Raw genomic sequence first — 143,825 nt, 5'->3', positions numbered from 1 at the left:
TGGCCAGAGTTATCGTTCAACAGCTTCAGCCCTTCCTGGGATGTAAAGATCTTGCCACTATGGTGCCTGCCCTGGGAACATCCAGTTTAGATTACTGCAGTGTGCTCTGTCTGGAGCTGACGATGAAGACTGTCTGGAAGCTACAGTTGGGACAGAATGCTGGTGCCAGAATATTCACTGGAATGGGCCAAACATGCCATACTATTCCAGTTTCACATATACTGGCTCCCAGTTTGCTTCCATGCCCCATTCAAGGTGCTGGCATTGAAATTTAAAGCCTTATATAACTTGAAGCCGGAATAACTTAAGTCCCACTATGAACGTACCCAACCACTCTGGTCACTTTCAGAGGCCTTCCTTCAGGCGCCCCCATCATATGAGGCTGGATGGGGGGCAACCCAAGAAAGGACTTTTTCGATTGTGGTGCCAAAACTTTGCAACTCCCTCCCCAGCACAATTTGTCTCCCTCCCTCTATCATTGTCTTCCACAACCAGGTGAATACTTTGGGGGGTGGGGGTGGCATACCCAATAACGGTTACTGGCCCTCCTTCCTGGTTGTGTTGTTATGTGAGCTTATGTGTTTTTACTGAATTCTCTATTTTATATATATTTTATATGCTGTTTTAACGTTGAAATGTTTTAATGTTTGGATGTTCACCATCTTGTGGACCCTGTTTGGATAAAAGGGCAGCACAGACTTGTTTTAAATAAATAAAATAGTTAGAATGTTGGAGTAGGATCTGGAAGACTCAGGTTCGAATCCCCACTCTGCTGTGAAAGCTTGCTGGATGAGGTTGGCCAGTCACACATGCTCAGCCTAACCTACCTTGCAGGGTTGTTGTGACGATAAGATAGAGGTAACAAGAACAATGTAAGCAGCTTTGGGTCCCCACTGGTGATAAATGTGGGGTATAAATGAAGTAAATAAATATTAATGACTGGATTATGAGAGTATGGGAAATTACTTTCAAGTCTAAACTTGCATCAAAATCCAAGTATGAATCAAGAAGACATAAGGGCTGATCAGTTCCTGGAAAGATGGGCTCTGTTTATAATGTTATGGAATGAAAAGATGAACAGTTTTTTTTCTTTTTTTGCATTTTTGGAAACTTTCTAATGAGTGATCCCCCCTTTTTTGTTGATAAAAAAAGTTTCAAACATTTCCATAATGACAAACTTGCTCTAAACATACTTCTTGGTAAACAGCTCAGGGCCAGTTCACATGTTGTAAAATCTTTGTGGCCACCAGATGTTTCTCTCAGATATGTACTAAGTTTCCTACTGGGAACTTAATTCCCAGGCATGCACATGCCTGATTTGAAGTGTGGAGATGTGAAGGAGGAAACACCCAGAAAAAAACATATTCCCCACCCCATCCCCTGGACCTTTTCCCCAATGAAAACACTGGAAAATTTGAGACAGTATTGGAAAAAAAAACCACACTTTTTTTTGAATGAGTGAAATGCTTTCTAAAACAAGGTTTTACTCACTCAAAATATATAGCATGAAAAAGCCTGAGGATTTTTATTCCATTTTTCCATTGGAAAATGATTTTTAAAACCTCTTGGGGTTTTTTTTTCATTTGGAAATGAGTGAAATATGCCAAGATAGCATAGGAGTATCGGTTTGAAATGTTCTCTTCCTTGCTTTAGTATTGGGTATATTTGCAATTTTAGTTGTGGAAAACTAAGACATTTATATGTTTAAATTCCATAGATATGCCAATAATACAATTTTTTATGCTATGTTATAAATTATATATTGTATAAGCAGGGGATCTAAAAAGGCTTGTGGGGCATTTTATCCCCCCCCCCCGCCGCACACACTATTTCCTCTTTCCATTCCCCATACTCTCTCCCCCTTTCCTTCTTCCTTCTCTCCCCACCCACCAGCCAACCTACCTTCTACCCCGTCTTCAGTTTTCCCTCCTCCCCTCCCCCAGCAGCCTATCCCTAGGAAAACTATGGCTCAGTTGTGTGGTGCCAGCGGCTGGGCTGGACTTGTGGTTGCATGGTAGGGAACCCGCAAGGACTTGCAGGGGGTACCTCATTTCCCCTTGTAATCCCTTCCCCACACTATTCTTTCCCTCTTCCTTTCATATCCTCACCTTTCCTTGCATTTTTTTCTGACTCACCAACCAAGCTACCTTTTTCTGCCTCCCCCCTATTCAATTTTATTGCTATTTACTTAATGTATACCCTGCCTTTCATCACTATGGTGAACCAAAGCAGCTTACATAGTTCTCTTCTTCATTTTATACTTGCAGCAACTAGGGTTGCCAGGTGAGCGGTTTTCACCTGGACAGTCCGGTTTGTTCTTTGACTGGGGGAAAAGGAATAAAAATACTGGACATATAAATGTCTGGTATTTTTGTGCATGGGACACCTGGCACATGCAGGAGCATCAGAAGAACCCCTTGCTCCATCACTTGCCCAGGCTGCCCACCCTACCTCCTCTGTGCCAGGGGAATGGCCAGCCAACCTGCCTGCATCCTGCCACCTTGCCCCGTAAATGAGTTGGCATCTGGCAAGGCTATAGCAGCTGGCAAGACTGCAGCTGCCTACCCTTCCTCCTGCTTTGGTGGTGGTGGGTCTCCGGGGTTGGGTGGGCAGAGGTGTGCCAGGAGGACAAGTGCAAGGAAGTGTACACACAGCTGGGCCCTCAGCAAGCAGAGCCCCGTGCAAAGGCTGAAGGCAGCAAATGACATAACTTCCAGAAGTGATGTCATCACACTAGGGCTGGGCAAACTATCCTCCAGTAAGTACCAGGAGACCCCCCCCCCCCGCCCCTCTCCCCAGTGTCCTGTATTTTTTAAAAGATCATCTGGCAACCTTGTGGTAGTTTAGACTAAGAGTGTATGCTTGGGCCAAGATCACCCAGTGAACTTCCATGGCAGAGTGGTGATTTGAACCTAGGTCTCCCAAAAATCCTAGTCTGTAACTCTAACCACTACACTATGCTGGATTTTGTGGGATGTATGCTGTTGAACAGTAGCAGTAGAAAGGGGGGGGCAACCCCAACTAGGTCAGAAAGCTTATAAAAAAATCCACTTCCGTTCTTCAAAGCAACAAATGCTCACTCTTTATACAATGTATTGCATAAATAACAACTTAAAGACACAACTCCAGATGACTGAAGCAAGGTAATTAAAGTCAATTCATAGCAATGTTCTTATCTTCTTTCCTTTTGCAGCTTGTGCTTATCCGTGCCCTCCCCCCTTCTACTGTTACAGTCTATGCACTAGGTTTGCCTTATTTGTTATACCATTGAACAGTAGCAAGAAGCCAGGCCTGGGTGAATCATGCAAGTCACATGGTATCAAGTCACTCAGAGGCTGCTATTGCTGTGGTTGCCTAGCAATGACCACTGAGGACAGCGGTTCCAATCTGCAGATTTAAGTAGCCACATTGCAAATTAGATATATTGATCAAAGTATCAAAGTAGCAGCAGCAGCAGCAGCAGCAAAGGTTTAGGTCTGATACGAAAGTAATCTTGTTTTACTTCATTTACAGGGGACCCAAATGGCATGCAACATTCTCGTCTTCCTTTTATCCTCACAACAACCCTGTGAAGTAGCAGTGGAAAAGAGCAAGAGTCCAGTAGCACCTATAAGACTAACAAAATTTGTGGTAAGGTATGAGCTTTGTGAAGAAGTGAGCTGTCACTCACAAAAGCTCCTTCTCTACCACAAACTTTATTAGTCTTATAGGTGCTACTGGACTCTTGCTCTTTTCTACTGCTACAGACAGACTAACACGGCCACCCATCTTGATCTATCTCCTGTGAAGGAGGTTAGGTTGATTAGGCTGTGACTGGTCCAAGGTCACCCAGCACACCTGGGCCGTTTCCACACGGCTTACCTTCCCTCGGAACGACCCGGAACATCGCGCAAAAAACACGGAAGATTGCATTTTCTCACGAGAGATTTGCGTGACGTCACACAAATCTCACGTGAGAAAATGCGATCTTCCGCGTTTTTTGCACGATGTTCCGGGTCATTCCGAGGGAAGGTAAGCCGTGTGGAAACGGCCCTGTAGACAGGGTTGACAAATTGCCTGGAGGGAAAAAAAATTCTGTTCTCTTATCACTGGCTTAATGGGCTGTTATTTACTATTTCTCTCCATACCATGAAAAGCCTCAGCTGACCATTTCCACACATTAAGCCTCTCTTACAGGGACCAGAAATATTTCCTGCCCTACGCCTCGACATGTTTCCAGGGCTACATCCTGGAGAGCTGGCACGGTGCAGCGTTTAGAGAGTTGAACTAGTTTCTGGGAGACCCAGGTTCAAATCTCCACTCTGCCATGGAAGCTTGCTGGGTGACCTTGGGCCACTCACTCTCTCTTAGGTTAATCTACATCATAGGTTGTTTCAAAGATTAAACTGGGGAGGGGACAACAATGTTGTAAGCTGCTGTGAGTTCCCATTGGGTAAAAAAATGGGCATAAATAAAAATAAACAAGTATTTGATGATCCTAAAATCTACACCATATTACTATCTGGATCACAAAACCATATTAACCACCACTACAGATATTAAAGGTTTCCAAAGACACCTGTTGAGCTTATACAAATGGGCTTGCCACCCTCCTGCCAGGGGTAGGGGAACTCCTGCCCCCGCCTTCCACTCCTCCCAGTCCCTGCTCAGCTGGCCAGTGAGGGGGAAGGCAGGGGGAGATAGAAGTACATGTGTGAGCTCTCCTATCCTGCTGAATTGGCTTCAGTGTGCCTGGAGTTTCCTTCCTTGTGCTGGAAAACATCACTTTCCAGTACAGAGCACTGGGGTGCCATGACACCAAAAATTGCCAGTCTGGAGGCTTCAGTGCTCTCATCTCACTGAACTGGCTTCAGCATGCCCAGCAGCTCTTCCTTCAGCCTGGAAAACCACATCATTTTCCAGCAAAAGGAACAAAATGCCAGGCACACTGATGCCAGTTCAGTGGGATGGGTGAGAGCAGTAGGTAAGTACCTTGCTGCCCCCCCCACCCACTTGCTCCTCTGCTTTGGGCTTGAGGTCCTTGGAAACCCTAAGAACCTGGTATTAATTGAGAAAAACTCTGGCATCATAATCAGAACAGAACTTGGGTAGGATACGAATGGCACAGACTTACTCAGAAATAATCTGGAAGAATTTATTTTAAAAGGAAAAACCAGAATCTACATGATGGCATTTAGATAGAGAAAGTAGAAAAAAATAACATCAGGTACCCAAAACAGAGAAAAAAACCAGGGCTTTTTTCCATCCAGAACGCGGTGGAATGGCATTCCGGCATCTCTCAAAAGTAATCACGTGACCGGTGGCCCTGCCCTCTGATCCTCTTTCCTCCACACGCAGCTCAAGGATTCCAGCTCTTTAGCTTCAAGCAAAGAGCAACACTTTTTTGCCACTTGCAAGAAAAGTGTTGCTTTCAAACTCCAGCCACTTTTCAGCTGATGGGAAGGGGATCCCCCATCAGCTGCAAAAAATCTGCCGGCCTTGAAAGCAGCAACACTTTTCTTGCCACAAAAGAAAAGTGTTGCTGCTTTCAAAGTCGGCAGCTTTTTCCAACTGACAGGAGGGGGATTCTCCTCCCATTTGCTGAAAAAAAGCTGTTTTAAAATGCTGGCAGCTTTTTCAGCTGAAGGGAGAGGGAGGAGGCATCCCTTCCTCCTCCTCCCTTCAGCTGAAAAAAGTAGGGGCATTTGAAAGCAGCAACACTTTTCTTCCATGTGTTTCTCCCTCATTTCCCTCTTGAGAGTTCCACCACCTCTTTTTCCAGAAAAAAGCCCTGGAAAAAATGCAGACACCCTACACAGTTTGATGCCAGATATAAGAGGATGCAGAAGCTTACTTGTAGTTGCCATGTCTTTGTAGAAACCATTTCTCAAAAGGGAGGGAGCTGCAGACTTCCTCAGAATGGAGAATAAATAGAAAACAGGAAGCCAAGCCATCTTCTTAAACACCTTCTGCAGACCAATACCACCTAAAGAACTGCTGAACTGAAACTCTTTGGAAAGTTGGGTCGAGTAAAAAGGCACTTTGCTACAAAAGAGACATAGTTAAGTAGCCAATGAGAACAGAAGTATGCAAACCAGGTGTTTAGCTAGATGCACAGAAAGGTATCTTTGGATCAAGCATTTGAGAAATGTGGAACCAGTTCCTAGGAGCAAGAAGGCAATCAGCTACTTCACACCTCAGTAGTCTAGCAGAGAACAGGAAGTTCCTCCAGAAAACACTGAAAATCATATCGTTAACAGAAGCCTGATGGCACAAGGAATCACAGGAGAGGCAATCATTTGGAAACCCCCTAACCTGCAATTTCCCCTCCACGGTTCTCTAATCTCCCAGGGACTGGAACAGCCAGGTTTTTTTCATCACCTCCCCACCCCATTTTGTTTCTTTTCTTCAATTTGGTGGTGAAAAGTCACAGCTTATAGCGACCCCTGCTGGGATTTTCAAGGCAAGAGACTCCAAATCCAAAATGTTTATTGCGGTACATAACCAGCACAATAACAACATAAATGAATCTACAAAGTACATAAAAGAACGGTGTCCATTTCAAAGACAGCTTAAGATGAACATAAAAGACATAGACTGTAAAAAAAATTGGTTTCGTGCTGCGATGAATCGACTTAGGTCGATTTACTGGTGTAAATATAAAAATAGAAATATAAAAACGATATAAAATTTAAAGTTAAAAATTGAAAAACTGAAAAGCCAAGCTCAGAGAAACAAATAAAACAGGGAGGACTCTAGTATTGTGTCCAACGCCCTCTGTAGTTGATCCTTGCATATTCTGAGTGCTATAGCAAGGAATCTAGCACAAGCCCATGGGAACTTTGGAGTTGCATCAGATAATAGCTTCTGAGTGATTTCAGAATCTGAGCAGGTGGGAAACATCCTAAACAAGGGATGTAAAATTTTCTTGCGTGCTTTCTGGTAGAAACTGCAGTAGATAATTGCCCTACATGTGAATATCTCTTTGTTGTAAACGGTGGGAGAACGTGTCATGTGCCTGTAATGGATATGCGTCCGGTCTGATTATCTTTATGCCCAGGATGAAGTGAGTCTTTTTTACTCACGAAACGGGTTGATAACAATTTGCCGGCAAACTCCCATCGGCGTTTTTTCAAGTATTTATTCTATTTCTGGACCGTGAATGAACAACACCTTGCACAATCTCCCCACCCACCGGCTTCTTTCATTGTATCCAGCATTTGCACTTTAAAGTTTCAAATGAATTCCGGATGGTGAAGATTGATGATTTAATGTTCCAAACCGATGGACTTTGTAATTTTGTAATTGTGATGATTTTCAGCGCAATCCTATGGCCGGCCCCAACGCCGACGCGGCTGCACTGGTGGTGTGGCGGCGCCGCCGGGCCGGATCCTGTGCCAGCAAAGTGTGGCCGCAGCGGCGCCCGCAGCGGCGCAGAGATGCAATTTTGGAGAACCAGAAAGTGTTGTGGGCGGGTCTGATCCACGGCCGCCGCCAGGCGCAGCCAAAGGGCGCTGTTCCTGACAAGCGTCAGGGGGAGGGGCCAGGAAAGGCGCAGCCTATGGGCAGCACGCGATCCCGGCCAGGCCCCAGAGCAGCAGGCAAACCGCGCCCATGCTGGCAGACTGCCTCGGCTCGTGTGTCGGGCGGGGCTCGCAGTCGGGAAGGAGAGGGGTGGGCGTAGTCTGAGAAGCCTTTCCCCCGTTTGCCCAATGTAGCACCAAGTCCCTGGCGGCCGCGTCCAGAGAGGTTGGCATGGGACTGGCAGGCGCCCTGCCATGAGGAATCCAGGGCAGCAGCCAGTCTCTGGCAGCAGGGGACAGCCCCCAAGTGGCGCCGAAGGGGAGGGCTGGCCTGAGGCCGCCACCAAGAGGCAGACACAGCGGGCCTGCCCCCTCGTCCCCATCCCAAGGCAAAGAACACAGACACCCATTGCACAGCAATCAGCCTTTATTATTATATCATCCCACCTCCCCCAGCAGACGTGAGGAAGGGGAGGCGTGTAGGAGAGCCGTCTGTGCAGCAAAACACCCCACCCCACCCCCAAGGCGGCAGCGGCGGTCACCGGCGAGGCCGGCGGCCGGACCCCCTTGGCCATCCACGGGCCCGGCCTCTCACACGCAACTGGGCCCGAGGGAGGGGTGCCTCTGGGGCGGGTGGAACTGCTGCAGCGGGTGGGGCCGGAGGGTCGAGGATGGCGACGAGCCGCCCGAGCAGGGCTTCGGCACGGACTTGAGAGGCACACCCCACCCCTCCCAACAACCATGGCCTGTTGGCGTGGGAGGCTGGCAACTGCTCCACGGGATTGGATGCGAGGCAGGACGCCCTGGGGTGGAAGGTGTTGGAATGACCAATGGGGCTGCTGCAGACGCCCGAGGGGCTGGACCCACTCTGGGAGGCGGCCGCTCATGGGACTGTGTTGCTGGGGCTGCGGCTGCGATGGGGGCGACCCTCCCCAGGCGCGCGAGACCTCCTGCCCGGGATATGGCATCCACCTGCCACCACCCTGGATTCTCCATTGGTGGGGGCTAGGGTTCCAGCGAGCGGACCGTTTGCCCTGCCATCTCCCGCCCCCTTGCAGCTGCAGCTCGCACCACCCTCTCCCTGGCTTATCGTGTGCCAGCTACTCTCCCCACCGGGGATCCCCGCTCACATGCCCCGCCCCAACCCTCTACCTGGCCATAGATACAGGGGGGTTAGCCGTGTTAGCCTGTGGTAGCGAATTCAAAAAGGGTCCCGTAGCACCTTTACAACTATCCAATTTTATTGTGGCACAGGCTTCTGAGAATCAAGTTCTCTTCGGCAGATGGGTGGTACAGACACTGGTCAAATACAGAGGAGGAGGGGGGGAGGAGGGAGGGAGGGGGCGGGGAGGCAAGACGGGGTGTGTCGGATACATTTGTGGCAATGTGCAGGTGGGGAGATGTGACGGGAGTGTTGGGGGAGGGGCGGAGGACGAAGTCAGACTCGCAGACACAGAAAACAGTTGTTGTACATCTCGTTTTATTGCACTGGAAAGAGCGGGCTTGCGTTTAGGCTGGCGAGGGAGCCGGAGCATTCCACACAGCCCTCCTTCCCGCTCGGAGGGGCGGGGCTGGGATGCAGGCCGCGGCGCGACGGTGCTTCCTGGGCTGCAGCCAACCGTCCGTCAGAGATGTTTGGGGAGGGCGGGGCGCGGGGGAGCAGCCATGCCCTGGACGTGCCTGTGGGGGAAAAAGACACGTGTGGGCTTTGCCTCATTCCACTGGCAAGGCAAGCCCCACACTCCGCCATCCGGGGGGGGGGGGTTGCACATGGTCGAGGGCAGCAGCTGATGCATGACGGTCTGGTGAGGATGCACTCGGCCTTGGCAAGCCTTTACCTTTAAGGGAGAGAATGAGCTGGTCACAACAAACACCTGGCCACATGTGGTTTTCGAGGCGCCTGCCTCTGAGGCAGCCAGGGGCGGCCATGGTTGCCCCCCACCCCTGCTGGGCCTCACCCAAAGCGGCAAGTGAGCGGGTGGGTTCAGGTGAATGGGCGGTTTGCACTAATTTGCGGAATGCCCCCCCACCTCCTCCTTACCTGTCAGCGCTCCGTCGGTCATCACCAGGTGGGAGCGCCAGAGTCAGGGCACCTGCAAGGAAACGGGAGAGCATGCGGTTAATTTGCAAAGTGTCATTCCCTTCTGCCACGGAAGGGTTAGTTTGTTTGTGCTTAGTTAGAAGCAACTAGCATGCATCAGTTAGCTGTGGAGTCATTCTTTCTATCACGGTAGAAAGAGAGTTAGGCAGACATTTGCACCTCTTCCCCTTTATGCGAAGTTCCCCCAGTTTTTCGCAAAGTCCCCGGAGTGCATTCTGCGCCTGCCAATGTGAATGCCCTCAGCCCGTTTCGGTTTTCAAAGGGGCAATGCCACTCAGCAGACGGGCAGAGCCTCCGGCCGAGTGCTCACTTACCTGGGGGTTTGGGCGGCGCTGGCCGGATGTTTTGTAGGGCGCGGTCGCAGGTGATTGGGTGCAGAGAGGGGGGCTCGTCCACGCCGGGCGCGCACGCTGATTGGTCCCCGGGATAGTTCTCATCCTATGCTCCTTCGGGCCATAGGGGCGGGGCGAGGCGCTCAGAGAGGGGGCTGATTTTTTGCCGTTCCATGGACGCCTATGGGCTACGCCTTCTTTTTCCGTGGCGTAGCTTTTTTGCGCCGCTGTGGGCGTTCCCGCTTCTGGAGGAGCTTAGGGAGCGGACTAACTCTGACCCCGCCTTGCTCCCCGCCCCCCCCTGCGTCGGCGTAGGGCTCTACGCCACTTCTGCGCCGCCGCCCGGGCGCCTGTGGCTTGCACCGGTGCTGGCCCGCCGGCGGGCCAGCGCCACGTCCCAGCGCGGGCGGAAGGCCACTTACGCGGGCGTACGGGCTAGATGCGCCCTCGCAAGCCTTAGTTCGGTTCCTGTTCACTTTCCGTGCCCTTATTAGGATTGGGCTGCCCATGTTCCAAACGGATGGACTTTGTAATTTTGTAATTGTATTTATGATGCATGTTAAATTTACTATAGCACTTTTGCACCTTGCACTTTGGAAATATACATAATTAATTTCTAGATTTGTGTATCCCGTTTGTTGGTTTTTCTACATGTAATTATAGCTGCCAGAACGGTTTTTGCTACATAATGGAAACAAAAAAAAAATCCCTAAACTGCAAGATTGGCTGTTGAAAATAGATCTATAATTCAGTGAAATTAACTGCATATCAGAAAAACAGAGATACTGGGAACACAGATCTTTTATGGTCAGGAGCAATACAAAGAATGGAACCTGTAATTATGTAACTAGGGGAGGTATTGATATTATGAGCTGATGATAAAGTGAGTTCACGTATTGGTGGGGACGAGATAGGTTTTGTCATGGTTGGTGGATACCAGTGTTTTTATTTGTATCCTGTATTTTTTCCATGTGTATGTTTCTTCTTTTGTATATGTTTACACTCTGTTAAGAAATTTATTTTTTTAAAAAGAATACCTGTGGTTTAATATGTCACAAGGAGGAGTGGGGGATAGGATGGCATGCGCCTCCGCTGCAGTGACTATGGTCGTTTGCTTAATTAAGCAATCTGGCCCCTCAGCATCAGCCCCCAAGTATTCAAACCTATGAGACAATTTTATTTGGGTGTAATAATCCTCTAGCTTGGATTGTTTGAGTGCTGGGGAGCTATCTTCTCCAGCAAACAGATAAACTCCTCTTTGTCCCACTGATAGTAAAGTTGTTGCTGGTTGAAAGGGCAGAGAAGGAAAAATATCAGCAGTGAATTCTCCACTGTACAAGGAAAATTACCCAAAGCCTCTAACGCATAACTGGAGCAGGATAATGTAAATCTCAAAGTCTGAACAATCACAGAATCCAAGTCCACAGTTTGCTGCTTTGAGAGGATCTGGTAGTTTCTTCAGTGTATTTTATTGTGCCGCTGTATATGTGTGTGTGTGTGTGTGTGTGTGTGTGTGTGTATTTTAATCTTTCAGATGTTTTATAATTTATAGTTTTAAACTGTATCAATTATCTGATGTAATTTTAAATTTGTGTGCAAATTGTGATCTGCCCTGAGCCTGCTGGTGTGGGGAGGGCGGAATATAAATCTAATAAAATAAAATTAATTAATTATCTCAACTTGGCTTGAAAGATTGCCCAGGTTCACAGCTGTCTGGCTGAACAGAAGCTGATTCTCCAGCAAGGTAAAACAAAGACTAAAACTTTTGGTAAAAGCCTTATTATCCTTAAGATCCTTGAAAATATCGGAGCCTTAGCCTCCTCAGTTTGTCCGTAATGGGCACTGCCCTGGAAGTCAAGGTAAGAGGCTAACAGAGGTGGTTTGCCATTGCCTGCCTCTGTAACTCTGGTCTTCTTTGGAGGTCACCCATCCAATTACTAACCAAAGTTGACCCTTCTAAGTTTCCAAGATCTGACGAGATCAAGCTTGCCTGGGATATCCAGGTCAGGGCTGAGACATCCACAAAGTCATATTTTGCTGCATATCTGGAAAGCCCCCTGAATGTGGGGGTGTATATGTGGTGGAGTAAGCTTCATTTGGGGGCACAAAGGGCATGTAGCTGTTCCAGTTCCTTATTCACATCTCTTCCTAATACAAGCTTCTGGGAGGTAGCCTAAATAGGAGCTCTTAGATCCTGAACCAGTGTTGGGATTGGCACCAGTGCATGTCTTCTTTGTAAGGGACAGTCTCTGAAGTGCGGGGCTGTGTGATTTAGGGTACTCCAAAGATTTTTGGGGGTGCAGCTTCCCCCATTCTGCCTGTGCATTTCTCCCAGGGACACCCTACTCTGAAGCAGTTAACACAAGAACTGGGCTTTGGGGAAGGACCCAGTATAGGCCCATTTGGAGGACAGAGTCCCCCGAGCATGAAAGTATATGATATGTACTCCTCCAAACTTTATTTGAGGTGCAGCACTTGTCAATTTCCCCCAGTATTTGTGTTTGGATTTGCAAATAAAGAACTAGGAACTGCGAATAAGGAATTGGGAACCAACTTCAGCTCCGTTTCTGGGTCACTCTACACGTTACTTCTTTTATGAGTTCTCCACAGAGCCATGCTCTGTTTAAAAAATGAGCATGCAAATGGGATCAGAAAGCTGCCGCAGGAGGAGGGAAAGCTCCCGCCTTTCTCCCAAGCTATTTTCCCCATGCAAAAACAGTGCAGAGGGGAGACATTTCCCCATTTCTGCTGTTCCATGTGGAGGTATTGTATGCATGTACAGAAGCAGAAAAGGGAAAACTCTCTTTCCACATACTGCTTTTGTACAGAGAAAGCTTGGAAGAAAGGCAGGAGTTCTTCCTCCCCCAGTGGCGGCTTTCTGAGCCCATTTACACTCTAATGTTTTATAGAAGTCAATCCCAGAGCTGATATGTGCCTGCACGAAGCATGGGTTGGCTCCACTAAGAACCCATAAAAGAAGTAATGTGTAGAGTGACCCTCGGACGGAGCAATCCACAGAGTAGGAATGACAGTGGAGAAGGCACAGGCCCCAGATAGCCATCGAGTCCCAGATAGTCATTGAGCCATCGAGTCTCTCGACAAGTGACAACCTCCATATGTTTATGCATGTGTCCCTTGAGGTGAATGTGAATGTGTAGCCATTCCTCCACGTCTGCTACAGCACTGCACGTCTCCTCAGTCCACTACGCATGGCAGTGTTTCTCTGAGTTTTGTTGATATGGAACATATTTCTGCCGTTCAGATCACGAACTGCAATCGGCAGAGGCAGCTGATAGACCAAGCTTGTAAAGAGCTAAAACGGAGGGGGCAGAGATCAGAGGGGGAGGAAATGGCATCTAGGTGGGGAAGAGGTGGCATTGAGAGACGGACACCTGCCCCACACTCCCAGCAACAGGAGAAAAAAGCATTGTTTTAAAATGTTGCTGATACCTCTTTTTGAGAGTGAGAGAAATCCATCTTTGCAAAGGAAAGGAGGAAGGACTGGAACTGCAGAACCAAGTAAACTGTGAGAGGCTTTCCCTTCCCCCTTGCTTTTTTAAACAAATGTCCTTCTTTCACCTCAACCCCCCCCCCCCCCCATGAGGATAGTTTCAGGTGGGTCTTTAGTAGAAGAGCAAAATTCAGGTCCAGTAGCACCTTAAAGACCAACTAGATTTCCAGGGTATGAGCTTCATCAGATATCTGACGAAGGGAGCTCCGACTCTCAAACGCTCATAACCCTGGAAACCTAGTTGGTGTTTAAGGTGCTACTGGTCTGGACCCATATCTTGCTCTCCCCTCCATGTAATCTTTAAGCAGAGATCCCTGGCTCGTGAAAATGGTTTTGATCATTGTTTCAAACAAAAGCCCAGAGAGACAAAAAAAGAGAGAGAGAGAAGTTCCTCTCCCCAAACAAACTTTAAATGAAAACAAGATCAAAATGCAATAAAAGAATTTGAATTGATTGATTTGCACAACAGTAAGGGAGGAAGTGTTGTAGAGGAAGGTGGGGGAGAGAAAGAAAGACAGAGAAAGAGACTGACTGATGCAATCTTTAAAAACAAAACTGGAGGAGGACCAAAGTCAAACCCATAGAGATTCATGCACGGGTATGATACAACTATAACTACAGCAGATGAGAGCACATCATATCAGCAGGTCAGCTCTTGGCAATCTGTTCACTTGCATAAGGTCATGGAGGATGTCACTGGTAGAGAGGCCCCAAATGACGGTTGCATGAATCATCAGGGCAGACCTACTGTTTCAATAAGCCAAATGTAAATAAGAAAAGTCTGTGAATGTGTCTGGCTGTTTCTACAGAATAAGCTTGGGAACAACAACCTCCCTTTGTTTTTCTGGTCAGGGAGGGGCTACACAAATTCCATCTGAAACAGGAAATTCAGTCTCCTCCTGAACACCAGCCCTGCTATCAGGTCTGCCTAGAGTCAATTCCTGCTGGCTCTTCATTTATTAATTTATTCATTCATTCCCTTTATAACCTACCCTTTCCTCGGTATGGCAAACATTGGTGGGCTTATCCTATTTACTTTAGAAGACTTTGTAAAGTAAGTTAACCAGAAAAAGAATGACTAGTCCAAGCTCACCCAGTGGGCTTCACAGCCCAGGCAGGAACTCCTCATCTCCCTGATCCAGCACCTTAACCCCAACACAACACTCCATCCATCAGGCCACTGTATCCAAACTGTGATTCAGGGAACAGAATGCTGAATGAGAGTTAAAGGTAGTTATCATCAGCATATTGATGACATCCAGTTTTTTTAATCTTTTATGTATCTTAACTGTTGTGATCTGCTCTGAGCACACTTGCGGGGAGAGCGAGCTATAAATTTAATAAATAAATAAAATCCAACCTGGAGTGCTAGATGGCATAGGTACTGAAGAGAAGTGAAGACAAAGGCAATCTCATGGTCCCCTATAAAAACCTCTTTGCATCGGATTGGAAAAAAATGAATGAAATCAATGAAGGGATGCTTCGGCAATGCCTTCCAGATATTCAAGTCAGTCTAATAAGATAGTACCGTTCGCTGTATTAAAGGCCACTGAAAGTTCTGAAAGAGTCAACAGTGAAGAATGTGTTGATTTGCAGAGAAGGAGCCTCCACCAGTACAACTAAAGCCGATTTTGCCCTATACGCCCTGAAGCTGGTTTGAAATGGATCCAGCAAAGATATGACATAAAAAAAATCTTGAAGATGTTCAACCCTCCTGCCCTAAAAAGGAAAGTTAGAGGCAAGTTGATAACTGGACGACTCTTCCTTAATCACTTAACCACTATATCTTGCTGGTCTTGAGGGAATTCCCCTTTATCATAGCAACATTCGCTATCTTAGCTCCATCTGTAAATTCCCCTACAGTAAAATCCTAAGAAGAGTTACTTCAGTCCTATGCCCACTGGTTTCAATGGGCTTAGATTAGAGTAACTCTATTTAAGATTGCACTGCTAGCTAGGTCTCATCAGCTATGATGGACAAGGATCAAATTTGCAAATGGAGGCCTCTTTCATGACTTCAGTCTGTCCATGGCCGAATCCACACTTCCCTACCTTCCACTTTTCATGTGCATTAATCGCGCTGGATTCTATTCCACAATGTCCCAGTCTGTGTTCACATCCCTTCTCTTACTACTGCTGCCTCACGCTATGCTTCGTCCACATCCCTGGTAGAATCGTGCAATACGGGGCGGGTTTAGATCTGACATCGCCAATGACGACATAGCGTTCATTTTTTTTTCTTTCATTTTTTCATCAGATTTCCACTATAGCGTTTTTTGCTAAATTACTATGGCAAGGCCACACCCCTATGATGCCTGTGATTGGTTAATGTTATTCTATGCCTTCTTCTTTGAAATCCATTGGACCATTATTCTGGCGAGCTAATTTGAAGGGATATTGGGGGTGTGTGGGTGATCCAAACTCTCCAAACGGGCAGACTAATTATTTGACGCTTGAATGTAATGTTAGAATGATGGATTTCCGCTATAACAGTAATTTCAACAGTTTAAAAAAATTAATTTTAACAGCCACTGATATTTCCGACTGTTCAGCATCCTAAAAATGACACGGAAATGAACTGACACCACCCATTGATGTCTCTGCGGGGATTTTGGAGCACCCCGATTAAGATTTATGGCCAGGATTGTGCAACAGCGCTGGGAAAGTCCCCTTTTTAAAAAAAAAGAAAAGGGAAAGGGCAGGCAGGCAGGCATGCTGCAGAGAGAAAGGAAAAGCTTGATAATTGCACGGCAAAGAGGGATGGTATTCCGGAAAGGCTGCAAACATGGAAGTGGGGTGGTTTGAAGGGGGTGGTCTCCTTGTGAAACACTTCTATTTGTCCACATCCACAGTGAGAACCACGCAAGAGAAGCGTTCGAACGCATGACAAATTCGTCTGAGGCGCAACGCAAAAGACGCGAGAGAATGGCGGGATTGAGGTAAGAGTATGTGAACAGCCCTCTGAGAAGCGAATAATGGGTGGGGGAAAAGCGGAAAACTTGAGATGTGTGGATTCAGCCCATATCAGTCAGCGGGAGCACAGCAACCTGAAAAGATCCATACAATGTGTTTCTGACACATAGGTTCTCCATCTGACCTAGCACCTGAAATTCTAATTACATGAGTTGTCTAACTGGCAACTGACCTTTAACATTGCCTTCCCTCTCTTCCATCAGTTTCACCATCTCTCCACAGGAGGGTCGGAGGAGGCTTTTTCTTTAAATCTGTAATTGACATGTCACTATAGTTTTGTGTCATAATGATTTACCTACTTGGTCTTCTGGATTCCTAGCTTTCATTTTTTTAAATAAGTCTCTAGCCCTTTTCGTCACAGAGATACAAAGGAAAAGGGATCTTTAGGTCTAGAGGCTTTATTTTAAAAAATTAAAACCTAGGAATCCAGAGGAACTAGAAGATAGATTGGTATGATGTTATAGTGCTAGGGAAATTACTTTTTGTTTTAAGCCCCCGAAAGCCCTCTGATGACAGGGGTGAATAGCAACCACAGGGGGCTGAGGCAAGGAAAATGCAGGGAAAGCTGTCACTCTGGATGCCAGCTGTAAAATTGGTGAGGCAGAAGAAATGCTTAATACACTGTCTGGTCCATTTATGGAACATTTTGTCCCAGTTACAGTAATGGATAGTAACAGGATCCTGGCATCTGTGAAGGACACTACTTGTGCACTGGATTCATGGCTGCTACAATCATGTAACAGCCACCTAAGTGAGCTCTTAATGTCTATCATAAATCCAAGGCTCATTTTGAGGGGGAATGTGCAAGAATGCAGTTCCGGCAGTTCCCCAAACTGCCCCACCCACCTGACTCTTGGCCATTTTAGGCCCATTTTGGCATGGATTGGGGCCGAAATGGCCCAGATCCAGCCTCTGACGGGTGGTGGATCACTCTCCTGCTCAGTAGCGGCCTGATCCTGACCATTTTGGGCCCCTTTTCAGCCATTTTCATCCCCTTTTTGCCATTTTGGGCCCAATTTCAGCCCTGAATGGCCAGGATTGGATCCAAAACAGCCAGGATACATAATGTCAGGGGATGTGGCATATGCAAACCAGTTATGCCAATGACACACTTCCAGTGATGGCAAGGGGCGTGGCATATGCTAATGAGTTATGCTAATGAGTTCCTCCAGCTCTTTTTCTAAGAAATGATCCCTGCATAAATCAGTCACTAACTCAAGATGCCTTTCCTTGGCCATTCCACCCTCTACTTAAAAACCAACCCTAGACAAAAATGATGTGGCCAATTATTGCCCAGTCTCTAATTTCTCCTTTTTGGGCAAAGTGATTGAGAGAACAGTAGCTGACCAACTCCAGGGCCGATTCCAGACGGGCAAAATTAAAGCAAGTGATTTCGCTTTTCAAGCGTTAAGACCCGTTAAAACCCGCAAGTTGCCGTCCCCGCTTACCTGCGGTCCATGGCGCTCCGTCGCGCTATATAAGCGGACAGTGGGAACACGGCATGGCGGGTTTTGCCGCTTCATGGCGATCCATCATGGGGGGAAAGGAACTCCCCTTTTCCGGGTGGCCGGGTGGCCGGCCACAATATCGCCATTTTTAAAAAAAGCAGGAGCCATTTGCGCAATCGCGCGTCTGCGAACGTGGGTTTTCGATTCATTTTGCGCATCTGCGCAATTGCATTAGTGCGACCCTCATGAAATGCGCACCTGAGGGTTCATTACCGGCCGGCATTTTGTCTGCCAGAGAATCTAACCCTGGGAAGTGTCGCTGACCTTTGCCCCGCAGACTTGCGTGCCGATTGGACGGGTGATCCGGGGGGGGGGAATCTCGGTGGCTGAGAAACCACAGCACTCGAGCACAGTCACACACACTTGTGCTAGAGCAATATCGCCTTGTCGGGAGCAGTATGGCCGGTGGAGGGGACGTGGCTGGGAAGCGGGGGGTGTCCTGGCGGCATAGAGAGATTGTGGATCTGCTACACTTCTGGGGGGAGGAGAAGATACAGGAAGCTCTCCGAAGCACCCACAGGAACATGGACTACTTCCAAAAAATCTCGAGGCAGATGGCTGAGCGGGGCCACAAGCGGTCAGCTACAGAGTGCCGCACCAAGACCAAAACCATGCGGCTGGAGTACAAAAAGGTTATGGCCCACAACGGCCGTTCAGGGAACGCGCCGACAACCTGTCCGTACTTCAGAGAGCTGGACAGCATTTTGAGGGGGGATGCAAGCGTTAACCCCAAGAGGCTGGCTCGGAGTATAGTGCTGGAGGTGGAGGGCAGGGCCCGGGAAGGCCCTCTGGAGCTTCAGGAGGGCTCGGAGGAGCTCTTCAGCCATGACCTCGTCACCATCAATGCGGACGATCTCAGGACATCGACCCCCTTTCCATCAGGTAGGTGGGGGCCCGGGTCCAAGCGCCGTTTCTGCGGGGGTGGTGCTTCGGGGGTGTGATCAAAGCATGCAATGTGACGAGGCTGGCCCTACTTCTGTTCCCAGGGCATGGTGGCTTCGTGGACGATGACCACTTGCACAGCGGTGGAGATCCTGATGCGACCCTGAGTGGACTGGCGGGAATGGGTACGTGGGGGGGGAACAGGCGAGGGGGGGGGCGCGGGAATCGCTTGGGCTGGTCTGGGAATCTGCCGCAATAATGGTCCGTGCTTTGCCGGGCAGGGGGGCGGGGGGGCGCGCCAGCAGCTCTGCTGGGTCGAGTTATGCACCCTGGGATTCTGTGGAGCGTGGGTGCTCTGTTTATTGGCTCAGGGCACAGCCTGGGCAGTCCCTTGCTGGTGGTCCGGGGGGGGGCCCGGGAAGTCCGCCGGTCAGGCACACAGCGCTTGGATTCTCTGAAGCCACAATGTAGCCGTAAAAAAGGGGCTGGCGCCATTTGCGCAACCGCGCCAATGCGCAAATGCATGCAGATGCATAATCAGCTTCAAGGCATGCGGCAGTGTCCGGCCCCATGTTCCGCATTTGCGCAATTGCATTGGTGCGACCCTCCTGAACTGAATACTTGTGGCCTTGTTATCGACCGCCATTTTGTCTCCCAGAGAATCCAACCCCGGGAGGTGTCGCTAACCTTGGCCCCGCAGACTTGTGTCCCGATTGGACGGCTGTTTGGGGGGGGGGGGAATCTCGTCAGCCAAGACACCACAGCACGCAGGCACAGGTACACACGCTTGTGCTCGTGCTGCTGCCGGCTTGTCGGGAGACCATTGTAGGGGTTCCTGGGGGGGGGGGATGGCACCAAAAACCCCGCTGTGATGGCAAAAGCAGTTGGAAGTTTCTGGGGCGGGCAGTACATGGCCAATACAAAGCGGCTGCAATCCCAGGAGCAATGATGTGGGCTTGTTTGGCTTGTTCTGGATTGCTCCCAGGGAGTACGTTGAAAGTCCACATTGTGCAGACCACCAGTGTTGGTTTTCAATTGCCTGAGTTGTGGCAAGGTCAGGTGCACCAGGGCTAAGGAGAGGCAAGTGGGTGTCGGGGGGACAGCCATGCAGTGTCATGCAAAGCTGCCTCCATGTTGTGGATGTGCCAAATTAATGCTTGGGATGCTGATTCTTCTCAACATGTCCAAGAGTAGCCCATCCAGCACAGGATAGTGTGGCCACCGGAGCAATACCTCAGTCTGTGGCCCACAATAGATAATGGCGTGAGAATTGCTAATGCGTCACCCTCATGGCCAAACACTTTCCAGTTAACCCCCCCCCCCCAAGTGGCTGTTTATCTGAGTGTGCTCCATCCTCGGGGCTGATCATTTATTTCTGCAAATGGAACGGCAAGAAAGAGCACTGTGGTGCTCTTTCGAGGCATGTACTTTGAATGCGTTTCCCGCTGTGGGCCTGAATTGCGGCATCAGCTTGCTTTGGGCTCTGAGGGAATGGTGGCGGCTGCACTTCTTCTTCCCAAGCGATGGTGTTTTTCGTCAGGCACCCACCCAAATGTTGGTGGAAAGCAATCAGTGCAGCCATGCCCTCTGACGGTAACCCAAAGTGCGTTCTATCAATGTTGCCTTTTTCACAGATGAGAACGAGTCCGCCTCGGGAAGCAGCACGGAGGACAATCTGGATAAGGAGAACAGCCCGCCCTCGCCAGGCGGCGGCGTCTCAGGTACCGCACACTTGCAATGCCGCACGCCTGGGAAGTTGGGGTCCGAGGGCTTGATGGGGGGACCATGGCCGGGGAATGGTGGGGCCTTGTGTTCACCTCTGGGCTGTTTCTCCACCCCCCCCCCAGGCAGCCCTCCGCCAAATCCGGCCCAGCTGTCCCCTGGAACACGACTTTCAGCAATAAGGAACCGCAAGCGGAGGGCCCACGGTGGCGCTGAGGCCGCGGACAGGATGATGAGCCAGGCAGACACTCAGCACCGCGAGGATATTGCCGAGCGGCAGAGGCAGCATTCCGAGGCACAGAGGTGGCGCCAAGAGTTCATGGAGGTGACCCGTCAGGAGCAGGCGATGTTTCAGAATGCTTGGGGCCAGAACCTGGAGGTGATGCGTGCTGCCGTCAGCACGCTGCAAACACTTGGAGAGGCCATGCTCCGGATGCAGCAACCGCTGGCAGCAGCTCCAGAGCGGCCACCCCTGGTGATTGAATCCAACGCCCTCACAGCTCCAGCGCTGAATGAGGGGGAGGTGGATGAGGGGGTGATCATCCGGCCACCTTCCCCCCGTCCTCAGCCAAGGCAGGGTGTCCCCAAGCGGTCCTGTGTGGGCAGGTCCAGGGATCGGCTAACCCTGTAGACGAGTCTCGCCTTTTTCCTCAGCTCTGCCCAACCTTCCCCCAGCCCCCCCCCCCCACGGACAGAAGACCGCAAAACCTCACCACCCCAGACACACCACCACCTATCGAGAAAACACGGACAATCAGACCGTTGTTTTCAACTCTAACTTTTACTTAACAGGAAAAAACTCAACCTTAACAGATCCCCCCCGCCCCCCAAAGTCCCATCATTGCTCAGTGGCCGCTGGCATTAGTGCGGACAGTTGTCCCTCCAAGGCCCGCACACGTCTCTCGAGCGCCCGGTGTTTCCGACCCTGGTAGAGCAGGAGGCGCTCGACGGTGTCCATCCTGCCCTGCAGCGTGTTCACTGTGGACAAAACAAAGATATGTATCAGTTCAAATCTCACTCCCTTATCTGCATGGGACTCTCGCACATGCCCCTCTCTGCCCCTCACGTCTGGAACTCCCCACCGTTCTCCTCACAGCCCCTCATGTCTTGGCCTCCCTCCCATGCTCCCCACTGCCCCTGATGCCTGGAACTCCCGGCCATTCTCCCTTGCTGTCCTTAGTTCCCGCCACACTCCATCTCTGCCTCTTATGCCTGGGACTCTCCCGCATCCCCCCCACATCCCCATCATGCCTAGAATTCCTTGCCCCTCTCTTCATAGGTGAAGGCCTCCCATCCAAGGGGGGGGTTATTTAAATTGAAGTGGGAGCCGGGGAAAACCTAAGATTGCAAACAAGCGAGGCACATGGACAGATGCAGCCACATGTGTCTAATTTGTTCCCCAGTGGTTAACAAAGCCACACACTGTCAGGGAGCGGTCTGTTCCTTCTTGGATAACTCTGGTACTCTGGTTTATTTTCAGTCTAGGCTGTAGGACAGAGATGTTCTCTGGTGGCTTTAGCTGATTACCTCCATCTGAATATAGACAAAGGACATACATCTTTGTTGCCTTTGATACAGTAGATCATGCTATTCTGTTGAGGCATTCTGAGGCAGAATTAGGTATCAGGGAATGTGCCTTGCACATTTAAAGTAAATTTAGGTAAAGGTAAAGGTAGTCCCTTGTGCAAACACCGAGTCATTACTGACCCTTGGGGGGATGTTGCATCACAATGTTTTCTTGGCAGACTTTTTACGGGGTGGTTTGCCATTGCCTTCCCCAGTCATCTACACTTTACCCCCAGGAAACTGGGTATTCATTGTACTGACCTCGGAAGGATGGAAGGCTGAGTCAACCTTGAGCCAGTTACCTGAACCTGGCTTCTGCCAGGATCAGACTCAGGTTGTGAGCAGAGCTTGGGCTGCAGTACTGCAGCTTACCTCTCTGTGCCTTGGGGCTTAATTAAATCATTCCTCAGGGAATGGACTCAAAGGGTGGTGGAAAAGAAACTTTCTTTGCTATCAACAGTAACAACCCTGGACCCTCAGTTACATGCCATCCAGAAGGACTCAAACATCAAGGGATTCTTGCCTCTAGGTCACCCGTTGCACTAAATCTCTAGCCTGGCTCATGTGGATGATTGCTATGTAGTACTTCAAGAGCAAGAGGAGTTGTCCAGTGTGAAGAGCCACCTCTTCACACTGTCTTTTCTGGGTCCAAGATCAACCAATCCAAAAGCAAAGTGTACAGCTTGGATGGACAGACCGGGAACACAGATGTCACCCTCATGGTGCCCGAGGAGGAGAAGGTCGGAGAACGGGGTAGGGGTAGCAGAGAGGCTGTGGAGGAGGAGGACATCAAGATGAAGCCGAGGATGTATGTTGCCTCCGTGAAGATCCTGGGAGTTGTCTTCATGTTGAAGGCCGAAGGTTGGAGGGAGAACTGGGTAGCATGGCAGAGATGGTTGCTGGAACGGTTAGAGAAATGGAAGCACTGGAGATTGTCCACTGCCCAGAAGATCCAGTTCTTCACCACCCTCACTTCCAGTTACCAGTGGGTAACTACCTGGTCATGGTCTTCCCTCCACCTAAATCTGTGATCCAAACAGTCATCAGGGTGGTCTTGAAGTGGATTTTTGGGACCCCCATGTTCCCTCTAGCCAGGGTTATAGTTTATAGGAGACATAAGGAAGGGGGTCTGTGTCTCCTAGAAATAGGTTTATGGTTCCTTTCAATTTTTCTTGTGTTTAAGTGTGGCATCCGGGCATCTAAAGGGTCTTCTTCTTCCTCTTCTTCTTCTGCTTCTTCCGCTTTTGCTGCTGGTTAAGCTGTTTCTGCTTCTTTTTTGTCTTCCTCTTCCTTTACCACCCAAGAGATGAATGCCAAGCATTTCTTTTTCAGCAGTTGGGAGAAAACTAGACGGGCCCAGGAAAGGTGGGTGGAGGATTCCTTCCTGAGGCGCTTGACCCTGATGGTAAAGTGAGAGCTGCCGGACTTTATGAGGGAGGTGCCACAAGGAGTACAAAACCATCGTATCAAGGCTTTGGAAGTGGAGATGGCTGACCCAGGAATCAGGGGCTCCACGGGGCGCTTGTATTGGGCCAACTTGCAGAGAAGTAAGCTTCTATGATGAGGGGAGGTGCCTCAAAACCACACTGTCTCCCTACCTCAGGTATCAGGAGTTTCCCATCCCTACATTTACTGACAGGTCTGTTCCCTATGCTTTGAGAGATGTAAGGTGGAGGGCGTACCATCAAATCCTCCAGGTGGGGGCCACTATTTTTGGAGCTCACAGAGACCAACAGCAGTGCCTGAGGGTAACTTCAAGACACTTGTGAAACCATCCCCCATGCCCTAAAAGAATGCATGGCAAGGGTGGCGAGGACATTGAAGTGGCCGTTCCTCATTTTTCAAAAGGGGGAGATGATCACTTCTGGGCTGGAACCTGAGGAATATGGGAACCCAGGGGAGAAGGGGACAGGAAGGAAGGGTACTGGACTTCCTGGGAAATAAACAGAGTCTCTATTAGGTTCCCTGGTCCGTAGTTCGCCTAGTAAACTTCGTCTTCATAAGCAACATTACGAGAAAAAGACAAGAGGAAATATATGCAAAGAAAAAAGGTACCCCTTTCGGACATGGTACGGTATGTCACCTCGTACTTAGACAAAATACAGAGGGGGGAAGAAAAGGGTCCAAGAGGAAAGTGTGGCTGAGTAGGTGGCAGTCGTATATGGAGATGAATCCCCCGGTCCATCGAGAAGTGTTGCTTTGTAATGTTTATAGTGTAATGTTTATAATTTGTTTATAATGGTGTTATAGTGGTTTAATACAGTTATAGTGTTTATAGGATTTATAGGGTTCTTCTAAAGCTTTTGTAAACTTTTTCTAAGGTTCTTATGATGCTAATGTTAAAGTTCCCAAAGGTTTCTAAAGTGTCTTGCAAGCGTAATTAATGTTTTTTGATGTTAATAACTGAGTTAACTCTGTAACCATCTGTAGTCATCCAGTCTTTCATTTTTTATCTGTAAATATGTTTTGTATGTAGAAAGGCTTGAAAAAAATCTATTTTCCTAGGAAGAGACTCAAAATGTGTCACTTCTGATCAGTCAAGTTTACAACCTATCAGCTACAGGATGATGCAACCACTTTTGTCAGGTTTTAGCTTAGAACCAAAGAGATGAGGAGCTGAGACATAGTGGACTTTAACTGGTTGATGGATCTGGCAGGATAGAATTAGAGTCAGCCTCAGCTGGGCTATGCAGCTCCGGGCTGCCCGGCGTGGCTTCGGGAGGGGGCTGGGCAAGCAAGGGGAAAGGCAGCGGCACTACAGCCTGACACCAGGCACACATGCTGTGTTGCTCTGCGGAGGCCAGGCAAGCGGGGGAGGGAGATGCAGCGATGCTCCGGGCGCCCTGTCTGCTGACCTCTTTGCCCGGCCCCCGCCTGAAGTGGCGCTAACAGCAAACAGCGGCCAGGCACCCTGTCTGCTGTGCGGGGAAGGGGAGCAGAAGAGGGCCCCCGAAACCCACACACACACATCCAGCAGAGGGGAAGGGGGCGCCCAGCAAGAGTCCGACACCTGCACTCCCCTCCCTGCCACTCTGTAAATGTTAAACATAAAGCTGCAAGGATGCCTACACTTCCTACACTTCCCATCAAACCTTGAGGTAAGCAGACACATGTTGAACTCGAGTAACTCGTCTCGTTTAGTTCGGCTCTCAGTTTACAAAAAAGACTCTTTTAGTAGAGTCTGAGAGGGGAGATGCAATGTCACACTTGGAACATGAACTGTCAACAATTGCTAGAGGCAACAAAAAGAGGTGGGGAAGAGGATGGTATAGGAAGAACTGTCTGAAGTGATTTGGAAGGGGAAATCTTGATATGCTTTTAAATATACTAAAACCAAGAGAAGGATGGCTTTTCCCACCAAGCCCATCCTAGTCTGCATTGTTGCCCTCTCAGAGCTAAACCACATGAGATGAATTACATGAGGACGCTCTTCAGACGGTTTGTTAATTTCCTCTTTGCCTCCCAGGAGGCTCTGTCAGTTATTAACAAACTCTCCAAGAAGCTATCTTTGCCAACTCTGTAGAAAAGTAAAAGGAACAAACCCTCTGAGGAGTGATCTAGCTGGGTCTGTAGAGAGGGGTGAAATTCAAACTACACTTACTGGCTAACATTGCATCTCCCTTCATTTGAGCGTCCTCGTGTGGCTTAGCTCTGAGCTCACAGCTGCCTTTTATGCAGGCAAAAGAGGGAATTCACTGTCTTCATCTTTGTCCCATCTCTTCTTTCTCTCTCTGAAGGCTGAGGATGAGTCAAAAAGGAAGATCAGGCAGGAGAGATTCCATTAAGGAATTCAAATGTGAAACTGTTGATCATTTAATGAAAATAATTAGCTTTTTGCAAAAACAGGGCTGGAAAGTATCAAAAAAATGTTTAGGATGTATTGGATGCCACAGTGCCTTTCAAGTAAATGACTAAGTAGAATGTCTAATCGTTTGCATTGTAACTTACAGGACACATCTCTTAAACACATGATTTGGGAGTGTCCAGTTATTCTGTCTTTTGGAGAGGAAATCATTACTCTTATTAGCATTGTGTTATTGTGTTAGAATATTCATTTTTTTGTGTGTGTGTTTTTTTTTGGAGGTTGCTTATGTACTTTTAAAACTATTTGCCTGTTTCTTGGAAGCTAACTGATGGTCAATGGAAAAGGACCTTCCATGCCCTTACTGTAGTCAAAAGACTTATATTACAACACTTGAGAGATAAATAGAGGCCCTTACAACTTTATCAATATTTGAACATATGACATACAGGGGACAATTGTGTATGGACTTATTTTTAGGTATTTGGAAACCTTTATAGATGCTTATGTGTGGACATGCCACTATTGTCATATTTTTATGTATATTTCGTATTAGGTTTCTGTTAATTTTCTAAAATAAATAGTTTAAATAAAAACTGGAAAGTTGCAAAATAACACATTTTTAAAGGATCCAGAGGAACTCCAGGGAATTACTGATCAGTTTGGGTAACATCTGTTCCAAATAACCGGTTATTATTTTAGACACTAAACCAAAACATTACGTTAAAGGAAGTTTTATCTATCTTTTTAAGGTTTTTTTTTAATATATAATCTTGGAATATATTTTCTTCCCACGCTGTTTTATGGCTGGCTTTTATGTTCCTAGGATGATTTTACACATGTATACATATTTATATTTGTATGTATAAGCAGGATGGTTTTTACAAGTAAATGGTTTTACTGTTACAAGACTTTATTTTACTGAGTTACTGTTTTAATTTAATTTGTATTTGTTTTATTTTGCTTTGTTACCCACATTGAGGAGCTATAAAGGTAACATACAAATATTTTTAATAAAGAAAGATAGAATAATGAAGCACAGAGAGGGACCAGCCCTACTGAGGAACGAAAGAGAATTGCTGTCTCACCACCCTTTTGGAATTTTGTTGAGAGGATTAACTGATGGGAACGAGCGATCTGATACACATTACATATTTGAACCTCCCAAAAGCTTTTGACAATGTTCCTCTCAAAGGCTTCTGAATAAACTTAACAGTCATGGTATAAGAGAATGAGTCTTCTCATAATTCAGTACCACCTTAAAGCAGGTTGGATAAAAATCAATTTAAAAAAGTTTAAATCAGAGTTTTAATTTAAATAGGATTTTTTATTTTAAATAGAATTTTTTAAATTTAAATTTGATTTTGTTTGATAAAATTATTGAGGAAAAATCTATTGATAGTTTTCTATTTATTATAGCCCAAAGGATTTTCATCATGAAATAAGGATTAATTTTTAACTATGTAGTATGAGATTGTATATTCATGCAATGTTTAAATAATTTTGTAATTGAATTCCATTTATTCATTCATTAGGACCCCAATGCCGTGCCCTCCCAGAGGTTTTTTGCAAGACTATTTTGGGTAATATTTCTATCTAGAAGATACCATCACAGATGCTTGGCTTTACAGTTTTCAAAACTGTGAATGTGTATCTACAGAGAAAAAATGTTTTAAAATAAATATATAGAGCTGAGAGACATCAATCCTATTGGTCCTCTGCAAATATATGTACACAGAATCAACTCCTTACCTCTTAAGTGCAAAGTTTCAAGAATTTCAATGAATAGAAGACTGTTTGAGGTGGAAATTAGGGTTGCCAGCCTCCAGGTGGTGGTTGGAGATCTGGAATTACATCTGATTTCCAGATCAGTTCCCCTAGAGAAAATGGATGCATTGGAGAGTGGGCCAAATGGCATTATACCCTCCCCTCTCCAAACTCCATCCTCTCCAGGCTCCTCTCCCCCCCCCCCGCAAAAAAAAATCTCTAGGAATTTCCCAACCTAGAGCTGGCAACCCTACCGTGGAATAGATCTGGATAAGGCAGAGATGTTAAGAGTTATGTGTGTGGAGGGAGGGGCAAGCAGTACAAATGAAAGTGAAACTTTTTGAGCAGAATACTCCAGAAGTCTTAAGATCTTTGTGAGAGTGGCCTGAGATTTATCGTATTATTCTTTCCCTTGAAGAGAAAACCTACAATGGCAACAGGCCATAAAAGAGACCCAGTTTGGGAATATTTTGGTTTTATCACATTCGTTAACGAACATGGATGTTTAACCAAATACAATAATACCTATGCTATATAATATTGTTTTAGTTTTTTAAAAAAATTAAATTGTTATTGTTAATGATTATTTTCCTCCTTCCAATAAAGTGCAGCAAAGTTGTCCAAATATGAATAATTAACCTATTAAACAGGAGATAGTTCACCTTGCAATGATTTCAAAATCATCTATTTCAAATCATTAGTTCTCTGATATAACTGTAAAACTAACCTGAGAAGTTACTGTTCTAAAAATGAAGCCTTCACCTGGATTGCAAATATTAAGATTATAACTACCAGCCAGAATGAGCCTTTATGTAGAAAACCATGATTTAAATCAAATCTTACTGACTAGTGAGTTCAATTGTGATTTAATTTGCGATTTAAATCAAATCCACCCTGTCTTAAAGACTAACAATGTCTATTTCAATATGAGTTTCTGTGAGTCACAGCCCACTTCAGATAGATACGTGAAAGGAAAATCTTACTGGAAAAACCTTATGTGGTAAGTTTGGGGTGGGGTGGTGAGTCAAGGCTTTTTCTAAATTGTTAAAAAGAGGAACCACAGTATGAAGTAACCAAAAGAAGGAATGCCAAAGCACACACTGTGAATGTGAAAATATGACAATTCACTTATGGTACGAAGTTTCTTTCTTGGTTATCTCATTACAAACAAAATTTAAATATAGAAATTCATTTGTACAGATACAGGAATACAGGGCTGAATCCACATGTCTCGGCATAGCGCTAAACTGTTGGAACGACAGTGTCTTCCTGGCGCCATTTATGACGTCATCATGCCACAATTCTGCTCTCATGGCACGATGATGTCAGAAATCGTGCCAGGAAGACGACAGTTTAGCGTTATGCTGGGACATATGGATTCAGCCTGATGTACTCCTTGTTTCACATAGCCTTCAATATATATATAAACGTAGTACTGTAATCAAATACACACCCATTAAAACTGCTTAACAGAAACTAACTGCACAGAATGGCAGTTCAAAAGTTTGAAACTTGCCAGGCATTTGATAATCTTAAGATTAATGTGTAATCAAAACATTCTTCATCTGCACATAGACTTAGAACTAAATAGTAAATAGTTTTATATTAAAGAGTATAAAATCCTTGCCTGTCTTTTATAGAGAGCATACCTTCAGCTGAAAAACTTCACAGAACGCTCAGTAACATATAAAGCTAGGATTCCCTGTCAAGAACTATGACATATACTGTATGCTCTCTCAAAATCTTAAAAACTGTGAAGTTTATACTTACTCAGAGTTCTTGTATGCCTATATAATCACCATAAAAGTATTATTTATCAACATGCGGCAAGTAAAAGCTCTCATGACGAGTGGGGGAGTGTGAAACAAGTTTAAAGGAAATCGAAACCCTTTAATCAAAATCATGTAACTCAGCTCACTGCAGCTGTGTAAGTTAACAACCACACAAAAAAATAAACATTCAAAGAGCACTACTAGTTTATAGGATCCCAGAAGTTCACAATATCAAATGCTTTTCAACAGAAAAGAAAAATACAGTGTGAACCATCAGAAAGATAAACAAACAACAAAAATCCACAACTTGCACATTACTAGGGCTATGGAAATGACCTGCCTGGTGGGAAGAAGGGTAAAGCCAGACTGTCCAGTTGTTCTGCAGTTGCCGTGATGTCTGTGACTCTTAGCTGGAGCAGGCCCCTAACTCAGCACGTTCTTGTACAAACTTGCATCATCTGCTTTCCTGGATAAAAGCCTGAATTCCTGTGGCAGTGTGTGAGCAAAAGCACAGCCATTTTTTCTTGCTAGCTTGAAATACAAAGCAGCTTTTGCCTGGCCTTGAGTGTAACTGTACAGAGAAATGCTTGGCCAGCAAGAGCAGAAGCAGTAAACAACTACTGGGTGTAACTAGCTAGATAATATGGAAAAGGTTCACTTAGAGCTGAGAAAAAAAGATGGGCCTTTTGTCTCAGCAAGAAGGCGGGCTTTGTCTCAAAATGGAGCAAGGGGTATAAAAAGATCCTCCCTGCCATTTTAGGGTGGGCTCAGAGTATTTTTACTGGCTTGCAATTCTGTGCCCCTTTATTCCTGGAATAAAATCTTTTCCTCTTCAAAGTTCTCCAAGTCTTAGTGTAATCATTGGGCAGAGCACCTGGGCCGTTTCCAGACGGCTTACCTGCCCCCGGAACGTCGCGCCACGTTGTGGGGAAAACGCGAAATATCACGTTTTCTTGCACGAGTTTTGTGCGATGTCATGCAACATCGCACAAAACTCGCGCAAGAAAACGCAGTATTTCGTGTTTTCCCCGCAACGTACCGCGACGTTCCGGGGGCAGGTAAGCCATCTGGAAACGGCCCAGGTCACGAACTTTGCTATTTTTGCAACGAAATCTGGCAAGCCAGCCAACAGCTTTGACTTGGGTCACCCAGGAACCCCGCAGAGAAGGGACGACACAGGATATGCTGGCACCAGACTGATTGAGTCCTACGTCTCTGCCTCACCCAGATCTTCGGGAGGAATCCTGGTAAACAAGGCAAAGCCCTCGGAGAACGGAGAGGAAAAAACTCAATAGAGATACACCATCTGAAAATCTGGTAAGGTCCTGCTTTCCATTCTGTAAGCCTTGAGGTGAAACCAGAGATAAGACCGTTAAATAGGCACCGCAACATAGCCTAAGCGAGAAATGAGGTAGGTGCAGAGTAAAAGAATAAACAGACTCTTTTGAAATGTTTTTTGAAAAATTGGAGTGGTTTGATGAAAAAATGCCGGTACTCTGGAAAAAAGAATCTGCTGATTAAGTTTGGCAATCTGAAATGCCCAGCCTATGCAACAGGCTCACCTGGGGACTTGTGTTAGCTCCTTTTTACAAAGTAAAAAGGAATTGGGACCAGTTTGATTATACAGAGCTGAACTACAAGAGACGAATTACATGAGGATGTTCACATGAAGGGAGTCGCAATGTTAGCCGGGAAGCTGACTTTTAAGAGACAGGAAGGCTCTGTCAATTTCCCCTCTATGGAGCAGCAAAAATCTCTCCTCAGAAGGTTTGTTTATTTCCTCTTCACCGCCTAGAAGGGGAGGTGAAACTGACAAAGCCTTCAGGAGGTGAAGAGAAAATAAGCCCTCTGAGGAGTGATCTTTGCTGGCTCTGTAGAGAGGGGAAATTGACAAAGCCTTCCAATCTGTAAAACTCGGCTTCCCAGCTAATATTGCAACTCCCTTCACATGAGTGTCCTTGTGTAATTCGTCTCTTGTAATTTAGCTCGTAAGTGGATAGAAAATTCTTTGCAGAATGCCCTGATTAGCTACAGACTTCTAAGCGTTGCTCAGTTATGCTGGCAAAAGCTGGAACTAAAGTGGTAACCCACAACCAAGGGACTACAAACAGTCTGTCAATAGAATATGAATACAAATTTGATATGAATATGATTTTATAATAAATAATTGGTAAGTGTAAAGTGACTAAGTGATAATATACAATTCAAATACAATCTTACATGAATAAATAAGATTTTATCAAAACATCTTATGAAACATCCACAATAACAATAAACAGCTTATACCAAAATAGAAGGTGGGCCAGAGTAGTCCATTCAATATAGTGCAATAAATGTAAGTCCAAATGCACATCTGAGAATCTTCTGTAAATTTTTTCTTTCTCTCTTTGTAGATGCATTGAAGAAAAATGTTCCCGGAGGAGACACCAAAGCCAACAGATAAGTATCCACAAACAGTATTCTAATTGGTTGTTGTGGGTTTTCCGGGCTGTATTGCCGTGGTTTTGGCATTGTAGTTCCTGACGTTTCACCAGCAGCTGTGGCTGGCATCTTCAGAAGTGTAGCACCAAAAGACAGAGATCTCTCAGTGTCGAGATCACTGAGAGATCTCTGTCTTTTGGTGCTACACCTCTGAAGATGCCAGCCACAGCTGCTGGCGAAACGTCAGGAACTACAATGCCAAGACCCGGAAAACCCACAACAACCATCGTTCTTCAGCCGTGAAAGCCTTCAATGGTATTCTAATTTCTCAGTTTGTTTTCTCTTGCAGGTGGAACCGAATTCACAGAGGAAAACTATCCCTAAGGACCTGACAAGGGGCCGGCTATTTTTACACTTGTTTCATATACAGAACTTCCTCTGGGGTCCTGTACCCAATCCACCATACATCTGTAATAAGAATAACTTCTTAATAAAATCTAATCTGAATACATTAATTTTCTTGTCCCCTGGTTTATTTACAACAAACTCACCAACACAAACGCTTGGATTCTCTCATGTGTCAGTATCGGTGCACCTCATGTCTTGGCCGTGAGCAGTTAAACCGTGCTTGAGGCTGGATTATATAGTATCAAATTAAAGGTGCATACCCGAAGGTAAATTAAAGGTACATACACAGCATTCTCAATGCAATACATTTACAAAAAACATGTCAAATTAAATTCATAATTCAAACCATCTGGTTTCATACTCTTCAATAAATAAATCTAAAACGCTTCCTTCTGCAACAGTTCCCGAAGAGTTTTTTGAGGGGGACCCTTGGTGGCAACAAACAAAACTGAGGGTCCGTATTTTAGAACGTATGTTGAGAATTAGGAATTGTACTCTAGAAGCTCCAATTGGTTTTGGCCTTTAAAGCCCTTCATGGCTGGGGACTGGGTTATCTAAAGAACCATCTTCTCCCAGATGTTCCTGCCCAGGAATAAAGATTAAAGGGAGAGGCCCTCCTCATCAACTAAAGACGCTCTCCCGGCAGGGACATGAGAGATGGTTCTTCGGTGGCAGTTCCACGATTATGGAACCACGTCCCCAGAAAAGTGTGCCTGACCCCCTCACTGCTGATCTTCAGGAGGCAGCAAAAGGCATTTTTATTTCGGACTGATTTAAATTAACTTTGTTTTTATGTTTCTTTGCAGCCTTAAACTGTGTTTTTAAACTTTGTTTTTATTCATTTTGTGGTCGTTTTTATTTATTTATATAGTAAGCTGCCTTGAGTTCCTGCAAGATAGAAAGGAAGTGAATGTTTTAAATAATTAATCAATTAAAAGTTGTAAATAAAACGATGATTGATGGAAAGGAATATACAGTTATAAGGAGCATGTTCCAAATTTGAATTAAGACCACGTGGTAATGAGACCCGATATGCCTCCCTGCATAAGAATAATTTTTGAGAATCTACTAGATCGTAAGAATGTAAAGCAATTCTCTCAACAACAAAAACGGCAACTCATTGCATGTGCACTCTTTCCCCCCAAAAATGTGCCACTAGCAGTGCAATCCTAACAAGAGTGACTCCAGTCTCAGCCCATTGAAATCAATGGGCTTAGACTGAAGTAACTCTTCTTAGGATTGCACTGTAATGGTGCTTCCGCAGCCATAGTTTGAATACAATGATGTTCAATTATGTATGTTCTAATAGACCAGATACTCATAGCCACATATATAAATAACGTGGACATATAACACAGATGGCACTCTTAGTATTACAATTGGAAAAAACAATTTGTGTTTGCAATTATGAGGTTCAAAAGTTTCCAACTCACAGGAAAGTGAACAGACTGAACATCCCTATTCGTAATAACCCCTAACAGAATTTTTCTTTGCTGTCTCATCACTAGAGATGGGCGCGAAATGAACCACGGAACAAAATTCCAAACGGAACGGCTGGTTTGTTTTCAAAGAAACGCGCTCTGGGGGTCCGCGTTTTTACGGAACAAATGACTTTTCATACTGTTCCATTCCGTTGCTGGTTTGTGAAGCCAGACACTTTGCGCCATTCAATCCATCGCCCAGGCAATGGTGTCAGTCTTTGGTTGCCCCTGATCTGAGGCCTCCACAATTGATTGGCAGCTGTCCCTGCGAACTAGAGCTCCCACTCTGGCCCATCCAGCCAGGAAAGGGGGGGGGGTCTTTAGAGGACAGTGAGGACTAGGTCCCCTGCAAATTTGGTGGGTATTGGACATTGGGAAGGTCAGTTTGTAGCCCCTCAAAGTAGCTTCCAGCAGACACTCGTTTTTGCTACTGTGAAGAGAAAATGACAAGGGAGGGACCCATGGATCATGTCTTTCCCAGGGTTCAATCTCTCTGAATCTTGGCAGGGTCTTTCGAGGACAAGGACTATTTCCCCTGCAAATTTGGTGGCTATTTGACATTGGGAAAGTCTTGTTTAGTTTGGCTGTGAGCGTGAAGGTGCCCGTTCTGGGCTCTCTCAAACCTCGAACTGGTTTGGAACCAGTTCAAGTTTGGCTAATTTGTAGTTTGCGTTCCGTGAAAATGAACAAACCACAAGGTTCATTTTTTCCCATTCCGTGCCCATGTCTACTCATCACTAATATAATAAAAATGTCTCTAAGGTTCTGGGTTCTTCGGAAGCCAAAAAAAGCAAAATCAGTACACCCAGGTTTCTCTTTAGCTATATGCCAATGTTGACTTGTTTTTTGAACAGGATAAGCCAAATGAGTATATTGAAAGGCACAAGTAATACACTTCCTATCAGGTCTGATTTTATCCCAAAACAACTCATGTCTAGGTGCTTGTTTGGTTCAATTATCAGCCTCATCTACAATCCTGTGCGGATACCCTCTGTCTCAAAGTTGTTTTCCTAGTCCCCTCTTCTGAATATGATATTCATATGATGCTGAAGAGTTTCTCTTACACCTCACATAATGGCTATTTGGTATATTCTTACATAACATAATAGGATGGGAAGAGGTATAGTGTTTCTATCAATGGATTTAATATATGTACATGTAGAAATAACTTGTCCTGACCTGGATAGCCCAAGCAAGCCTGATCTTGTCAGATCTCAGAAGCCAAGTAGGGTCAGCCTTGATTAATAACTGGATGGAAGACCTCCAATGAAGACCATGGTTGCAGAGGCAGGCAATGGCAAACCACCTCTGTTAGCCTCTTTCCTTGAAAACCTCAGCAGGGGTCGCCATAAATAAGCTATGACTTGACAGCACTTTCCACCACCTCCACAAATAACTTATTTTCCTTATTTTCTTTATTTCCAGTCTGAGAGGATTGCAGAGGTCTGTGATGGCCATTCTCCCATATCTCCTGTTGGATTGCCACCTGCCTGAAGGAAAACAGAGACGTGTGCGGCAATGGCCAGGCAAGGTCTACTGAACTTGGGAGGCTCCATGGCCCCATCGCAGGAGCAGTAGACTCCAGTGAGGCAGAGGAATCTGGTGGAGCAGCACTTGGGAGCTCTGCTGGTGTAAGTCGGGTTTACGATGGTGTAAGTGAAAGATGTCATTTTAGGGCTAGTCAACTCCCTGAGAACTTTCAGCACCCCGCTTTGGATTGCACTGTATATATCTTAGACTGAAAGCCTCATTAATGGTTGTTTGAAAGAGTTTAAAATACGGTCTGTAGGATCTTTGGGTATAGGCACATAACATGCAGCGTCTTGTAATTGTCTATTGATTGCCTTGCAATAATCCCTTTTAAAATAATACAATAGCACCCTCTATCTGCTTCTTTGGTGACCACAGAACCATCCTTGGCCAGATTGTTCATTTCCTCCTTGGATAAATTATACCGGGGTACCTAGAGGAACTGTCCAGTTGAGCTAACTCACATGGAAGTAATTGTTCAAAGACATGAATGTGAGCAGGACTGCTCGATGCAGGGGTAAAAGTTGATTTCAGATGATGTGCATCTGGAACCTCATAATCGCTGTTACCAAAAAAATCATGTCGTTTTCAATTGTCTTATCAGGCAAAACAAATCAATACAAGTTTGAAATGAGTTATATTTGGGAACAGGAACTATACTCAAGCTCAAATTCAAAAGTCATCATTCCCGAGGAGGCAAATGACTAGCAATTAACCTCTCCCATACACCTCCTTCCTCTCTGACACGAATAATTGGTGGGAAAACAGCCCCTAATTTTTATCTTGCTATTTCCATCCAAAAACGAATGCCTGTAAATACTACCCTCACCTGACATAGTAGCAGATTCCTCCTCAGATTCTTCCCAGTTTCGATTTCAGTTAGTGTTTGTGATGAATCCAACCACAGACATCCAAATATAAACTCTGGAATTTGCATAGTTCCTTTCATCAAGAAATTCCTTGATTTTTGTTTCTCTCAATTCAGAAAGCAATTTATTTAGGAAAATTTCAATTTCTTGAATATGTATCTCAAAGTCGTGAATTTTTGTCTTTTAAAACTTGTTGTATTGATGTTAACTAAGAATCCAGAGTTTCTGTTTCCTAGATGGACTTCTCAATAATTAGCATTAAATCAAAACAGTACTTTTTAAGGATAGAAATCCTTCTCATCCTAAAATATTTATCCCCCCACAAACAGGCATGGTGCCTTATTAATTCTAAGTCCTCTAGGAATTTGATTTGCCTTACAGTAATCAGTGAGAGATCTTAATCTCTCTTTTAGAAACTGAAAGTCAGATCAGCCAGAGGTTCAAACAAATAAATGGGCAAGGTTATGTGAAAGTCAACTGATACTGCTGCAAGGTCTTAGTCTGAAGAAACATGTTAAACAACCTCCTAACCTTTCTAAAAAGTGGGTCTTGTAAAAAGCTTCAGTGTAGGCTCTCAGCGTCTGTGCCCTGTTTGTTTGGCCCTCCAGGACGACAGATTGGCCTTTATGTGAATCAATACACTGGGCTAGATGAACCACTGGTCTGAGACAGCACTGGTCTGAGACAGCAGGCTCTACTTATGTTCTTATGCTACAGATTATTAGGAAACAGACTGAGAATAAAATTACCAATATTGTAATGCCAACCTCCAAGTGAAGGCCAAAATTCTCTAGACTCCTGAGATCAGTCCCAGCTTCACTGGACTAACTCCAGGTGAAACCTCTCCCCAAATTTCCCGGTCCACAGGCACCACCTCCAAATCTGCTAGAATTTCCCAGGGCAGAGTTGACATCCATAATTGCCAGCCTCCAAGTGAAGACTGGAAATCTGTTGGAATAATAGCTGATCTCCAGATGCCAGAGATCAGTTCCCTTGGAGGAAATAAAAACTTCCAAGAGTGGACACTACACTACAGCATTATACTCCTTTGAGTGCCCTCTCATCCCCAGACTCCACCCACCGCATCATCTCCAGAAATTTCCCAACCTATAGCTGGAAACCCTAGTGGACTGAGGAATTTCAACTGCATCCTTTGTGTAAAAGCTGCATCCTTGGATCTATTGAAGACTAGACTTCACTGTGGGGTTAGTATACTATAAACTAGGCTTGCCAACCTCCAGGTGGAGCCTGGAGATCTCCAGACTACAGAGATTATTTCCCCTGGAGAAAATGGCTGCTTTAACAGGTGGACTGTATGTAGAGTTGCCAACTCCAGTTTGTGAAATTCCTCAAGATTTTTGGGGGTGGAACTTGGAGAGGATGGGGTTTGGGGAGAGGAGGGATCTCAACAGGATATAATGTCATAGAGACCACCCTGCAAAGTATCCATTTTCTCCAGGGGATCTGATCTCTATGGCCTGAAGATCAGTTATCATTCCAAGGAGTTCCCCAGCCACCACCTGGAATCTGGCAATCTTATGGCATTACCCTGCTGAAGTCCCTCCTCTCCCAAGACTCCATCTCCCAAATCTCCAGGAATTTCTCAACCCAAAGTTGGCAAATGTACCTAGCTCAACTTCAGTCGATCTCCTATCAGAACAGCAGCACTGGGTTATATTACAAGGCTGATGCATCTGAGAGTCCAAGAGTACCCATGCTGTGATTCCTTTCAATTTTGTACAGAAAAGAAGTTCACATTGCGCGCCATTAAAGCCTTGCTCTACAGCTATCCGTAGTTTCTGCTCGTTAAAGGTGCCCTGGGAGTTGCAGTTCTACCTTCCTACCTACTAATGCTCTCGAGCATCTGCAAAACTACAATCCCCACAGTTCCAAACGGGGCTGAAATGACGTCATCTACCAAGACACTTCGCGGCAGCAGAGCAAACCGGATAAAGCGTCAGCGGAGCATCTCCGCCTCGGTTGTCGTGGGCGGCATGTCGGGGCCCGCCTTGGAACCAACGGGGCCGCTGAAGGCCAGTGTGACTGTCAGCGGGTCCCGCACTCGTCGGAAACTCTTGACGGCGGAAGAGGCGGAATTGTTCGAATTGGCTCAAGCGGCGGGCACGGGCATCGACCCGGAAGTGTTCAAGTGAGGGACGGAAGGGACGGCGGCCGGGTGGGAGGGTAGAGGCCCAGGTTGCCATGGTGACACAGCTCTTTTTTTGTGTGTGTGTATGTGTTTCTCTCCCCCATCCCCTTTTCTTCAGGATCCTGCTGGACCTTCTGCGTATGAACGTGGCGCCCTCGGCGGTTTTCCAGATGCTGCGGTCCATGTGCGCTGGGCAGAGACTCGCCGCCGAGGGCGCCCCGGAGCCAGCCCGAGGTCAGTGGTGCCCCGCCCCATAGAGGAGGAGCTTCTCTAGAGCGGTGGGGACTAGAAGACTTATGCGCATGCTCGGGGGGCGGAGAGGCGTCTTCTTGAGGGGCTGCTGCTTTGGGGCGAGCTCTGGTTGGCATCCCCCCCCCTCTTTTGCTTTTTCCTGTCACCGGCCTTGGGCTTGAGGGCCAGCTTTGGAGGGGTCTTTGTTTTCCTTAACGTCTACCCCCCTGACCCTGCAAGGAGCTTGGCATGTTTCTTCCTATAATTGCTTCCTTCATGCTTTTTTAAAGAAGTCCAACATGGGAAATGCTTGGATCAGCCGGTATAAACTGGAGTAGGATAATGACAGCAGCCTTCTCTCCTCTGTCAGTGTCTGATAGTGGTTTTGGGAACTGAGTAGAGCAAGTTTTTCCTTATGAGCACTGTTTATTTTGTTTACTCTCCCCTCGTGGAGATCTAAAGTGGTTCACATCCTTCTCCTGTCCTCTGTTTTATCCTGACAACAACCCAGCGAGGTAGATTAGACAGAGAGTACATGTCAGACTGGGGATTTGAAGGTGAGCCTCCCAGATCCTAGATTAACACTAACCACTACACCATGTTAATATTTATATAAATATTTTGTACTCTGCCAGTAAAATACTGTGCTCTCAAATGATTTTTTTTAAAAAAAGCTATTGGGAACACAACTGTTTTGTAAGGCTGGCAGAGAAATCATTCTTCTGATTACCTCTGGTGACTGAGAATGCCTGTGACTGGACCAAAGAGGACCAAACAATCCTAAGAAAGCAAGAGCTGTTGAGCAGTCTGCAGCTGGTGCACAGGTTCATATAAGGAGAGTTGGTCCTTCAGATATGTGGGTCCCAGGTCACAAATGTAAGAACTGGCAGATTCAGCTGGGAAACAAACAACCAATTAAGTTGTGCAAGAAATAGATACGTTTGCTCCAGTAAACAGACCAGCTGCTGCTTTTTGTGCTTATTTGAGGGGTTTTTTTTTTGAAGGGCAGCCCACAAAGAGGGTGTTACAGTAGTCAAACCAAGGTTGCGATAGCATAGACTGGTGTATCTGAATGGGAGGATGGCTTATGCATGCATTGAAAAGCACTCTGCAGCTATGCCAACCTGATTCTCCATTAACAGAGTATGCTGCTAAGCTTTATACATGATCTTCAGGAGATAAACTTAGCCCATCCAAAGCAGGCAGAAAAATTTCTTGGAGAATATCAGTCTTGCCAACTAGCATCACTGCCATCATGTCCGGATTCAGTTTTAGCTTGCAGAATCGGAGTCCAGTGGCACCTTAGAAACAAACAAGATTTTCAGGGTATAAGCTTTTAAGAGGCAAAGCTCCATTTTTTAGATTTGGCATCTAGATCACAAGTTTTAGCTTGGTCCTCCTCAATCACTAGACTATGGGCATCCTAGGACACAGACAGCTGCTTTTTGGGGCTAATTAGTGAATTATATTGTGGAAAAATATTGTGGAAAAAAATCTCCCAAAACTGCATGAAAGGTCAGAATCGTCTGGTTAGGCCACAGGATAAATCCCAAGCTGTTGATTTCAGACTGGACAGACAAAAATGAAACATTGGAGCACCATATCCTACTGTTGTTTCTAAGTGTTTCAGAAGCACGGAGTAGTTGGCTGTGTTGAAGGATAAATCAAGTGGTCCAAAAGGGATGTGCTGCCCTTGCTGATTTATAAACAAAGCTGTCTCAAAATATCATTCCAGAGTACTTGAAATCCCATGCTTGATCACTTGACCCAAAAAAGGCAAGTCAGATTTGCCCAGTGGAAAAGCAGCAGACTATAGCCAAACTTGCCAGATCTCAGAAGCTGAGAAGGGTCAGTGCTTGGATGAGAGACCACCAAGTAAGACTGGGGTTGCTCTGCAGAGGAAGGGAATGGAAAACCACTTCTGCTCTGAACTTGCCTTAAAAGATCCTTGCTGGGGTTGTCGTTGGTCTGTTGCGACTTGATGATACGTACATATATACAGATTATCCAGATCTTTTTTGTCCCCTTGAAAGAGCTTTTTCAACAAATGTCCATCACAGCCACTCTCAAGTTCTGGCAACCCAGGGACCCCCCCTTCACTTTTTTGTGGACCCTCCCCCCTCCAAGCCCTTCTGTCCTCCCTCACCAAAGCTCAGCATCCACCAGATAGCTCATTTTCAAACTGTAGATGGTAAGTATACTTCACAAAAGCATCCATCCTCAGAACAATGCATTGAGAACCACACTTCAAAGGCAAGATTAAATAAATTGTTTGTGTTGTCTGTGCAAGGTCAGTCTCAGAGGGTAGCTTATTGTGTAGGGCCACGACTCAGAAGGCCCTGATTCAAGTTCTGTTCTCATCTCTTGATTGGGACTGTGCACCAGTGACAAGAAACTTCTTTATTGATTCATAACTTCTATACAGAGATCAGCTGAATGAGGGTAGGAAGGAGCTGCTCAGAGAAATAGAAAAAGGACAGCCTCAGCCTGAAATTCTGGTATTCACTAAGATGTTCGATTCGCTATAACAGCTTGTGGCTGTGGAGTGGCATCTCTATCTCTACACTGGAAAATAAAATGGAAACCAATTCCATTTTATACCTGAAGTAACTATCATGACTGTACTAGGACTGACATCCTTGGTGCCACTCAGTCATTTAGAGTTTCTAAGGCTGAGATATTGGCTCCCAGCAACCAATCAGTGTGTTTTCTAGCAGGATTCCCCAACGTGGTACCTGTGGGTTCCATGGTGTTTACTGAGCTTTTCAGAAACTGGAAAGGGTCATTGTAAGACAGGGTTGTTATCAGCTGCCCTCATCCAAATGAAAGCACTTTTCACTGGAGTTTCATGAAGAGTTGCAGTTCCATCTTCCGTTTACACTTTCCTTCTTCCCAGAAGATGTGAGGAAGAAGGTATTCCATCTGGCTCTGCCTCTTGTGGTAGCCATTTTGGGTCTGGCCCCACCTCCTGTGGCAGCCATTTTGGGGTGGCACTCTCTGCCTCCTCTCAAAATGCCCTTTGAAAGATAAGGCAGCCATTTTCTTCCCCTGTGAAGGAGACAGCTTTCCTGCCCTTCCTAGAAAACTCAGTGGGCTCCATTATCACATTTGCTGGATGGGAGAGGTGTTTGCCATCTGTCCTTACAAAGGATTTGTGGAATGCCACGGGTCCCCAGGTTCCTGTTTGAGAAACATTGGCTTTTCTTCTTTGGAATAGCACACTAACATTCTCCTGGCACGGCTTCATTAGCTAGGAAAGGCAGAGATCTAACATGCAGGTGGTGGCCCTCACATAGCAGAGTATCCTTTTTACATCAGATATGATAGATCAGTCCAAAATTGTCTGGGGTCTGGGTCCCAGCCCCCAGACTTGCCAGGAGGGAGCAGTGGGAGGCAACCGGGAGGCAGTGGCCCTACCACCCTAGCCAGCAACCAGGTCCAGAACCTGCCCACTCCAGGGGGAAGAGGCAAAAGGCCCAAGCCTCAGAGGGCTGGGGGGAGCAGGGGGAGACCAGCCAGTCCCACCCTCCAGGGGGAAGAGGGGGGGCTAAGCAGGACAGAGGCAAAGGGCCAAGGCAGGGGAAACAGGGACCCGGCAACAGCCCAAACAGAGCCCTTACCTGCCAAGGACGAGAAGCAGCCACTACAGCCCAGAGCCACACCCTGGCTAGAGGACAGCAGCCTGGCTCAGGAGGTGCTAGGAGCCAAGCCCCTCCAGGTGGAGCTGCCACAGGCATTCTGGGGGAGGAGATGGGTAGCCCCGCCCGGCATCAATGAGCAGGCAGCCCAGAAGCTGGCCAGGGCAGCTCCTCGCAAGCAAGGCCAGGCATGCTCAGCGGCACAGAAGCCGGCTGGGGCAGCTCCTCGCGGGCAAGGCCAGGCATGCTCAGCAGCACAGAAGCCGGCTGGGGCAGCTCCTTGTGAGCAAGGCCAAGGAGACCTCAGCTAGGGATGGCTCGCATTCAACCCCACTCTGCCAGCAAGGCAAGGAAGCCAAGAAGGGATTAGTGGTAGGAGAGGGAACAAGCCTAGAAGGAGGGCGGGGCGGGGAAAGGAAACCCTATATAAGGTGGCTAGGAAGAGCTCTGAGGTGGTGAGTGTGAGTAAGGAGTGATGGTGTGGAGTGAGAGCAGAGCAGTGCGAGAGTGGAGGCTTGGAGGAGAGTTCTGGGAGAAGGAGATGATGGAGGACGCAGAGCCAGGCCAGGCTGAGCAGGCCAGCGAGTGGACTGAGAGGGAGTCTGGGTGATGTATACCGCCCCTCCTTCCACAGAGCAGGGTCCTGCAGTATCCCTGGCGCCCCTCTGACGTCAGGGCCGGCCCAGCTGGGGCCCCGCCCAGCAGCGGCAGCGACAAGCCCTGTCACAAAATTACACCTCTAACATACAATGCACATTCAAATTGGCATCCAGATCACAATAATCCCCCACAGCCTTTGACTGCCAGATCTCCTCTTAGAAGTTACAGATATAATCTCTTAAAACCCAGCAAATCAGAGGCCTGCTGGAAGACTGAAATTCCATGCCTAAAGGACAAAACCCTCTGACATGATTCTCTGGAGCTGCTGTGAAGAAAAAAAAAACAAGCCCAAAGCTTACCTGTTGCTATCTAATATCCAAGCTGGCAGCTAGAGCTACTTCTGGTATGAGCAGCAGGTCAACTTCTTTCTTACTGGGCCAACATTTAGTCCGCTGATCAGTGGGCAGGTCCCTTAAGGGCACAAACAATGCCAGGGGTTATAAGGAGCTAACATCTTCCTTTGTCAATAAATATGGTAACAGTAGAGCAAGCATTGACAGTGATGCCACAGGGAAAGGTGATTCTTGGCCAACAACCAAGCTGGCAGCTGGACCTGCTTCTAGTACAGTGAACAAGGCAATTATGTCCACCCCAGCTGATGTATAGTTGCCGATGCAGGCAAGCCCGTAAAGGCACACACAGTTGGAATAGGGAGAGAGGGGAAGTGTTAAGCCCCCCCCGCGCCCCCCACAATAGGGCAATAGCAGTAGTCAAGCCAGATGCTCTCTGGTGGAGCTGGAGCTTGACAGGCCAAGTTTTCACCATTCAGGGAGCAGGTGTTTCGTACCACTGCTAGGAAGGTGAGAGAAGCTGCTGTGCAGAGGTAAACACACACACCCAGCACATGTGCTGCTTGGTGGAAAACCACACCAGTGTGTTACTTGGCACAGAGGACCTTATCTCCGCCAAAGCAATCTAGGAGAGCCCCTGAGATGCTTGCTGTGCCATTAGGGGCCGTGGTGTGGAAGAAGACAGTGGGCATGACTTCCACCCATCTTCCTGGACTTCAGCATCCATCGGCGCAGTCTAAGGTGGGCCCCTGAGAGGTGACAGCATTGCTGATTGTAGCTTGTTCCCACTGTCTGGCCAAGTTCAGCTTTCCTCCCTCCCACCACGCGCTTTTGTTTGCTGGCATGCCAGCATCTTCACAGGTAGATGTTGCATTTTCCAGCTCTTGGCCTAAAAGAAGTTTTCAACACCAGCAACAGTTTGTACCTTTGTATTCATTTCTGTGCCCTTTTTAGTTACACTGTTTGCAAGCATATTTGCATTTGGACACCTTGTCTGTTGATCCTTCTGGTATTTAGTGCTTTTAAAAAACTGCAAGCTTAGTAAATGTGGCTCAGGGAGTCCCGAGAGAATATCGAGTTCCCATTTACACATCACTGAATATATTCCCAGATTGGGTTTACGATGGTCTGTTTGCTTCTGCTCTGTCTGATGCTGAATCAGTTAAGCTAGCTTTGCTGAAAGTTGCATGGAGACTGCCTGCCTGCCATATTGTTTACCCATCCTACATTCGCTGCCACCGCCACCTGCTCCTCACTTTCATTACCGTGCCTTTTCTCTGTCTGCAGGGCTCCCCCAGCTCCTGCTCCTGGATTTGAAGTTTGGCGAAGGGTTATAGATACAGGTCTCCCCCTTCCCTTCTAAATTGGAAAAGCATATTCACAGCAGAGTAAAAAGCCTGGGATGCAATTTCAGTACAACCGTGGTGCACTCTCTGATGGTGGGAAAGAGCACGCTATGGTGGACAAAAGACAAGCTGACTTCCAGGGCTAGTTGCTGTTTTCTGTAGGAACCTTCCGACAAGTCAAGGGCCAAACTACACGTTACACAGATGTGTGTAACAAAACCTCAGTGGTTACTTCTGTTAGAAAAAAATCACCTTTGAGAGTGGTTATTTGGAACAGGGAATGGTGGTGGCAGGAGGGGGCCTTCACCCTCTCACTCCAAATCCCCCCCTGTAATTGTGCGTGTGTTATATGCCTTCAAGTTGCTTCTGACTTAATGGCAACAATATGAATTAACGACTTCCAAAATGATCTATCATTTATAGCTTTGCTCAGGTCTTGCAAACTGAAGACTGTGTCTTCCTTTTTTGAGTCAAGCCATCTCATTTTGGGTCTTTTTTTTTTCCTACTGTCTTCCACCTTTCCTAGTGTTATTGTTTTTTCCAATGAATCTCGTCTTCTCATGGAAGTAGAATAGCCTCAGTTTTATCATTTTAGCTTCTAGGGAGAATTCAGGCTTGTTTTGATCTAGAACCCACTTACTTGTCTTTTTGGCCTTCCGTGGTATCTGTAAAACTTCTCCATTACCACATTTCAGCTTTCCCTATTGTTCAATTTCCATATCCATACATAGTAATGGGGAATACGATAGTACGAATTATCTTCATCTTGGTCCCCAGAGATGCAACTTGTCCTTAAGGATCTTTTCTAGTTCCCTTATGGCTGCCCTTCCAAAGTCTCAATATCCTTACCACCGCCTATTCCAAATAATCCTGTTTAATATGTTTTACCTTGCAAACATATCTGGAGCTATACGGGGTGGGGAAATGGTTTGGAGAAAACTCCTGTAGAATGAAAACAATGGGTGAGGAAGGCGTTAAAGCAACTCCCTCCACACCCTCCCTCCCTCCCTCCCATGCCTTTGCTGCAATTTGCATTTCCCACACAGAAGTGGCCACTGGAGTTTTTTTGATGCACTTTTCGCTGTTATTAATACCCATTTTATGTAATGCTACCTTGTTCAAAGATAGTTCAAAGGAGTTAGCCGTGTTAGTCTGTAGTAGCAAAATAGAAAAGAGTCCAGTAGCACCTTTAAGACTAACCAAATTTACTGTAGCATAAGCTTTCGAGAATCACAGTTCTCCTCGTCGTCAGATGCATCTGACGACGACGAGAACTGTGATTCTCGAAAGCTTATGCTACAGTAAATTTGGTTAGTCTTAAAGGTGCTACTGGACTCTTTTCTATTTTACCTTGTTCAGAGCAGCATCATAGACATTATCCTTCCAACTGCTCTCTAAATTAGGCCAGTACTATTACAGATGGAGAGGATTAGGCTGTTATATGATGGCTTGCCTAAAACCACCTATATTGTTTATGGTAGAGGCAAGATATGAATTGGGGAACTCCCAGCTTACGCTTCTTGGCAACTGTGTTACACCAGCTCTATCTGTTAAATAGGAAAAAAAAACATAGTTGCCTCTTGGATGTGGCCTTTTAAAACTCATATTTCCATTTATTCTGGCAACGATGTGACAGTAGTTAGTCCCAGGGCATGGTTCTGCAGCCTTGGTAAAGCTAAGCTGGTCTGTTGGGTCTGGTCAGCACCTTTACAGGAACCCCATGTACAGCTTCTTGGAAGAAAGGTAGAATATAAGCAAACATAAATAGAAGGTGATGGAGTGTTAACCTCACTTCAGATGAGATACAACCTTTTTCATTATTAAGGGAGCAGGGAGATGCTGTAAAACAATTGAATAAATGGTTCTCAGGTAGGATAGGTTCACAGTATATGGGTAGAACTGGTATGGAGTTTCTCAGACTTTCTTCAGTTGGGCTTGACCCAGTAGATCAGGGGGTTGTAACCTGCCAAACGTGGCTCAGGGCAGAACCAAATATGGCCCTTTAAAAAAGAAAAGGAAATGATCATGTTAAGGTGTTTTGGAGGAGTAAGTGGAATGACTAAAATAAGCAGTATGGAAAGAAAATGGCAGGGAAAGATTCTTGTGGGGCTTAAAGGGTTCTGCTGTACAGAAAGAGGAATGATAGAGGTGCCAGTAATTCAAGTGCAAACCATGTGCATCCCAGTGCCTTAAAACAATCATGCAGGGTGTTCCTATGTATATTTATTACTTATTGTGAGACCCCGTGTGTGCTTAGGGTTGCCAGCCTCCAGATAGTGGCTGGAGATCTCCTGGAATTACAACTGGTCTCCAGGCCACAGAAATCAGTTCACCTGGAGAAAATGACTACTTGGGGCGGGGGGTGGACTCTATGGAATTACGCCATGCCAAGCTCCTTTCCGTCCCCAAACCCCACTTTCTCCAGGTTTCACCCTTGAGATCTCCAGGAATTTTCCAACTTGGAGCTGGCAACCCTATGTGTGCCACTTCCTCGTGGATGACTTGCAACAACGAGTGTTGCAGCAGGGCAAAGTTCATGGATTATTAATCAACATGTCAGTTTTCAGTAAGGACAAACGAAATGACATAAATAATGTTCAGTTGTGCTGTTTCAGTTATCCGCAGGAACATTGTATGCCGGCTGTTCGTTGATCTCTTGCTCTGAATTAGCCGGATTGGAGTCCAGTGGCACCTTCTTAGTCTCTGAGGTGCCATTGGACTCAAATCCTGCTCTTCTACTGCAGACCAACATGGCTATCCACCTAAAACTTGCTCTGAGTTAGTTTCACACTTTAAATGGTTGCAGACCCTTGCTGTAGATAGTAGCCAAAGAGGTTAAAATAAGCCCCTTTCCCTGGGCTAACGGCCTATGTCATCTTATTGTAAATATTTAAATGCCTTGTGTCGTGGCTTTGAAGCTTAGCATTTACTTCTCCATTTGCACTCAATGCCTTACCCTTAAGTGTGTAGTTTTGTACATGGAATAAGTACATTTCTATTCCTTTGATAGCTAAAGTGTAGCAGGGCTGCTGGATCTGAGACTGGGGAGTGTCCAATCAAAGCATTGAAATGTAGGGAGCATTGCTGCCATTGCTTCTCCCACACAGTAACCAGGGGTTTTCCCAGGGCTTTTTTTCTGGAAAAAGAGGTGGTAGAACTCAGGACTGCACACTTTCGGTCAGCTGGAACAAGGGGGGAGTTATTTAAAGTTCAAATCGCCCTCTGCAAAAATGGTCACATGGCTGGTGGCCCCGCCTCCTGATCTCCAGATGGAGAGCAGTTAAGATTGCTCTCTATAGCGGCACGGAGGGCAATCTAAACTCCACTCTGTCTGGAGATCAGGGGGCGGGGCCACCGGCCATGTGACCATTTTCAAGAGGTGCCGGAACTCTGTTCCACTGCATTCCCGCTGAAAAAAAGCCCTGGGTTTTCCAGTCAGAAGTGGGCGGGGCAATGCTCACCGTTAGCAGTGTGGACTGAGCTACAGCAAAATCTGCCGCTAGAGAGCCAGATTTTGCCCTTGTCTTGTGAGCTGCATTCTTTCCCACTCATGTGCCCCTTTTAAAGCAAATGCTGTTCAACTTACCAATGTTGCTGCTGTCACTAATATTTTGTGAGGCATGTTTCAGAGAGATCACATGTATGTGTTTACCCCAAATAAAGGTCCCATGATGCAGCACACGTAGAATTGCATGGGGGGTGGGTCATGAAACAATTCAAGAGCTCAAAATAGATTTGGTAAACAGCTGCCTGTTTCTTTTCCCCTTACCACCACAACCCAATTATGCTGTGGAGCTTCTAATTTAAACTATTGCGATGTAGGATTTTGTGAATTGTACAAACAAAGAGATGGTGATAACTCTGTAACATGACCTTGCAACTTATAAAAATTTATTTTCCTTCTCTGGGGGGTGGTATCATTAGAGCATTCACAACTTTGTTTCTTTCTCTCTCTCTCTCTCTCTCTTTTTCTCTCTAGCCATGTGGTGTTTTTCTAATTTGTTTCTATGTCTCTCTTTGAATTAGAGCCCCCATTTGTCTCTGCCAAGACCAGTAAAATCCCTGCACCTCCCTCACTTTCCTCTGCCCTTCGGCCTCCGAGAATAAGAGTCCCTAAGGCTGTGGTCTACAGTCCTGCTGCAGCTTGTTCGCCTCTCTCTCAAGGTCCCCCTGGCTCTTTCCAGTTTTCTTGCTGCCTGTTCTCTCCTTTTGCAGGTTGTCTGTTGTTAGTTCTCTACTGGGGTTCAGTGCAGTCTTCTGTGATGATGATAGAAAGAAAGACTTCCCCCTCCCTTTTTTTTTTAAAAAAATGAGGCTGTCTTGCATCCAGATCCGAAATATGTTTTACTTGGTAATAATCAGGGCTTTTTTTCTGGGAAAAGAGGTGGTGGAACTCAGTGGTGGAACTCAGGACCGCACAATGACATCACTTTGGGTCACCTGGAAGAAGGGGGGAGTTTTTAAAAGTTTAAATCACCCTTGGCGAAAATGGTCACATGGCCAGTGGCCCCGCCCACTGATCTCCAGACAGAGGGGAGTTTAGATTGCCCTCTGCACAGCAGCACGGAGGGCAATCTAAACTCCCTTCTGTCTGGAGATCAGGGGGCGGGGCCACCGGCCATGTGACCATTTTCAAGAGGTGCCGGAACTCCGTTCCACTGTGTTCCAGCTGAAAAAAAAGCCCTGGTAGTAATTACTATTGATTTCAGCAGGATTTGCTTCCAAGTAAGTGTGCTTAGCATTGCCATTTGAAACAAATGGAAACTGAGCACTGCCCAGTGTTCATTTCACATTTTATTGAAAATTAAGAATTGATTTTGTAGAAAATAAAATCAGGAAGTGTTTAATGTTACTGATTGGTGTGGTACAGCGAGATTATGGGACTGTGGGACATGCTGTATTTTCTTCACTTCCATCTACAGACACATCGTCTTGGCAGGTCTGCAATGGGGCAGTGATAGTTAATGTTCCCTGTTATTTTGGAAGGGTCATAGAGATTTAGTAGTGGAAGGCAAAGTGATCTGATACCTTAGAGACTGACCATAACATCTTCCCAGTGCCTGTAGCATCAAATGGAAAGTGGGTTACCAGAAAGTGTCCGGTTACTAATTTGGACTGCACTATGCACGCCAATCCTGCTGTTCCACCTGGGTTAAAGCGTGGTTTAGTTCAGTGTGTACCTGAAACTCACAAGACATTTCATCTAGAAGTGCTCTAATGTGTTTAGCGTGGGATTTCAAAGTCCTTTCTGGAAATTTTCTGACCAAGTCCTTTTTCTGAGCTAGTTTTAGTGAGTTGTGCTGACTCTGTATAAATAATGTCTTTTTGTACCACTAAAAATGTTCTGGCTGCATGTTTATGCTGTGTAATGTGGTTGTATTGCTGTTTTTAGCTCCTCAGCTCTCGGGGCTTTAACATTAGAGTGAAATGTTCTCTTTTTTATGTTCTGTTATACATGAATGGAATATTCTGTGGGTGAAAAAAGAAGGAGGGGTCTCTTTTGACCACCAATAAAAGGCAATGTTGGGGACCTGTGTGCAAGAGCTTCCACATGGCAGGGGGAAGGGTACCTTTTACTGAGGCTTGGAGATCCAGAGGGGCTCAGAGGTGGTCCAGGCTGCAATGACAAAGGCCAGAAAAATAAATTGGCCTAATGTTTTCAGCTGGTTGGTCCATTAGAATAAAAAATCAATACATTGACAGGATAGCCCCCTTTTAACGACCAAAAAGTTTTAAAATAGTTAGCAAACTTGTTGGACTCTCAACCTGGGTGTTACTGTTAAACAAAAGTAACGAATGCAGGCATTTTTCAGAATTTCAAAAAACTGTTTTCATGGCTCATGTAATGCTATTTACGGGATGATGCGCAGAATGCTAAACTGCAGTACTGCAGTCCAAGCTCTGCTCGTTCAATCCTGGCAGAAGCCAAGTTTAAGTAGCCGGCTCAAAGTTGACTCAGCCTTCCATCCTTCTGAGGTTGGTAAAATGAGTACCCAGCTTCCTGGGGGTAAAGTGTAGATGACTGGGGAAGGCAATGGCAAACCACCCCGTAACAAAAGTCTGCCAGAAAACGCCATGATACAACGTTCCCCCCCGCCCATGGGTCAGTAATGACTCGGTGCTTCCACCTTTACCTTTTTAATAGATAATGTTTTGGCCCTGCCTGCATGTACAAAAGCCATGTAGGATGGGCTTGGTAGTAAGAAAGGGAACTGGGCAAGATTGAGGGGGAAAGCTGGCTGGATCCAACTCATTCAGTGTAGACAGGAGAGAGTCGCCTTCCTGCAGCCTCTTCTCTTCCTCATCCTCTATGGTTTTACCAGTGGAGAAGGCTGCCGTTTTCCCTTACGTGGATGTACTCACACAGAAGGAAAGGAGGCAGCTGGGACTAGGATAGAAAAAAGAAACTTCCAAGGTGGCCGGTGCAGGGTTTTTCTGGGGGAGAGAGGTCAGTGTAAATTAGGCCACCCCACAACTTAATTGAGGAAAATTACCTTACGATAACGACATTTGAGGGGAAATCCCTATTTGTCTCTTAAAAAGTTCAAATGTCAAGTTGCTGCAACTGCCAACATTTCCATAATGGGGAGGGGCTGTGGCTCAGTGGAAGAGCCTCCGCTTTGCATGCAGAAGGCCCTGGGTTCAATCCCCAGCATGGGGTTGTAGGTGATGCGAAGGACCTTCACCTCAGACCCTGGAGAGCTGCTGCCAGCCTAAGTAGACAATACTGATCTGGTTCAGTGTAAGGCAGCATATGTGTCCACTTTTAAGGTCTCTTTGCAGGACAGAATAGTGAGGAGGGATTTGTGATTCATTGGATGACTGCCAGGTTTCTATGGTTGTGGGATGCTTGGAGAAAGTCGACATTCTGGAAAAGTATGAGGAGAAGGAAGAGGTGGGGGCAGAGCTTCCTTATACTCCATGGAGCCAGAGAAAGACAGATTCCACTGGGAGGATTGGCGTTAGACTGGTAATATATGGTTATAACCAACAAAGGAACAACTCTCAGACTATTTGAAGCCCTTTAACTTCAGATTGGTGTTCCTAAATAATACAACACACAATAGAAATAAATGTTAACTAACTTTACCACTTGCCCTCACCTGGATGGCTAAGCTAATCAGGATCAACCTTGGTTAATAATTGTATGGGAGACCTCCAATGAAGACCAGGGTGGCAGAGGCAGGCACTGGCAAACCACTTCTATCTCTTGCCTTGAAAACCTCACTAGGGGTTGCGATACATCAGTTAAGATTTGATGGCACTCTCTACCACCAACTTTACCATTTAACTTTAAAAAGCTAGAATAGAAAAATTCAGAATGAAAAATGCCAGTAATGATAGATTATCAAGAAATACGGATTTCTTGGGTAGCTGAAGCAGTTCCATCATGTCTGGAGGAGTGAAGTGTGAGCAAAGTGACCTGGAGAGTTCTAGCTGGTAGGGACTAAGGATGTCAAAACTCTCTTGCTCCTAAATCTAACTTGCCCTCCCGCCCAGTAGCCGGGACTGGCTTAGGAAGCCTGTGGATGCCTTCTTACTTAAGTAATGGTGGCTGCCATGGACTCACTGATAGGAAGTAACTTGGCAATGAAAGACAAAATGCTACTTGGATGCATTCACCAGTGTTATGGTATTAGTAAGTTAAAATCTTTTAAAAATAAACTTATAAACAATTTATAATAATAATAACAGTGTACTTATATACTCCCCTTCTGGAGAGATTAGTGCCCATTTGGAGCCGTAAACAAAGTCAGTGTTAGTAATTCCAATACAGTTGCATACTATTGACCTTTTGTGTGTTCTCTCAAGGACATTATATTTGTAAGTCACTGAGTACATCTTTATTATATATAATAGAGAGCTGCTCAAATGTGAAAATAGTGTGAAAATATAAAATTTAGCAGAATTGTTGTTAGAAAAGAAAGCCATCTTTAATACTCTTTCCTTAATCTGAGAGCCTGGAATATAGGACGTGCTTTATAATAGTTTCATAGAAGGTCTGCATTAAAAAGATAATCATGTTAATATTGTAGTTCTTTGTAAAAGGAAATCTGCATTTTTTTTCTGAATGCAAAATATTTGCTAGCTTTCGAGGTGAGCTGCTTGGGGGAAAATCATCTTTAATCATTTTTTTTCTTTACAAACTATTACTTAATAAGGAGAGATCTGGCATATCTGTGCAGAGATCACTTTCAGTCCACACTTACTAGCTACAAGGCAAGTTCGAATTTTTGATGGAAGTTCTAGTTGATCACTTATGAGTTGAAATGAATCAAAGATTGGGGCTTTAATTGAGCAAGAGTCAAATCCCAAGTAGGTCTACTTTGAAGTTAATCCCATTTTCTTCAGTTGGGCTTACTCCTAGAAAAGTGTTTGCAGATTTGCAGCCACAGTGTATTTCAGAATTTGGACAGAACTATTTCAGTGTAGCTCTTCCCACTTTTAGTGGAAATCTAGGCCCCGTTAAATAACATCATCAGATTGTATTGTGTGTTGCTTTAAATTTTATCCAATTTCTGTCCCTGTACAAGGGCCCAGTACCATTAAATGGGAGTCACCCTTAAGTCTAGAATGGAAAGACAAAGTGTTATGGAAGGAGAACTGTTTCTATGGCTAGGGAAGGGATGGGGAAAAGCTGCCGGAAACTGCTAAGATCATGTCCCCCACCAGTTGCTGGAAGTTGATGATCTGGGGCAGTGTTGCTGCTACTTGTACAAGTTAGATAATGAGCCTAAATAAGTAATCAGTTAAGCCTGTAGTATCGTGCAACTTTTGATAACATTGAACTGACCTCCTATTTGAGTTTGGCTTGGTGTGACTGCTGCTCCTAAATATTGGGTTGCCTGCAGCTCATCCCTGACTGGAGAACCCAGACAAGTCTGATCTCGTTAGATCTCAGAAGCTAAGCAGGGTCAACCTTGGTTAGTAATTGGATGGGAGACCTCCAGTGAAGACCAGGGTTGAAGAGGCGGGCAGTGGCAAACCACCTCTGTTAGTCTCTTATGAAAACCCCAACCAGGGGTCACCATAAGTCAACTATGACTTAAAGGTAGGATTTCATTTTTCTGCAGCTCATATTTTAGGAGAGGCTGCATTGCCCAAGTGATTTTTTTTTTACATTTGAGCAACTCTAGTTTGCAATTAATAAAGCCCTGAACTTTGGCATTTGTTTTGTCCTTCCAGGGAGAACCAGAACCGGTTCTGCAACAGCTGGGCCCCAAACTCTCTCTGACCACAGCAGCCGGGAAGGATCTAGCCAACGAGTACCTCGACAGCCAAGCGCCAGCCGGCTGCAGAAGCCTGGGAAAAATACATAGTCATTTGGAGAGAGAAGACCAGAAAGAGGTATAGCTGTAGGATCACAGTGAAATCACAGCATAGCAAATAGCGCTTGTTGTGACTGATTAGTCATGGAACTCACAGTGTAATATTTCAGCATGTCATACATAGCACATATCAAGAAAGTAAGTGCCGAGAATGGAATGAAGGTTCATTGCTTGGAAACATTACCTAGAAAAAAAGCTACTCCTATGTAGCAGACTAATAAATCTATCATCATGGTTGCTTTTGTGTTCTTATTAAAAATTGTTCCTTGCTGTTGTATATTACTGCTACGTGTTTGTGTGTTGACTTCAAACATATCACTTGATGTCGTTTCTCTCCAGCCTCTCAAATTTCTTAGATTAAGAATTTTTTTAAAAATACACCTCTTTATCTACCACGCAGCATGTTTACTCAGTTCTACTAAATTTAGTTGGGTTTACACCCAAGTAAGTATACATAGGATCAGGGCTTTTTTTTCAGCAGGAACACAGGGGAACGGAGTTCCGGAACCTCTTGAAAATGGTCACATGGCTGGTGGCCCCGCCCCCTGATCTCCAGACAGAGGGGAGTTGAGAGTGCTCTCCGCGCCGCTCAGCGGCACGGAGGGCAATCTCAACTCCCCTCTGTCCGGAGATCAGGGGGCGGAGCCACTGGCCATGTGACCATTTTCTCCGAGGGCAACCCACTGAGTTCCACCACCTCTTTTCCCAGAAAAAAAGCCCTGCATAGGATTATGTACAGCTTTTGTCCCTTGCAAATCCTCTCTTATAGCTTACCCTTATTCTTAAAAGGTGGTGGATTCTGTCAAGTTACGAATTTCTAAAATGTGCATATTTCAAAAATACGAAGCAAGTGAGCCAATATCATTATTGGAAGAGAGAGAAAGAGCTTTCGAGATCTGTATTTTTCACCAAGTTCAGTAGGCTGGTGCAGACCAGGTAAACACTGTCAGGTGCTCAAGCTGTCAGCATCTGGACCAAATCCAGGATTTGTCATTTTTTTTTAAGGAGCAGAGAGATCATAACCATGGCTTTGTTCAAAGGATGTCCCACAGAACTGTGGCTTCAGAAAGCAGCCAGCTAATCCATCGAGGATAGTCCATAGCTGCTTGAATTGTTCCCTTAATGCAGTCTATTCATTATTATACCTAACCCTGCCCTTCTGTTATGGCTTAGTAACCCTCCAGTCTGGTATCTGACCCTTGTGCTATCTTGATTCCTCAGCAGTTTCAAAGGTATTTGTCTGCTGTTTTGATCTCTGCCCTGAATTTTCTGTGTGACCTCTCACCTCAATTGCAGCGCGCACGTGTGTAGCAACACATGAAAACCGGGAGGAAAAACCTAAGGAAATGCCCCACCCTGATCTCTGTGCCCCAAAAACCTCCACCCATCTTGCTCTTTTGAAACATACAGATCAATCCTATTTCTTAAATATATGTCAAAAATATAAAAAAGAAAACTAAGCCGCTTCGCCATGTCCTCCCCAAACCATCTAATGTTTGCACTGTGCCAGCAACCTCTTTGTCTTGGACATGTTACTGGTATTTATTTTTCTGTAAATGTTCTGCTACTTAGTAAAGCTCTGCAAATTATATTACAGGTTTCTGCAGAAGCTAGAATTCTGTGCCTTGAAATACGCCTCTATGTGGTAGCATGTATCCCCATTTACTTTATGTTGTTGTAGGATTCCGATCCATAGTTAAATTGTCCCACTTGGCTGGGATAATTATCATTAAGTAGTAATACAAAAGCAATTGGATCAAAAGGATTCCTGAGTTGTAAATGTATGTACAACTGAGATCCCACCACTGCCCTCCCTTGCTCATTGTATTGTGAAGCTTAAACGTGATTCTTCCTTCTCCAGAGGAAACTTTAATTTGGTCTTCTGTGTCACACTGTCAAGGATGAAATCACACGATAAGCTGAGAAGTACCCCAGGACTTCTGTCAGTACAGCTGTGCATAGGCTAAATAGGACCTTTGGCCAAATGTGCTTTTTGGTTAAACTGCTGTACCTTCAAAATAACCCTCTCATTACAAATGTAAGCTGCAGTGTTTTACTTGCTGTCTTACCCAAGATGTAAAATATTAACTGAGCCAATCTTTCCTTCCACAAATCTGTTGTAGTCTGGCCTGACGTAAGTCGGGTGGGTACAACTTGATTAGATGGGTCAAAATAGTTTCCTGTGGCCTTTTTTATTCAATAAAAATATTGATGACACTACCATCAGTATTTAAATAACAGCCATGGATGCCCCACTCCTGCTAAGTGCGGATCAAAAAATCTACGCAATGGGACCACCCAGGTTAGGGTATGGGTTTCTGGAAGGCCAAGGATTGCAGAAAAAATTAAAGTCTTTAAATGGGAAAACAGAAATAGTAACTGTGGCACCCAAATGGTATCTGAAACCCAGTGCTGCAAGCAGAAATAAATTTGGGGGAGAGAGAGCGGAAAAAGTACTACAAGAACTGCAAGTTTGGGGGAAGGAGAGCTGCTGAGATGGAGGGGAGAAAAGAGTTGACAGGCTGAGCAGCTGAAGGGGAGGAAAAGACAGGTGGGTGGACAGGCAGGAAACAAGTGGGTGAGTAGTAGAGAAATGGCAAAGACTGAGCATGTGAGGGGGAAGAAATGGAACGAGGAGAGCGGACAAGGGTGATGGAGGAAAGGGGAAGTGGAAAGAATGGGACTTCCTCTTCCCCCAATCCCTTGCTGGCCCCTCTCTTGTATATTATATTAAGTGAGCCCCCAAGAGATTCCACCAGGAGCTCAGCAACAATTTTATCCCACCATCAGCCTGCATTTGGAGCAATATACACAAAAGGGACATTTTCAGGACACCACTACCCGATGAACACATAATTGTCACCTTACATTGAAAACCTGCCAACCGCTACACTCTAAGTGCATTACGTGATCTATTCTCTGCAGCCAGGCGCTGTGTCACAGCCACATTTGCTCCAGTTCTTTGAGTAGGGGGATGTACACCTGGGAGATCTACGAATGGCATTATGAAATCCACCCAAAGAAGGCAAGAAAAGTCAGACTAGTACACATAAATATCCTACTAAAAAACTGCCTTCAAGCGATAGCAAAATACCATGAATTCTCACCAGCAATGGCTAGCTCAGACCAGTCCAATGCACTATCAGTGCTCTACAGACTGTCCTGGACTAACTATCTTTCTGTCTAATGATGCTTCTCTCACATACAACTTGGGTGGCAGACCTTTCCTTGCTGACAGAGAACCCACCCACCGTCCAATCAGGAAGGCAGGAACTAATTTTCTTCCTCTTCCTGTCTGGTGTGTGGGACACCCTCTCTCTTGGAACAGAACTACCCTCAAATTACCATCAGGGGAGGAGTACCCTTAGGGAATACCAAATCCAGACCCAGGGAAACAAGAGTCTTCCTAGGGAAGGCTCCTCAGAAAAGGTCCTCCCATTTCCAGAATGTTTTAGGAAACAGCTCAAGGCTGAGTGGTCTAAACCGTCAGCCAGTAAGCAGTCCCTAAACGTGGTCAAAAAACTGTACTCGCTACCTTTCTTTGCTAATGAGATGTTGCAGGTACCTGTGATCGACGCTCCAGTGGCTATACTTCAGTCATCTGGCTCCTGTCAGAGGATGGACAAGGATCAGTCAGAGACAACTCGGACAAGAAGAGAGAAGCCATGCTGAAGAGAGCTCATGAAACCATGGCCCTAGCTGTTAAGGCTACAGCCATTGCCTCCAGAGCGTCAGGAGTATAGATCAGAAAACTGATCCTACTTCTCCCATACAACAATAGATGCCCCCCTTGAAGGGACAAACAAAATTTTGAAGGCCAGTACCTTCAAGGCAAACAGCATCCTGGATGCATTTACCTTTTCTCCCAGGACTATGGTCTCAGCAACAGTAACAAGTAGGCACCCTTGACTAAGAGCATGGTCGGCAGATTTACACTCTAAAAATATTGTTCTGGCTTACCCCTTTCAGAGAGACAAGCTATTTGGGGATGCCCTGGGAGAGATCTGGGTTGAGACCCAGGACAAAATAAAGTGTTGCCAAAACACACAAACAATCAGAGGCGATCCCTTGGCCCTCAGCCATTTTATTCACAACACATTCTATTAAGGTCTAGACAGGATTCCAAGTGACCATCCCGGGGTTAATCTGGACAGCCCTTTATTAAGGGGGTCCTTTCAAGAACCCACTTGTAATAGAGTAGTTAAATAGCTGAACTGTGATGCAGTACTTTGCTGGTTCAAATCTCACTACTGTCATGGCCTTGGGTAAACCATTCCTCTCAGTCTCAGTTTCCCAGCTGTATGGTGGGGATAATGCTTACTTTGTTCCAAGATCAAATAGACAGTTCTCCACACGTGGAAAGAGATCCAACCTTGATACCAAGATCTCTAAGACAGATTCCCACCATCCAATCAGGGAGGCAGGAACAAATTTTCTTCGTCTTCCTGTCTGGCATGTGGGATACCCTCTCTTCAGTTCAGGTGGCTCCACGAAGCAGTAACATTGCATTTATCATTCAGCAACTCAGTATTGAGAGAAAAAACACCTGTTGCGTTAACAGGTCCAGTAAATAAAGTGTAACCTGGAGGAGGTAGAAGAATGAGGCAGCAGGGTAGAGGAGAATGAAGACCCGGAGAAGGCATGATGTCCTCCTTTTCTCAGAAGAGAAGGACCCTTCACGGTAAGTGTCCAAAGGTCCGTTTTCCCTCTGAGGTGGAGGCCACCATCTTGGATGCCTCTACTGGCTCATCTTCCAATGTTATAATGAGTTACCCTCCTGCTTTCTATATAAGACCAACTGGTTAGAGATCGAGTATTGGGTAGTGGTTTGAGTATGCAGCTAGCATCTGGGAAACCCAAATTCAAATCTCCACTCTACCGTAGAAACTTGCTGGTGACCTTGGACTAGTTCTCTCTTGGCCTGACCTACCTCACAGAATTCTTGTGAGGGTAAAATGAAGGAGGAGAGAACAACATATGCTGTCCCAAGAATAAAACTATAAATATACTAAAAATGGATGCAAAACTGACGTTAAAATGGCAATATTCAGAAACTAGTGAGAGAACATTACAACCCCCTCAGGACATACTACTGCTGATTTAGAAGTCATCATTCTTCAATGACAACAAATTCAGGGAGACAACAGCAGGCTACAGCTGGATTAGAAGCTATCAAAAGGTTGACCACCAGAACTTTGAATTCCTTCATCATTACAGATATTTGGTTAACTGTCTTAGTAAAACATGGGATTCCTGAACCACTATAGGTGTTAACTAGTTTAGGAAATCTAATGAGATTGACAGTTCTTGCTATCGTGAATAGTCTCCAATCTATACTTTAAAAAATACATATATTGGAATTTTACAGAATTGTTTCTCACTCTGAATTTCATGACCCTTTCAACCAGCAGTTTACAAAGTTTTCCTTCATAACCTCATATATAAATGTCTGCCTGTTCCCGTACGTCCATCTAATGAAGTGATCTCAATAAAAACTTATGCTGGAATAAAATCTAGTTAGTCTTTTAAGTGAAAGAAAACAGAAGTCTAGCTCCATCTTAAAGATTAACTACGTTTAGTCCAGTATGAACTTTCTTGAGAGACAGAGAGCTTAAGATTCACAAAAGCTCATACTGAAATAAATGTTGATCTTCAAGGTGCCACTGGATTTTTGTTTCATTTTGCTACAATAGACTAACACAACGACTCCTCTGGAATTCAAATCTCAGGGGTAACTGTTTTCTTGCTAAGATTCAGCAAATTAATGATAACTCTTCCTACAACGTAAAGTAGGTTGCACTGCTAGAGGCTCAGGTGAGAGGAGATGAAATCACCAATATCCCCTTAGGTCTATCTTCTTAAAGAAAGATTTTCCTGGAAAACTGCCATTATTTCGCATGAGTAAAATATGAATTAAATGTTATTTTATCATATATTCAACCCCAGCTGCATCTTCTGCCCACCATAAATCAACATTAGTTATTCACCATAAATCCATGTTAATTAGTTACATCGGGAAGAGCAAAGTATGGACCGTTCTACAGGGAAAGGGATCTAAGTACAGTAGGAAATACACGGGTCCTCCTCCTCCTACCCACAGTCAGGCTATGGGTTTCCCTGATGGGACAAAGAGCCCTCCCACGTACCCCGTGGACAGTTTAAGGTCTGGAAAATGGCATGGGGAAGCTGGAGCTCTTTTTCCAAACATTGCAGTCCTGATGGAAGTCAGGTACAGTGCACACAGCAACTGAGAACCTGCAACTCATGCCTGACTGTTACACTTTACACAGGGAGAGGACCCAACCTGTATATTTCATAATGTGCAAATCAGCCATTTAATATAGTCTATCTAGCAATTGTAACCAAGAAGCAAAAGCCACAAGCGTTCCAAACTAGATTTCCAGTGTATGCGTTTTTGAGAGTCAGAGCTCCTTCATCGAAAGCTCATACCCTGGAAATCTCGTGAGCCACAGCTCACTTCAAATACCACCTCTTGGTATCTGAAGAAATGAGCTGTGGCTCACGAAAGGTCATACCCCACTACAAATGTTGTTAGTCTTATAGGTGCTAGTGGACTATTGTTCTTTTCTACTGCTACAGACAGACTCACATAACTGCCCATCTTGATCTACCTGGAAATCTCGTTTCTACCTGGAAATCTCATCTTTAAGATGCTAAATCTTGCTCTTCTACTACAGACCAACACAGCTACCCACCTGAAGCATTCCACATGTTTTGTTCAAGAAGTGTCCAAAACATTTTGGGCAAAGCCCTTGGTCAGAGACCAGATCTGTATTATATTGGATCCAGTGCAGTATCAATTAATTCACTACACTGCACTAGCACAGAGGTCTTCAAACTGCCTAGACCCAAGACGCACCTTTAACTCCCAAACAACAGCATGGGAGCTGCCAGCACATGACAGGAAGTCATAAGGACAGAATAACATAAACAGAACTGCCAGATCAGGCAGGTGGTGCATCTAGTTCAGCATCTGTTTCATACCGTGGTTAACCAATTGCCCTGGATGGCCAAAGAAACAGGGCCTTCCCTGATGCACTGGATTTCAGAGGTCATGTTGACATCACAGCCATGTGACAAGAAGATAAGTGTGCAAGACCTCATGGGTGACAGAGACTCCATGCCACAAGTAGGTATCGGGATGGTCCAGTAGGGCTGGCTGGGACAGGCTGTGATTGGTGGAGAGAAGAAGGAAAGGGACAGCTTTGGAAGGGAGGAATTAGCACGGAGGGAGGATCTCTCAAGGTACCTGTGCTAAAAATAATTCTCTCTGTTGTTGAGGAATGTTGCTGTCCCATTGTACTGCTGATCCGCACAACATATACACAAAAAAGCAGGAAACTAGAGTTGAAAGCTGATGGCTGGCAGCCACTGGGAAGAGGAGACGGGAATGATGCCAAACTAGGGCTGCCAAGTGGAGTTGCCAGGTCCCCCCTTGGAACTCGCAGTGTGTGAGGGGGACTTACCAGGTCATGGGGGTGCTTGCTGGTGATGTCACTACATGATGTGCTGACATCACTCCCTGTACTCCCAGAAGTTACATCAGCATGTTACTGGGGGACCCAGTTGTTTGGGGAAAACTCTATGATTTAACCATAGACCTTTTTTTTACCATAGAGCTTTTCTGAATACCAGAATGTACCAGGTGACCTCCAATGATGCACTGATGTAACTTCCAGGTGCAAGGGAAGTGATGTCAGCACACTGGAATGCTGCTGACATCCCCCCTTTTCCCTGGCATTTCCCTCCTGCCAGCCAACTGGCAGGTGATGGGAAGCACCTGCTGGTGGCAGGGGGAATAGTAAACCTGCTGCTAAGCCCCTGGTGGGGGCTGGGGATCTCCTTCCTCCAACTCCCATTTCCTGCCACCACTTGAACAGCAGGAGAAAAATTTTAAAAATGGCTACCAGCCCGGAATTGTAACATCACTTCTGGGTGAAAACCCTCAAAGTGACTTCTGATCTCTCTAGGAATCAGCAGAAACTCAATGGTTTTACCATCACGTCCAGGTTTTCTCCAGAACTAATGTCAAAACATTGCCAACGGCACAGCCATCCATGTCCCAACTCCCTTGTCTCCTGCTGGTTGCCAGGCCATGGCTGACAACACTACTCTGTGCCCTTGGCACAACATCACTTCCAGCAAAATTGCCCAAATCCTAAAGTGTCTAATGAAAAAAAGAAAAACACCACCGTAACAATCTAACTGCTTGCACTCTTTACTCTCAGATCTACATTTTAAACAAACCCATAGAATATATAGCCACTTGTCAATGCCTATTCATATGCAAGTCAGGTAACAACACTCTTCCAGATACACAGTCATAAAAGGATCACCCATATTATAATCCTTAAGTATATACAATTCTATTAATCAGTCCAGTAATTGATTTTGTATATAGGAGAAATTTATCATTCCAGACACCGTCCAACGAGGGGCCTGGCTTGTTGTTGCCTCGTTTCTGGCTGCTTTTTCAAGAACATGTCTGCAATTCTTTTCCAACTCCTTTCATATGCTGTAAACATAACCAGAAAGATTCCAACACCAACTTTCCAATAAATAATCCAATAAATATATCATTAAATACAATAAAATATTAAAACTTACAATACAGGTGTCATGTCCACTCGTTCTATCATCCAAAGACTTCTCTCAAATGCATTTAATGATTGCATCCAGTAAGTGCTCCTATATGTAGTCAATCCCCAGGGGATTTAAAGTGACAGGTGCAAAATTAACAAATACAAAGTTTAACAAGACGCTGGCTACTGCCTATAAACGGCTGGTAAAATTTATATGTGCATTTGGGCCCCAAGGGGGAGAGAGTATTTAAAAGAAACATCCAGTGTGCCTCTTTTTGAAAAAGTTCCTTTTGTTTATTATTAGAAGTTGCCACATACATGGCTGCAAAAGAAAATTCTTTCTCACTCCTGTGTTGTGAGGCAAAATGGGAAACCAAAGGCGCATCATCCACTTTGTTCCAAATTCTAGACATGTGCTCCATAATTCTATTCTTGAGGGATCGGAGAGTACTTCCTCCATACAGTAAACCGCAAGAACACTCAATTAAGTACACCACCCCAATGGAGCTACGAGTAGAAAAGTGGCCCTTTGAGGCACTGGCACCTTATTTTATACCTGTTCTTACTCAGTGGGCACACTCTGCAGCGGCCACATCGAAAATGCCCTTTGGGAGAATCAGCCTCCCTTCTGGGCTCCCTGTATTCAGACGACACTAATATGTCCCTCAGATTCTTAGTATGATGGTAGCCAACGTAAGGGGGTGTCCTGCAGCCTGGAATAACTGTTAACAAGTGCCTGTGCCTCACAAACCGCCTTTTTGATTTTATTAGCCAAAGGGGAAAAGTCAAGTGACCAATTAAGTCGATCCACCTCGTTGCATCTGTTTTCTTTAAATAATTCTGTATGCTGCAAACTGCCAGCTCTCCTCCTAGCTCTATCCACCCCTTCCACTGGGTATCCTCGCTTAATGAACTGATCTCGAATTAACTGGCTCCTCGGGGTAATGAGACCATGGCCGTTTCCACACTACTCACCTTCATCTGGAATGCTGCGGAACGTCGCGAAAAAACCGCGGAAGATAGCGTCTTCTCGCGCGAGTTTTGTGTGATGTTGTGCAAAACTCGCGCAAGAAGACGCTATCTTCTGCGTTTTTTCACAAGGTTCCGTGGCGTTCCAGATGAAGGTAAGTAGTGTGGAAACGGCCCATGTTGTCAAGTTGCATCTCACTCTAAGGAATTGACCAAAGGGGATGTTTTCACGTGAATGTGCTGGGTAGAATGAGGTGAAGTGCAGGTAAGAATTGTGGTCAGTCACCTTTTTATATGGTTTAATGGTCATCTGGTTAAGGGGTGATTGGTAGGCAATGACGTCTAAAAATGGAATGGCCTGATCATTATCTTGCCAAGTGACTTTGATGTTCTGATCCACTTCATTAATCCATTCACAGAATTGAATCACCTCTGTTCCGTTGGAATAAATCTCAAACACGTCAATAAAATGACAATACTGTAACACTTGTCCCAAAAATGGATTATGCACAGGGTTCAAGATTTTTTCACATTCCAATCATGCCATATAAAGATTTGCCATGCTAGGGGCTGTGGCACAGCCCATGGCAACTCCTTTCTTTTGCAAATAGAATTTCCCATTGAATTTAAAATAGTTCTTGTCAAGAACTAATTCCAATAGGGGTAGCAAAAATTGCATGGATGGTGTCTGTCTTGGACGTTTCAGTAAGATCTCCTGTACTGCGATACATGCATCTTTGTGGAGAATTGAAGTGTAAAGCGACGTAATGTCTAAAGTAAGAAAAGCCATCTCCTTAGTCATGGGTAGATTCTCTGTTTCTAGTATAAAATCCCTTGTGTCCTTCATGTAGCATTCCATTTCAGTAACATAGGGTTGAAGGAATGAGTCAACAAACTGCGCCAAAGGTTCTAAGACAGCGTTTGGTCTGCCACTGAAGTGGGAAACATGTTCTTCCTAAAGGAGGCATAGCACCTATGCTCTATGTGCACCAGCAGCAGGTACTTCCGAATAGTAGCAAAAAATAGCAGCTATACAGGAGCTTATGATGACTCAACTGATAACTCTTCCTTCTCACCCATAGGAGACTGGGAGGAGGAGGAGATTCACTGATGCCATGATGCCATGACATAAGAACTGTAGAGTTTTGAGGAATACTAGAGCCTCCCAAAACACACAGTGATGTCACTTTCAATTACACAGCCAGGAACAATGTTGCAGCATCATGGAACACCATTCCAATGCCTACTTTTCCCCCCTGCTGTTCACCAGATCAAGGATGGGCAACAGCTTGGGGGGCTGCAGTTCCACCATCCTCAACTCTACCATGTGAGCTAAAGCTCCCTGAGCCATCATAGCTTTGCATATTCATAGAAAAATGTAAATACCACCAAAGAAGCCCTTTTTAATGTTAATTTCAAAATATCAATAATATGAAAGAACTGGTAAAAGAGAACAAAGCTCCTAGAAATACTTGTCGAAAGGAATTGAATAATCATGCCAAATACGATGGAGTTCCCCCTGTAGGCCACACTCGGTGAAGAAGAGGCACCGACTGAATATTTTAAATGAAACAAACTGAATAATCTCTTGAAGCACAATTACACCACCAATATCCTGAACTCAAAACAAACAATAATCGAAAAACACAAATCTAAAATGCACCTCAGATGAAGCAATTGTTAGGAGTAAACTAATTCAGAAATGTAAATAACAAACAGTCCAAATTACACTCGATTCTGTCTCTAGGCGTTCCACCCACCTAATCATCTTCCGTCCCATCTAATGAAAAGCTAAGCCCTCTCAATTACTCTGATTCTCAAAAGCAGTATTTATTGCTACCAATCTGAAGATTAGTCCAAAGATCCTCTCCAGCAGAGATAGAGAAGAAGATTCAAGTAGGAGAGGAGGAAAAAGTAAACGAACGAACAAAGCCCACAACATCTTATAGGACTGATACCTTTGGCCAGTGGAGATAACCTTCTTCCAAAAGGTAGTGACGGAGCCATGGAGAGAGATTTCCATCACCTTTTGATCCCATCTTTTTCTCTATGACGAAATGTTCTTGTAACATCTTTCTCATTCAAATTAACAAAGACTCTTTGCATGGGGCAATATCACTTGGCTAGAATCCTGACCCTCCCACAGGCATATTGCCCCCTTCGCCCACATTATATCAGATTCCCAGATTCACCATCCCCAGCAGTTTAGGGAAAGTTATATGGACTTGGCAGGCTTTTCTCAACTCAAAAGAATCCATTTGGTCCATCGTGCCCAAACCTGGAGGAGCCCCCCCCCCCAGAAAATACTTCTTTATTCAACGAGTGATTAAAATGTGGAATTTACTGCCAGAGGATGTAGTGATGGCCCCAGGCATAGATGGCTTCAGGGCTTTTTTTCAGCTGGAATGTGGTGGAACGCAGTTCCGGAACCTCTTGAAAATGGTCACAGGGCTGGTGGCCCCGCCCCTGATCTCCAGACAGAGGGGAGTTTAGATTGCCCTCCGCGCCGAGCGGCGCAGAGGGCAATCTCAACTCCCCTCTGTCTGGAGATCAGGGGGCGGGTCCACCAGCCATGTGACCATTTTCTCCGAGGGCAACCCACTGAGTTCCACCTCCTCTTTTCCCAGAAAAAAAAAGCCCTGGATGGCTTTAAAGGGGGATTAGAGTCATGGAGGATAGGTCTATCAGTGGCAACTAGGCATGGTGAGTAAAGGGAACCTCTGTGTTCAGAGGCAGCGATCCTCTGGGTACCAATGCCAGGAGGCAACATCGAGGGAAGGCCTCGGCCTCTATGCCCTGCTGTTGGCCTTCTAGGGTAACTGGCTGGCCACTGTGTGAGACAGGATGCTGGACTGGATGGACCATTGCTCTGATCCAGCAGGGCTCTTCTTAGGTTCTTAAAGTCTGGCAGGTTAGGAAGCTCAGATTAACTTCCTCTGCCATGTGGAACCTGTTGGCCAAATGTATCCTTCCACCTTGCCCCTGGCCTCCATCCCTCCCTCCAGTCAGGGTCCTGGCTTGTTTTGTGCATGATTGTTGTATGGATCACAAAGATCAGGTGGCTTTCACACAGTGTTGGCAACAGAAGGTAGGACTTGAAACAATGGAATTAAACTACAGGGAGGAAGGTACTGGTTGGACGTTAGGAAAAAGTTGTTCAGGTTAAGAGTAATTCAGCAGTGGAATTGGCTGCTAAGGGATGTGGTGGGTTCCCCTTTATTGGCAGTCTTCAAGGAGCGGCTGGACGAATATTTGCCGGGGATGCTTTAGGCTGTTCCTGCATTGGGCAGGGTTTGGACTAGATGATCTGTAAGGCCCCTTCCAACTCTATGGCTTTATGAGTGATGATTCCCCATTGTGCAATTATTGTCATTGCAGAGGCTTTCACAGCAGAAATGGAGCACCCACAAGGGGGTATTCTCCAGTATCCTCAGTATCCGCCCCTGCCCATGCAACTGGAGTCCTTTTGGCTGGCTTTTTCAAAATTCTGTAGTAGCCCTATTGCTGTAGTGTTATAATGTTATAGCGATAATATTACTACCCATTTTTTTAAGTCAGCCCAAGGCCCACCAGTCATGATGGTGGTGGTGATGGAAAAGGCAGGCATGAGGGAATATGGAAGGGAAATGGCGCCGATGTGGATGGGAAGGTTAAAAAATTCACACTTACATGGTGGGCAAATGTACCCGACTGTGATTTTTCTAGGAAGATTGGAGCAAAGCAGATCTGAGACTTGGAGCGAACAGATTTGGAGTGAACCTGAAGAATGGAAATGAAATATGTATTGTCGAAGGCTTTCACGGCTGGAGAACGATGGTTGTTGTGGGTTTTCCGGGCTGTATTGCCGTGGTCTTGGCATTGTAGTTCCTGACGTTTCGCCAGCAGCTGTGGCTGGCATCTTCAGAGGTGTAGCACCAAAAGACAGAGATCTCTCAGTGTCACAGTGTGGAAAAGGTGTTGGCAGGTCATTTTTATCTACTCAGGAGGCATGGCAATACAGCCCAAAATGAAATATGTATTATTGTTCTCTTTCCTTTCCAAGTTCCACGTTCTGTTACTGTCTGCTATTTCTTTATTCTTGTTTTCTGCCCTTTCTATGGGCCTTTATTTCTATAATTATTATTATTTTAAAAAGAAACCACAATAGGAGAAAGATTAGTGGATAATGCCATGTGGATGCTCCCAAAAGAAAAAAACACTCCACTTTGTCATTCACTCTACACATTACTTCTTTTACAAGTTCTTCACAACTTGTGCTCTGCACAGACACACATATCCTGGGGGATTGGGTTCTATTAAAAAACCAGCAGGCAAAGGGGCTCAGAAAAAAACCTGTGGAGGGAAGACGTTTCCCCATTTCTGCTGCTCCACGTGGAGGTATTGTGTGCACGTGCAGCACCAGAAAGGGGAAAGCCCCAAGGTGATGTGTGTCTGCACAGAGCATGAGTTGGAGCCAAGGTGGAGCAAAAACTCCATGTGGAAGCAACCCACTGGTACTCTATACTCAACGTCAAGTTCTGTCAACAGTTCAATGAGTTCACCTCTGCAATGGGACTTTGAAAAGGTAGCAACCTGAGCCACAGTCCCTGCCTGCAGCATCCTGAACTCATTTCCTCATGCTCTAAACTTGTTGAACCAAAAAGGCTGGTTCCCAACCTTCTGGAAGTTTCTGTTTCCTTTTTTGGAGCTGTCAATTCACCAGCAGTCATCTCCAATTTTTGCTCTGCAGATCAGTTTCAGCTCTGGGGATGAAGCGTGTTGAAAGAATCAGGAGTCTATCACAGGGATTCCCTTACCAATCATTCCATTGGTCAAGATGAATATTTTGCATTTGCAGTGAGTTGGAGATGAATGATGGGGGAAGAAAAGGAAACGGCCTTAGCAGAGTTGGGACATACTGAGGGAGGCAACAGTAGGAATGGACAGCTCGTTGTTCAGAGATGATCAGTCCTGATAAAGGATTCTCCCATGACTTGGATGCTGCAAAAGAAGTACAGAAGTTTTGCTCAGTTTGCCGGTGAGCAGTGACCTTTGTTTGTGCAATAGTATAGTACATACCATTTGTTCCCTTGATAAGGACAGGGAGGGACTTAACCGTGCTGTGCACTGGGGGCTCAGAAAATCCCTTTAAAACCCAGAGGAACCAGGGACTGTGCTTGCTTTTGCACTTTGCTTGATTACCAAGCCAACCTGGGACAATGTTCCGGCTTTTCAGCCAGACAAAGCGTTGCTTGCAGGTGAAACGGGGATTGCAGACATCGCTTTGCTCGGTTCATTTTCCTGCAGCAGTACCACAGAGCAGGTAGGTTGGGGGCAGGGGGAACTCTGGGCAATCCTGACAACTTCAAGGCTATATAATGGCCCTTTATAATAGCCCTATATACAAGGCTATATAATGGCCCTTAAAACAGACCATCTAGCCGTCTCCTGCTTACAAAGTTTGACTCGAGAAAAATGCTTGAACAATAACGCACCTTGCAGTCTGGGTTAGCTAAGGTCAGCAGACTGATATTTTCTCTAAAAACTTGGAAAATGGAAAACTGGCCATCTCAAAAACCCCTTCTTTCTTTCTGCTGTTTTTCTTTGTGCGTTATGCCTTCCAAACCTGCTATCAATTTTTGTTGCTTTCTTCAGAGTTTCTCCAGTTTGGCAAACTTGGTACATGAAAGGAGTGCAGAACAGCCTTGGGCCATATCAATGCATGTAAGGGGTAGGCCAAGTGTGTCCCAGGCTATTCCAATGATGAACGCCAATCCCTGGGCAATTCTGTTCACCACTAGGAAGCCACTGGCTTCTGACCTGGGCGACAGAAACACCGACAGCATTCAGGTCTGGCGTCTTAAGATGTGTGAGAAGGACAGCACAGGTCTTTTTCAACCGGTTCTTTCTAGCTAGAAAACACCCTGAAGTTTTGCTAAACGTTTTGCCCAGTACATCTAATGGATTAACAAGAGTTTCTTTAACTGAATGACAGCTTTAATGGTCAGGGTTTAATATTTTATGCATTTGAGTTGACTGATTAATTAGCCAATTAGCAGTCCAATCCCAAGCAGAGTTACATCCTTTTAAGTCCATTGAAATCAATAGGCTTAGAAAAATGTAACTCTGTTTAAGGCTGCACTATCCAAAGTGGCTTACATTGTTTTCCTCTCCTCCATTTTATCTTCACAACAACCCTGTCAGGTATGTGTGTGTCTGGCTTAAGCTTCCATGGCTGAGTGGGGATTCGAACCAGGTATCTCCAATCCTAGTCCGACACCCTAACACTGGCTCTTAATAGCACGTGTATTGCAGTAGGTGCCATCTAAAGAAAGCATCTGACGAAGAGAGCTGCGGTTCTTGAAAGCTTATGCTACAATAAAGTTGGTTAGTCTTAAAGGAGCTACTGGACTCTTTACTATTTAGCAATTACAGACTAAAATGGCTAACTCCTCTGGATCTAAAGAAAGGAGCGTCTTTCTATGTGTGAGAGAAGGGGGAATCCCTCTTCTATGGGCCAAATCACAGATAGAAATGGAATGACTCTATTAAGGGCCAACTCACATGGGATACTGTTGTGATAAGATCACTCTGTTGCACTTCAAAACCAGCATATGAGCTCCAAACTGAATGAGAGCAGCAATGCTAAGAAGGAGGTGTGTGTAACTTGCCCCCTCAAAACTGCTATTAAATGAGTGAAGAAGGGGACGTGCAGGTACCACATCTATATCATAGTGCCACCGCACTGATCAGATGTGTAATTTTAAAAGAAAACAATCCAACTGGAGATCCCTGTGTCTGCCACCAGGTTTGTTTACAACTCTCTGTATTAAAAATCATGATATCTCCTGCCCAGTGAACTGAGGGCACCTTTTGAGTCCATCACACAGTTACTCTAATCACAGTTATCCTAATCAGTTACTCTAATCAATTACTCGAATCGATTAATAAACTAAATAATACAGGTCTATTTTTTATGCCTGAAACTCTACCATTCCTCTTCATGGGTCATTCCTACAGGAGTCACGTGAATTTCTTTTTCTTTCATAACACTTTCCTTACATAATTCTGTATACCAGTGCTCTTTTAGGAAGGAAAGATGCGACATCTGAATCCGCCTTAGAACAGATTAATTGTGGGACATATTAATGAATGTGACAATTGGCAGAGGAACAGAAGAGTGTAAGAACTGCGTGGAGGTGACAACATGAGTCAAGTTTGAAAGAAATGCCCTTTGGCCCCAATCCTCAGTCCGGTCCAGCAATGTTGACATAGTACTGGCCTAACTCTGTATTAAACATTAACCTCTACAGCCAATCTATGAGATTTAGAGACAGGAAGATGGTTTTAGGATTAGGATATGAAATGAAAGGAGGTAACTGAGGATGGGAGGGGTAACCATATAGACTATTTGTCAAGAGGCAGCTAGATCTGTGAGGCTATGGAAGAGGGATATTAACAGGAAGGAACAGAGCTCGGATCGGTCAGGGTGCCCGAAAGCGATTGCTCCCAGGGCATGAGATAGAGGGAGAGAAGGAGATGCAAGAGTTGGCCTTATGTCATTCAGCAGTCTCAGGCAAGTCATTTTCTCTACCCATCTCTAAAATGAGAACAAGTGAGCTACACAAGAGAGCTACGGAAAGTACTTGCATTCTGCACTTTCCTTCCTCTGTGATGGAGTGTGATCCTCTGGCACCAGCTGCGATGAAAGTCAAAGAGCTCTGTTGTTGAAAGCCGGGATGACCACTAGGAAAAAGCTACCATCCAGGATTTGATCCTGAATGAAGATGGCTTGATGAAGGTGGTGGGGAGATAACCCAATCCATATCATAGCTGTGCCCACTAAGATTCTCCACACATCAGTTGGTGGAAAGGGGTGATGGAGGCATCATAGGCTATTGTGATTCTGTCCTCCTTACAGCTCCAAAATTTGAAGGTCTCAGGGATTCTGTTAGTGTATCGTCCATCCACTGGGTCACAGCTTTCCCTTCTTGAGTTGACCAAGCTGGTCTCGGATTGGTGAGGTAAACCCACAGATTATTGTTCTGGGGATCTTAACCTTCACAATTGGATTGATATAATGGCTATGATCACCATGATGACAAACTATAGTTAGATACCTGGTCCCAACACATCTGGAGAACCAGTGTGGTGCAGTGGTTAGTGTGTCAGACTAGGATCTGGGATACCCTGGTTTGAAGTCCCATTCCATCTTGGAAGCTTGCTGGGTGATTGGATGACCTTGGGCGAGTCACACACACTCAGCCTTACATACCTCACAGGGTTCTGGGGAAGATAAAATGGGGGAGAGAATAATGGAAGCTGCTTTGGGTCCCTATGGGGGAGAAAGGCAGCATATAAATGAAGTAAAAATAAAGATAAAATAAATAAAATTTAAAATGAAACAAAGAATGACGCCTACCAGCTTAGTTCCAGAGCTGTAGAGAGCTTTAAGTAAGGCCCGGCCTAGAACTCCTCCAGTTTCTGGTACCCTGGAACTGTACTAAAACATGAGGTAAACTCTTGAATATGACAGCCTTCATAAAGAATCTCTCCTCTCCGCTTCCCTGGCAGGTTCTCTACAACATCTAGCCCTACCCAGGCCCAGACCGTCTCCTCATGGCCCAAGGATGTGGGCATCCTTGCTCTCGAGGTGTATTTCCCTTCCCAGTACGTAGACCAGGTTGAGCTGGAGAAATATGATGGGGTCGAGGCAGGGAAGTATACCATCGGCCTAGGCCAGAAGCAGATGGGCTTCTGTGCTGCTCACGAGGACATCAACTCCCTGTGCCTGACAGTGGTAAACCGTCTGGTGGAGAGAAACAGTGTTTCCTGGGACTCCATTGGCCGGCTGGAGGTCGGCACCGAGACCATCATCGACAAATCCAAAGCTGTCAAGACTGTACTGATGCAGCTGTTTGAGGATTCTGGGAACACCGATGTTGAAGGAATCGATACCACCAACGCCTGCTATGGAGGCACCGCTTCCCTCTTCAATGCAGCTGACTGGGTGGAATCCAGCTCCTGGGATGGTAAGTGATTCCTGATTGGGCCTGGCTTGGCTCTTTCAGTGGCACAGACAGCCTGTATCTTGTGGCTTAGACGTGTCCTCTGAAATCCGGGCTGGGTCTCCAGCCAAGCCACCCACCCCCTTACACTCCAGGGAATGTTTAGGTGGGTAGCTATGTTGGTCTGCAGTAGAACAGCAGTATGGATGTGAAAGTTGGACAGTGAAGAAAGCTGACAGAAAGAAAATTGATTCATTTGAAATGTGGTGCTAGAGGAGAGTTTTGTGGGTACCATAGACAGCCGAGAAGACAAATAAGCGGGCACTAGATCAAATCAAGCCTGAATTCTCCCTAGAAGCTAAAATGACAAAACTGAGGCTATTGTACTTTGGTCACATTATGAGAAGACAAAATTCTCCAGAAAAGTTAATAATGCTAGGAAAAGTGGAAGGCAGTAGGAAAAGAGGAAGACCTAAATCGAGATGGCTTGACTCAATCAAAGAAGCCACGTCCTCCAGTTTGCAAAATCTGAGCAAGAATGATGGGATGTTTTGAAGGTCTTTCATTCATAGGGTCACCATAGGTCAAAGGCGACTTGATGGCATATATCACAGAGAGAGAGAGAGAGAGAGAGAGAATAGCAGTATTTGAGTCCAATGGCACCTCAAACAAGATTTTTAGGGTTGTAAGCATTTGGGAGTCAGAGCTCCCTTTCTGAAGGGTGTAAGCTTTTGAGAGTCAGAGCTCCCGAAATACACTCTGCACATGCTCAGAAGCAGTTTCAGGTAGATAGCCTGCACTGGTCTGCTGTAGAAGAGCAGGATTTGAGTCCAGGGGCACCTCAGAGACCAACAATATTTTCTGGCTGTAAGGTTTCGGGAGTCAGAGCTCCCTGTCTGCAGAAGGGAGGTCTGACTCTTGAAAGCTTACACTCTGAAAATCTTGCTCATCTCTGAGGTGCCCCTGGACTCAAATCCTGCCACTCCAGGGAATGGCTCACTCCCAGTCATTAGTAGCATCCCCTCCAGGGTCTGTGCTACTGCCAGCCGGGTGCAAGCCAAGCCACTGCAGTGTGCGAAGAAACCAGAATAAAATAAATTGGCTGATTCCCTCTCCCTGTGAACTTTTCTAGCTAAAAGCCAGCATGTTTAGTAGTTAGAGTGTTGGACTAGGATCTGGGAGACCCAGGCTTAAATCCCCATTCTGCCTTGAATGCTTGCTGGGTGATATTGGGCTATTGTCACATACTGTCAACCTAACCTACCTCGCAAGGTTGATGTGAGGATAATAGGAACAGGAGAAATTTTTAAGATGCTTGGAGTCTCCATTGGGGAGAAAAGTGGGGTTTAAATGAAGCAATTAAATAAACAAACAAATAAATAGATTCATTGTTGAGGGTCTGCAGGGGAAATCTTCTAGGACTGGAAATGGAGAACAGGGGGAGTTTGAGGGAACGAAAGGGCGAATTTACAAACTTTTACACACACAATTCAATTCATTTATAAAGCATCAGAGCCAACATTTAAGTACAGAAGTTGCCTTTCCCCACTGTTTTTTTTTTGCCTTAGACAATCTTCATTTGCCTTGTTTTCCAGTTCAGTAATCCTAGTCCTATAGCTTTGTTTATTGGAGGCGCTTGCTGTCTGATTGAATTGTTTTTCATATTTTGTAATCTGCCTTATTTCTTATTGACATTATTTATAGTCTGCCTTTCTCACTGACACTCAAGAAGGATTATACCATGTAATTTAGTATGATTAATAGCTGGGACATGAACAACAGGGTATAGAGTGCATTCAATAAACAATAAGGTATAGATTGCAGAAACTTAAAAACAAGCAGAAATCTGATATAGCGTTGAAACAAACATAAGCAATTTGACATGACATATTAAATGACGTGGAAGTAACCCAGTAGGACTATATTTACAGTAACAGACAGTGCACAGTAGTATGAGATCCAGAGGAGTTAGCCATGTTAGTCTGTGGAGTTAAAAGGCCATGACATTCAAGAAGTACAGTTTGTCACAGAAGCACCAGAGCCATTCACCACATGGTGTCAGGTTAATAACAGCAACAACAACAACTGTGCTTTTGTAGATAGATTAATGCCCAACTCAGAGCAGAGAACAAAGGCAGTGTGATTATTATCCCCACAATACAGCCGGGGCTGAGAGGAGTGGCTTACCCAAGGTCACCTGATCAGCTCATGGCAGTAGTGGGATTCCAACTGGCAGAATGCTGGCTTGCAACCCAACTACTTAACCATTGCGCTGTGGCAGAACAATTAGCATCTATGCCTGTTATTTAGATGCTTATACTACGTTTCTCACCAATGGGGATCCAAAGTGGCATATAACATCATTGTCATATTGCAAAGATGATGCTAGGCTGTCTTATCCAGTGAGGCTGATCTTTTATGTTCTCATGGGCTGTGCATAAACAAAATTGAGGAAATTGGTATACGGAGGTTCTAAAGGGCTTTTGTGCTTCACAATATCATAATTTTTCATATGCTCCCTTTTAAGTTTACCCTTTTTCCTGCAAAGACTTCTTGTGATTCTTGACTTGAGGAAAAACAGCATTTGAAACTTCTTACAGTGCCTGATTCTGATGGGTTATACATTGGAGGAGTGGCTCAGCATCTTGAAAGAGCACGTTTGCAGCATGTAAGGGCTCTAGCAATCCTGAGCGGGTCTACTCTGAAGTAAGTCCCATGTTATTCAATGGGACTTACTCCCATTCCTGGGCTATTTCAGCAGTCCTTTGCAGCGTCTCTGTTGCCTGGGAGCTTTCACAATGAGACGGCTGTCCTTAAGGTCATTGGAAATCTCATAGAACTCACTGAGAGTTGGTGGTGAAAATACCATCAAGTCTCAGGCAATCTGTGGTGACCATTCTTGGGGTTTTCTAGAGAAGAGGCTAACAGAGATGGTTTGCCATTGCCTGCCTCTGCACAGTGACTCTGGACTTCCCCCATCCAAGCACTCACCAGGGCCGACCCTGCTTAGCTTCCAAGATCTGATGAGACTGGGCAAGCCTGACTCATCCAGGTCAAGACCAACAAGAAATTTCTCAATAAATATGTTTAGGACTGGGCTTTCTGAGAGGTTCCAACCAAGTTTTTTATATTAAGAGTGTTATTTATTACCATTGCCATTGCCATTGCCATTGCCATTGCCATTGCCATTGCCATTGCCATTGCCATTGCCATTGCCATTATCATTATCATTATCATTATCATTATCATTGAAAACATTTATAAGCCTGCCTTTCTCCCAGGCAACTGAGACCCCAAAGGGGTACACATTAAAAATCATATAAATCACACAAAGCTTTCAGTAGAAAAGAGCAAGAGACCAGTAGCACCTATAAGACTGACAAAATTTATTGTAGGGTATAAGCTTTCGTGAGACACAGCTCACTTCTTCAGATACAGCTGGAATGTGAGTCAAAATTCAAAGCTCAACTCAGACACTTATCTTAAAGCTGGGTAAAAGCAAGAGCAAGGCACTGGTGTGTCTGCTCAGGATGCCATCTTCCTCTGTTTGTTTTTAGCTGATGTGATGTAAGGTTTTGTAAACTTGTGATGGCCTATGGCTAAAAACAATAAATTTACTTACTAGAATGTGAGTCCATCTGTCCTTATATTTTGGAGAGTGGAGTGGAAATATAAGGACAGATGGACTCACATTCTAGCTGTATCTGAAGAAGTGTCATGAGAAGAAGTGTCTCATGAAAGCTCATACCCTACAATAGATTTTGTTAGTCTTATAGTTGCTACTGGCCTCTTGGTCTTTTGTACTACTATGAACAGACTAACACAGCTCTTACAGTATCCATTTTTTAGTAACCACACTGAATATTTTTGCTATGAAGCATTATTATCTGGAGATGACAGTGCTGTGAGAAAAAATGGGGTTAAACCCCCCTCAAGAAGGCTGCTGATGGGGGAGGAACCCAGCCGGGCTCCACGACTCCCCCTCGGTGCACCGCTCAGGTTCCCTCTCACCAAGGCAATAGATTATGTAGACTAAATAACCTAGCTGACCCTATCTCAAGAAAGTACACTCTGTACAAACAGGTATGATGCTTAACCAAAATCTAAAAGTTTATTGAATATATGTCAGAGATTATAATGCAAACCATAGAAAAAGAAACAGCTTAACACTAAGACTTTAAGGTATATCTATATAGATTTAAAGACTTTAAGGCTAAAGGTACCAACACGCTATTTGATCCTTCTCCCTCCTGAATCAAAAGCTTTCAGGCTACCTAGCCAGCAGCTTGGAGAACTTCCTAGAAGTCTCCTTGCCTATTGGCAAGTGTAGCAGTGAGGGGATCTCAGCTCCTCCCTTTTATGGACCCGAGTCGGGGTGTTGTGTACACAAAGCTGCTATCAGCGGGTCCATCCTTTTTCAAGGATCAAATGGACCCCTAAATCTAAAACATCCTCTACCAGCTAGAGAAAGGAATTTCACACTCTGCCAGCTCAGGCTCCATTTATGTTCTTCAAAACAAGATAGAGATGTCCTAAAACCCATCTATCTCAATGGCCCACTATAATTTAGAGGCAAGGCTAAAGACCTCGCATACCACTTGATGCCAATTGGTGCTAATTAACTTCATCCCAGAAAATGAAACTCCGGCCAGCCTTCAGCGGATTTTACAGAAACGAAAGTTAGAAGACTCCCACTGAGGCTTTTAGGGGGGTTTTTTTCCCCACAGAGCCTGAGCTGTATTCATGTTACCTATGGCCTGGTCTCAGAACCAAACTCTAAAATCCTACCTCAGACAAACAGACAGACTGCTATGAATATTAAGTTAGATCCAACTAGCTTTTCTGCTGATGAAAAGAAGTAGGCAAAATGGCTGTTCTGGGGATTAGAAAGCTACGTGGACCATGTGGGACGGAGGCTGTAATGAGGGCTGAGAATGAGAGAAAAAGCTGGTTGGATCCAATCCATTACACATAACATTAAAAGTGCTTTCTTTGGGGGAGGATTCACTTTTAGAAACATAATAAACAAGAGCTACCTTTTAGTTCTCTTGCTGCAGCCCCAACTCACTTTGGTGTTTGACCGAGGGTTTATTGAAAACCATTGTGGAACAGAAGATAAAATGTTGGACTTTGAGTTCAGTGAGGACTTCATGGCATGGCCTTCGACAAGTCGTGCACTCCCCACCCCCACCCCCTCACCTCTCTGACTCACAGCCTCTCAGCTGGAGAAAATAACCTGTTTTCATGTGGCTTAAGTGGCTGAGGTATCCAAGGGGAAACACAGGCAGGCAAGAGGGGGCAACGATAAAGGGGGAGGGGAATATGAGGTGTGAGGGGCAGCAATGGAGACATGTTGCAGTAGTTATATTGTAAGCTTCTTTGGGCATGGTCCTGTCTTTTACATTAAATGATTTTTAAATTATTTATTATATATTTATTATATATTTATTAGATATGTATACCCTGCTTTCCTCCTCAAGATAGCTTACAACCAGGGCTTTTTTTCATCTGGAACGTGGTGGAATGGAGTTCTGGAACCTCTTGAAAATAGTCACATGGTCGGTGGCCCCGCCCCCTGATCTCCAGACAGAGGGGAGTTTAGATTGCCCTCCACACTGCCGAGTGGCGCGGAGGGCAATCTAAACTCCCCTCTGTCTGGAGATCAGGGGGCGGGGCCACCATCCGTGTGACCATTTTCTCTGAGGGCAACCCACTGAGTTCCACCACCTCTTTTCCCGGAAAAAAAGCCTTGCTTACATTATTCTCCCTCCTCCATTTTATCTTCACAACAGCACGGTGAGGTAGCTTAGGCTGAGAGTGACTGGCCTATGGTCACTTGGCAGGCTTCCATGGCAGAGTGAGGATTTGAAACTGAGTCTCTCAAGTTGTAGTCTGACACTCTAACCACTCTATCACACTGGCTTTCATTAAGAAGTTCAACCAGCGGGGTCTCAATATTACAAATACCATGATAACATGCTGTGTACAGTGATGATACTATAGAAAGTGACAACTCACTTTGACTCGATTGTGCCTCGAAATCTACAAGTCAGCTCTCAAGTCTGATTCCTTTTATAGTAGAAAGCTGGGTGCCTGCCTGCTTTCTGCTTCATCTTCAAGCTCTGAAAATGCTTTCCCCATGACAGGACGCTATGCCTTGGTGGTCTGTGGGGACATCGCCGTCTACGCTACAGGGAATGCTCGGCCGACAGGTGGGGCAGGAGCGGTAGCTATGCTGGTTGGACCAGATGCTCCTCTGACTTTGGAGAGAGGTTGGTATCCAAATTCTGATTTAACAGCTGTACTCTTTGAAAAGCCAGGGATTCCACAAACCATTTCATTGCTGTTTTTGAGGTACTCAAACATGACATTCATCTGCATTCTCTGAAGGAGGCGGATTGGTGGCAGGAGACACTGTTACTTTGTAAACAGTAATAAATTGGGGGTGACCACGATTCTTTTTGCGACAGTGCATACATGATGCCGGCTACATACCAAGCCAGATCCATGGTATTGTGGACAATTGTAGCACAAGAAAGTAAAAAATATGAGTGCCCTGAAAGTACATGGACTCTACAGACTAGCTCATTGGCAGATTTACAAGATAGCAACCCAAAGAGGGAATTCTGTCAGGCTTTGTAAGCCCTGCTGTATACACAGGACTCAAATTAACTGTGCATGAATTAATACATTCAAATGCGCTGGGCCAGGAGTTCTCAGAAGTCTTACGGGTGGGGTGGGAAAATACATCTGTGTCAGTAAAATGTATCCATTTCTCTCACAGATTTTCAGGAATGTGGAAGGCCTTAAAGAACTAGAGAGTTCAGCTTGTTTCATACAAAGCAGCAGACTTTATATCTGAGACAATGGGCCCTTTTAGGACTGAAAAATTAGTATGCTAATATTGTTTCAGAGTTCCTGCTTTGGTTTCATGCCCAAATCCATTCCACCTCGCCAGTGTCCTAGAGTTAAGAATCATCTTTTGTTTTCATTTTGGACAGGAACATCTTCTGGAATGATGTTGACCAAAATGGGGGAGGCAGAGTCAGCTGCAATGTATTTGAGATTTGGGTGAGGGTTTACTTTCAGATCAGAAAATCTGATGACCAAGAAAACTTACAGTGCGATACTAGACAAAGTAACACCCTTCTGAGTCCATTGAAGTAAATGTGCTTAAAAGGGTATAACGCTTTAGGATTTTATGGTTTAAATTCATTGCCTTACACGTTAGGAATCAAGTTCTGAATATGAATCAGAGGTTATTGGTGGTGATTTTGAGTTTATGAATCCGTAGCTTTGCTGAGACATAGTGAATCCAGCAATGCCAAATGCGGATTTGACATTTATTAAGATGGATATTTTCCATATCAGGGTAGTACAAGTTACGAAAAGGGATGGCTGTTTCTTGATTATACTGTCCACCCATTTACCTCAAGGACTGGGCAATCCATTTAGAAGAGGTGGTTTACTCGGCAAAGGGTCAGAATACACGTGATGAACTTCATGTGAAGAACACTTGATTGATCCCACAATCGTTGCTGGGAATGGTAGTAAAACCCCACCCCTCCGAGCAAAGTGGATTTTCTTGCAAAGAACAGCCGCTCAACTGAAGAGATTGTCTTTCAAAGAGATTCTCTCGAAGAGAGACTGATTCTTTTTCAAATATCTAATCAGCTGGTTTTGCTTCAGCTCAGAGATGGAGGTGGGGTGGGAGGAATCCAAGCTGCGATTCCCTGCTGGAAGCAGGGGGGGATTGGATTTCTCTCTCACTCGCTCGCAAAAACCTCAGCTTTTTTCCTCTCTTGTTACGCTGTTGTTCCCCACCCACCCCCATCCTCATAGGATTTTTGAAAGAGAGAAAGAGTGTGTGTGTGAAACTCCCCCCACCCTCCCCAGCTGAGAATCACGTTGAGGAGATGTTTTTTTAAACTACAATTCCCAGGGATCATTGCAGGATCCGACACTTGCCCATGTGTATCGTGTGTTTTGACCCAACTCCATTTTCGTCATTAACTAGCTGCTACAAGACAAACTATTTGCCAGGCACGCCTGTTAGTATTCTCATTACAATGGCAATTCCTTTAGGATATTTGATTTTGTGTAAAATTGTGTTACGTTCTGTATAAAATTATGTTATATTCTGGTAATTTAAATGCCATATTTATACAGAACACTTCAAGAAGGAAGAGCTAGGGTTGGTTGGAAATTGGAGAGCCAGTTTGGTGTAGTGGTTAAGAGCAGTGGGACTCTAATCTGGAGCACTGGATTTGATTCTTCACCCCTCTGCTTGAAGCCAGCTTGGGTGACCTTGGGCCAGGCGCAGCTTTTCCAGGGCTCTTTCAGCCCCATCCACTTCACAGGGTGATTGTTGTGAGGATAATAATAACATACTTCGTAAACTACTCTGAGTAGATATTAAGTTGTCCTGAAGGGCAGTATATAAATCGAATGTTGTTGTTGTTATGTCTTAAAAACTAGAAAAGACCTTTCTGCAAAGACGTGCTCTCCCAGGACCAAGCCTTTCTCGTCTGGTTTGTTCATGTTTATGGAGGATTGGCATCCTCCAGGTGGGACCTGGAGATCTCCCAGAATTACAATTGATCTCCAGACAACAGAGATAACTTCTCCTGGCTGCTCTGGAGGGTAGACTCTATGGCATTATACCCTGCTGAGGTCCCTCCCTTCCCCCAACCCTGCCCTCCCCAGGCTCCACCCCAAATCTCCAGGAAATATCCAACCTGGAATGGCAACCCAATATCTATGATGTGTCTTCAAGATGTGAGCTGGAACCCAGAGAAATCAGAAGCAGGCTCTTTCTAACTATGATTTCTGGATTCTAGATACGAAATCCCCATCAACCTAGCATAAACAATATAGTTTGCAAGTCTGCCATGATCACCACTGTTTATCTAACACAACCAGCCATTATTTCTCACGATGCTTAAATTCTGTTCCTCTATTTCTCTTTCCTTTATTAAAGTATACATTGTGTCTTTTGAGCTTTAAAATGCTGCTGGTCAAAGTGTTATTTATTATGTAAACGTTATTTTGAGGAGTTGTAGGATCTCAGAATGGGTAACACTGAAGAACAGACCTTGCCTTCAATCCAAAGTAATCACTGTATTTTACCTCAGGTTGGGTTTCCCTCCTGTTTAAATAAGAAGCTGACAGCGATTCTACCAAAGTCTAAGGGGTATAGATAACTTGTATTGAGTGCTTGTTAGCAGAAGTTTATATATATATACATATACACAGGCATCAGGATTTTTAAGTATTATAAGGAGGGCTTTTTTTTCCAGCTGGAATGCGGTGGAAAGGAGTTCCGGAACCTCTTGGAAATGGTCACATGGCTGGTGGCCCTGCTCCCTGATCTCCAGACAGAGGGGAGATCAGGGGGCGGGGCCACCAGCCATGTGACCATTTTCTCCAAGTGCAACCCACTGAGTTCCACCACCTCTGTTCCCAGAAAAAAAGCCCTGATCGTGAGGAGGGACTGAATCCTTGGTTTATGAGAGTGGCACGCTCAGGGTCTAATTACATAACGTATCATTCCTGAGTCCATCCTCAGGTCACCCCAGGGCCTGTTAATCAGATGTGAGCTGAGAATTCCCAACTGAAACCCAGTGGGGACTAATTTGGATTGAGGGTGTGGCACACTGTAGCCAGAGTTTAAGCCTCCCCTATGTTTTACCTTTTGTCAAACAGAAACAGCCCCAGGAAGCCCCAGTGGGGAAGCTTATGTGTACTCCTGCATCCCGCCAGCACATATAAGTTTACTCACTGGGGCAAATAGCAGCTTCCTGAGACCATTTCAGGTTGGGAAGACATCGTTAAGAGAGGAAAGCTTAAGCTCCATTTTTCCCTTTCACCATGGTCCCAAGCTGAATTGGCCCCCATGTTGCTGAGAATCCAGGGGTCAAACCACATGAGACAAAATACACTCAAATTACACTCAAATACACTTGAATTACAAAATACCCATGTAATTCGAGTGTATTTTGTCTTATGTGGTGAGACTCCAAGTTTCATTAAAAAAAAACTCTAGTGCACATCTGCTCAACATAGCCTAGGGATGGAACTGGGGATAATGTATCATATAGTTAGACATTCTGCATGTTTAGAGAGGTATCCTCTTCTGTTGTTTGGCAGAATATTGATTCAGCCTGGGTCTTATTCTCTTTCTCACTGTTTGTAAGAAAATCTGTGGCTTCTTCCTACCAAGGTCTCCGGGGGACCCACATGGAACACGTCTATGATTTCTACAAGCCAAACTTGGCTTCGGAATATCCTCTGGTGGATGGGCAGCTCTCCATCCAGTGTTATTTCCGAGCTCTGGATCGATGCTATGCCACATACCGCAAGAAGATTGAGAGCCAGTGGCAGAAAGGTCTGTATCAGAAGAGCAGGGAGCCATAAACCACTTCTTTCAGTGTCTTTTCCTACTTCTGAAGAAGGTGTCTGAAGAAGGGAGCTCTGACTCTCAAAAGCTTACACTCTGAAAATCTTGTTCATCTCTGAGGTGCCACTAGACTCAAATCCTGCTGTTCTGCTGCAGACCAACACAGCTACCCGCCTAAACTTTTCACACATCTGTCATGGTGGAGATGAGTCTCTACAGAGCATTTTGTACCAGGGGCTATGCGGTACACATTTGAGGAAGTTGTGCCTCTTGGGCATCAGCTGCTGTTTAAGGAAGTTCCTCGTCCATGGGAGAACAAGGAACTGCCCATTCAAGAGGCTCATGTTACACAATCCTGTGGGTTGGATCCAGACAGCATTTTCACTCAGTCTTGACCAATTCTCCTCATTATTACAATCATCATCCCACATAGCTTTTGTCCACTCAGGTCCCATGATCCCCAGCACAGCCTTTTTGGTGAGCCAGTTTGGTATAGTGGTTCAGAGCAGCAGGACTCTAATCTGGACAACCAGGTTTGATGCCCCACTCCTCCACTTGAAGCCATCCGGGTGACCTTGGGTCAGTCACAACTTCTCAGGGCTCTCTCAGCCCCACCCACCTCACAGGGTGATTGTCATGAGGATAATAACAACACATTTTGTAAATCACTCTGAGTGGGTGTTAAGTTGTCCTGAAGGGCAGTATATAAACAGAATGTTGTTGTTGTTATTTGGTGATCAAAGGAGACCCCTTCTCCCCTTTTCACCAGCAAAAAAGCTGGCTTTTTTCCAACCCTGCAAGCATAACTTACAATGTGTGTTTATGGTGGCACAGTATTAACTGAAAAGGTTCATTGCTGGCTAAATTGAGTTTGCCTAACAGCAATTTTGCTCATTCATGAGGAGCCATTTTGGATTTTTTGGCTTTTTGTAGTTATGGTGCCTCAGCATTTAATTACTGTGACAATGTGGCATCAGTCTGTACACACTCATGTCACAAAATCAAGCTCCCATCTTCTCCAAATCTCCAGACATTGTGGCTGGCCAACAGTTACACATGTGCCCTTTCTTCAAACTGTCAGGGAAATTCTCTGACAAGTAGAAGACAGAATGCGTGTAGCTCAAGGGCAAAGAAGGATGGAGGTCAACTCTGCCACTGAAGCAGAGATGGATGTGAGTCCCCTTGTTCTCAGGAGAAGAGGGCAGCCACATGGTGGTCCCCAAAACTGGGAGCAAAATCCCAACCTCTGGGGCTAGAAGAGTGGATCTGTCTCCCTGCCCTGCCTTATTTCTCCATTTCTTGCACTAGGGAAGGCAAGTGTCTGGTAAGGAAAGTGGAATGGTGGGCAGATAAGGTGAGGACAACCAAGGAAAGGTGGTGAGCAGTGGGCAATAGGGAAGGGAGACCTGACAGAATGAGCATACGGAAGAGGGATACGAGGGCTGGGGAGTAGGGAGGCAGAGGCAAGCAGGTGACTTGAGTTCAGGACGGTTTGGGAGCAGTGGGAAGGGAAGAGCAGGAAGCAACAGCAGCAGGAGGGTAACAGATTGTGCGGGGGTGAAGAACTTCCTCTCCTCAGTCCAGCACAGGTCACACAGACACATGAGAAGTCCTGGCTGAATGGCAGAGCATCCACTTTGCATGCAGGAACCAGGTTCAATCCACAGTATCTCCAGTTTAAAAAATTGGGTAGAAGGTGAAGTGAAAGACCTCAACCTGAGACCCTGGAAAAGACTGCCGGTCCAAGTAGACAATCTTGACCTTGATAGACGCAGGGTCTGACTTGGGATAAGGTGGCTTCACGTGTTTCCATTCTAGCGTGAGGTCTGTCCTTTTCTCCCATTTCTGCCATTGCTCTCTGTCTCTTCCCTGAGCGTGGTTGCCAAGCAGCTTTCCTCTTTCTAACTTTTCACAACTTTCTCCTCCGATGCAGCTGGGATTAACAAGCACTGTACTCTCGAAGACTTCCAGTTCATGATCTTCCACACGCCCTTCTGTAAGCTGGTGCAGAAGTCCCTGGCACGAGTTTTGCTAAATGATTTCTTGGCATCTCCCAAGGCTGATGCTGAGAGCGCCATCTACAAAGGATTGCAGGACTTCAGGTCAGTGAGGCCAGAGGAGTAGTACAGGTAGAAGGAGAATGATACAAACCTTGTAAAGGCGAACATTATTAATTTTTCCAGGCCAGTTTTGAACATTGAACTTGGGGCCAGGTGGACTTTCAGTTTGATCCAGCAGGGCAGTCTTTGTTCCTTTGTGCTACAGTCTACTGACCTTTGGAAGAGTTTTTCAGCACCATAGAATGAAGAGATTAGGATGGTCAGCTTTCTGGACATCACCACAAGGACTGTGGTGTGTGTGTGTGTTCATGTGTGTGAGAGAGAAAGAGAGAGGATATGTTGAGTTTGTGGAAAGAGTAGTTGATGCTATCACAAAATGGCTGCCATAAGACAAAAGTCAGTCACAAACTGGTTGCTATGTTGGGCTTGGGACTATGGCCAAGCCAAGGGTGCACCCACACACACCTGTGATACACCTGTCCAGAAGGTTCTCAGAGCTCAGGTACTCAGTCAGTGGGTAGGGAGTGATTTAAAGATCCCTATTTTATTCTGTTCCAGTCAAGATCCTTTGGCGGCTATCGGTGGGTGCCATGACACTTCTGGATAATATGGTGGGGATGATGTTATTATGATAGATGTTATTATGATCAGAAGCGAAACTGTTCCTAGGGCTTTGAGGACATTTCACAATCACAGTGATAAAAAATTTTCGTTTTCATCCCTAACTGAAAGACAGCCCAAGCTCACATCTCCACATTTGCAGACGTTCATTCCTTGGCTTCTAGCTTCTGCCTCCCCTGCAGCAAGACTTCAGCCAAATACTTGCCTTGCCATATAAAGCTCTATCTACACTGATAGTGCTGGAAAAATAAAAGACAAACTACAGATTCTGAATAGATGGTTGTGGGGCTGCCAACATTATCTAAGAGGATGTACTGGCTTAAATGTCATTACATAAAATTCAAATATAATAAAGAAAAGTACAGAGACTATTCTCAATAGCAATCATCCTTAATTTTGCTAAGCTAACACCTCTAATGACTAAGGAAACCAAGGTCCATGTTAAATCCTCAGGACGTGGTCCCAAAACTTGATGAATTCTAATTCAGCAGTTTCACACTGGAGTCCCACTTTGAAGTTTTTTTGCTGGAGAATGGTGCCACAGAGTGTCTTGGGAGGTTGAAACACCCCCCCCCCCGGGTTTCTGACTGTGGCCGTTTTCCATGGCCGAATCCACACTCACTCACCATCCGTTTATCTTGCACAGTTGTGGCAATCGGGTTCATTCTGCTACCATGCAGTGCATCTTCATATTCACCCTTCCATTGCATCTTTATGGCTCAATCAGTTCTCCACACGCCACTGAGTAAAGCGTCACAGTGGGCGGTTCCATCCTCCGCCGTCAAAATTGACGGCACTTGTCACTTGTTTTTTTTTAAAAGGTCAATTATCTGGTATACCGATATCTTGACTCCAGTGACCATTTCTTTTCCCGCACAAACCGCTGCTCACTACGGTTGGTTTACCGGTATACCGACCTTATGCACTGTGGAAAAAAAGGGGAGAAAATGGATTTCCGCCAATATCACGTGGTTTTGAGGGAAGGCGCAATAGTGGCACGGTGATGGCAGGGAACACACGGAATGGGAAAGCGTGTGAGTATCTGCATGAATAGTGCGCCGCTTGCGAAAAAGGCGCGGAAACAAAAAGGAAGTGTGGATTCGGCCCATGTCACAATAGTACAACCATATAAATGAACACATACACAGAGACCTACACAAAGGAATATTCATAAGGAGCATTTCCAGAGATGCTTGTCGTTCTGACTTTTCTTCCCTTTCAGGAATGTGAAGTTAGAAGACACTTACTCCAGCAAAGAGGTGGACAAAGCTTTCCAGAAGGCCAGCCAAGAGCTGTTCCGCCAGAAGACTCAACCTTCCCTCTTCCTCTCCGCTCGCAATGGCAACATGTACACACCATCAGTTTATGGCTGCCTCGCATCTCTCCTCGGGCAGTAAGTTGCACCCTTTCCTTCCTCCAGTGCCACAAGCCATGGCCACCTTGCTCGCTCCAGCAACAGGCGCTTCCCGTATGAATGTTGACATAGATGTTGCGAAAAAGGAATGATTGATGGCTTCAAGATAATAAATCTTGCTTATGCAGATGTCATGGCTTGCTGCAATGCAACACTCTATGGTTTAGCTCTCCCATTGCCAATATTTTACACCTTGGAATGATGGGAGTGCAGTTGGTTGCTTTTGCTCCTACCTGTCAATGGGATTCTTCTACCATCCAAAGGGCAAGAGGCAATGAACGAATTGCCATTGGCTTAAGATCTCAGTCCTCAGTTTGATGGGCTATTTCGCACAGCACATCTCACTCTTGTCCTTTCCAATCCCATTTATCTCCCTTATTTTTTGTGAGGATCATGACATTATCTGGGTGAACCTGCAGCCCCTTTCTCAAAGTAGGAGAGTTTCTTTGTAAGGGTGTGATTTTACAGGAACACAAATGTTTACCTTTATGGCAGTTTGTAGCTTTGTCTCAACTCTGAAGGATTGCTTAGTTGCAGCAAAAGGGTTTTTCTGTGCAGAAACTTTGACTTAACAGGCGCATTTGAATTGCTACAGGTACTCTGCCCAAAAGCTAGCAGGCTCCAGAATTGGGGTCTTCTCCTATGGCTCAGGCCTGGCGGCCAGCATGTTCTCCCTGAAGGTGTCAGAGAATTCTGCTCCAGGTGAGTTGAGTTCCCTCTTGAAGGGCTTTGTAAATGATCTCCAGTTCCTTGACTTGAGCCCTGTAACTGATGGGTAGCCAATGGAGTGATTGCAGAATGGGAGTAATACACATGCTCTGCCTAGATCCTGATAACAGTTGAGCTTCTGCACTCTGCTCCATCTGGAACCTCCAAGTTAACTTTGAGGGGAGAGCTATGTAAAGTGCATTACATTAGTCTAGTCTCATGTGAACATGGCATGAATCCTGGTGGCCAGATAAGATTGCCAAGTCCCTTGACTTCCCCAGTGGGAGATTGGGAACCTGGCACCTACCTCACTGCTGCCCCGGGTCCTGGCTTCACACGCACAGGAAGTGACATCATCTCATGGGTCAAAGGGCAGCCTGGGAGTGCTCCCGCACTCACCAAGGTCTGGTGCAGGGCATGATTTGGCCTGAAACAGGCCCGCTGCAGGGCGCGTTTCAGGCTGCTGTGAATGTCACACCACCTGGGTGGGGGGCCGGGGAGCACACATACACCCTGCCAGCCAAGTAAGTGGGCATGGGGCGGGGGAGGATGGGAGCAGAGGATCCCCTGCCTTGGGTGGGGGAATGGCACCCCTATGTCCAGATCAGCCGGTCAAGGTAGACAGCCATCTTCCAGGCTAGACTGAGTTGGGAGACAGCTGCATTAACTTGCTTCTCCAGCAGAAATGCTGTATCCAGTATAACCCCTAGGCTCTTAACCAAATCAGCAAGGGTCAACTGAACCCCATCAAAAGTGGGGAGCACAAAGTTCTTCAAGATCTCCACCTTCCCAACCAGCATCACTTCCTTCTTGCCTGGGTTCAGTTTCAGTTTGTTTGCTTTCAGCCATTTGACCGCAGCTGTCAGGCAGCAACTCAGAACCTCTGCTGCATCACCAGGAGAATTGGATAGTGAGGTAGAAAACTTGATGGTGGTGGTGGAAAGGGCCATCAAGTCATAGCTGACATGGTGACCCCCCCCCCTGGGTTTTTCAAGGCAAGAGACTAATAGAGGTGGCTTGCCATTGCCTGTCTCAGCAACCCTGGTCTTCCTTGGAGGTCTCCCATCCAATCACTAACCAAGGCCGACCCTGCTTAGCTTTCAAGATCTGGCGAGACCAGGCTTGCCTGGGCTATCCAGATCAGGGCATAGAGCTGGGTGTCATACACATATTGATGACATCCAGTTCCAAAATTATGAATGATTTCTCCTAAAGGCTTTACATTGAGGTTGAATAGCATGGAGGATAAGATTGTGCCCTGTGGAACCTTTCAAGATAATTCCCGCAATGAAGATAGCTGGTCTCCAACAGCAACCCTTTGAGTCTTTTCAATGAGGAATGATTTAAACCAGTCCAGGGCACATGCTATGATACTTACTTCCGCCTTCAAATGCCTCATCAGGATGGCATGGTCTACTGTATCAAACAAGATGTGACTCTGGGAGTTGCATGAATAATGCTCCCTGTTGATGTTTTGTTAGTTAAAAGTTGATGGGGCACCCAGATTAGATTGGATTAGATTGGAAGAAGTGATTTAAGCCCCCCACCCACCCTGCTGCTGGTTTCCCAACCGGAAGGTCCCAAATAGCTGCTGTTTGCCCCTCTGAAACAAACATACAGAAATTCTAGCATTATGTTAGAAAGTTCAGACTACCAGAAAAGGAAGCCAAACTGCAATTTTTATATAGGACAAGCTCAATACCCGTGCTTCGCTACAGTATTTAACGACTTTAAATTCAGTTATAATACTTATGGGTATGTAACATTTTTTTGTTTGTGGGGTGGGGGGTGGGGTTTGAGTTGGTTTTGTAGTCTAATAGCATAGTACCCGAGCTTCACAAAGGTGTTTGAATAAAGTGAAGCGTGTTGAGAGAATGAGGTGTGGAATGTTGTGACCCCACCCCCAATCAGCCTGCATATGCAAATGACCTTGAAAGGCTGGCCCAATCAGGGAAGAGTGGCCAAGCTAGCAGTTGAAAAGGGTTCAAGCAGGCAGCAGTTTGCCAGCCACACAGGGAAGCTGTATCCCTTTGGGAAAACACATTTTACCCCTTTTTACCCCCTGGGGGGGCGAGTTTCTTATAATCACTTCTTAGTGGGTGTTTACATCATGAAAGGAATGTTCTCCCCAAATTTCATGTTTCTAGGTCTAGGCGTTTGGGCTGGGTGTTGATGAGTCAGTCAGGAAACTTGTCTTTATGTAGATTCTTCAGTGCTGTTACAGTCTTTGCTATGAGGTATAAAGAGTTTCCTGGCCCCATCCCTCATTTCCTAATTGAGTATTCCAGAGGTGCTGGGTAGCCTTAATAAAAGGTATTTCATGGATTTTGTATTTGGATTTCACTCAAATATGCTACCATTGCTACAGGCCTTCAACACCAGCCTTCCTTGCTGCTCCCTCCTCCTTTGCAAGGGTAAATTTGGGGAAAGGGGGAGAAAAGCAGTAGGAAGGGCTGGTAAAGAGCTTCCCCAGGTGTCCCAAAAGTTAGGGGAACTCAATCTCAGAAAAATCAATTTGATTATGAGGCAAGTCAAGGGAGTTTGCCCACCAACTTCTCCCAGTCGATCAGCCTCCCCTCGAACAAATCGAATGGCAACTTCAACAAAGACTGTAGAGAAATACGGTGAGAGTGTTCTGGGGCACTTTTCATGTGGCAAATCGGTGCTAGACTGGCAGTGCCATTTCTCCCATCTATGAAGATGCTGCCTGTAATGCCCCAAAGAGTGCTTTGGGGGTGTCATCTAGGATCCTCCGTAGATCCTCCCTAGGTTTAGTCACTTGAGAAAGCAAACCGAAGGTGTGGGTCGGACCAGGTAACTCATTGCCAATAAAGGAGTGGCCTGCAGTGGAAATTTTGTTATCCCAATGAAGGCCAAAGTCATTGGGGTCAAAGGAAAGATTTGATTTCTACGCTGGCATGTATGTGACCTCTGTTTTGCAGGCTCCCCTCTGGACAAGTTGGTATCCAGCCTTTCAGATTTGGGGGCTCGGTTGGAATCCCGTAAATGTGTCCCACCAGAGAAATTTGCTGAAATGATGAAGATCAGAGAGGACACTCATGATACGGGTGAGCACAAGATAGAGAGGACAAATTTAACTTTCCCTGAAGTATATATATGGCATCTACTCAGTATACCAGAGAATCTCAAGAGGATCTTCCCCGTCTTTACCAATCGATCCTACAATTGCTAAGCTTTGTGAGGAGATCCTTGGTAGCTTTACATGACAAAAAGATGGAATTGGCTTGGCTTTCCCAGCACACCAACTCCTCCATCTTTGAGGCACCAGAATACCAGGTTACCATGGGTCTCTGTCCTAGGTGTTTACAGGAGAACCGTAGTTTTCCTGAGGTATCTTCCTCAGCATCTTATGCTTTCACCTGAGCCATCTCTCATCAACAAACACAGTGGAAAAAAATCAATGCCCAGAGTCTACAAACTCTACCTACCCAATCCCCCTATACATACACACTTCTTACTGTCTTTCTTCAGTGGACCACACTCCTCATGGGTCAAGCGATGACCTGTTTCCAGGAACCTGGTACTTGGAACGAGTGGATGACAAGAACCGTAGGATGTATGCTCGTAGACCGCTGTAGCAGAAGAAGAAGCTGCCGTCCGGGTAGGTCGGGATCTTGGGCACGAGCTATTATGGAATAGAAGTATGAAGGACTGGGATGTCCCATCGTGAAATGGAGGGTAGCGTAACTTTTGACAAGGGGAGTACATGTCCTCCTGGCCGCAGTCTTTCCCTTCTCCAGGGACATCAAGAGAAACCTCTCTCTCTTGCTTCCTTTCAGACTGAGAAAAAATTGCCAGAGGCTGTAAGAAGGTCTGGGAAAACCCAGATTTTACTTTAATCTGTCCCATTAATGTTTAGCACCTTTTGTTTTCAAATGGCACAGCAGCTGCTATTAGCCCTGGGTCACATCACCCCAGATTTTCTTAGCCTAATCTGTTTGTGGCTGAAGGAAAAGGAACAAGTCCAGAGCAAGGCCAGTCAGAGCAAAGCAGTTGCTCATCTTCCCTCATTTTGAGGTGTTTTGTACTCTTTGATGTGTGCAAACTTTTTTTTAAAGCAAACCAGCTCCCCGCCACTCTAGCCTATGTTGCCTGAGCTGGTCTGTTGGGGCTGAATGAGGCGATGGCACTTCTTTTGGACAAAAACTGGACTAGATGATTTCTATAGTCCTTTCTAGCTTCCTCTTCATGACTCCATCATTGTGATATTTCATCCATTTGTGGGACTGGCCATGATTTCCTGGGTAGCAGGATTAAAAGGCTGACTTTGTCAGGCTCCTCGCTGTGGCCCAAGATACAGGAGCAGGCATGGCCAATGGGTAGGCCTTGAGAAGCCTGGGATCTTTCAGAACTTTAAGAAAGAGTAGTGGCCACCACCACAAAATGGCTGCCATGGATGGGAGGGGTAGGACTAATCACAAAATGGCAGCTGTAGACTGTGACTAAAGGTAGGCAGTTTCCAGGCCAAATGTCCTCCTGTGTTGAGGCCGCTGTTTCTGAAAAGGAGCTCCATGCAGATAGAAAGGTGATTCTTCTGAGACTTTAGCTGTTTGCATAGCAGAAGAGGTATTTGGGGCAAGAAGCAAGTAAGTAGCAGGAAATAATTTATCATGACACCCATGGGCACCCTGTTAGGGATCACTGCAGTGCTTTAAAACTGTAACTGAAGGTAATGGAGGGTCCACTGTTGTGTCTTTCTTGGAGAACTGGTGAATTAATCAGACTTCCTTTCTGTTCCCTCACAGATATTTGCATACAGAGACAAAGGTCATACCTTTACCATCAGGAAACACAAGCAAACTGTTTGAAGATGGCATCTGGGTCCCAGTAACATAGTAGAGTTTATGATGAGACCGATTGGCTTGCGTGTATTGCTGTGCTCCCTGGTTGTCTATGGAGGAGGAATCTACTTCTTCCTTTATCATCATTTTGGACTGCCTTCTTTGCTGAATTGTATGGGTACATTAAGTATGTTAACATTGATGGATAACAGGGGGAGTGGGAATTACTTCTGTGACAGTTCTATCCAATAAATACCACACCACACCCTCCCCCAACTGTGCACAAGTGCTTTGTTAGCTTAATTCTCTCCCCACCTCCTTTTTGGCTCTTTAGAGATTTTGGGTTTTGTACAGCTTGAAAGATGATAAAAGAATAAAACAGAAGGCAGAGCTGGACTGCATTTTATATCTGGTAACACTGGATAAATCTAAACAAAGGCAGACAATGTTGGGGTTTGATATCCATTGTGTAAAATCCTGTGTGTAAAAATTCCTGTTAGCTGACTCTGTTTCTTTTCTGCAAGCAGGCAGAGGAACTATGTTGAAATTTTACCAAGACAAGAACTGTTGCCATAGATATATAACCTTGCTTTCCTGTAGTTATCTATTGTAGCTAAATTCCTTCCCATATTCACTGTAGATAGATGAGGAGACTGGGAGGGGGGAATGGGGCTGTGCTTAAATGTCTATATATGTTGAGTATTGAGAATCAGATTTTATTCCTAACAAAGAACATTTTGGGATGCTGAACTGGGGATCGTCAATAAATCTTTAACTCATGAAGTCTTGGACTCTTGCAGTGAAGTTATTGAGATTCAACTAGCAGGTCCTTACACAATTCAACATAAGCAGTTTGAGAGTATTAACCATATATGACACCCAGAACAGTTCAACATGTCCCACTTTTTGGCACAATAGAGGCATGCCTTAGGTGTGGGCTGATCACATTTTCCTAGTTCTTGAGGTGGAACATTTGTTCCCGGAAAAAAAATGGATTCTTCCCAGAGATAACAGGAAAATGCTATGATAGCTGTGGAGTGGAATGCAGTATTTTTTAACTTGATGGCACTGGTAGCCAGGTCTGCTTGGACCCAGAGGTTTGATGAAGTAAGAGAAAGGAACTTTGGGCAACATTCCTGGATGATGACTGAAGCTACAAGTGACAAACGACACAGGTTGGACACTTGTCAGCTTCCCTCAAGTTTTGATGGGAAATGTAGGCATCCTGGTCTTGCAGCTTGGTTCTCTGACTGCTGTCCAATGGACTTTTCAACTGTCACATGTCCAACATTCTGCCAAGCTGCCTACATTTCCCATCAAAACTTGAGGGAAGCTGACAAGTGTCCAACCTGTGTCAGGCGTCACTTGTAGTTTGGCCCTAAGGTTCCATTCTGCAAAGCACCAGTGAAACAAGCCCAGTCCGTGGGATGGGGCCCAAAGAAGCAAGCCTCTTGTCATTTCAGTTTAAGCAACACCCAGCCAAAGCTTGTATCATATCATACAGTAATAGAGCGGTCCATCTCATGCAGCGGTCCTCAACTTTGTTGAACTTGTGGGCACTTTTGGAATTTTGAGAACAGGTAATAAGTGTCACAACAAAATAGCTGCCATGCAGGCGGGGTCCAATTATAAAATGTTGGGACATTCTGCCAAATATTGGGAGGTTCCAAGCCAAACCTCCTTCCACCAATGAAAACAACTAGTTCTGGATGGGTGCTCCACCTCGGTGATGTTTCCTGGGTTCTTCTTGACTCTTACCTCGATGGGTCCCCCCTCTGCTTCTCAAACCTGGGGAAATCAAATGCTTTATTTCCTATTTATTTTCTTACATTTTGCTCTGTTGCATATCCAGAGTCCTGCTTTGTGTAGCAGATTCCACATCGTTTTGCCCTGGATCTATCCTTGGACTTTTGACTTGGATCTTTACTCCCCCCCTTCCTGGAATTCCAAACCTCCCATTTGTGGACATTCAAGGCCCACTTGTTTTTGGCATTGATTTCTCCCTACAGAACCATAACAGGAACCTCTGCTTTCCCGCTGATTCTTTTTTCTACTTAACTCTCTTGAGTTTACATGTAGCACAGTGTGTATTTGCATCTGCAGTGTATATTTTTATATTTGGTTGTATATTTGAGGTGCATTGTGCACAAATTGTACACAATTTTGTACAATATCCAGTTTTGCACTGATCACACGTAGTCACAGCAGGAAGGAAAATGACGTAGGGCTGACAGCTAGTGCCAATCAGAGTGGATCCTTGTGGTTTAGTTGGGACTGTGATGTAACTCAGTAGAAAAGCAGCTTCATATTGGTCGTTCATACAGCCCCACATATTTCAGAATTACCTACTTGATTTGCCCTGACCTGGATAGCCCAGGTGAGCCTGATCTCATCAGATCTCAGAAGCCAAGGAAGGTCAGCCTTGGTTAATAATTGGATGGGAGACCTCCAATGAAGACCAGGGTTGCAGAGGCAGGCAATGGCAAACCACCGCTGTTAGTTTCTTGCCATGAAAAACTCACCAGGGGTCGCCATAAGTCAGCTATGACTTGAAGGCATTCTCCACCACCACCACCATTTAGTTCAATTTCTCTGTTTAAAAGCTTGAACACAACATGAACAATGCCCCATTTTTTTAAAAAAAAACCTAACCACCACAATAAAACCAGAATGATGAAAATCCCTGAATGTAAGCTTTCATTGCATATTACCCATTCGTATTTAGCTCCAGTACACATGTGAGCACCTTAGAATGTGTCCAGAAATTGTTTGGACTCAGACAACTGAGATGAGAAAGAACAAAGGAAGTCATAGACTTTGATCAGGAAGACCCAGGTTCCAATCCCCGTTTGACCTCAAAGCTCCTTGGGCGGTTTTGGGGCCAAGAGGGACAATTACTACATCTCAGCCTACTGCCGTAGATTTGGTGTGAGGGTCACTGTGGGAAACCCTACGTAGCTTTGCCTTGTGCTCCTCGGAGGTAGTGTGGGATACAGCTATGATGCATAAATAAGAGTCCAAGGTATGAAGAGCTATGGCTTAGTGGAAGAGCCTCTGCTTTGCATGCAGATGGTCACAGGTTCAGTTCCTGGCATCTCCAGTTAAAAAGGATCAGGCAGGAGGTGATGTGAAAGATCCCTGCCTGAGACCCTGGAGAGCTGTTGCCAGTCAGAGCGGACAGGACTGACCTTGATGGACCGACAGTCTGATTCAATATGAGGTAGGTTCGTGTGTGTCACATTATACAGTTCCAGTATCGAACTCTGGACTCCAAGTCCTGCATCTGAGGCATGGCAGAGCAACTGTTCCCATCACGGCTGCATCAGGATAACTTATAGGTCACGCAGTCAAAGCTGCAGGCCGACAGGTGAAAATATCCCCTCTCCCTTCCCACATTTACAGTGCAATCTTAAGCAGAGTTACTCCAGTCTAAGCCCATTGAAATCAAATGGGCTTAGACTGGCGTAACTCTGTTTAGGATTGCACTGTTAGTCTCTCCTTCTGGATACGCTCAAGGGTATACTAGACACAAGGGAAAGGAAATCACTGAAAGGTGGCTGCCAGCTGCTGAAAATCTGTCTGCGCCTCCTCTCCTCCACCATTGCAGGTACTTAAAGCCTAGGCAGAAACATGAGCCTTTTAGCAAGAATTATAAGGCTCCTGACCTTTGACTCTTAGCCCCCAATCTTGATGGATGGATACCAGACCAGGATATTGTTTTGTTTGCCTACATTGTATTTTGTTTTAACTGTTTGTTCGTTTAAATGGTCTTGGTAGTTTGCATTTTGGGTCCCACCTTGGGGAGGAAAGCAGGATAAGAAATACCCTGAATAAATAAATAAAAACTCCTGGCAATCTCTTTATTGAGACACGGAATGCTTATGGTATGGATGCTGGGCTTGTATTTGCAATGGACTTTGCTTTGTCAGGGTCTCCGCCCGGGGCTTAAAAAGTAACTTGAGCAACTTCTGAGACGTGCTGCTTCAGCTCCTGCAGGCTCTGGAGAGCGGAAGACAGTCCCAGGATGCTCCACTCTTCTCCAGCCACAGTGCAGGAACGGTGGTAGGACAACAGCTCCACTCTGGCCTTCCCCAACAGACCTTCCAAGAGAGGGACACAGTCAGTTTGCATATCCTCAGAGGCGGGCGTGATCGATCCAGCCCTCTGTTCTCAGACAAATGACATGCTGTTATCAAAATCACTGGGCTAAGAAATGTTTTAAACAAATTGCCAGGGCTAGCAAATTGCCAGGGCTAGTAGCCAACAGGCCTGGAGGAGCAATGTCGTGACGCTTTAATAGAGGCACCAGGTGATGTTATTGACCTCCTCACCATGAAGAGCTTCCGCTGCTGATTTCCGCACATTAAGCCTCTATTAAAGGGCTTTTTTCCCTCCAGGCCTGTTGACAACTCTAGCTATCAGTCTTCCTGATGGGGTCCAGACAGGCTTTCACCACTGCCTCAGCCCAAACCCCTCCCAAATAGCAGAGCTAGGCTGAATCCACACTTACCAACACACCGTTAAGCAGGCAGAGTGAGAGCGTCTTTCTGGCGCGTTTTATGATGTCATCGTGCCATGATGCTGCTCTCGTGGTGTGATGACATCATAAAACATGCCGGAGAGACGCTCTCAATCCGCCTGCTTAGCGCTGTGCCGGTAAGTGTGGATTCAGCCCTACTTTCCTCACTTGACTACCACGGCTGCTTTTCTCTTCCACCCAGAAGCATTCTTCTCCTGGCATCCTTTCCCTCTCACCTAAGGATCGTGTTGTTAAATAGATCCCCATCTTATCATGCTCCCCACATGTCACTCCTCAGGTGCTTTCTACCTCCTCTATCTCGGCACCCTTTCCCCCAAATCCCATCCAAATCCCCGAGCCATCAAACAGAGGCAGCGATCATCACGAACCGTTCCCAGGCATTCTCCCTAATTCCCCCCAAACCCAAAGCTAAACTCTTGATTAACTGCAAGCCAAGACACAAGCAAAGGGCCTGCCGCATCTTTTCCACACTGTGACACTGAGAGATCTCTGTCTTTTGGTGCTACACCTCTGAAGATGCCAGCCACAGCTGCTGGCGAAACGTCAGGAACTACAATGCCAAGACCACGGCAATACAGCCCGGAAAACCCACAACAACCATCGTTCTCTGGCCGTGAAAGCCTTCGACAATACAAAGGGCCTTTCATCACTACCAACAATCTCTGGAACAGGATTAGCAATAACAGCAGGGCAAAGCGCTGACATTAGAACGGCAACCCCAAGGGCGGTAGGGGCTCAGTAGAAAATATACCTTTCCGAAAGCAGAAGGGCTTTTGTGCATGACAAAAATATTCCTTCCCCCCGCCATCCAGTTCAATGAGAAAGGCCTTTCCACTCCCAGCGAATACACGATGGTAGCTTTGAACGGGCAGAGGGGATGCCTCAACTCACCAGTGATGGTTGACAACAGGCTGGCGTTGGAGGCTTTAGATCTGCAGAACAGCAACGTGCCGGTGAGGGGAACGAGCTGTTTAAAGGCTGCTCTGTTGAGTTCGTGCAGGACGAGCATGCTGCCTTGCACAGAGCCGATTAAACTGCAGGGGGAACCCTGGGCAGATACTTGCAGCAAACCCTCTTCGTTACCCTGTGTTCTGTCGCTGTGGGTGGTGGTGATCTGCAAGGAAACAGGGCAGACAGTGTCACATGCTTAGGAATGTCCATCCGTCTATTGGAGAGTTGTCCCAAGCCCTCTCTACCAGGCCCAGCTTGGGAGTGAGCTAATTTCTTGCCTGCCATAGGAAGTGGAGGGATGACAAGGTCTGGGTTTGTTTTCTTCACATAGGATCTGTAACAACTGCACAACAGGTAAAAATTCAACAGGTGCAGCCCTCCTCTGCACATCCCCGTGGGTACCCATTGAACTTATGCCAACTGCATGCTTCTAAACTCAAAACCCTAAGCTGGCATCCTCGGCTGAGCAGAAGATAGCCCAAAGAGATCTCGCAGTTGGCGATCTTGCAGTCGCGTTAAGGCTCCCCACTAAACTGAACTTGGGATCCAGGAGGTGCCACATACCTTCAGTCCAGCCTCCTGTGCCAGGAGCATCCCATTCACAAGGTTGACATCCTTCTGTTCTTTAAGGTACCCCATTGCCACTGCAGGAATCAGGTAACTGCCAGCCTTCTGCAATGTTGGTCCTAGTGAACATTACGGAGGATGACTGAGTCACTGCAGCGCCTAGAAACATTCACTTTGCTGTCCTCGCTGCACACTCACAAGGCTAAATGGCACTATTAAGCACCATGCTCTAAACTACAACTACAACCAGCTGCAGAAATCTCCAATGACAGGACTATGAAACCAGTCCTTGGACTGCCTCCTCTTACCATCTCCACTCTTCCAAGGGAACAGGAAGACAGCAGCCGTCTGGTAGGCCTGCCAGTTCTTTCCACCCCAGCTTTGAATAGCATCCCCAAACACTGAAATTTTGCATGCAAAGCTCCCCCTGCCAATTGAGATAAAGGGATGGAGAAAGGTTCCTTTGCTTAATTGACAGGCAGCTGTTAAGAGAAGCAAGGCCAATAAAACCAATTGCAGCAGCAGCAGGAGAGTGCACTGGAGGAGGGCTTGGCCTCTTCCACTCTTGAATGCAACAGGGAACCCACATGGACACAAAAATTTGCCTTATATCGAGTGAGACCCTTGATCTATCAAGGTCAGTATCGCCTGCTCTTACTAGCACCTCTCCAGGGTCTCATGTTAAGGACTTTACTACCTCTTGGCTAGAGATGCCAGGGAAATGGAGACCTGCTGTATGCCAGAATATACTCTATCATTGACCTGTGACTATCAATATCAGCACGGTCTGCTCTGATTGGCAGAGATTCTCCTGGGTCTTAGGGCACAGGTCTTTGCCATCACCTCAGCCTTTAAACTGGAGCTACCAGTGAGCCCCATGGTGCAGAGTGGTAAGCAGCACTACTGAAGCCCAAGCTCTGCTCACGACCTGAGTTTGATCCTGGCGGAAGCCGGGTTCAAGTAGCCGGCTCAAGGTTGACTCAGCCTTCCATCCTTCCGAGGTCGGTAAAATGAGTATCCAGCTTCCTGGAGGTAAAGTGTAGATGACTGGATAAGGCAATGGCAAACCACCCCATAAAAAGTCTGCCAAGAAAAGGTCGTGATGCAATATTCCCCCATGGGTCAGTAATGACTCGGTGCTTGCACAGGGGACTGCCTTTACCTTTTACCTACCAGTGACTCAACCTGGGGATCTTCTGCTTCTAATGCAGATGTTCTACCATCAAGCCATCAGGCCCCGCACAGAGCAATTGGTTCTCTGCTCCATGCAGGTTGGTGCCAATGGCCTATACCAGGAGTAGCTAAGCCTAACATTGACCAAGTACCAAGAACAGATGAGAACTTATGCAAAACCCCTGACCAAAGCATAGCAGTCAAAAAATTGGAAAGCTCAACAGAAGGCAAATGAGAACACAGAAGAGAAGAGGAAAAACGCTTCGCAGATCACATAGGGATGGCTGGTGGTCTGCAGGATAGGTTTTTAGGGAGGACAGGAAGAAGAAATGCTGACACACAGGCCAGAGTGGAGAGAGAGACAGAAAGACAGAGACAGAGAGACAGACAGGAGTACATCTGGCAGGGCTCTGTGTATTCTGGGTTCTGGATACAGCCCTCAGCCTGCTGAGCATCTCAGCATTCAAGTCTGTTTCAAAGCAAGCCCTTGTAGCTGTGCATATAGGCTTAAAAAGTGCAATAGGTGTAGAAGTTTCAAGGGGAATGGATCAGGTGATTGGTTTCTTGACCTTCCCCTTATTTATGTAAGCAGAATTCAGGTTTTTTAAAGTAAGAATACACATGTTTCATTTGCACAATTTAACTGAACACGCTGCAAAATCCAGATTTTCTTTGCAGGGAACTGAAGATGTTGGTAAACACAGAGGACGCACCGCCCTGCAGGCAAAGGGAGATAAGAGAGCAAAGCCAGAAAAGGCAGAGAGCCTTCAATGAGAGAAGCTAAAAGCTGATGCTGCTCCTGCTCCTTCCTGGATCTCTCAACTATCTCACCATGCGTGACGACCTGCACGCTTCCATTCGCTTGCTGGGTCAGTGCGCGCAGCACAGCACCCAGAGCTTTAGCCAGTGCGATCCATGGCTTCGAATGGGGTGCATATGCGCTGCTGAGAGCTTGCCCGTTCACCTAAGGAAAGGAAGGACAGGAGCATGAGATTGCTGAAAAGAGATCTCTGGCCTCCCCTTGATCCAATGACTCCATTCACAGCAACAGGGAACTAAAGTCATGCTGGCTACAGGCCACTTCTCGAGGATGAGATTTCCCCATGCCAAGCTTCCTCTTTCAAGGCTTGCCTCTGGGAGAGACTCACAGTGCAAGATTTACACCGTTGTAAGCCCAGTGATTTCAATGGAAGCAGAAAGGGGTAACTCTACTTAGGACTGCACTACAACAATTTCTGAAATGCTCCCCATCAGCTCTGCCTTTTTGTTGGCCAAGCACTGACAGCAAGTTAAATTGGATGGGCTTTCTCTACTTATAATGTGAAACAGTTTGTACTGCATGTATCGTTTGCAAGTAAAGTCATTCATTGATAGTAACGTCAATTGTGATTCTCTGAAGCCTTTTAAAAATATTTGCTATTGTACATATTCCAATAGAACATATTTGGTCTCAGGGCTTTTTTTCTGGAAAAAGAGGTAGTGAAACTCAGTGGTGGAACTCAAGACTGCACAATGACATCACTTTGGGTCAGCTGGAACAAGGGGGGACTTTTTAAAAGTTTAAATTGCCCTCAGAAAAAATGATCACATGGCCAGTGGCCCCACCCCCTGATCTCCTGACAGAGGAGATCTCCTCTGTAACTCTTACTAATGACAGAGGGTAGATTGCCCTCTGTCAGGAGATCAGGGGGCGGGGCCACCGGCCATGTGACCATTTTTAAGAGGTGCCGGAACTCCATTCCACCGTGTTCCCGCTGAAAAAAAGCCCTGTTCTGTCTGGTTTATTGTAGTGATTGGAATGCACTACTTGCTTGCTCTGTGTGGATGATTTTATTATAATTACTAGACATTGTATTTCTACATTTTTCTTTTTGTGTGTATAATAGTATTCACTTTTAATAGCATACAAAAATTATTCAAATACAATTCTTAGCTTAGCTTAATTTTTTGAACATGGTGGTTCTTTGTTTAGAACCAGAAAGCTCACCTCCCTAAAATCTAAACATGACCTCGTACAACCTGGCTCAAGTCTTTTGTGAGCTAACTCGGCACTCTGTAATACGGCCAAATGTTTTTACAGGCTAGCTGAGCCATGTCCTCTAGCAAGCCTTGCTCTTAATATGCTTTGCAATTCTGAGCTTTCCAAAGCCTCATTTTTGTGAATTAAGGTCAAGTTGGTAAATCTGAGCTGCTACGATGTTTTTGTTGATGCTAAGACACGGCAAGAGATGCTTTGTTCATGTTGTGAAACAATACAGTGATGCCGAGAGTTACAAGCGAGAACAAGAACAAACAAGAAGACTAACAACATCCACTTCTTCATGTGTTCTGAGTGGATCTTCAATATGCAGGCCCTTTAGGTAACAGGTTTGAAAAAACACAGCAGGATCAAAGAGCCATGGAACACAGGAAGAATAGAGTAAAATGTAATTATGTGAAATTCAGACCCAATCAGAATAAAATGCACTGTTTACTAGTTAGGTTAAACTAGTTAACACCTCTAATGGGTGAGGAACAGCTGGTTTTTGTTAAGACAGTCACAGTTATAATGGAACGAAGATTCTAAAGATGATATAAGCATTTTTGATGGTTAATAATGCCACCCTAAGCAATTTCAGGTGGGTAGCCATGTCGGTCCACAGTAGAACAGCAAGATTCAAGTCCAATAGAATCTTAAAGACCCACAAGATCTCCAAAGTACAAGCTTTCAAGTGTCAAGCTCCCTTCGGACGAAGAGAAAGCTAATATCCTAGAAATCTTGTTGGCCTTTAAGGTGCTTCTGGATAGATTAGTGCCCACTCAGAGCAGTGAACAAAGTCAGTGTTATCATTATACTCACAATACAATTTGGGAGCTGGAGCTGAGGAATGGCTTACCAAAAGCCACCTGCAGAGTTCATGGCAGTAGCGGGAGTCGAACTTGCAGAGCGCTGATTTGCAATCCAACCACTTAACCACTGTGCTACAGCAGCTCTTGAATCTTGCTACCCCAAGCAGACTTACACCTTTCTAACCCCATTGACGTCAATGGGTGTAACTCTGCTTCGGATTGCACTGGAAAAGTGCTACGTAAGAGATGACTAACAATCTGTTCACAACTGATGGACAAGAGCAATTTAAAAAGAGGAAAGACTCACAGCGCCAGTCAGTGCCTTGCCCTGGGCCAAGTCCACAATCTGCATGGCGATTTCCCTGCCGCAGCGGTTCTGAGCTTCCCTGGTGCTGGCTCCCAAGTGGGGACAGCTGATCACGTTGGGGTGGTTCACCAAGGCCTTGTCTTTGGGTGGCTCCTAAAAGAGAAGGGGGCAGGAACAGCCAAGCCAGTTAACCACAATCTGTACCTTTCCTACAAGAGGTCCTGATAACATTGCATTGGCAAGGTCATCAATGCACTAGAGACTGCCAATGTTTTGGATGCCATCTCTGGGCAACCCAGGCAGATAAGAATGGGCACTGGAGTGGTAGAACAAGAGTGGTAGAGCAGGAGGCAGACTGGAGGCTTTTCTTTTTCTATGTCACAGATTAGCAGCTCGAGGTTCTGGGGACTACATCACTAAGCTGAGCAGCGGGATCTGGGAGACATTCCAGATATCCTAGTTTCCCTGCTGCAAATGTTTGCATCTCCATGAAAAGCACCATGCAGACACCTGCCTTCAGGACAGGATTCTGACAGCTGATTTGTGCTAAGGTTCTTTATGCAGAAGTTGTACCTCCTAGCAGGAGGCTAAAATAGACAGATGCTTGTTTCTTCCCCTGTTAAAATTCTGACACCCATTCAGAAGTAAGCTGGGCAACAGAAGAACCTGGCAACAGAAGAACACAGTCCTGGGCAACAGAAGAACAAACATCTTTTCCCACCCTCTTGCCAGTTCAGCAGTTTTGGGAGATCCTCACCTCCGTGAAAACATCTAGGCCTGCTCCCCCACACTGGCCGGACTGCACAGCCCGCAGCAGGGCTCCCTCATCCACAATGCCCCCTCTGGCACAGTTGATCACCTGGACCCCACGCCGGCACTGAGCAAATGTTGTGTCATTCAGCAGCCCTAGAGAAAAGACAGCAATGGCAGCAAAGAGCTCTAGCTCTCCCCCAGACACAAACATACTCCATGTCCATTCCAGACACTGCACTTAAACCCCAGGGGGGTTCCCCAGCCCTGCCTTTTCCAGATTTGACTTTAGGATGTAATCCAATGAATGTAGCATGCAAGGGTGGAATTGGGTACCATCCTGTGTATCTCGCTTTTAAAAAGCATGTTTCCAGCCCTCAAGGCTGCAGAGATGGGACTGCAAATGTGAGATATACCTGATAAAATCTTCAAAGCCAGAGCAGGGTTTCTTCACATTCATGAGCTGCCTATTCCACTCCCAGCAACAACCATGATCCCAACCCCAGGAAAGGTATTCTGGACTCTTATCCGAAGCCGCAGATTTCTGTCTCCTACCTGCCTCCCCCTATCGCAAGGCTTAATTTTGCTGTATGCCTCTGTATGCCCTGGACAGCTTTCCAGCAGTGGTCACATGACCTCTTGCAGGCCAGAAGAGAGTGCCCCCTACCTGTGGTGGAAGGCAGGAGTGGTGTGTGAACCGTAATGAAATCACACAGCGGCCAGATCTGTTCCAAAGGCAGCTGAGGAACACCAAATGCAGCCGATTCCTCAGGAGTGATGATGGGGTCATAACCTATGGTCTAATGACAGAGGAAGGAAAATTCTTGAGGAATCGCTGGGATCCCTAGACTCATTTAATAAAAAGAGCCAGGGTACCAGCAACTTTGCAGATAAAACGAAGTCTGGTGCAAGAGAGAGGGGCAACCAGACATCTTCTCCATTGACCATGGCTGACCAGCCAAACGGTCTTCTTTACCTTCATGCCAAAGGACTGCATCCGGATGGCCACTTCTCGTCCGATTCTGCCCAGGCCCAGGATGCCCAGCGTCTTCCCTTGAAGCTCCATCCCCATGAACTAAGGCAGAAGAGGTGCACAGCTGTGAGAGGGTGTTCCTTTCCTGACCCCCACCCCCCGCATCACCCCGGTAATGGAGAAGGCTCTTACCTTCTTGCGGTCCCATTTCCCCTCCTTCATCGAAGCCGCAGCTTGTGGGATCTGCCTGGAATGATAAACCTCCATTTTAGCAGGAACAGAATCCGACACGGGCACAACACAAAGGCACAGGCTGCATAACTGGGTGCTCTAAAGATTTTATTTTTATTTATTTAAACTATTTCTGTGCCACCTTTCGACCCAATTCAGGGTATTCCAAGTAAGTGGAGCGATCTGACTGTCGTAAATTTAGGCTCTGGGAAGTGATTTTGGGCTGCCCGGAAAAACAACCTGAAAACCACAGCTGGTTCTCAATGTGGCAGCATGACTATTGTCACAGACTAGCTGATGGAAAAAAACATCACACCTATCTTAAAACAGCTACGTTGGCTGCCAGTATGAGTATGAGTCCTCTAAAGTCCTTTATGGCCTAGAACCTACATGTATGAAGGACTGTGTGACTGGCAGATTTATCCTACCCCGACAGGTAAAAAAAGCCACTCAGTTGGTTCCATCCCTGAGCCTATGCAAGTACTGCCCCTTTTGGGGAGGCAGGGGGGAGAGAGAGAGATGGATTTTTGGAGGGAAATGCAGTAGCAGTTTAGTTCAGGTTTGCCACAGGGAGAAAGAAGATAGTATCAAGGGTAGCTCTGCCTGGTAGTGTGGCAGAGTGGTCTGGCTCTGCCTCTGGGAGAGGACAGACTTGTGCAGATATCTCTGGTGATGAGCAGCCCTTGCACTCTATAATCTGACTCTTGAGAAAGGGCAGGCCGGTGTGGGTAGGACCCTGTGTGCATGAGATGCTCCAACCTGAGGGCTAGTCAGAGAAAGCCTTTTTTTGTACTTGAGAGCATTTAAAGGGATTTTAAATCACTATCTGAAGCCATAACTAGCTTAAATTTATCTGCCTCAGTCAGATTTCTCCGTTGAATGCTGGGAGACCTGGGCTGCTGACCTGTTCTTTCAATACAACCTGTGCATAAATAAATCTTTTTTTATTTTTACAAACCTCCTGCTTCAGAGATCTCCGAGTTCTACTTACTCATCACAAAACTTACCTCACAACAGAAAACCTTTACACTCACTACCATAAGAATATCTTGCAACTGAGGGGAAAGGTTAAATTTCAAAACAAACCTAGTTCCCTGAGATTATAGGAGGCTACATGGGTTCCCTCAGATAGAAAAAAGGCCTGTCATAGTCTTTTTCAATATGCCCCCATGTACCCAATGCGGTCTTCAGGTTGCCACTTGCTTGTTGTTTCCCTGCTTAGGGTGGCCTGCCTAGCATCAACCATAGCCCATGCTTTTTCCATCGTGTGGAAAGGGCTCCCTGAGGAGGTGAGGGGGGCATGGCTGAAGAAGCTTTCAGAAGGTGCTTTAAAGCTATTTTATTTTCTGGCACTTTTAATCGTGTGTTTTTTTTAAAGGGGGAAGAGGCTTTATTGTATTTTTTAAATGTGAGTTTGTAAAACAGTATGAGCCATGGGGAAAGGCGGTATATAAATAGTTTAAGAAAAAATGACTGAGATGGACTGACATTCTGTGCCTAAGGCAGGAGGCTGCACTGTGCCTGGAAGCTCAAGATGTCATGCAATTGGCCCTGAGAGTCAGATGAGCGAGGTTTTCTCCTGGGAATCATCTGCACCAAGACTTTGTAAGGATCAGGAGAGCTGCACTGGAGAAATCCGGGCTCAGCCAAACAAAATGAGAAATGAGAGGGTAGAAACACATGATGTGCAAATTGAAATGAAATCCTGCCATCAAGTCATAGCTGACTTATGGCAACCCCTGGAGGGGTTTTCATGGCAAGAGACTAACAGAGGTGGTTTGCCATTGCCTGCCTCTGCAACTCTGGACTTTGTTGGAGGTCTTGCATTCAATTACTAATACATGTAACAAAACCCTGACAGTCGAGTGATTCGCACGTCCCCACGTGGGTCAGTGGTTTGAAGGTGCCATTTTCAGTAGAGCAGCAAGTGGGGGAAAGATTAGGCTTCCTCTGCTATGTCCCCTTCCCCAAAGCTGACTTTCTACACAACCAACTGTTTTGGGTTTGATTCATACATGTAATATGTTGTTGTCCTTCCCAGAACTGGAGGAACCGCAAGGCCTTCAAGTAATTTGGGTCAGACGTTTAGAGGCAGTTGCCGATCAAATGAATGCATCGTGTGCTTTTGGGATGCCCCTCTTTCCCCAGAAGCCACTTACCTGGCTAGGCTCAGGATCATACCGCACGTCAGCTCGGCCGCACTGAGGCTGTTTCCAGTCGGTGTGCTGAGAAACAGAACAGAGAACACCAAGTTAGATTTCATGACTAGCAGAGACCATGGTTAACTGCTTTCGAAAGATTAAAGAGTTCAAGGCTGCTTTGGCCCAAAGCAAGGAAGCCATGCCTCCTAGGAACTGATATTCAGTGGAGAGAAAGGGTACTCTTGACATACCCAGGCACTCATGTACCCATGTTAAAACCCGGCTTCACAAACATGTCCTGGGATTGAGCCTAAGGTGGGAGGGGAGGACACAAAAGCTCACAAGGGCTTTTCATGTATCCAGTTCTGCTGCAAGGGAGGTTCAGCGGTACCAACAGGAAGTTATAACAGCTCCTCAGGGGAGTTTCCTGCCCTACATTTTAGTACATAGCTAAAGGTGCAGAAAGCACTGTAGAGAAACAGGGTACTGCTCTTTCTCTGAAGCTGTGAGCGTACCTATTTGGGCAACTTGTCTACATTTGATCCTTCAAATACATCCCATTAATAACTGCCCTGAGATGCTGTGTGGAGGCAAAATGATGAATTTAGCTGAACCGGAGAGAGAGGTTGCTTCAATAGCCTCTGGTGGAAAGCAGGTTCCTCCATTGATCCATCACCAAATGAGGGTCAGGCTGGCAAGTCCCGCCCCTTCCCTTGCTGAGGTGTGGTTCAACTTACATGGTAATTCTCATTGGCCTTTGGGAGGGGGAAGCATGTCATTTTTCTGAGGCACTTCTCCTCTCCCTGAGCCTGAGGGAGTACCCACATCAGGGTAATTTTGAGCTCCTTGAAAGTTTCCTACAGTGGAACTAAAATGGGATTCCACACAACACTTAACACAGCATGATATTCTCCATAAAAGTTCAGCAAGATCCTACTATATATTTACTTGTTCAACAAAGATTCAACTTCTCCGTGCAATTTCCCTTTTGTTCCTTTGTTCCACAGCAGGTCCTTCCTGCTCTATCCATGACCAGCCACAGAATTCGTGTGAATCAACTGTTAACTGTTGGGGGGGGGGGATTATGAGCTGCTTTTCACTTTGCAAGCAAAACTGCTATTCTTCTTTGGATTATTGTCGCAAGTCATTTATTTATTTATGTCCTGCTTTTCTTCCAATGAGGATCAACAACAACTAACATTGTTCTCCCCGCCTCCATTTTTATCCTTACACCACAACCCTGTGAGGTAGGTAAGACCAAGAGAGACTGACTGGCCCAGGGCCGTGGCAGAGTAGAGATTTGAACTTGGGTCTCCCAGGCTAAGCACTACACCACAGTGACTCTCCAATTTTGTAACAGCACAACAACATCCATAAAAATAAAAAGTAGCTTTGCATGCTCTACTTGGGAAGCAGATTTTTGTCTTACTTCATAACCAGGACCCCCTTCCTCGTCGCAGCGTCCACGTCCACATTATCGACTCCGGTGCCAGCCCTCCCAATGACCTGCAGCTGCTCGGCAGCATTGATGATGTCAGCAGTCACTTTTGTTGCCGAGCGAACAATAAGCCCATCGCAGTCCTGAAGAAACACAATCGGAGTGAACAAAGTCTTGCTCAGAGACCTGAAAGTGCACAGCTGGAGCAGTTTTCCAAAATCATTTGTCCCACCGCCCAAAGCATCTACCCCACCCCAACCCACAGAGACAGTGGGTAGCATCACAAATAGCATCACGCACATTCCAAGATTGGAATTCGGTGTCAAGCTGAATTCTGCAATCAGTCTAACTAATACAAATAAAATACAACTGTGCAATGTTACTTTATTTCACACGATTACTCACATTTTTGCTTATACTTTCATTTTAAAAAAATACCCCGCCTTTCTACAGGTCAAGATTGTGTACAGTTACAGACTACTGTGCACATCAATTACAGCCTAAAAATGAGACAAGAACAGTAGCAAAAATGAGTAACATAATTTAAAGCAATTAGTAAGATCAGAAGTGGATTGTTTCTGTCTGGATTCAGTTCTAGTTTGTTCTCCACCATCCACTTGACTGCCACTTCCAGAAACCAGTTGGACACTACCAGGTTTCTGTGGAAGGAGTGGTGATCTTACCTGTCTCCCCTCCTCACTGCAGCTCCCTGTCCTACACGGCTTTTTGACCAAACAATTCCCAGGATCCCCTGAATAACCGGGGGGGGGGGAGTTCAAAGGGGGCTTTCTAGGGGAAAAGGAAAGCAGGGAATGATCTCTTTTTGCCACTAAAAAGCTGGTAGAGTCCAACCCACCTATGCAAGTCAGAGAAAGCAGCCACTGGTTGTTTAGTTAATGAAAAACTGAGTTGCCTATCATCAGCATTTGGACGGCAGCCAGCTCCAAAGTTCCATATGATCTTATTCAGCACTCTTACACAGACCTTAACCAGCGCTGGTGAAAGCAGCAAACTTTGCAGCACGCCCATATAGTAAGTCCTGGGGAGATGATCTGGCATCTTTGATGGAAACTCTTTGCATCTCACAGGGTAAAACATTTTAAAGGATCACAGGGCTCCAAACATCTCAGAGAAAGGCATGCCCTTGGCAACCTGCTCTCAGCCAACAGAAAACTTATTCACCCACCACTCTGAAATCATGTTTGGCAACATGATGTTGAGACATAGATAAGATTTTATCTAAGACACAGATTTTTAAAAATGGTTACTAAAGAATCCACCCTCAAGTCTACTATAAAGGGCTCTGTGTAGGATTGCTTTTGATGATCGTCCAGAGACATCATGGACTGTGGAACACAGTAGTTGGTCAAGAGCATCTTGCCCCACTGATCCCCGATCCTTACTGGTTTCCTGCAATCTTCATTTCAAAATGCTGTTTTTGATCCAGAGTGGCCCGAATGTCGAGTTCCAAGGGAGTTCTTTTTCATGATGACCACTTGTGAACTTCCAGACCATTCAAGAGGGCCTTCGTGAGATCACATTCATGTTACCAACGGCATCTCGGCTGAGAAATTCTCTTTGGAGTCTCACAAAATCCCAAGGTTGAACATTAACAAACTGCCCTTACAGATGTTTTCCAGCTGGGGCTGATGTCCATTTTAGCAATCCGCCTAGGTATACATCATCATATACGCACATATACAAACCAGGCACATGTTGTATAGCCTTTGCAGTGGGGGTTCCAGCTGGCCCTCATTTAAGTGAACATACTTCCAAAGAGGAATTTTGTCGTCTTCTCTTAAAGAAGCAGAAATGGGAACGAGCAAGGAAGTTGTAGCCAACTTGGCCTAAGGGGTAAGTGAGGAATGCTGATACATCAAGGCAGAGACTTCGGATGCATTCGCTCCTCAAGGCTGGTTTTATCTTCTCTTCTGGAGAGGTACAATCAACAGTCAGGCAGGTAGAGGCAAGTGTCTTCTTTCGCTTCACAAGCAAATGATCTGGGTCCCCTGTCCAAACAAGTAGAGCTGGCGAGCAGGAAGAGGCAGCATTTCTTTAAGGCAACCCAGTTTTCTGGCAAAAATTATCCAGGCACTATTTTATACAGAAGGCAAGCAAGGAAGCCCACGTGGATACATCTGTTTACCCCTTATTGACACATGTAGTAGAGCAGCAGTACACAAGTTACCGCGAACACATGTCCAATCTGTGCACACTTGATGGCTGGGTAATTCTCACGTTACATTTCACACACATACAGCTGAACATGTGATTTTAACCTCATGTATATCCAGGTGCTGGTTCCATTCGTCAACTGAACACACATTAGCTCTTTTTTAGAAACAGATATATGTATGTATGTGCGTTCCCCATTACATGCGAACAGGGCTCAGGAAGAAGTGTGAAACGCAACTGGCACAATCCACCACAAAGAGAAAGCTCAGAATGCAGCAAATGAGGAGAAGACACTGTGTGTGGCTCTTACACAGGCCAGAGATCCCAGACTCAACCTGTGTTACTGCCTAATGCATGGATTGGCCGGGTGCCCACATCACTGGAGCAGAAAGGGAAGAGATGTTGTGTGTGCAGCAACTGGCACTGGCAACACTATCCAATGAGGAGCCAAGTTTCACTCACTCATTTCCCTCCAAAAAAACTGAGGTAAACTTTCCCCCTTCCATCAGGTAGTGTAGTGTCAGGGCTCGTCCCAGGCGCTGCTGCATTGGGCATAGGGGTGCCTGATTGCGGGTGGAGGTCAGGGATACAGCAGGATCTTGCTCTGTGGCAGGAGGGGCGGTCTACATCACCCTGACTCCCTCTCAGTCCACTCGCTGGCCCACTCAACTTGACCCAGCCATCACTCTCACTTCCCTCTTTCTCCTCCTTCACCCACCTTCCTTTTCCTCCTTGCATACTCCCACTCCATCACTCCTCCTTCACAACCCACCACGGCCTCTCTCCTAAGCCAGCTTTTATAGGGTTTTCTCCAGCTCCCCCCATCCTTCCTCCCAGGCTCCTTCCCTCTCCTGATGCTGCCCAGCTGTGTCCGCCCTCAGGTGTTTCTTCCCTTTCACTAGCTTCTCCTTGCATTCCTCTCTCCTCTTGCCGGGTGGGGCTGAACGTATCCCCGCTGGGGCTTCCCTCAGGTGTTGCCTCTTCCTTTCTCCCTCATTCTTTCCTGCAGGACAGGGCTGGCAGGGCCCTTCCAGGTGATGCACCACGGCCTCCTCTGCCTTTGCTCATGAGGTGCTGTGCTGGTCTCCTGAAGTTCAGCTGGCTCCCTTAGGTGGCTGGGGTTGCTGGTTCCCCCTAGGGCTTGTGCAGGGGTTTCCAGTACCTCTATCCCCTCGCTGGCACCTTGGGCAGTTGTGGGTACCTCTTGCCCTTTGGGGTGGGGTTGGGTGGTGTGCCCCTGGCTGGTCTCTCTCTCTCTCTCTCTCTCTCTCTCTGGCTCCCTTTTCCCTTCCCTTGCTGCTGTCTGGAGCTGCACCCCCTCCCTGGGGCCTCCTGTGCCTGCCACTGGCATGCCATCGGCTTTCAGGTAAGGGGGCTGTGGCAAGTCTGGGGTGCTCAACCCCAGACCATGAGGAGGAGGAAATTACATATGGACTCAGCCCTGAAGGAAACCCCACTCTTAGGGTTGTCAACCTCCAGGCGGGGCCTGGAGATCTCCCGGAATTACACCTCCTCCTACAGAGATCTCATGGAGAAAAATGCCAACTTTGGAGGGGGGGACGGAACTTCGTGGCATTCCAGCCTGCCCTTTGCAAACTATGCCTTCCCAAAAATCTCTAGAAATTTTCCAACCAGGAGTTGGCAACCACCCCCACCCCCAGTATTTTGCCAGGAGCGCCTCCTCTGCGGTCTCGTTCCAGCCCAGCCGACTCGGAAGAGAAGAACCCGCTCCCGGCAGGCGAGGGGGGCGCATCGGGGCTGCAGAGGAAACCCTCCCCCTAGCCGCCGGTCGGTCGCCCCCGTCCCCTCCGCCGCCCCCCGGCCCGGCGGCTCACTCGGATCTCGGCCAGCAGCTGCTCCTTGCCGAGGCCGGCTTTCTCCACGACGCGGATGCCGGCCGCCTGCAGGATCTGCGCGCAAGCCGGGTCGAGGCTGTCGCTGATCAGCACTTTGCGCACCGGCGCCATCGTCGCCCGGCAGAAGAGAGGAGAGGCGCGAAGGGCAGCGAGCGAGAGGCAGGCGCGGCTCCGGCGCCCGACCAAGGGGCTGCCTCGCCGCGCCCTCCCCTTTCATTGGCGCCCGGCGCGGACCCACCCCCCTCCTCCCCCGCCCGGCTTTTCCCACGGCTCCCTCCGCCCCCCTGGCCCGCGGGGCTTTTCTGCTCGCGGCTCTCGGGCGAGCCTGCAGAGTTGGAGGAAAGTGGCTCGGCGGCGGCTGCGCCCAATGGCCTGATCCGGGAAGGTGCCTCCCTTGGAAGAAGCCCCTTCAGACGTTGCTTGCCCCCGCCCAAGCACACGGGTAAAGAGCCAGCCGGTGGTGCAACAGACTCTCGCAAGCTCATCCCCTGGAAATCTTGTTGGTTTCTAAGTTGACACTGGACTCCAATCCTGCTGTTAACAGTGGGAAAGCCCCCCCCCCAAAGTTCTGCGTGTTTACTTTAGGGCGTCGCGTTCTCAGGTGCTGAATAGCTTGACTTAGCGCTGAACTAGGCTGGGAGGCGTTTTGACTTTGTGTGCCACACTTGTTTGTGTGGAGCCTGCAGTTTCCCAAATATGCCACGTGGAGAAAACGCTGCAAACGGCGGGGGGCGATCGCGCGGAGCGACTGGCGCCACCGCAAAGCAAAATCGAACACGAGCCTGGGGGCACCTTAAAGACCGACAACATTTTTTTCCCGGTGTAATATTTTTCGGCGCTCACTTCATCAGATGCGTGAAATGTTTGTCAATAAGGCGATGCATTATAATTTTTTAAAAAACCTCCCCGAATCAAGTGTCTGGAAGGCTCAGTAAGAAATGGGGAGCCAAAGGAGAAGGAATGCCACGTCTTTGCAAGCGGAGCAAACGCATCGCATGTTTCCTGGTGCTGAGCTTCCAGGAGTCCCTCCTTTTTTTAACTCTTTACATTATCCTTTACATTGTTCGTAGCGATGGGGAATTACGTCCCCATCACAGCATGGAACATTACTCTGTGGCAACAGGAACATCATTTCAAGGGGTCAATGAAAAGTAGCAAGAACTAGCCCATCTATAGTTGAAAAGAGCAAGAGACCAGTAGCACCTATAAGACTACCACCATTTATTGTAGGTTAGGAGCATGAAGCTCATACATACCCTCCAATAAATTTTGGTAGTCTTATAGGTGCTACTGGTCTCTTGCTCTTTTCTGCTGCTACAGATAGACTAACACGGCGGGCTACCCATCTTGATCTAGCATATATATATAGAAATCGCATCTATATCTTTATCTATGTATCTATATGCAAGAACTAGCACACACACACACATATATATATAGAAAGAGAGAGACAGCTTATTTTTGGAAAGACCACTTATTATTGAGATATGCCCATCTTTCAGGGAATGTGCCAAATTCCTTATCTGGGTCATCAAACAATAAAAAGGGAATCAATTTTTGTACAGTGATTTATATAAGGGGAATTTTGTGACACTAATTTGTGAAGATTCTGTCAGCTATTAAAGTCACCCATGTTGTATTATGACAAATATTCATGGCTGGTTTATGTTTGCTTGCCTAAGAAAAATGTGCAAGTTTGCAGCTAGAAGAAGCAAGGTTATTAATTCCGTGTGAATGCTTGAAGTGTGTGTGTGTGTGTATGGATGTGTGTGTAAAAAAGAGAGGTGGAAAGATTTTATCTAGCATTAAGTGGCATCTAATATGGATTGCAGAGGCAGGCAACAGCAAACCACCTCTGTTAGTCTCTTGCCATGAAAACTGCACCAGGAGTGGCCATAAGTCAACTATGATGTAGACTGGAAACCTGGCATATACCATAAATTGTTCTATACCTCATCTTTTAGAATCTTACTGTAAATCTTTGTGTCTATATATGTGGATTTTTTTAATCAGTATTTTTGTCCAAGCCCTTAACAGAGTCTAGAGATCATTCCTTTTGAACTTACCTTTGAACTATCCACAGTTCAAAGCTGTAAAGATGATTGTTTATTAAGTTCACCAATTAAACTTGGGATTTGTACGTAATGGAATCAGCCAGGAGATTTAATGATTGCTTAATCTGCCCTCAGTGGGCAGATACCTTGCTTGGATGGGAATTTTATTCCTTTTTTATTGATCTACTGATAGTATTTTCTTTCCATCTTTTGGGAAAGGGCAATAGAATCGTGGATGGCAGCATACACGTCCTATTAACAAGGCACAAAACCACGGAAATAGGGGCCGTTTTTTACGAGGGGGTCGACCCAACAGGGGGAGACGAACCTGACACCAACAAGAGAGACTGATCTAGTGGTCAATCTCTCCGGTAGAACCCTCTCGGACATAGAAATAATAGCTTTAAACAAAGGACTTGGGTATGTGCCGACCCCATGGTATAATGATTTTCAGACCAGAGTAGATGTCTTTAAATTAATAAGACAAATTAAATTGAGAGCATTTTTTGGTGGAACAACGCCCACATGAATGGAAACGGGCATTTCCATACGTTCCTCCTTCAATCCCACCATTAATAATCCTCATATACAGACCTTTGAAAAAATGTTACTAAAAGAAATTAGTGTCATAGAAGCCAGTGAGAGTACCGAATATAACAACTTACCAAAGGGGGAAAGGATTGCCCTAAAAAATCTGACATCTGACAGTTCCATCATAATAAAAGAGGCTGATAAGGGGGTGCAATTGTAGTGATGGATAAAAAGGATTATATGATGGAAATAAATAGGCAGCTACATAACGAACTGGACTACAAACTCATTCCCACGGATCCTGTTAAGAAGATCAGCCTTTTAATTAAGGTGACCGTGGATGAAGCATTAGCTTTAGGACATATCACGGAATTGGAACATAGAGGGTTAATTAATACATCCCCTAGAACACCAGTTCTGTATATACTACCGAAAATCCATAAAGAGGGGTTTCCCCCACTGGGGCACCCAATAATATCGGGTAGGAACTCGGTTTTGGAACCATTATCTAGATACTTGGACTTTTTTCTACAGGACTTTGTAAGGAAATTACCTACTTTTCTGCTAGATACAGGGGACTTTGTAAGAAAGTTTGAGGGCTTTAAAATACCGGCAGGGGCAATATTGCTTACACTTGACGTTGCCTCATTGTATACTAATATTCCTCTTGAAGAGACACGTCTAGTGGTAATGGAGACTTTAGACCAGCAGGAGAATCAGCATCCGCCCACTTTTTTTCTAATATCCCTCTTGGAAATAATATTAGAAAACAATTACTTTAAAGTGGAAGACAGCTTTTATGTTCAACTTCGAGGGGTTGCAATGGGATGCTCCGCGGCACCCTGTATAGCAAATCTCTTTATGGGTCGTTTAGAACGCAATTATTTCTGCAATCCTGCCTATAACCCCTTTTGGAAAGACATCATTATATTTGTTCGCTTCATAGACGACCTTTTCCTAGTGACTAATGAGAACGTCAATGTCCAGGAATTAGGGGAATGGATGAATGGAATACATCCAAATATTAAGTTCACCTGGCATGCAAGTAGAGAATCGGTAGACTATTTAGATGTGACAGTATATAGGGGACGGGATGATACTCTGGCGGTGTGACCATTCAAGAAAAAAACTGATAAAAATTCATTACTCCATTATAGATCCTTTCATCCTGGCCACTTAAGGGCTAATTTACCTTATGGACAATTTTTGCGGCTCAAAAGAAATTCCACCAGGGACTCTGATTATATCAGACAAAGTAATCAACTACAGGAGCAACTTAAACAACGGGGATATCCCGATAGGGTTTTGTGTAAGGCGAGACAACGTGCTGATGAAGCACTTAGAAAGGATTTATTAAAACCAAAAACACGTATGAATGTGGAACGCATTGTTGGCGTCTTTGATTATAGCAATAAAGCCAATGCTATTAGAAGGGCGGTCCTGAAGTATTGGCCATTGGTCAATGATATTCCGGGCTGTGGAATCCCCCCACTAGTAGCCTTTAGAAGGACATGGAATATTAAAGATTGGATAATACATTCGGATTTGAACCATAATATTAAGCAAATGGATACAGGGCTACCAAGGGGAGTGTACAAGTGTGGGAGATGTAAACAATGTTCCCTAGTTATGAGCGGAGAGGATGTGAGACAACTGGGGATCAACACAATACGCGAGTTTGTAAATTGCAGTACTGAAGGAGTAGTCTATTTGTTAAAATGCCCATGTGAATTATTATATGTGGGAAGTACTGTACGTTCTGTTAGAACAAGACTTAGCGAACATCAATCTAGAATCAAGAACAGCGTATTAGAAGCCCCTTTAGTACAACATTATCAAGAAAAAACATAATAGCATGGTCATGGTTTTTACTATTCTGTTCAGGACCCGAAGAAGAGAACATACATCTGCTATAAGAAAACTTCGTCAAAAAGAAACATTTTGGATACATAAACTCAATACTCTCGTACCTAAGGGCTTAAATATAGAAAATGATTTTACTTGCTTTTTGGGATAGTGGATTATAGAAGTAGGAGCACTTTAAGGAGGGACAATGTGCAATCTGGGCGTGGATACTGATCTGTAGATAAAACAGTTGCTAGCTAATGGGCTGCACATGAAGGAAATTGACGAATTGGAAATTAACATGAAGAAGTTTATTTGGAAATTCTGAGTGAGTAATTGAATTTGGAGTGCATATTGTAATTGATTGTGAATTGTATGTAACCTATGTGTATAACCTATAATATTGTATGTTCTTCCAGCAACTGTGTTCTTTGAGAAAGAACTTTGGAAACGGACCTTATGGGGATCTGGACCGTCCGTTAGAAAAAACTATGGTCATAGAACTATCAATGTACACCAAAAGAATACAACCAAGGTCTACATGTGTTCTGTGACCTTCACAGTGTCTGGGATTACTTTTGGACTGTACCCATATTGAACTGAAATATAAGGCGAAATTGACTCCATGTATGATAATTTGTGTCAGGAGATGCCAGAAAGCATTTGCACTTTAATAGTACTTTGCACTTTAACTATAGGATTTGGAGCACGGGACACTTTAATTGATTGGTTTGGAGTATACATGACGCCTGTATAATTGAAGCTATTTTGCATTGTAATATGTGGTATAGGTCTTGGGTATATAATAGGAAATAAGTTAAATCTTTAATAAATATATTGTTGATTGTAAGATCATTGGGAGGAGACATTACTTATACACGGGAAACTTCTCTTTTCTGCCAGTAGTATTTACCGTGTTGCTCTGTAGTTGCTAATCTTTCAGGAAAGGGCAATAGAATCGTGGATGGCAGCATAACTTTAGACATGCCGGTATATGAGATCTGCGTAGCAAAAAAAGTGGGAAACCACCCAGGAAATGAGAAAATATATCTATATTACAGGACAATAGCAATGTAGTGTTTCCAACAATAATACAATGTGCAAAAGTGCATTCATACATTCATAATAACATTCCTAACATGTCCAAAATCCTTTAAGTCAGTCCAAGCAGGGGACTCAATGCCCCACTCCAATTGTTCCAGGAACAGGGCAAATGTTCGATGGGGGGATAGGATGGTAAGTATAACTCAATTTGTATTCATAACTGTGTCTTATATTTTCTTTCCTTTTCTTCCAGGTATCATCTCACGTTTCCATATAAGGGAATAACAACAGCTCTAACTGCAGCCGGCTAAGCGGCAGATTTCGTCTTACGACTTCTGCAGGAGCTGGAGGATCACAACACTATGTACAGAAACAATAAATTACATCATGCCAATCATTCATGTGTCTTAAAGTGAATTCAAGTTGTCATATGGTAATTACATCACCAATAAAGCATCCACATTCACGTACATATACTTCATGGAGAACAGTTCCTTATAACTTACCCTGGGACCATAAATTCATTTTCATCACACCCAAGGAATGACGTGAAAGCCGAGGCTCACGTGTCAACCCTGGTGGTAGATTCTCTTATATACAGAAGCTCACCAATTAAACAATTATTGAGCCAAACTAATGTTAAAGAAGCAGTAACATGTCCCAAATGCTCTTATACATTCTAACCCAAAAAGCACTGATATGAAATTTCCCCATTAAGTCCACTGTTTTTACACTGTTAAGTGTAAAAATCCATTCCGCTTCTTTTCTCAATAATTCTTTAGAAATAAGCTGAGGAGGAGCTGGCCGTGCAACATGCAGTATTGTTACTCTAATCTCTGATGTGATGTGTTGTGCCCCAAGAAAATGTTCGGTTAAAGGGGCTTCTAACACTTTATTCTGGAGATGTGTTCTAGGATTTTAACCTTTAATGGTCTAGTCGTGTTACCTACATAAACCTTAAAGCAAGGGCAGATCAGAAGATCGACCACTGCAGATGTCTGACAGGTTGTAAAAAGTTTGATGTTAACTTTCCTAGAAAATGATGGTATTTCTAGAGAGTCTCCTTCTATAATTAATGGGCAAATGGCACAATGGCCACATTTACAATTGCCCTAAAAGAATCTTCCACCAGGGTTGACACATGAGCCTCAGCTTTTGCTTCATTCCTTGGGTGTGATGAAAATGAATTTATGGTTCCAGGGTAAGTTATAAGGAACTGTTCTCCATGAAGTATATGTACGTGAATGTGGATGCTTTATTGGTGATGTAATTACCATATGACAACTTGAATTCACTTTAAGACACATGAATGATTGGCATGATGTAATTTATTGTTTCTGTACATAGTGTTGTGATCCTCCAGCTCCTGCAGAAGTCGTAAGACGAAATCTGCCGCTTAGCCGGCTGCAGTTAGAGCTGTTGTTATTGGATCCCTTATATGGAAACGTGAGATGATACCTGGAAGAAAAGGAAAGAAAATATAAGACACAGTTATGAATACAAATTGAGTTATACTTACCATCCTATCCCCCCATCGAACATTTGCCCTGTTCCTGGAACAATTGGAGTGGGGCATTGAGTCCCCTGCTTGGACTGACTTAAAGGATTTTGGACATATTAGGAATGTTATTATGAATGTATGAATGCACTTTTGCACATTGTATTATTGTTGGAATCACTACATTGCTATTGTCCTGTAATATAGATATATTTTCTCATTTCCCGCGTGGTTTTCCACTTTTTCTGCTACGCTGTTCCTTACCGGGGATTGCCTTGTTGTTTTGCATTCTGGTATATGAGATCTAGCTGCTATCCTCTGGCTCCCTAGCCAACATAACTAGAACAAAGGATTATGATTTAAATTACCTTTTTTCAGATCAAATCAGTACTAATTGGTCTTTGTCTATGATCAGGGAAAGCTTTTGGGTTCAGTCATTAAAGAAGAAGTTGATACATTTGAAAAGACGTAGCTTGAATTCATCATCATCAAACCACTCTTCCCCCCCCCCTTCCTTTTCCCTCTCCTGGTTTTGTTTTCTTTTTTATTGCCATTTTCATAGTGTTATATCGACCTACTGTTGTAACAATACATGCAGCAGATTCTCTGAATTCCCAACTTTCATTTTTTTAAAAAAAGAGAAGTCTCTAGCCTGCTTCATTACAGAGGTATGCTTTTCCCCTTATATCTCTGCAAGGGAAGGAGCTAGAGTATTGTTGCAATGGTTGTTATAACAATATGAAAATGATGATTTAAAACAAAAAAAAATGCAGAAGTCCTGGGGGCCCAGGGGAGGAGGGACAGCCACTTCTGACACCAGAAAAAGCAGCATGGTTTGAAAAGCACATAGCAACTGCTCCTCTGGGTTCGGTCTCAGCAGACGTTGGCTTCCTCCCACCCCCAGTGCTGTCCTTCACCTCCTAACTCTGGGTCAGCCCAGCTGCGGCTCTTCAGTTTGGACTGGGGGGGGGCTTAGGTATGGGTGGCCGAGCTGCTCCCCTTTTAGGCTTCCCCATGAAAAGACATCCCCATACATTCATTTACAACGTTAAAATTTTTTAAAGCCTTTATATCAATATAACATTATAAGCATGCACAAAAAGTAAAAAGGGGCGGTCCTGTGACATCAACAAGGATGTCATCCATTACGACAGCTTGAAAATCCTAATTATTTAAGGCATATGCAGAACAAACTAAACCAACTCCACAACTGTGAAAATGCAAAAGAAGGGGAAAGGTGCAGAAGAACTGTACCCAACGGATTCCAAGGCTTGGGGATCGACTGCTAAGAAAATCAGGAATAAGTGTGTGGGAAAGACCATAATTAGATAAAGCAAAAATCTAGCAGCATTTTAAAGACGAATATTTATTTCAATATGGCTCACTGACACTCACAAAAGGTCATACTGAAACATATGTTGTTAGTCTTTAAGGTGCCACTGGATTTTTGCTTTATTTTTCTGCAACAGACTAACACGACTACCTCTTTGTAACTGGCATAGTTAGCCCTAGTTTCCCTTGGCCAAGGGTTTTTGGGAGGTTTTTTGCTGCTTGATCCAGGGTTTAAGAGCCTGGAGTCTGGAGAGGACCTCCAGCTTTGTGCCTCTGCAGGACGCCACCTCCTTTCTCTCTATGGTCAAGCGGGCCCTAATGCAGTAAGCCGGGGGAAGAAAAAGATATAGCTGGCCCACACATTACAGGCTCAAAGCATGCACGTGTCGATTGCTCAATGTCCATTCACTTCCATTATAACATGGGAAAAAATCTAACTTTATGCCCGCTATGGATTGGTCCGAGCAGTAGAAATAGAATGGGAAGCAAATTTTTGCTTCAGAGCCACTGTTCAAGAGAGTTTCGCAAAGCAAACAGCTTTGATAAGAAATGCGCGTGACCTGTTGGTCACAGCAGCTGGATACCACGTGACACCCTTTGTAAAGTCAAGGCCAGGGACAAGATCGCCAGTCATGAAATTCTACATTAATAAGGCCTTATACAGAGAGGTTTGTATTTTCCTTTTTAGTGCAGCCAAGGACAGATCCAGCATCAGCTTTTGCTTTCCTAGGTGGAAACTGTAAACATCTTTCTGTCTGGGACATCTACCAGCTCCAGGCAACCTGCCCATATTGTAGAGCCCTTATCCCCATGCTGTCCCAAATTTTGAAGTACCTGGAAACAGCAAAAAAAGTTAAGCCTTAGGTAGGTAAAGGTAAAGATAGTCCCCTGTGCAAGCACCGAGTCATTGCTGACCCATGGGGGGACGTTCACGACATTTTCTTGGCAGACTTTTTGTTATGGGGTGGTTTGCCATTGCCTTCCCCAGTCATCTACACCTTACCCCCAGGAAACTGGGTACTCATTTTACCAACTTTGGAAGGCTAGAACGCTGAGTCAACCTTGAGCCGGCTAGTTGAACCCAGCTTCTGCTAGGATCAAACTCAGATCGTGAGCAGAGCTCAGGCTGCAGTGCTGCAGCTTACCACTCTGCGCCATGGGGTACCTGAAAACAAATTGCCCTCATATGTGCCTGGTTTCTCTGATGATGGGCAGAAAAAGGAAAAATGTGTATAAAGGAAATGAGACATAGGCTGATTCCGCACACGTTGGATAATGCACTTTCAATGCACTTTATCAATTGTTTGAGATGGATTTTTTGTTCTGCACACAAAAAAATCCGTTCCAAATGATTTATAAAGAGGATTGGAAGTGCATTATCCAATGTGAGTGGAAATGGCCATATATTCAATGTGAGCTTCAATAGCACAGTGGTTAAGTAGTTGGGTTGTGAATCAGTACTCTGCTGGTTTGACTCTCACTACTTCCATGAGCTCCATAGCTGGCCTTGGATAAGTCACTTCTCTCAGCCCCAGCTCCCCTGCTGTATTGTGGGGATAATAATAACACCGATTTAATGCTCTGAGTGGGACACCACTGTTACCCCTTCCAGAAATGTTTTGGAGAAGGAAGTAGATCTTATGTGCAGCACCTGCAGCCCCCCTTTTCAAATTTATCCCATTTTGCTTTTTTAATCCCCCTACTTTGCTCAATTTCTCCTATAGCAATGAGCACTTCATTTAAGTCTCATCCCAGAAATCTTTGTGTGTGATTTTTCTCAGGGAAGGGAGGAGGGAAGGGAAGAATGAAATGTGGTTTTACAAAAAAACCCTGATGGTGCCAAGATTATATTGGATTCACAGACAGATTCTCATTGAAGAAGCATCTGCCCCTATATATCCAACTAGAAACTGCACAGAAGGAGCTTGGAATCTATTTTCAGCGGAGTCCTGCTAGAAAAGTCACAAGCAGGGCATGGAAGTCTTCTTGTTCATTCCCAGTATCTGGTATTTATGTGGTTTGTGTATGGCAGAATAGTTCCATACCATAAACAGGATGGGACCCATATTATAAAGGAAGGATTGCTCAAAATATGGTTCCAATGCAGAAACAGATGGAGTCCACCAATCTCTCCATTGGCGTCACCGATTAATGCCTACTATGATGTAGCCGTAAGAAACAGAATTGATCAATTTAGCTATGAATCAATGATAGACAAAGAAGGAAACATAAAAACTTTTGCAAGAATTCCAAGCCAAAGCAAAAACGTTCCATGGCTGACTTATTACCAAATAGACATGGGCATGAACAAAAAAAAAACACCCAAACGTGGGGTTCGTTGTTCGTTGCCATCCATGAACAATGAACAATGAACATTGATGAACATGACCTGTTCACGAACATATTTGTTGTTCATTGTTTGTGGGGGCCAGTGTCAGACTGTGGCTAGATAAGGTACTCTCTGCAAGATTCCCTTTAGAAGCAAGAATAAGTCCAATGTCCAGCAAAGGAAGTTTTATTGCAGAAAAGGTCCATTATAGTCCACTGTCCTGAATAGGAGACTCAGGATGGTACATGATCATTGTTACCAATGAAGAGCAAGCATAGGATACAGAGTAACAATACCCATCTGGAACAGCCTCCCCCCACAGTTCTCAAAACAACATCTTTCAGTCCTGGGAAGCTGCTCTCCTTCAAGGCCAATGCCTGGTGGAACGGTGTTAGACAAAACAGTCTCCTCTGGTGGGAATGCTGCCTGGGAACTGGTGCACCTGAGGAGAAAACACTTAGAGACTAAAAGCATTAGAAAATGGAGTCAGTATAGTTAAGATATATACTGGACCTGACATTTCTGCCCCCCTTAAAACAAATCCCCCCCTGGCTTATATGGGTAGCGAGTATGAAAAGCTTTGGTTAATCTAGGAGCATGAACATGTGCAGAGTTCACCCATTCATCGTAACCAGAATCAAAGTCCTTCCACCTAATGAGGTAAAAAAGCTGATTTCTCTTGATTTTAGAGTCTAAGATTTGTTGCACCTCATAGTGTATTTGGTCGTCTATTAAAGTTGGAATGGGTGGAGCTTTGACATGCCATTTGTTGTCGGTGGGAGCTTTCTTCAAAAGGCTGACATGGAACGTATCATGCACATGGCGAAGGTTCTTGGGCAATGTTACAGCAACAGTCACTTTATTTATTACCTTGCGCACAGGAAAAGGTCCTAAAAATTTCAGAGCGAGTTTGCGGCTTGTCTGAGCTAGCTTTAGGTTCTTTGTGGAAATGTACACATGGTCCCCTGGTTGTAATTCCCATTCGGCCACACGATGGCGGTCTGCGTACTTTTTGTAATCCAGTTTGGCTTTTTCAAGGTGTCTTTTAATGATAGTCCATTGCTGCACTGCCTCCCCCCACCATGAGGATACATCTGGCAATTTAGAGGGATGGAGAGGGGGTGCGTCCAACGGGAAGGGATTGAAGTGAGTTCCATATACAATCTTGAAGGGGGCTTCTCCCGTTGAAGCGTGTACACTGTTGTTATAGGAGAATTCTGCTAGAGGGAGAAGGTCCACCCAATTATCTTGTTGGAAATTGATGTAGCAACGAAGGAACTGTTCTAATATTTGGTTTGTTTTTTCGGATTGCCCGTCGGTTTGTGGGTGGTGGCTTGAACTGATACCTTGTTCAATATTCAACATTTTCATAAGCTCCCGCCAGAAGTTGGCAACGAACTGTCCGCCGCGATCCGAAATCACCTTGGACGGAAAAGAATGTAATTTTACGATGTGCTTTAGAAACAGGTCCGCTAGTTTCCGAGCGGAGGGTATAGCGGTACAGGGTATAAAATGGGCTTGTTTGGAGAACAGATCTACCACAACTAGAATACAATTATGTCCTTTCGAGGGAGGTAGATCAGTGATAAAGTCCATGGAGATTATTTCCCAGGGCCTGTTCGGTGTTTCTAACGGTTGCAGGAGACCTGGAGGTTTCCCCTTCCTGGTCTTTGCGCTGAGGCAAATAGGGCAGGAACCAACGTATTGGGAAATGTCTTTGCGCATGCCCGGCCACCAGAATTGTCTTTGAACTAGGTGTAAAGTTTTTAGGTACCCATAATGTCCAGCAGTGGGAGCATCATGACAGCGCTGCAAGACTTCCAGCTTAAAGCTGTCTGGGACATACAACTTGCTCCCAGCTAGCCAATCCCCCTGTGGGGATTGGGTTAGTTTGTTTCGTGGCGCCTTATCCCCCTCCTTCTCCACTTCAGCTTTAAGTTTCGATTTCCATTCTTGGTCGGCCGGGAGGGGCTGCTTAGCGCGGCTGCGAGTAGTCACCACGCCCCCAAGTTGCTTAGGCGAGAAGACCGTGTCGACAGTCTCCGCCCGTTTGCTCTTATGTTGGGGCATGCGCGACAGGGCGTCCGCCAAAAAGTTAGTTTTGCCCGGGAGATAATTGAGGGTGAAGTTGAACTTGGAAAAGAATTCCGCCCACCGCAATTGCTTGGCATTCAGTCTGCGTGGGCTTCGGAGGGCCTCCAAATTTTTATGATCTGTCCAGACCTCAAAAGGGTATCTCGCCCCCTCCAGCCAATGCCTCCAGTTTGTGAGAGCTGCTTTCACTGCAAAGGCCTCCTTCTCCCACACATTCCAATTCCTTTCTGCCTCTGAGAACTTTCTGGACAAGAATGCACAAGGCCGTAATTTCCCATCCTCCCCCTTCTGCAGCAAAACCCCCCCTATCGCCGTATCGCTGGCGTCGACCTGTACTATGAAGGGGGACTGTTCGTTAGGGTGGGAGAGGATGGGTTCCGTTACAAATTGCTGTTTTAGACATTCGAAGGCCATTTGGCAATCGGGGGTCCATTGTAGTTTAGCCGAGGGTTTTTTGGCTTGGTCCCCTTTATCTTTGGTTTTCAGCAATTCTGTTAAGGGGAGTGTGATTTGGGCAAAGTTCGCTATGAAGTCTCTATAGAAGTTGGCAAACCCCAGGAAGGATTGCAGTTCTTTACGGGTGGTGGGTGTTTGCCAATCCTGGATCGCCTGTACTTTGGCTGGATCCATTTTCAACCCCTCTTGTGAGATACAGTACCCAAGGTAAGTGAGTTCAGTTTTGTGGAATTCACATTTGGACAATTTAATGGGCAGTTTATTCTTCATTAAGGTGGCCAAGACCTTTTGTACCATTTGAACATGTTCTTCCTCTGTGTCAGAATAAATTAAAACATCATCAAGGTACACCACCACCCCTTTGTATAGAAATTCATGTAAAACTTCGTTTATCATGGACATGAATACAGACGGGGCTCCCGTCAATCCAAAAGGCATAACTAGGTATTCATATTGTCCGAGGGGCGTATTAAATGCGGTTTTCCACTCATCCCCTGCCTTGATACGAACGTGGAAGTAAGCATCTTTTAGATCTAATTTTGTAAAGATCTTACCTTGGGCCACGACGTTGAGAAGGTCTCGGATGAGCGGTATAGGATAGGCATTGTTGGTGGACACTGCATTTAGTCCTCGGAAATCCGTGCACAGCCTGAGTCCCCCATCCTTCTTTTTCACGAAGAGAACTGGAGCGGCGTGGGAGCTAGAGGCTGGGCGGATGAACCCTCTTTGGAGGTTGGTGTCGATGAATTTCCGGAGCTCTTCACGTTCATGGAGACTCATGGGATAGAGTCGTCCTTTAGGCAATGAGGCTCCGGGTAGAATTTCCACCGCACAGTCCGTTCGTCGGTGCGGGGGTAGAGTGTCAGCTTCCTCCTCCGAGAAAGCATTTAGAAAAGGCCAGTACGGTTCGGGTATTTGGTTGACTTCTTCTTGGGTGAGGAGGGCCTTTTCTTTGTAAGTTGGGTCTTCGCCCCAGTTTTGATTCCAACGGTGACTTTTACAGTTGGCATGGTTGAAGGTAATACATCCTTGAGCCCAGTCTATGTAGGGATTGTGATCACATAGCCATTTGCTGCCCAGAATTAACGGGTACTTGGCAGTAGAGCTGATGACAAAGGACCTCTTCTCCCAATGTTGTCCCATGCCTGTGATCACCGGGATGGTTTCAGTTGTGACCGGATTCATGTTGGTACCATCCATTTGTTCAAAAATTACTGGATTCTGTAAATCCCGAGTTGGTAAGACCAGTCCATTGACTAGAGCTGGGGCTATGATGTCTCTTGAGCAACCCGAGTCAATAAGAGCTTGCACCCGAATGTGCATTTTTCTCTCTGGGTTGATTAGAGTCACTGGCATGAATAAAATGGACCCAGGTGGCCGGTTCCGTGCAGGGACGGGCTTGGGGCGGATCTGTCGTTTGGGCCCTTTTACGACAGATCCATCTCGTTTCCCGACTGGGGACTTTCTGGGTTGACTTCTGTAGATGGGGAAGCGGGATCGTATTCCATAACTTCTTCCGCTTCCAGCCCTCTTTCTGAGGCTGGCCTTTGGGAAGCGCCGCGGCCTCTGTTTGCTCGTGGAGCTGGAGTAGGGCGTTGGAGCGTAGGGAACGGAGCAAGGGTTGGACGCCGTAATTGAAGCGGAGGTCTTTGCACAGGTCGGTAGGGGCATTGTGCTGCAAAGTGACCAGCCTGTCCACATTGCAAACACAGCCCTTGTTGCCATCTAGCATCTCTCGCTCCACGAGTGGCGTAGCCCGCTCCCCGAGCTCCCTTCTGTAGGGTCAATGGTCTCCTTTGTCCCGTTTGTTGTTGTTGCTCAACCAAACGGACTTCTAAAATGCGATTCTCCACTTCGCAAACAAGTTGAACCCAACCTAACAGCGTAGGGGGATTGTCTTGCATGAGGGCTCTGTCCAAAAGTCTCGGATTAAGTCCTTGTTTGAACAGAATGATTTTTGTGGACTCCTCACACCTGGGGCACTTGGCAGCCAATTGTCGGAATTTCGTAATATAGTCTCTCGCTGACATGCTGCCCTGCTTAATGGCCTGCAATTCTGTTCGGGCCCTGGTTTCCTCTAAGGGGTCTTCATATTGTGCTCTAATAGCATCTACCAACCCCTGGAGAGTATCAAGTTCTGGGGCCCCAATATTATATAGTCCTACGTACCAGTCTGCTGCTTTCCCTTGTAAGCGGGAGCCGAGATGTTCAATTTGGCTGGCCTCGCTGCCGAAGAGGTGTCCCCACCGGTTGAAGAATTGTAAGACTTGCACTAGGAAAAAGCCCAGTTTGGAGGGATCCCCGTCAAAAGTGGCGTCCAGTTTCACCCAACCCATTGGGAGGTCTTGCCTCGGAGCCGGGGCTGGGTAGAAGTCCGCCGGAAGCCTCAATGGCACTTGAGGTATGAGGGGACCCGGTTGTGCTGGCGGTGGCCGCACCGGTTGAGCCGGGGGTGCCGGCCTCGGCTGGGCTGGCGGTGGTGCTCTCGGCAGGGCTGGTGGCGGTGCTCTCGGCAGGGCTGGTGGCAATGCCGGAGGTGCTGGCCGTAGCGGTTGAGGTGCTGGCGGTTGAGGTTGGTGTGGCGGAGTAATAATCGGCCGCTGAGGGGTGGGTTGGTGGGGTCGCAGTGGTGTAGGTCCCATCGGTTGGGTCGGAGGCGGTCTTACGGGTTGTTCCAGTGGCAAACGTATCGGCTGCAGCGGCGGGGTTAGTTCTGGTCGAAGCGGAAGGGGCCGCAGCGGCGAAGGCCGAATGGGTGGAAGGCCGCGCGGGCTTGCCCCTCCGGGCGTTGTTGTTCTGGGAAGCGTCGGCTGGCCTTTTGGCGCTGGTAGACCATCTCCCGGAGGTTGCCCGACGGGAACAGTTTCGCGCGGTTGACCAGGGGCTCCCTCCCCTGACGGAGCCACAGGTGCTCCCGCTTGGTCCGGCCGGACCGTTTTCGGGGAAGTATGGGGGGGTATCACCGGTGTATCACTTGGCTTTTCCTCCCCTTCCGTAGGCCTCTCAACGGGGGTCTCGTCTGGCGGCACATCCCCTCCCGTGATAGGAGGTTCGATGGGAGTCTCACCGGATGGCACAACCGGGTGGTCCCTTCTCGGTGGAGTTTCCCGCTGAGGGGGAAGTTCCTTGGGTTGTTCTCCCGATTCGCCAGGATAGGAGCCCCCCCCGCCGGTAGGCGACGACCGCTGCTGAACTTCCTCCATCGGATAGGAGATGACACTTTGAAGGGTAGCTATCTGTATCGCCATCTCTTCAGGAGACAGTCTTTCCCCTGCCCCCATTGAGGAAATTAAATGAATGGCGTGAGCCAAGCTTTCTTCCATATCCATCAGCTTAGCTTCTAATTGTTGTATACGACTTGGCCCTGGTTGTTCGCTCAGGGAACCTTCATTCGCTGTACTCACCGGGGAGAAAGGGCCCCACGGAGGAGGGTCCCCTTGAACTATTCGCGACCTCGCGGCTAGAATTCCCTTGGCCATACCCGTCACGGCCGAGATGCTGGTATCTACCGCATAGGTGCGACCTCGTATCTGCTCCCAACTTGGTTCAGGGACTTCCGTTGGCTCCTTCCACGGGGCAAGTTCGGAATAATCCCAACTCAGGGCGCCTCGGCGAGACGTGTCCCCCTCCATCTGCTCAAACGTCCTGTTCCAATATCGCCATGGTTGGCTGCTATCTAGTTCCGGGACGGTTTCTAGGCTTCGGCGCCCGTCCATCGAGACTCGTGGATGGAGTCCACCTGCCCGGCGCTCTCTGGTTTCTCGGGGTCTGGCTCCCCACTCCGACGGGGTGGGCACCGAGATCAAGGGGAGAGCGGTTGCTTTCGGCCTTGCCCCGAGATTGCTTTCGGTCTCGTTTCGAGTACTGAAGTCGATGAGAGGCAGGGTAGAAGTGGAGGCTCCGGTTCCGTTCCCGGTTGCTCCCAGCTCCTGGGAGTCTTGAGTTTGCACCGGTTGATTGTCGGGAGACGCATACGGATCAAACAAAGGATCCCTGTCCGGGACAACCTTGGATTCCGCTGGGCCCGACGCAGACATGATTGGTAACAAAATGTCAGACTGTGGCTAGATAAGGTACTCTCTGCAAGATTCCCTTTAGAAGCAAGAATAAGTCCAATGTCCAGCAAAGGAAGTTTTATTGCAGAAAAGGTCCATTATAGTCCACTGTCCTGAATAGGAGACTCAGGATGGTACATGATCATTGTTACCAATGAAGAGCAAGCATAGGATACAGAGTAACAATACCCATCTGGAACAGCCTCCCCCCACAGTTCTCAAAACAACATCTTTCAGTCCTGGGAAGCTGCTCTCCTTCAAGGCCAATGCCTGGTGGAACGGTGTTAGACAAAACAGTCTCCTCTGGTGGGAATGCTGCCTGGGAACTGGTGCACCTGAGGAGAAAACACTTAGAGACTAAAAGCATTAGAAAATGGAGTCAGTATAGTTAAGATATATACTGGACCTGACAGCCAGCAGGCTCTCCTCCAGCCATCAAGATCCCTATCACACCACTCCCAGAAACCCTACCTGTGCAGGCAGCAGGAAAGGTACCAGTAATAAACAATAGCTTGGCCCAGAGCCTGGCAGTAGCCCTGGAACTTGAAGAGGTAGATCCCTATCCCACCACACACAAAGAAAATTCAAGCTCCAATGCACTCTCCCTGTCTCTCTCTCAAAATGCCAACAGCAACTGTCTCTCCCTCACTGTCTGCAAAACCAGAGCTGGGAGCCCCCCTCCCCCCTGCTCTTTGCTTCCTTGTAACAAATTTGGAGCTCCACACTTCAAAGGAAGACCTGCCTATCAAGCTAAATTTGGCTTAGATTGGGGTTTCCAGGGCATTAGCAGGAGTTCAGACAGAGTTCAGACAATCCCTGCTTAAGGTGCCAAGGGAATTGATTGCAGGTGCCAGACTGTCTGGCGAACAGCAAGGAACAGCAATGAACGAGGCTTGCAACAACCACTTGTTTGTTTAAAATGGGGCCTCACATGTCAGAGCATGGATGCAACATTTTACCATATGTGGTGGACTTGCAAAGAAACATGAAAATATTGGATAAAGATACTTGAAGAGATGCAAAAGATTCTCAAACTTAGATCTGAATTAAATTTTAAAAGTATGCTTTTAAGTATTTTACCAATTAATGTGAGGAGAGAACAAGGAGATTTCTTCCGTTACATTGTGATGGCAGCGAAAGTATTATTTACAGCAAAATGGAAAACGGATACTTGCCCTGGGCTCCCAGAGTGGAAAGAGAAGATTTATGAATATGCCTCAATGGTCAAACTGACTACCTATTTACACAATAGATCGATAACCGAATTCTGGAGAAAATGGAAGGACATTTTGATTACTTGGGCAGAAAATAAATGATATAGAAGTTCACATAAGTAAAATGTGTTAAGTAGAGGGAAGGAGAGGGAAAGAGAAATATAATGAATCTAGGCTTAGAGATGCTAAATATATAAGATTTTTGTTTATTTGTATTGCTTGTTTAACTTCCAAAGCCATTCCATATGTACTATTCACATGCTTATTGTTTATACATGATTGTATAAGCCTCAATGTAATATCTAATCAAGTATAATCTTCTTATTATGCACTTACTTTACCAAACTTTCTTTTTTTAAAATAAAATTCTTTATAAAAAAAATAGTTCCGTGCCACAATATAGAAGCTGAGAGCTGCCACACTCCCAGAGAAAGACGAGTGTTGGGTTGGTGTTTCCATTCATTCATTCTTTCATTCATTCTTTCATTCAGTCACTCGGTCACTCAGTCAGTCTATTTACAGCCTACCTTTCTTGCTGAGACTCAAGTTAGATCATCCAATATAAAACAATGTAATCAGACAACATAATATTGCAGTCAACACAAGCAATAAAAGATACTGAGTTGGCTTCTGCAGACCTTTTTTTGTGAGCAGTGGCACTTTATTCTACTACAAGTGAACCCACACTCAATTGCATTTTCTCCTTGCACTGGAAGAAACTGCCACTGACATCAGAATGGATCTGCAAGACCTTACCCATGGATGATTGAGTGCGGGGTAGTGGTTAGAGCATCAGAGTAGGACCTGGGATATCCAGGTTCAAACTCTGCCGTGGAAGCTTGCTGGGTAACCTTGGGCCAGTCACACCCTCCCAGCTTAACCTACCTCACAGGGTTGTGTTATGAGGATAAAATGAAGGACTGGAGAATGATGTAAGCCACTTGGTTCCCCACTGGGGAGAAAGGTGGAGTATAAATGAAGTAAATAAATGGATAGTAAGGGCAAGAGAAGCAGCATGGTTCCACACATTTTCCACATATGTATAAATAACTGGTGGTGCAGGTAATAGGGAATCACAAATTGCTTCATGAGGGCAACCCAAAGACATTTCCCATTACCTAGCAGAACAGAAAAGGGCCACTACTGGGCACCAAACACCTGCTATTACCACAGATGGATGCAGTGACACCATATTCAGGAGAAAGTCCAAGGTAGGAGCAAACAGACAAGGGAACAGATTGCAGAACTCTGCTTCAAATGGGCCTGTAATAACTTGGCTTCATTTCTCTGTGCGCACGCACACTCACCCTGCCAGAGGGTTCAATGACCTGTCAGCTTGTCAAAGGGATTATTCTTTCCCATATCTTTGATGTAGCTTCCACATGAAGATCAGTAAAATAATAATCTCCCAGCACTGTTGAAAGGAGCAGGTGCTGCACAAGAGAACAGAGAATTTCCCAGCACAAACTTTAAAAAAAGATTTCTGGTGTGGGGATGAAAATGTATTTAGAAGCAGAGTTCACCCATGATGAATAAAAATCCCCAGGGATGGTAAAACGGTACTTCTGTTGGGACTAACAAAAGTCTCCTGTGCAGTATTCGACCTTGCAAATCACACAGAATTCTTTGTTAGACTTGGAAGCAGACATTCCTCTTCATATTGTAATTACGTCTTTTTAAAAAAATTCTCCTTTGATTCTTCTCTGTTGGTGTGCTGCTCTGGAAAGTTACAGCCTGCTTCAGCGTTTCCATGCTCCACCACTCGGCACGGCCTACTTCTTGTGAAGTGAGCGGGAAACAGATAGCTTTGAAGATTTTTGCGGTTCTTCTGTCATCTGATGAAGACCTGAGAATAAACAGTGTGTTCTTGAGAAACTGACAATATCTTCTAAAGTTCTTGTGGATTAGAACTGAGTACTTGAAAGTGTACGCAAAATGTTAATAAATAACAGATCTGGATTAGGGGGGGGGAAGTGCCTCCAAGTTCCAGCTGATTATCTAATCAGGACAAGTGGTTCCTTTTCTGGGGACAGAGCGGTTAACATTTGAGCTGAGTTTTTTCATACCCCTTCCTGTCACCTCAGGCATGGCCAGAGGTGCGAGCTCTTGGGTATGAGACAAAACTCGGAGGCTCATGCTCTAGAGCCTTGGGTGCACTGCTCTGGCCCGAGAGGGAGGTTGTTTGGTTTAAATAGCACTCAAATGATTAATTTTTTCCCTATTGTTTTAAGCTACTTCAGGTTCCTCTAAAGAGAAAAGTGGTGAATATTTTAGTAAGTAAATATGTTTACAAAAGGGGCAGAGAAAGAGAGCAAAATTGGCTGTTTCCACACGTACTGGCATAGTGCTAAACTCTTGCAATGAGGGCGTCTTCCTGGCGCAATTTCTGACATCATTGCACCACGAAAACAGGATCATGCCAGGCAGATGCCCTCATGAGAGTTTAGCGCTATGCTGATATGTGTGGAAACGGCCATTATTTAGGTCAAAAGTTTTGCTACAGTTGAGACACCCCACTGGTTTCCTTCTAGTGGTCTCGAATGGAGGCCCTTCTGAGGCCATTTCCTCTTGCTTTATCCATAGCTGCTTTCCTGGAACAGAGTTTTGAAGTCTAAATGGTCTCCATACAGGTGATGGAAAGCTCACTCCAGATCTGACTGAATGCCCCGTGGGGCCCATTGGGAGGTCTAGGGCATGGCATTCAAGAAACCATCTTCTGCTCTGCCCCCATGGCACCCACTAATTGTTGTCCAGCAGAGCTCCAGGCATAACTCCTTACATCCTTGTTCCACCTCTGCGGCCCAACTTGACTTGCTTGCAGGGCATCCTGAGGATAAAATGCTTCTCATTCAAGTTGCCCTAATAGTTCCAAGTCTGAGGAGGTCTCTGGGGGCTGCATTGGAGTGGACAAACAAACTGAAACTAGACCAGAATTCAAGTCCAGTAGCACGTTAAAGATGAACAAACATTTTCTTGGGGTATATTTTTTTGTGAGTCCTAGCTTGCTTCATCCGGTATTGGACAAAGTGAGCTTTGACTTATGAAAGCTAATACCATGGAAAACTGTGTTGGTCTTTAAGGTGCTACTAGACTCCAAGTATGTTCTACTGCTACAGACTAACAAAGCTACTGATCTGAAACAAACTGAAGCGATGTTCAGATAGAGGTAGTGTTGGTATATGGCCTACAGGAGGTTAAGAACTGAGGCTTTCTGCTATTTTCTGCTGAAGGAGCAGCTTTATGGCCAGGGGGTTCTCCTGGGTCCATATTTGATCTTGAATGGTCAAATGAAATCCTTGGCCAAGCATGTTTCCACATCCTTGTTAGAAAATGACGATGTAGCAATGATCGTCCATGCTCTTTTAACCTCATGGATGAATTGCTTCACGGGCTGCCTTTGAATACACATCAAACCGCAGTGAGTGCAAAATCCAGTTTCTTGGCCTCCTAACACCGATTGGTCAGAGGGAATGCAAAGAAAGTCATTTCCATTGGATGCCAAATTCAAGATCAGACTTGAAACTCAATATTGAACATCCAAAGCTCCCTTGCTGGAGTCAGTCTATCTAGGTCATGACTGTCTACTCTGATTGGCAGCAGTTCTACGGGGTCAGAGGTCTTTCACATCATCTATGATGTGACCCTTTTAACAGGAGATATCAGGGATTGATTTTGGGACTATATGCTGAGCAGATGCTCTTCCACTGAGCCAGGGCCCCTTTCAGGAATCAAGAAGAGAGGGTGGATCCTACAAGGGTGGTCCACAAAGAACTATGATGATGGAGGTCTACGTCTTACTGTTCCTGTAAAAATTGATGCAGATTGTCTCTTGCCCAAGAGGAATCCACTTGTTTATTGGAAATGGCTCACCTCCAGGCTGACTTAAATTTGAGTAGACAGAATAGAGATGAAGAATGAGGGGTGGGTGGTAGGGCTTCTTCTAGGTCAGGCTCATCAGCAGGTCTCTTTACATTTTCCCTCCATCACAATCCCTTTCTGTTATTTGGGCATTTGTGGCTTGCAAAGATCACAGTCAAGGCAATAGCTAATTGCCGATGGTTTAGCCGTGTTAGTCCATCGTAGCAAAATAAAACAATGGGGCCTTAACAATCAGCATCATTTATTTCGATGTGAACTTTCGTGAGTCACAGCTCACTTCTTCAGATATATGAAGAGAAAATCATTTGGCCATTTTTATAGGCAAGATTACAGAAGGGCGTGGAAGGAGGAGTTGGGGCAGAGAGAGATTTGGCATGGATTGTGTTGTAAATCTTTCAAGCATAATTCTCTGCAAAAGGGACTGGAATGGAATAATTCGTTTCACCGGTATGGGGGCATATTACACCGGTGCTGCACCAGCTGCATTGGTTGCCGGTGGAGTACCGAATCAGGTTCAAGGTTTTGGTGCTAACCTATAAAGCCCAATGCGGACTGGGACCAACATATCTGCGGGACCGCCTCTCCCCATATGAGCCCCAGAGGACCCTTCAATCGGGTGATAAACATCTATTAAAGGTCCCTGGTCCTAGGGAGGCCTGCCTGGCGTTGACGAGGGCCAGGGCCTTCTCGGTCCTGGCCCCAACCTGGTGGAACGCTCTGTCTCATGAGACCAAGGCCCAGCAAGACTTGTTAACATTTTGCCAGGACTGTAAGACAGAGTTGCTCCGCCAGGCATATGGTTGATGGCGGGCGGTGCCCACCCCCCAGGTGGGGGGGAGGGGGTTAAACCATATGCCCTCCTATGTAAATGTTGTTGCTCATCCTTGTATATTTTATATATTTCTTCTGGGAAGAACTGCTGTACGGAACGCCTAAACTAAATTATGTGCTGCCATCTTTCTCTGTTCTGTGTGTGTGTGTGTGTGTGTGTATGTATGTATACATATACATATACATATACATATACATATACATATACATATACATATACATATACATATACATATACATATACATATACATGTGTATATGTATATGTATATGTATATGTATATGTATATGTATATGTATATGTATATGTATATTATATGTATATGTATATGTATATGTATATGTATATGTATATGTATATTATGTGTATGTGTATGTGTATGTGTATGTGTATATGTATGTGTATGTGTATGTGTATGTGTATGTGTATGTGTATGTGTATGTATATATATATATATATATATATATATATATATATATATATATATATATATATATATATATATATATATGCATAGTTGTAATTTTAATGATAATATATAGTAATTTTATAATTTTTAATGCCATTTTTATATGTTTTAAATTGTGTTGTTATCCGCCCTGAGCCCGCTGATGTGGAGAGGGCGGAGTATAAATCCAATAAATTAAATTAAATTAAATAAGAATACCCGCCAAAATGATTTTCTCTTCACTTCTCTGAAGAGGTGAGCTCTGTCTCACGAAAGCTCACACTGAAACAAGTGTCACCTAGTTTTTAAGGTGCCTAGCAGAGTTTTCCTTGATAAGGCAACAGATCGCCTTTCGAGAGCAAAACATTCCATTCTAGATCTTTTGGACTCGTCATGCAATCTTCTGGCGCCCTCTGCAGCAACTCTGAACATCTTTACAAGCCATTCGGTGCAAGAACACCAGGGGTTGAGCTGCAGCCTTCCCCCCCCCCCCCCCCAAATAATGGTACGTTGTTCTGGGCAATCTCTCAGACTTTCGGAGGGGAGACTACAGGAGTCTCATACTGCATTCGTGAAAATCTGTTTAGATACAGAAGAAGAAGAAGAAGAAGAAGAAGAAGAAGAAGAAGAAGAAGAAGAAGAAGAAGAAGAAGAAGAAGAAGAAGAAGAAGAAGGAATGGAGCGACAGAGATCCCAGCCAACAATGTCTCAAGATAGACTCTGCTTCTTGATCGTCTTGTAAAGATAACTGTCCCAGTTCCGCACCTTCTTCCAGCAGCGGGGACAGCTCATTCCAAATCAACAGTGCCACCCTAAGCATTGCATTGAAGTCACTGGAATTAGGAGCTCAGATTTCCCCCATAAATGACCACCACTCCCAATCATTGTTCGTTCCCCTTTCTTATCCCCAGAAGATTCATTCCTGTGACTGGCTGGCTCATGCTCCTTGAGTTGGTGCCAAACCAGATGAGACTCCAAGGGTTCTTTTATACAGCCATCATGAGTGGCCCTGAGTCGAATCAAGATTGTGGCTCAGCGGGAAAAGTTTTAGAGCCTTCCCCAAGCCATTTTGCCAACCTGAAATGATTCTCAAGGGCTACCTTTTGCCGCATTGAGGCAAACATATAATATGTCCCTGTCAGATATTCTCCTCAGGAATTGGTAGGGCATTACCCTGAACTCCCGAGAAGCCTCATGCTGGACCAATGTTCTCTCTTTCCTTGATTTGCCTTATGGATCAACCTGCTGACCTTGGCAAATGAAATGGGTCAGCCAACCCTCACAGAAGAAGGCTTGGAAAATAATGCACTTAGGGAAACATAAGACAAAAATTAACAATTTGCTTGTTTACATTACGTTTCCCTAAGTGCATTGGGGCAACTTTGGGAGAGAGAAGAGAGAGACTATAACTCTGAGGCAGCAACATGCTGGGTTTAAGGATTATGTATGTTATACTGTACTGATATACCTCAGGTGCATCTGCAGGTACGTGGGCCCGTTCCTAAAATGTCCAGTCCTATCCACTAGACTCTGTTTGTCTCTTTTTAAACCTTGGATTCGCCTGAGGCCAAAATCACAAAGTTTGTTTCAGAGCCCTGGAGGGGAGGTGGGACTGGGGGTGGGTGGGGAATGGTTGCCCACAGCACCTCAGATTTCCAAAGCACAAATGTATCTTTAGTAGCATACAGCTGGTAATTTTTGTAGAGCAACTGGAACAGGCTCCATACCTAACATTACTGTGGTGCCAATCCAGTCCCAGAAATGGTATCTTAATAACAGGAAAATGGGGGGAAAGGTTTACTGAGAATTTGTTTTTTCATGGTTCTTAATTGTAGACATCTCCCCAAGTATCACCCACAATTATTTTCTCTTTGATAATACACACAGTTGTTGACCCACATGTTCTATTATTTTAAGAATTGTTGCTTATTATTCAGCATCAGGTTGTTGTTTTTTTAAAGAGGATCTGCTACCCATTAGGAATGCCAGCTTTTCAGGTGGTCCTCTTGCTGTGCCTTTAATATCAGTTTGATCAGCAGCAAATTCCAGGCAATGGTAATTACTTCCATGCAGGGCTTTTTTTCTGGGAAAAGAGGTGGTGGAACTCAGTGGGTTGCCCTCAGAGAAAATGGTCACATGGCTGGTGGCCCCGCCCCCTGATCTCCAGACAGAGGGGAGTTGAGATTGCCCTCTGCTCCAATCTCAACTCCCCTCTGTCTGGAGATCAGGGGTGGGGCCACTGGCCATGTGACCATTTTCAAGAGATGGTTGTTGTGGGTTTTCCGGGCTGTATTGCCGTGGTCTTGGCATTGTAGTTCCTGACGTTTCGCCAGCCAAGACCACGGCAATACAGCCTGGAAAACCCACAACAACCATCATTCTCCGGCCGTGAAAGCCTTCGACAATACATTTTCAAGAGGTTCCGGAACTCCGTTCCACCGCATTCCAGCTGAAAAAAAGCCCTGCTTCCATGCCATGAAAAGCTTCAACTGCCCTTTCCCGCACATTTAAGCCTCTAGGCTCCTCGCTTGCCTTGAAAACCACTCGATGGGGTCACCATAAGTCAGTTGTAACTTGATGGCACATACATACATATAAGCTTCTATTAAAGGGACAGGACTTTATTCTCCAGGCTTGGTAGCAACCCTACTACCCACTCCTATGCATTTCTTTTCCCTCTCTGTCTCCATCAAATTAAATAGTTAACAGAGGAGGATAGAAGTCTGGACTGGATCTAATTTTTTTTTGTGGGGGGGGGGGGCTGATTAATTAGACATGTATTTAATTTAAGCAGTGTGCACACAAACAAAGAAGAATCTATGGTGGTGAAAGACCCATTTGTTAACTTCCAATTCAAGCATTTGTTTTGGGAAGTTTGTAACAGAAATTTGCATGCAATGTAGACCACCCTGGCTCAGAAAACTACTGCTTGTGATGCCAGCATTACTCTGCATACGGTTGCAATTGGCCTTGCAATATAGTATCACAATTTCCTAGGGAAATGATTTACAGTGCAATCCTAAGCAGAGTTACACCAGTCTAATGCTATTGAAATCAATGGTCTTAAGATTGGTGTAACTCTGCTTAGGACTGCACTGTTAATATTGCTAGTTTTTATAGCAGCTGTGGCTGATTGTTTCAATGTCAGTTCAAATTGCTAGTGGTGTTGGATTGCTAAGATGTAACATGGGGAAGGTCAGGATATCTCTCACACTTCTATCTTTTATTTTTATTTATTTATTTATTAGTTCGATTTTTAGCCCTCCCTCCCAGCGAACGGGCTCAGGGTGGTGTTGTAATAATATAGATTAAAGCACATTATACTAATCAATACTAACCTAATACATAGTAATGGCTTGTATTCTGGGTAAACTTTTAAACTTTTCATGAACTGTCTATTTTTTTTAGAGTGTTAGGTAACTAACAGCGCAATCCTATGGCCGGCCCCAACGCCGACGCGGCTGCACTGGTGGTGTGGCGGCGCCGCCGGGCCGGATCCTGTGCCAGCAAAGTGTGGCCGCAGCGGCGCCCGCAGCGGCGCAGAGATGCAATTTTGGAGAACCAGAAAGTGTTGTGGGCGGGTCTGATCCACGGCCGCCGCCAGGCGCAGCCAAAGGGCGCTGTTCCTGACAAGCGTCAGGGGGAGGGGCCAGGAAAGGCGCAGCCTATGGGCAGCACGCGATCCCGGCCAGGCCCCAGAGCAGCAGGCAAACCGCGCCCATGCTGGCAGACTGCCTCGGCTCGTGTGTCGGGCGGGGCTCGCAGTCGGGAAGGAGAGGGGTGGGCGTAGTCTGAGAAGCCTTTCCCCCGTTTGCCCAATGTAGCACCAAGTCCCTGGCGGCCGCGTCCAGAGAGGTTGGCATGGGACTGGCAGGCGCCCTGCCATGAGGAATCCAGGGCAGCAGCCAGTCTCTGGCAGCAGGGGACAGCCCCCAAGTGGTGCCGAAGGGGAGGGCTGGCCTGAGGCCGCCACCAAGAGGCAGACACAGCGGGCCTGCCCCCTCGTCCCCATCCCAAGGCAAAGAACACAGACACCCATTGCACAGAAATCAGCCTTTATTATTATATCATCCCACCTCCCCCAGCAGACGTGAGGAAGGGGAGGCGTGTAGGAGAGCCGTCTGTGCAGCAAAACACCCCACCCCACCCCCAAGGCGGCAGCGGCGGTCACCGGCGAGGCCGGCGGCCGGACCCCCTTGGCCATCCACGGGCCCGGCCTCTCGCACGCAACTGGGCCCGAGGGAGGGGTGCCTCTGGGGCGGGTGGAACTGCTGCAGCGGGTGGGGCCGTAGGGTCGAGGATGGCGACGAGCCGCCCGAGCAGGGCTTCGGCACGGACTTGAGAGGCACACCCCACCCCTCCCAACAACCATGGCCTGTTGGCGTGGGAGGCTGGCAACTGCTCCACGGGATTGGATGCGAGGCAGGACGCCCTGGGGTGGAAGGTGTTGGAATGACCAATGGGGCTGCTGCAGACGCCCGAGGGGCTGGACCCACTCTGGGAGGCGGCCGCTCATGGGACTGTGTTGCTGGGGCTGCGGCTGCGATGGGGGCGACCCTCCCCAGGCGCGCGAGACCTCCTGCCCGGGATATGGCATCCACCTGCCACCACCCTGGATTCTCCATTGGTGGGGGCTAGGGTTCCAGCGAGCGGACCGTTTGCCCTGCCATCTCCCGCCCCCTTGCAGCTGCAGCTCGCACCACCCTCTCCCTGGCTTATCGTGTGCCAGCTACTCTCCCCACCGGGGATCCCCGCTCACATGCCCCGCCCCAACCCTCTACCTGGCCATAGATACAGGGGGGTTAGCCGTGTTAGCCTGTGGTAGCGAATTCAAAAAGGGTCCCGTAGCACCTTTACAACTATCCAATTTTATTGTGGCACAGGCTTCTGAGAATCAAGTTCTCTTCGGCAGATGGGTGGTACAGACACTGGTCAAATACAGAGGAGGAGGGGGGGAGGAGGGAGGGAGGGGGCGGGGAGGCAAGACGGGGTGTGTCGGATACATTTGTGGCAATGTGCAGGTGGGGAGATGTGACGGGAGTGTTGGGGGAGGGGCGGAGGACGAAGTCAGACTCGCAGACACAGAAAACAGTTGTTGTACATCTCGTTTTATTGCACTGGAAAGAGCGGGCTTGCGTTTAGGCTGGCGAGGGAGCCGGAGCATTCCACACAGCCCTCCTTCCCGCTCGGAGGGGCGGGGCTGGGATGCAGGCCGCGGCGCGACGGTGCTTCCTGGGCTGCAGCCAACCGTCCGTCAGAGATGTTTGGGGAGGGCGGGGCGCGGGGGAGCAGCCATGCCCTGGACGTGCCTGTGGGGGAAAAAGACACGTGTGGGCTTTGCCTCATTCCACTGGCAAGGCAAGCCCCACACTCCGCCATCCGGGGGGGGGGGTTGCACATGGTCGAGGGCAGCAGCTGATGCATGACGGTCTGGTGAGGATGCACTCGGCCTTGGCAAGCCTTTACCTTTAAGGGAGAGAATGAGCTGGTCACAACAAACACCTGGCCACATGTGGTTTTCGAGGCGCCTGCCTCTGAGGCAGCCAGGGGCGGCCATGGTTGCCCCCCACCCCTGCTGGGCCTCACCCAAAGCGGCAAGTGAGCGGGTGGGTTCAGGTGAATGGGCGGTTTGCACTAATTTGCGGAATGCCCCCCCCACCTCCTCCTTACCTGTCAGCGCTCCGTCGGTCATCACCAGGTGGGAGCGCCAGAGTCAGGGCACCTGCAAGGAAACGGGAGAGCATGCGGTTAATTTGCAAAGTGTCATTCCCTTCTGCCACGGAAGGGTTAGTTTGTTTGTGCTTAGTTAGAAGCAACTAGCATGCATCAGTTAGCTGTGGAGTCATTCTTTCTATCACGGTAGAAAGAGAGTTAGGCAGACATTTGCACCTCTTCCCCTTTATGCGAAGTTCCCCCAGTTTTTCGCAAAGTCCCCGGAGTGCATTCTGCGCCTGCCAATGTGAATGCCCTCAGCCCGTTTCGGTTTTCAAAGGGGCAATGCCACTCAGCAGACGGGCAGAGCCTCCGGCCGAGTGCTCACTTACCTGGGGGTTTGGGCGGCGCTGGCCGGATGTTTTGTAGGGCGCGGTCGCAGGTGATTGGGTGCAGAGAGGGGGGCTCGTCCACGCCGGGCGCGCACGCTGATTGGTCCCCGGGATAGTTCTCATCCTATGCTCCTTCGGGCCATAGGGGCGGGGCGAGGCGCTCAGAGAGGGGGCTGATTTTTCGCCGTTCCATGGACGCCTATGGGCTACGCCTTCTTTTTCCGTGGCGTAGCTTTTTTGCGCCGCTGTGGGCGTTCCCGCTTCTGGAGGAGCTTAGGGAGCGGACTAACTCTGACCCCGCCTTGCTCCCCGCCCCCCCTGCGTCGGCGTAGGGCTCTACGCCACTTCTGCGCCGCCGCCCGGGCGCCTGTGGCTTGCACCGGTGCTGGCCCGCCGGCGGGCCAGCGCCACGTCCCAGCGCGGGCGGAAGGCCACTTACGCGGGCGTACGGGCTAGATGCGCCCTCGCAAGCCTTAGTTCGGTTCCTGTTCACTTTCCGTGCCCTTATTAGGATTGGGCTGTAAAACAGGTGCACTTTAATCTTGTGACAGCTAATTAAAAATAGTGGACTCTATCTAGATTAATGTTTCTTTATCAGAGACTGGACCAATAGTGATCTAGTATCTTAACTCTTCCTGTCATTTCTCATGGATTTATGGCTTTGTTTTGCAACTTAGCTATAATGTCATTTTTTGAGGTTAATTAGAAGGTTATACAATAGAAATTACGAATATTCAATGAAGCATTAAACCAGTCATAGTTTGCTTATGCTATTATGTGAAAAGATCTTAGATATTTGCATATGATAACCTATAAACATGCTAATCTAGATAATGAGCTAGAGTTCTGATTGGAAGAGATCTCATGAAGATTAAATGAGATTCTTATCTTTGCAATGTAGGCTATGGAAATCTTTATGCATTTCATAAGAACTTTGATTATTTTTAAACTTAAGCGTTAGTTAGGAAATGTTAGCAAATTTAATTCTGTTTGCCTTTCTGTGTTCTAGTTTTGTAGGACTTATATTAATAATCTTATATTTTTAACTACTTGCTTCATTAAAAAATAGAGTATATTTTCAATAAAAGAAATAAATGCTAACAGGTGTCTGAGTACTTTGATTAGAAGTGGCAATGCAATAAAGAACCTTTAACAAATAAATGTACTGATAAGCAAACGGTTCAAAGAACAATTTTGCTTGTCAGGTCTTGAACTAATTGCTGAACACTATCCAAGAGAAAAGATAAATCTTTCCTTTGGAGTAGTGGAAGCTTAGTTAAGACACAGGCAAGAGAGCCTGTTACAGTGGGGTACGATAAACTGCTCAATAAGCATGTTATATATATATATATATATATATATATATATATATATATATATATATATATATATAACTAAGTTCAAGTAAGAACTTGCTGGGATCACCAGCAAGAGAAAAGAGACAAGCCACTGCAAGGCAGCCCCTCGGATTCCCACCTCGGTGAGGCGGTGGGTCAACAGTTCATAGTCAACCATGTCGAACGCTGTCCAACAAAATCAGCTGCACCGAGCCACCTTGATCCAGATGTCTGCGAAGCTCGTCCATGAGGGCAACCAGTACCGTCTCCGTCCCATGTTCTGGATGGAAGCCGGACTGGAATGGGTCCAGGATGGAACAATCCTTCAGGAAAACCTGCAGCTGTTCTGCCACTGCCTGCTCAATCACCTTCCCCAGAAATTGGAAGTTTGAGACTGGTCAGTAATTGGATGGATCAGTGGGGTCCAAAGATGTTTTTTTCAGGAGAGGCCTCACCACGGCTTCCTTCAGCTCTCCAGGGAAACCCCCGGAGCCCAGTGTTTTCCTATTCTGTAACCCTAGTTCTATTGCATTGTTTATTGATTATCTCA

General features: G+C 45.9%; 3 protein-coding genes across 5 annotated transcripts; 2 read left to right on the top strand and 1 right to left on the bottom strand.

Annotated features, from left to right (window-relative positions):
* The first annotated feature begins 38,087 nt into the window (after window positions 1–38,087).
* LOC129330834 (mitotic-spindle organizing protein 2B-like) lies at window positions 38,088–54,023 on the top strand. Of its 3 annotated transcripts, none has more exons than XM_054981049.1 (4): window positions 38,088–38,295; window positions 38,414–38,529; window positions 48,487–48,624; window positions 53,647–54,023. In XM_054981049.1, exons 1-4 carry the CDS (start codon window positions 38,141–38,143, stop codon window positions 53,778–53,780), a joined length of 543 nt encoding a protein of 180 aa, XP_054837024.1. In that variant the 5' UTR covers window positions 38,088–38,140; the 3' UTR covers window positions 53,781–54,023. The 3 variants fall into 3 exon arrangements, with proteins under 3 accessions (XP_054837024.1, XP_054837023.1, XP_054837025.1); XM_054981048.1 differs by having other exon boundaries at window positions 48,487–48,675; XM_054981050.1 differs by lacking the exon at window positions 48,487–48,624.
* A 14,469-nt stretch (window positions 54,024–68,492) lies between these two features.
* HMGCS2 (3-hydroxy-3-methylglutaryl-CoA synthase 2) lies at window positions 68,493–92,555 on the top strand. Its single transcript, XM_054981530.1, has 10 exons — window positions 68,493–68,663; window positions 71,915–72,372; window positions 78,495–78,620; window positions 82,571–82,735; window positions 84,681–84,849; window positions 86,651–86,821; window positions 87,438–87,544; window positions 90,493–90,618; window positions 91,043–91,172; window positions 92,317–92,555. The coding sequence occupies exons 1-9, from the start codon at window positions 68,560–68,562 to the stop codon at window positions 91,147–91,149; spliced, it is 1,533 nt and encodes a 510-aa protein (XP_054837505.1). The 5' UTR covers window positions 68,493–68,559; the 3' UTR covers window positions 91,150–91,172; window positions 92,317–92,555.
* Window positions 92,556–96,198: 3,643 nt separating this feature from the next.
* Window positions 96,199–143,453, bottom strand: PHGDH (phosphoglycerate dehydrogenase). Its single transcript, XM_054980323.1, has 13 exons — window positions 143,415–143,453; window positions 112,263–112,493; window positions 108,244–108,395; window positions 106,833–106,898; window positions 104,635–104,689; window positions 104,446–104,544; window positions 104,137–104,269; window positions 103,477–103,625; window positions 102,720–102,872; window positions 100,415–100,547; window positions 98,408–98,529; window positions 97,784–98,006; window positions 96,199–96,452 (listed from the first exon to the last, which is right to left on the bottom strand). Exons 1-13 carry the CDS (start codon window positions 143,451–143,453, stop codon window positions 96,298–96,300), a joined length of 1,710 nt encoding a protein of 569 aa, XP_054836298.1. The 3' UTR covers window positions 96,199–96,297.
* Window positions 143,454–143,825: the final 372 nt, after the last annotated feature.

The sequence above is a fragment of the Eublepharis macularius genome, chromosome 5 (genome assembly GCF_028583425.1).
Source record: "Eublepharis macularius isolate TG4126 chromosome 5, MPM_Emac_v1.0, whole genome shotgun sequence".
Lineage (NCBI taxonomy): Eukaryota > Metazoa > Chordata > Lepidosauria > Squamata > Eublepharidae > Eublepharis > Eublepharis macularius.
Note: the sequence above shows the minus strand (reverse complement) of the source record. Positions and strands in the feature narration are given on the sequence as shown.

Coding starts and splice junctions, on each gene's coding strand:
- HMGCS2 (XM_054981530.1), top strand. CDS start 68,560: ATGTTCCGGCTTTTCAGCCAGACAAAGCGTTGCTTGCAGGTGAAACGG. Junction 78,621..82,570: donor TCCTCTGACTTTGGAGAGAG/GTTGGTATCCAA, acceptor CTTCCTACCAAG/GTCTCCGGGGGACCCACATG. Junction 86,822..87,437: donor CTCGCATCTCTCCTCGGGCA/GTAAGTTGCACC, acceptor GAATTGCTACAG/GTACTCTGCCCAAAAGCTAG.
- LOC129330834 (XM_054981048.1), top strand. CDS start 38,141: ATGTCGGGGCCCGCCTTGGAACCAACGGGGCCGCTGAAGGCCAGTGTG. Junction 38,530..48,486: donor CGCCCCGGAGCCAGCCCGAG/GTCAGTGGTGCC, acceptor TCTTTGAATTAG/AGCCCCCATTTGTCTCTGCC. Junction 48,676..53,646: donor CCTGTTCTCTCCTTTTGCAG/GTTGTCTGTTGT, acceptor TTGTCCTTCCAG/GGAGAACCAGAACCGGTTCT.
- PHGDH (XM_054980323.1), bottom strand. CDS start 143,453: ATGGTTGACTATGAACTGTTGACCCACCGCCTCACCGAG. Junction 104,545..104,634: donor GGAAATGGGACCGCAAGAAG/GTAAGAGCCTTC, acceptor CTTCTGCCTTAG/TTCATGGGGATGGAGCTTCA. Junction 103,626..104,136: donor ACTCCTGCCTTCCACCACAG/GTAGGGGGCACT, acceptor TCTTTTCTCTAG/GGCTGCTGAATGACACAACA.